This window comes from Cololabis saira, chromosome 9 (genome assembly GCF_033807715.1).
Source record: "Cololabis saira isolate AMF1-May2022 chromosome 9, fColSai1.1, whole genome shotgun sequence".
Classification (NCBI taxonomy): domain Eukaryota; kingdom Metazoa; phylum Chordata; class Actinopteri; order Beloniformes; family Belonidae; genus Cololabis; species Cololabis saira.
In genome coordinates, this window is record NC_084595.1 from 42,869,440 (window position 1) to 43,013,618 (window position 144,179).

Here is a 144,179-nt window from a genome sequence, read left to right on the forward strand (position 1 = left end):
ACAGGGAAACCTGAAAAATATGAAGTCTACAAGAGCTTAATCAAGTTCATGCTTCCTTCCTTCCTTGCAATTTTAGATTACCTACATTTCATTGAAATGTCAACTGACAGAAACTATACAAATCAGGAGATTTGTGCTACGATGCTTCAAATTCACTTGTATCTATTATCCCATTCTTTCAGTCACCACCCATCATTGGTGACCATAGGTCAGGGGTCGGCAACCCGCATGCGGCTCTTTAGCAGCGTCCTAGTGGCTCCCTGGAGCTTTTTCAAAAATGTTTGACCTTTTTTTTCTTTTTTTTCTTTTTTTCTTCTCTTTTTCTTTTTTCTCTTTTTTTCTTTTTTTTCTCTTTTTTTGTTCCCTTTTCCTTTCCTTTTTAATCTTGCCTTTTCGACTTTTTTCTCAAAATTTTGACTTTTTTCTCAACATTTCGACTTTTTTCTCGACATTTCATTTTTTTCTCAAGATTGTACTCCAACATTAATCTCGACATTTTGACTTTTTTCTCGGCATTTCGACTTTTTTCTTGGAGTGCATAATGAAAAAAAAATCTTCCCCCAGTTATAACTAATATAGAAACATGCAGCATGTGTTGTCTTCATTCTAAGGCTGATACAAGACTTTTCATTTTTTGCAGCTCCAAACATATTTGTTTTTTGTGTTTTTGGTCCAATATGGCTCTTTCAACATTTTGGGTTGCTGACTCCTGCCATAGGTGATGGTAGGAATATAGATCCACCAGTATAGTCATGTTTGTTGATCCAGCTTCACATTACTGCAGTTCTAGTAAAAGTCAGTTGGTAAATACGTTTTTTTTAAATTTGAGATAAAGGTAAAATATTTGTCTGTTCTTTCAGGTTTCCGGGCATGTCCTCATTCTCAATCTAGCTTCATTTGGGAGTTTTGCAGGTATCCGTTTCACCCAGCAGGGGGAGGCACAACACAGGTTTATGAACAACTCAGTCAGCGTTCATTACATGTTTCAATAAAGCAAACCCCGTGTGCTGCATTTGGGTCCAAAACCTCACCCCGTAACAACATTCTACTTAAACTTAAGTTAAACATGTTTAATCTATCTTTAGGATAATACAAATTTACGTTTTCACAAGCTTCATTTGTTTAAAAGTACTGTTATCTTCTACGGTTTTCTTCAGGGTTCTGGTTTCCCTGTCTTTTTCTTTGTTTAACTGTGTGTTTTGTTATTGTTACTGTTTCCCACGAATGTGATCTAAGTATGATTCTCCTTCTGTACCCCTCTATATACATATGTGCAGTACTTGAGTTGTAAAAAAAATCAGGGGGGATGGTGGATTTTATCATATGGGGACAGATAATTTGTGCTGATTACAAATAATATAATATATTACAAATAATAGCAGTGACCAAAACACCTGCAGAAATACTGCAGGAATGACATAGCAGCAGTTAAATGCAGCCTTCTGTAAGCTTTAAATATCCACTGGGTTTACATCAAATACATCAAAACACAACAATAAAAAACACTTTTCTGAACTTATCAATATGACTCTGTCCTTCACAGGATAAGTAACATGGATCACTGCAAAAACTCACAATGAGAATATTTGTCCTATTCAAGTTTAAATGTCTCATTTTAGTAAAAAAAATCTTATTACACTTAAAACAAGACTCATCACTGGAAAAAACAACAATTTTCACCTGTTTCAAGTAGATTTTCACTTGAAATAAGTGGAAAAATCTGCCAGTGGAACACAATCTTTTTGCTTGTAATGAGAAGATAAATCTTGTCCCATTGGCAGATTTTTCTACTTATTTCAAGTGAAAATTTACTTGAAACAGGTGAAAATTGTCAAATAAGTTATTTTTCTGGTGTTATATTTCTGGTGATGACTCTAAATGTTGAAATAGCAGTAAAACCACATTCATTGATGAAATGACATAAGGGATGGAAAGAGGGGATGATTTGGACCGTTTTTATTTCAGGGGGGATGCCGTCCTCCCTCATCCCCCTCAACTCCAGTACTGCGTATGTACCCTTAGACCAGTATGGAACCTCTGGAGAACTCCACCTCAGCTCCTAGAGATTCAGAAAAGGTTGATGTTTTGATCTTCAGTTCTTCCACGTATTGAAGTCTCTTGTTGTCATTCGTTTTCAGTCGGTGAAACAAAACACACACCAGTGAGAAACTCATGAAATGCTTAGAAGAACCGAGAACACAGCTTGAAGTGCTTTTTAGATGTGGACCATTATTTGAAGCATGTCTTCCAGCCCATTTCCAACTCTCACTGGCCCTGTTTATTAGTTTGAACCGGGATTGATGATCAGAAGTTGAGAAATGAAGTTATTTGGTGATCCGACATCAGCTCAAATTTCCTCTGTGGTTCAGACTTTTCTCTCCGATGACTCTGATGCTCCGGGCACCTTGGTGATGGATGCTGTGTGACACTTGGGACTCTACAACCAGCCACACGTGCCTGCACACGCGTTGATATTACTGTCTTTGTGTGGACCGCCGGTCACACAAGCCCTGAACCCTGAACTATCAGAGAAGCTCTACTAAAGGCTTTACTGGGGACAATGTCCTCCTCAGGCGTATAATACAAAATAGTCCCCACGCAGAAGAAGACTCTGACCCACTCCCTCAGTTTTTCATCTATACACTTTGACAATCGATTAAGATCTACAGATTCATAGTAATCTTAATTCAAACCCTCAACCTGAAACTGATTGACAGATCTGAAGTCCACAGCACATCTTATTATAATTCTGAGATACTCTGAATGTGGAGAATCAGCTCATTAAAACAAACAATGATATTACATTTACGGTACCCTAATCGTGGTGTTTTCACCCTAAACATGCTTTTATCAGGTGCTGTTATCAGGCAGCATTTCTAGGATGATTCTCAGATATTTCTTCTATTTATGAGAACTGTACAGATGAATCAGGCTCCTGAGTTGAAAAATGATCCTCAATGTACGATATTTGATGGGAAATAACATGAACCCTTCATTTGTAACCACCTAAAAAGGAGCATTCACGAACTTGACTGTTTTCCCCCTCATGTTTGTTGTGTGCATGCCAGTGGCAGCACATATTGCTATGCAGGCGAAAAGGCCCAAAGGCCCATTTTGTATAAGCCAAACACATAAAAGATTGCAAGAAACCGCCCTGAAAAAAATCAAGGAAAAAAAAAAACAAACCAAAATGCCGCATAAAGAGAGAAAAACATTTTTAGCATTTTTTTTGTGTGCAGGCAATATATTAGTATCCAGGATCGGTTTCCCTTTTCCTGCGATGGACTGGCGACCTGTCCAGGGTGACCCTGCCTCTCGCCTGTAATTAGCTGGGGTAGGCTCCAGCAGACCCCCGTGAGCCTGAAAAGGATATAGCAGGTATAGATAATGGATGGATGGATGGTTTCCCTTTGTCTTCTTCTTGTTCCGCACATGTTTTTGTCCATTAATGCGGACAGAACCGTAACGTGCACCCAGGCGTGGCATAGATCAAAATGTCCGTCTTGATTGTGCAACGTTGTGTATTAATTTTCTCCGTCAAAAGTGTTACCGTGGCTAAGCTACACGGCAAAAAGACACGGGCCAAAGTAGCACCATTCATTCCTATGGGGGGAATAGGAATAAATGCAACACAATCAGAACCACCTCAGACAGAACCAGTAGATGCCAACATGCTGGTATAATTAACATATTCCAGAAATGCCTAAAATGCTAATGTTACATCACGTAAACATCAACTTACTATGTTTGTATGTTTGATGGTAACGTGAATATGCTGATTTTGGAGGCTTGTTGCTCGGCAGCATGTTATCATAGAGGCATCACTCAAATGTTCAAAGACTTGGGATGCTTTATCAATCAATCAATCGATAACTTTATTTGTCCCCAATGGGGCAATTCATTTTGCAGCAATATATACACATATACACATAGTAAAAAAAGGACAACGAGTTTAAATCTAAAAATCCAAGCACCACAGCAGCTACCTTTTCCTCATGGAATTGAGAAGGAGATGGCAGAAGGTACAAAAGAATGTTATATCTGTTAGTTTTGACAAGTGGAAGTCTGAGCAATGTACCCGATGGGAGAAACTGAAACTCTTGGTGTAGAGGATGGAACAGTCCGATAGGATAGTTTTTGCTTTCCTACACAGCTGTTTGTTCTACAGGTCCTGTAGAATCACCTGAGCAGAGCCAATTATTTTACTACAGACATTAACCACCTTGGTAAGAACAGTTTTCTGCTTTACCCTAAGTGATGAAAACCAACAAATTAAAGAAAAAATTAATACAGACTCAATGAAAGAGCGATAACACATGGACATCAAGTATGAATCAACATGGAATTTGGACAGTTTTATAAGACAGTACAGGTGCTGACAATTAGCTGCCAATGTCAGCTAATTGTCTATTATAGTTCCGAGATACTTATAGGACTTAATTTCTACATCTTGTCCGTTAATCACTGTCCTATCCGGAGATGGCTGAGAACGTCTAAAATCAATACACATGTCCTTTGTCTTTGATACATTAAGAGATAAAAAAAGAATCCTGGCACCGCTTAAAGCAGCACAACGTAACTTTCAGCTTTTGTTGAGTTTGGCGTCTCCTTTGGACAAAAGCGGTAGTGCTTTACCAGTAGTGTGGCAGGGTTCCTACCATGCTCCTCAAAGTTACATAGTGCCAGTGAAGGCGATACAGACCCCTCAGACCATGACAGAGGTTCATTAAACCTGTTGGAAGTTGATGTACCATCACAATGACTCTGGAAATATTATATTAAGGTGGAAAAGTTACGTAGTGTCGCTTTAAAGGAGCTTGAGGCTCCTTTTAAGAAATGAGACTCTCTAGCGCCACCCTTCACCACGACGGCCGTTGGGGGTACTGCAGCCAACAGTGAAGCCGGCACGGGAGAACGGGGAGAACGCGCATGCAGCGTCATGTGACGTCACATCCGCAGGACAGCGACGGAAATTCGGGCCCCGAATTGCAGCACATTTTGCAGCACACAGCCTTTTCAAGGCAAAGGAGAGATACACTAGAGGAAACATTCTTTTTGGTTTGGAACGCTTCATCTGACATTATTACTAGAAAACTTAAAACGTATACGAATTTTTTTCATAAATCCTGCCTCAATCCGGCCTCAAGCTCATTTAACATATTGAAGCCTCATTAGCAACTATACGCTCTCTCCTCTCTGGTCCCGCTAGCTCCTCAGCCACTCCTACCATTCGGACTGACCCGCTACCAGGGCCTTCCAGACCTCTCAGCTACTTTGCCACTGTCACACAACAGGAGGTTGAGGCCATCATCACAAAGATGAAACCATCTACCTTTGCATTGGACCCTCTCCCAACAGACCTGGTAAAATCCAATCTTGCTGCCATCAGCCCCCTCATTACCCAGGTGATAATCCTTTCCCTTTAAGCTGCTGTCGTTCCACCTTCACTCAAAACTGCTGTCATCAGGCCACTTCTCAAAAAACACACACTAGATCCAGACGACTTTGCTAATTACAGGCCCATATCAAACCTCCATTCCTTTCAAAGGTGCTAGAAAAAGTAGTGGCTACTCAACTCCAGAACCACCTCAAACTCAACAGCCTGTATGAAACTTTTCAGACTTGTTTCCGTCAAGGCCACAGCACAGAAACAGCGCTGGTCAGGGTGACAAATGACCTGCTTATGACAGCTGATGCCGGCTCCCCATTCCTTCTCATTCTCCTGGATCTGTCTGCCGCCTTTGACACCGTTGACCACAACATCCTGCTGCAGCATCTTCACACCACCATTCGCTTCTACAACTCTGCCTACAACTGGTTCTCCTCCTATCTGACTGGGAGAACCGAGCATGTTGCCCTGGGGAAAGTCACATCAGAGGCCCACACGGCCACCTGCGGGGTTCCCCAGGGCTCAGTATTAGGACCATCTCTGTTTGCAATATACCTGCTCCCCCTTGGTCATGTAATCAGCAGACATGGACTGTCATTCCACTGCTATGCAGATGACACACAACTGTATTCAAAAACTGGCTCTAACCACTCCGACCACTCTGCACTCTCCACCTCTTCCACTCTCACCACCTGCCTGGAGGAGATAAAGGCATGGATGAAGCTAAACTTTCTTCAGCTAAACAGCTCCAAGACTGAGGCCATCCTAGTTGGTTCTCCGCACCAGGTCCGTACTTCCACCATAACCAGTATCACCTTCTCTGATCAAAACATTCCATTACTTCCAGTGATCACCAACCTTGGGGTAAAATGGACCCCCTTCTCACATACGAGGCCCACATTCAGCAACTTTGTAAAACCTCGTACTATCACTTCAAGAACATCGCCAAACTCCATCCTTCACTCACCATGGCAGATGCTGAAAAGTTGGTCCATGCTTTTGTTTCCTCCAGGCTGGACTACTGCAATGTACTCCTCATCGGGATTCCTAGCAAGGGCAATCAAAAGCTCCAATACATTCAGAACAGCGCTGCTAGGATCCTGATGAGGGTGCGTCATATCACTCCCATTCTCAAAACCCTCCACTGGCTCCCTGTATCACTGCAGATTCAGTACAAGGTCTCTCTCCTCACCCACCAATGTGTTAATGGAACTGCCCCGACTTACCTCATGGATCTCCTCACTCCTCAGACATCCTCACCTCCCTCCGTTCCTCCTCCACCTACCTCCTAAAAACACAACAAACTAAACTCTGCATGGGTGATGGAGCCTTGAGTTCTGCTGCCCCCTCGCCTGTGGAATGCCCACCACCTGAGGGCATTGCAGACTGTGGACGCTTTTAAACGTGGCCTAAAAACCCACCTTTTTTAAAAAAAAAAAAGCCTTTTCCTGTTGATTTTATTCATGATTGATTTTAACTTGTAGCACTTTGAGATTTGTTTTTAATGAAAAGTGCACTAGAAATAAAATGTATTATTATTATTATTATTATTATTATCATTATTATTATTATTATTATTATTATTACTATTATTACTTATGCTAGCTATTACAGTTTTTGAGAAATCGAGGAAGAGCGTAACAGGTTACACGGCGAAGATGGCCCTATTCATTCCTATGGGGCGATGTTACCGTGGCAACACAAAACCTATTCATTCCTATGGGGAGCATAGGAATGAATGCAGTAAACCCAGAACCACCCCAAACACAACCAGAACCGCCCTGAACACAACCAGCAGCACGAGGCAACAATTGGGCAGCAAGCGGGCATCCACATATCAAAATTTCCCCAGAATTTTCTAGCTATCATTTTCTCTGGACCGAGATAATTCTATTTGAGGATAAATCATGTCAGTTCAGTATTTACAAATCCAGCCTGTTTTTTAATGTAATCCATGAATTAATTGTTGCAGACCCTCCTAAAGGCTTTGAACTCGTCACACTGAAGCTGTACTAAACAGCCCCCAGATCCAACCCTGTTTTTACATCCCTGAATCCAGGCGACGCCATTGAACTAAGTGGAATACAAATGTGGCTTTAAAGACATGGATAACTGATCATTTCTTGTTACTAAACTCAGAGCAAGATGCAGTTGTCGTCTTTGGACCAGAGCTTTAGAGATACAGTAATTCACTTTCTCTGGATGTCATTAATCCCTTTTGCATCTAGACGTGCTGTGTTGGAGCTTTAACTTATTTATGGCCATTTTTTTGCCTTTACATCACAATTAAAAAGCTTCTCTGATGGTATGGAGGTGCATTAGTGTCTATGGAATGAACAGCTGGCACAGCTGGAAAGAAAAAAAAAACAATGCTGAAAGGTTTATACAAGTTTTAAAGCAGCATCTGCTCTCTTCCACGCAACTTCTTTTTCAGGGAAGGTCTTGTATATTTAAGCAAGACAATGTTAAAACTAGTGGTGGGACTCGATTAAAAAAAAAATTGAATTAATTAGAGGCTTTGTAATTAATTAATCGCAATTAACCGCATATCAATATTTGACACGAGAAGCAACATTTTTCAATTTAAATGGATTTTGGTATATGACTGAATCATTGAATTGACACATAAATGAGCTTAAACAACACAATTGTGTTTATTTTGATAGCTGAGTGTTAACATAAAGTGCAATATGAATAATAGGAATATGATTGCATTGCTGGAACTTGGAGCGTCGTCTGTGCTAGCTGCAACATCTGGAAATTTCCCCTCTGGGGGACTATTAAAGGATTTCTTATCTTATCTTATCTTAACATGATTGTCATTGAGGTGGTAGCAGCGGCTGGAAGAACTCCGGTGATAGGAAAATTCTTTCTTGCACAATTTGCACCCAACTGTGCTCTTATCCAGGTTTCTGCTCTATAGTTTTTTAAAACTAAAATTTCCGCCCACCAAACCCAGCAACGACTTCCCATCGGTTTCGGTTTCCATTGTTGTTTCTCGTGTTGAGTTCTGTGCATCAGTATTACGGGGAACTCGTACAATGAGAAACGTTCCGCACTGTTTGGAGTGCAAAAGTAAATTGCGATCAAATGCGTTTTTTTTTTTTTGTTGCAATATTTTTCTGTAATTAATTAATCATAATTAACGGGAATAAAGTCCCAGTCCTAGTTAAAACACATTCAGCTTCCATCTAAACAGTATGTCTTTACTGTGTAAAGAGTCCAGATGCTGAACTGGTCTTTCTGCAGTCCAGACCTTTCACCATCTGGAAACATCTGGAGCTTCATGAAGCAGAAGACCCAGGACCATTGAGCAGCTGAAATCTTGAATCAGACCAGAATGAGATAACGTTCCTCTCCCAAAACTCCCCGAGCTCTTCTCCTCGGATGCCAGATATTTATGGACTGTTCTGGCATCAAAGCCGTTTTAACATTTTATGTGTTTCTATGCTCTATTGTGGATCAAATATGGGCTTATGAGATCTGTAAATCATTCATTTTTTAAATGACATTTTACAAAGAGTTTTCTTTTCAGGAAATGAGCTGGCAACATGTTTTAGTGAGTAGAAGTGAAGAAGATGGGGAATCTTCACTTTGACATGAAGTCATTCTTGTTATGAGAACTCGCTTTTCACGCTTGAGTCCCCACAGTGAGAGTATGTCCCCACAACCTTAGTAATACACACACACACACACACACACACACACACACACACACACACACACACACACACACACACACACACACACACACACACACACACACACAAACACACGCACAAACACACGCACCACCCACCACCCCTCCAGGACTCAGAGGGTGTGTGTGTGTGTGTGTGTGTGTGTGTGTGTGTGTGTGTGTGTGTGCTCAGTGGCCTGGAAGCTGAAGAAAAGCCTCCTCTTGATTCTCAACACTAAAGAGGAAAATAGCAAGGACGAACGTGTCCTACTTCAAGTTCACGTCTGAGATGTGACTCCATCGACCTGCTGGTGACATCATCGTAAGAGGAGGACCTCTCCGACACACACACACACACACACACACACACACACACACACACACACACACACACACACACACACACACACACACACACACACACACACACACACACACACACACACACACACACACACACACACTGTGGAGACATTACCATCAGCAGCTTGATTTCAGTGTATTTGACAAGATGGAAGGTGAAACCTTAAACTGAGACTCTGAGCACTACACTACCCGTGAGCCTCCAAGGCCGTTGCCATGGAGATGCCACCATCCACAGCAGCCATTTCTATTTTTTTTTAAGATTAAATTTACTGTAGTTAACTGAGCTAGGATGAGGTCATACTAGAGCTATCTGAAGAAAAGAGCCATACTGGAATATTTCTGATGTTTTTTAACCTTTTAAAAATCCTGACTTCATGAAGGAGCAAATTTGGAGAAAACAAAAAAGAAAAAACACACAATCTCAGAATCCCTGACAATTATGAATGGAAAAAATTTGGCTTTATTGAATGTCAAATTTGTCAAAAATGGTTAAAAAATTAAATCTAAAGCTAGACTCATTTGAAATTTAAAAGAAATACCCGGAGGGAACCCACGCTAGCATGGGGAGAACATGCAAACTCCCCACAGAAAGACCCTGCCGGGCTCCACAAGTAGCGGATATTAACCTTGACAAGTCACCTGTTTGTCCTGGATATATAGAGGAAGAAGAAGAAGAGAAACCTTACATCCAATGAGAAGCTCTGTGACTGGATGAAAGAGGCGAACCAAGCTCACCTGAAGACCCGATCCTGGCCTGGTGTGTGTGCGTGCGCGCGTGTGCGCATGCGTGCGTGCGTGCGTGCGTGCGTGCGTGCGTGCGTGCGTGTGTGTGGTGGTAATTATCAGTTACATCTCGTGTAGGACGGGAAGGTCAGGGCTGGTAATGAGGGCTGGAGATGCCAGTTTCCGTGGCAACTGCATTCAAGGAGCTGCATCCACAGTTGCTGCAGCAACCGGTGGCGTGCACTAGCAGCAGACGAGGTGATGTGATTTAAGAAAACAAGAACTGAGCAGAGAAGAAGAGCAAAGAGTGACAGGTTGATTTCTTCTTCTGCTGCTGCTGCTCATCTGACAGCACGGGCACAGACGCACGGACGCACGGACGCACGGACGCACGGACGCACGCACACACCTCAGCACTGACTTCCACAAACACAGGCCTGGGAGTGCAGGAGAAACGGTGCTGCTCACATGTTGTATGTATGAAATTCAGCCAACATGCCTCTGTATCAAACACATAAACCTCAGATTATCAACATGTATCTTCCTTCACTGTGTTATTATTAATTTAACATATATCAAGACATAAAGAAAAAAAACATGAAGGTCATACTATTGATGACGTGATCATGGGCAGGTGTACAGACCTCTGGAAAAGCAGATGTTTTAGTAGCCGGCTGGTCTGCGGCTGTATGTTAACATCATATCAAGAGGGAAAGACATCTGCAATAATCTAAATATCAGTAAGATGCTTGAGTTCTGGGTCGTGTGGAACTGATACTGAACCATCACTGGCTCGTCTTTGTTTGAGGGGCGGGTCTCACTGATAGGCCAACGGTTGCTGCATGTCAATCTGGACAGAATCTTAAAACCATTTCTAAACGATCCGGAGGTCAATGTTCTATGGTGAGAATGATTATTCACAAGTGGAAAACCTTCAGGACAGTTGTCCTCCCAGGAGTGGACGTCCCAGCAGACTCTGGGATCAGACAGTGTTAAGTTTGAACTAAGTTTAAAGTGATCTGGAGGGAGTGTTGCCAACATACACATTCAGATATGGTGCTGTCATGTGACCTGGTTCACCTGTTTACATAGAAGTGGACATTTTGACTTTTTTCCTCAACATTTCCACTTTTTTTCTCGAAATTATATGAATAAGACAACAGTAAGAACAAATACAAAGGGAAGATGTATATCCGTTTTAGGAGTAAAACTGTGGAACTCATTAGACAACGACCTTAAATTAGAAAAAAAGGTAATGGACACATATATAGAAGCAGAATAAGCAAACAAAGAAGAATGTACACATGTATGTGTGTAGGTGTGTGTGCGCCTGTGTGTGGGTATGTATTCGGTATGAACATAATGTATAGTATGTAGGATTTGATGTATAGACACAATACACATGCGCTGAAATGACAACCTAAATTAGTTTTGTCGGTTTCTTTAGCATCTTTTCACTTTCTGTTTTCAGAGCTATCATTATTATTATTATTATAATAATTAATATTATTATTATTATTATTACAGTTGTTAGTTATTATTATTATTATTATTATTATTATTATTATTATTATTATTATTATTATTATTATTATTATTATTATTATTATTTTGTGTAGCCTCATGATACTTCATTTGTTCTTTTTGCATATTCTATTATGTTAAAAGGTGGGCAAGATAAGCTTTATGCTACAAGCCCAGACCTTTTCGGTCAAAATAATCACCATGTTGACCAAAGAAAAACCTGTAAATGTTTATTATCTTGCTTATGGATTTTCATGCTTATAATTGACCGAAATAAAGATGAACTAACTAACTAGGTAGCATTTTTTAATAATAATAGATTTTATTTAAAGAGCACTCTTCATTCAAAGAATCTCAGAGTGCTTACAAGATTAAAACAAGTTAAAAACAGAAATGGTCAGAACAGCGGCGCTCTGCTCCCGCGGCCGCGCGCCTGCTCTCGCGGCCGGGAGCGCGCAGACTCCGGGAGCGCGCGCCGCGGATCCAAGGACAGACCCGCGCGCTCGCGAGCATCAGGTCACCTGGACGTCCTCGCGCATCAGCATCATCACAACCCGGACCAGGACGGACCCAATAAACCAGACCCAGGTCGGTTCCAGAGAGGAGGACCGGAGCCGACCCGGAGCCGGAGCCGGAGCCGGAGCCGGGGGGGGACGCGCGCAGCTGAATCAACAGGACCGTCCAGACCCGGTCCAGACCCGGTCCGTCTCATCCACCCCGACCGAGACAGGTGGCGCAGAATCCCACACGCACAACCGGAGGCAGCAGACGCAACATCAGCCCTGCCGGACCGGAGGAGCCACAGAGGACAGAACCAGGACCAGAACCAGGACCAGAACCAGGACCAGGATCTGAGGACCCGTGGCCACAACCGGGACCAGTAAGTTTAGTCCATCAGGTCCAGAGGAATCAGATTCTTCCTCAGCTGCAGAGTCATTTCAGGTGGTTCATCTCTCCTGCTGGAGGCTCGATTGTCAAAACTTAAATATTTACTTTACATCTAATCAGGTTTACAGTGGCGCCACCAGGGGGGGGCAGGGGTCCAGGGGGGCCCAGGGGGCCATGGCCCCCCCTACAAATTTGCTGGCCACCCCACTGGGCTCAATAAAAAAAAAAAAAAAAAACCTATACCGAATATTGTGATAGTCCTTTATTTTCTGTAATGCAAAAATGCAAAAATGTCATACATTCTGGATTCATTACAAATCAACTGAAATATTGCAAGTCTTTTATTATTTTAATATTGCTGATCATGGCTTACAGTTTAGGGAAAACTCAAATATCCTATCTCAAAAAATTCTGGGAATCTTAATCTTAAACTGTAAGCCATACTCAGCAATATTAAAATAATAAAAGGCTTGCAATATTTCAGTGGATTTGTAATGAATCCAGAATGTATGGCATTTTTGTTTTTTTAATTGCATTACAGAAAATAAAGAACTTTATCACAATATTAAAATGTTCTGAGACAGTCCTGTGTATATATATTAATAAAAGCGATGGACTGGCGACCTGTCCAGGATGACCCCTGCCTCTCGCCTGAAAATTAATAATAATAATAATAATAAATTTAATTTATAATGCACTTTCCATTCAGTAAATCTCAAAGTGCTACAGCATTCAAGGCAAGAAATCAACTTAAAGCAGCAGTATCGTCACTAAAACGTAAAAAAGTCATTAAAAAAAAATCAATGGCAAATCATAGATCATAGCTAGCGTATGATTTACTGAGAAGGTGGGTCTTGAGTCTACTCTTAATAGAGTCAATTGACTGTGGTTCTCTCAGGGGGGCGGGGAGGGCGTTCCACAGTTTAGCGGCAACGGAGCAGAAGGCCCGGTCCGGTGAAAATGAGCTGGGACAGGCTCCAGTAGACCCCCGTGACCCTGCAAAGGATAAAGCCGGTATAGATAATGGATATTAATAAAATAAATATGATATATTAAAATATATATGATATATATTAAAAATGCCTTAGGTTTTTACCAACATGGTGGTAACCATTAATATATATGCAGACAAGTTAGAAAGTTAAAAAAAAAAAGTATTTCTGAGCCTAATAAAAAAAAAATATATATATATATATATATATATAAAAATGTATTTGTCACGATAGGTTTGTTGAGGACCCAAACGCAGGAGAGCAGGAGTTCCAGAAAACTCAGGTTTATTTGTAAAGACAAACCAAAAGCACTGCTGAGCAGGATCAAAAAGGCAGAACAAAAACAGGAATCCAAAAACTAGACGAGGAGAACATGGAGGGAGCAAACAGTAGGTACGGACCAGCAGGGAGCAGGGGAAAGACCAGATATACACAGGGGATAACGAGACACAGGTGCAGACAATCAGGGCAGATGGGAAACAGGAGGGACAGAACTGAAACTCAAACTGGGGGAAATGTCAAACATGTATTAATAAACTAAATATATGATATATTAAAATATATACAATATATTAAAAATGCACACATATATATATATATATATATATATATATATATATATATATATATATATATATATATATATATTAATAAAATAAATATATGATATATTACAATATATATGATATACATTATATGTTAAAAATGCATATATATAATATATATACATTAGGTTTTTACCAACATGGTATTAACCATTAATATATATGCAGACAAGTTAGAAATTTAAAAAAAAAAAAGTATTTTTGAGCCTGTATACTACAACAGTATAATACAATCCTGTAACGATGGCTTTTAGTTTTGGTGTCCACCCCAAACAATTGAAGGGGTCCAATCTGGCCCCCCCTATAAAACAGTTTTGGAGGCGAACCTGAATCAGGAGGACTTGAAGGTTGCAGAGTGTTTTTTTACGTACATCTTCAGGAATGACCCAGCCAGCATCTGTATGTGGGCCCAGAATGATCTAACAGCGGGGCCCCGTGTGTGCTGGTTCTGTGTTGGCCCCCAGGTGGGACCCAGTTCAGATCCACTTGGTACCGCAGTAGAAGCGCTGTGAACAGCGGCCGCACGACCGTTCAGAGGAGCGTTTACGTACCACATCGCTTAAAATGACACAAAGCCACTAATATAAGCATCACCAGGGGCGGGGTCTTGACCGACCAATGGGGCTGTCCTGTTGTTATATTTTGCTTTGGACAAAATAAAACAACAAACACGGTGGTCCCCCATCTGTAGATGCTGATGCTGAGCAGTGAAGGGGGGGGTTCTGGACCACCTCCACCTGGTTTTTTTGAACATGGCCGACCTGATATCTGATAGAAAATCAAACCAGGTCAAAAATATGCAAAAACAAAGACACTCTATTTTGGATTGTCATTTTTATATTTGATTCCCACTAGTTGCTACTTTACATCCAGGGCCGGCCCAAGCCTCCATGGGGCCCTAAGCAAAATTTGATTTTGGGGCCCTCTATTACTACCAATAATACTGATTATTGATCATTCACACACCCACTATAAACTTATTTCATGTTCTTCCCTGTCATTACAAATACACTTGTAACACTAGATGTAAGAACTTTTTTACGTGATTAGATTGTAATCCACAGGGATTAAGACCATGGAAGCAGACAACAGATTAACACATTTGCAGAAAAAATCTTTCAATGAATATTTAGCAAAGTCAGCAACTGCCCCTACTGGCCTCAATTTTGGAATAAAACAGTATCCGCACCTGAAAGTACATTTCAGTGATTTTTACTGATGTTTATTCATTAGGATCATTACACAATATTGAAAAGTAGCAAGACACTGTAGAGGAATCAGTCTTTGAAGAGAATGCTGAGAGGAGTTGACTTCAGACCTCTACAGACCTCTACGGGATCTCCTGTATCGGTCTGTTTTGCAGCGGACCTGAAAAAACCGAGCACACTGTTGCTGAATCACTGTCTTGTGAAGAGGATGCCTGGAGTCGTTCATAATCTGCCTCATGTGAATGACGTAAATTAGAGCCGCCTTGCAGTACCTCAGGGCTTCGTCACAGCTGGCTCTGAGCAGCAGAGGAGTTCCTCTGCAGTGGGACCCCCAAATGACGCATCAGTGACAACATCAGAAGTGACGGTGCTTGCAGTCCCCCTGGATTTGACACAGCTCAGTCTGGTAGTCTGGATGAAGTCAGTGCAGTTAACAGTGGTCATGTGTCACTCATGAACCAACTCATCCAGGCAACCGAATATTTTTTAGTTTGAAGTAGTGCATATGTGCTGATATCTGTTGGAAATAAGCAGCATAGTGGTGCGAATGCCTGCCTTTGACCTTCTCAACCCATTTGACTCCAAAAAACCCCCCTAGCATTAGCATGGCAGCACCTGTGTCCAACTGTACTCTCAGCAGTCGGATCAGCACTGATCCATGCTGGACCTCCTATGTAGTAGTGATGGTGGTAGTAGCAGCAGTAGCAGTAGCAGTTGTAGTAGTATCAGTTGTAGCACCAGTAGCAGCAGTAGCAGCAGTAGCAGTTGTAGCAACAGTAGCACCAGTAACAGTTGTAGCAACAGTAGCACCATTAGCAGCAGTAGCAGTTGTAGTAGCAGCAGTAGTAGCAGTAGCAGTTGTAGCAACAGTAGCACCAGTAGCACCAGTAGCAGTTGTAGCAGTTGTAGCACCAGTAGCAGTAGCAGCAGTAGCAGTTGTAGTAGCAGCAGTAGTAGCAGTAGCAGTTGTAGCACCAGTAGCAGTAGCAGCAATAGCAGTAGTAGGTGGAGATCGTCTGTACTTGTGGAGAAATTCTATTTGAATGACTAATTAACGCAACAAACAAACTTAATCTTTTCAAACACTGAATGTTGCCATCTTTAATTAACAACACAACATATTCTTTTTAAAATATGAGTGAAATGCTGTGTCCGAAATTCCATACTTCCACCCTAATGAGTATGCAAAATGAGTGTGCGAAATCTTTTAGTGCGTCCGAAACATTAGTACGTACTCAATAGTATGTTCTATCCATACTCATTCCAGAGAAATGTATTAGTATGGATTGATGGACACTAGCCGAGCAGAAACTTCCCACAATGCAATGCAGTGGCGTTTGGTTGCTAAGTGATACGCATATGTCATAAGTATAATATTAAGTATAATAATATTATTATATAATATTAATATTATAATATTCGTATTTAACAATATTATATAATGTAATCTTGTTTGGGCCAGGATAAACGGGAAAGAGCGGATCGCTGCTACTGCTGCTGTGACAGGTTACCATGGTAACAACCCCCCCCCCCCTCCCTACGGCAGGAGGTGCCGTGTGTGCTCTTAATAGTACATCCGAATTAATGCACACTATTGATATTTACTCAAAAGTGTGCCGAATTTAAGTATACTTTTTAGTATATACTTTTTAGTATGGCATTTCGGACGCACCGATTGTGTTCTGGTAGGTATTCAATAACAAAGGACAGGGACTTCTCAAGGACAAGAACATACACCATATTTACATAGACATAGACCACAGAGTGTGTGTGTACTAGATGATACCGTTTCAATAACACAGTTCAAAGATAACCATCCTCTATATTTCATTTGCTGCTATTAAGTGGCCTTATTGAGGACGGGATAAAAGAGTTTTTAAATCTATTTAGCCTACAGCGTGGGGCCCTAAACCTCATCCCTGATGGCAGTAACTGTAACACCCTGTGTAACACGTGGGAAGGATCGCATATGATCTTGTTGGCCAGCCTTAGAGCAGCCTGCTCATAGGTGGACTGCAGGTGTGGGTATTCCTCAGGGCCGCAGAGACTGTTGATGTTTTTAAAAAGAGGCTCAAGACCCATCTCTTTAATCAGGCTTTTAACTGACTCATTTAACTCTTTTACATTTCTTATGCTCACCCTTATTTTTATTGAATCTTACTGCTCTGTTTTATATTTAGTTTATCCTTTTTTATCATATTTTATTTCTGTTTAATTTCATGTTTTATCTAAATATTTTAGTCGTTATTTATGGTCTATTTTATACATTCTACTGTCTTATTCTTTTAGTTTTTAATGTCTTGCTTTTTAGACATACTTTTAGGATTTTACGTTATGTTACACTTTTTTAAACTCTATTAGTGTATGTTATCCTGCTTTCTTGCAGCTTTTAGCTCCAGTGTTTCCTCATGGGGAGCCTCCATGCTGGGAGTGACTCTGGCCTGCAGGGGGTCGTCCTGGGGGTGGTTCTGGCCTGGATGGTTGTGGAGCTCTGCACCACGGCTTCACCGCTGTGGTGTGGACTCCTCTATCCGTCCGGGCCGGGATGGTCTCTGTGGGCCCCCCCCCCCCTTGTAGCTGCGGGCTATGAGACCTCCTGGCGTGGACGGCTCCCTGTTACCGTTTCCTCACCTGGATCCTCTGTGCCTAGCCATGTCTACACCATGTGTCTGTGTGTGTGTCTGTGTGTATAGGTGAATTGTAGTGTGCTTGTGTCTGCGGGGATGGGGGAGGGGGGGGGGGGGGGGGGGACATTAATAAGTTTTATGTTTATTTGTTTTATGTTAAGCACTTTGTGTTGCATTATGTGTATGAGAAGTGCTATACAAATAAAGTTTGATTTGATTTGATTTGATTCCTGTACACCTGTTTGCATGAGACGAACCAACTTGGACCTTAATTGTACAGACAAATTACCGTACCAAGCGGCGATGCAATATCTGATAAGACTCTCACAAACAGCATGGTCAAAAATCAACATACATTTTTGTTCTACACCATGAACTCTCAATCGCCGCAAGAAGTGCAGGCGCTGTTGGAGTCTGATCCTTCAATTAAATAAACTTTCTCTTCTGATGATTCTTTCTCCTCCTCCTTCATAGTGGAACTCCGTGGCGGTCTCCTGCTGGCCGTCCTGCAGTGCTGCTCGGTGGCGCTGTGCGGCTGCGAGCCCCGCCTGGTCAACGTGGGTGCCGTGCTGAGTCAGAAGCGCTACGAGCAGGTGTTCAAGGAGGCAGTGAGTCAGGCCAATGCGCTGTACGGCCGGGACAAGTTCAAGATGAATGCCATTTCTGTCACGCACAAGCCCAACGCCATCCAGATGGCGCTGTCCGTCTGCGAGGACCTCATCTCCAACCAGGTGAGGTCACAGGCTGAACATATGAACAGATCCAAGAGGTTTCCATGGTAACCACAGCAGCTGGTCACACTGCTTAATAACAAAGGACAGATATTTCCCCCACTCGTCTGCATCACTCCTTTATTATGAACACATTTTCAGTTTTGTTATATATCAGGTTTGATGTTTTATTCATAGACTGTATAAAATAATTCTACAAACCTTTATCACCAAAGGGTTTCTGGAGACAAGGTATTTAAGCGTAATATTTGGAGCTTTGGGGGACTCCGTCATGAAGGAGCTGGCTCTGCCCAACCCCACTTAATCCACAAATGTGCAACATTTAGCAGACGCTTTTATCCAGAGCGACTTATAACAGCGAACAACAACCAAGTCACAGTAAGTTGTAGAGCAAGTTCGGCTTAGAAAGCATGAAGGTGTTAGGGTAGGTTGTTAGGGTAGGAAGCGCTCTTGGAAGGGGAGCATTTTCAAAAGCTTCTTGATTGTAGAGAAAGATTGCTCTGCAACCAGTAGTTAGTTACACCATTGAGGAACCATGAAGGAGAATGGTCTCGACTGAGTTCGTCTTGTGTGAAGAGAAAGGATGTTCTTGTGATGCGGTGGAAGGACCACACGCCTTTACAACTGAGTTTAGATCAGCAGCTGGAGACCCTAGGTTCACTTTGTAGGAAATTTGACTTGTGACTTGTGGTGCCTCATCTTGTGACCTCGTGGGCTGATTAAAGACCAGATGCGCTGCCACGTTCTGGACCTTTGGTAAAAGTTTGATTGAGCAAGCCGGTGGGCTGTCTTGGAGGTCATTGCAGTAGTGACGGTGGGATATCAATATGGTCTTATTTTTTTGTATGTTGTAAAGCACAGAGCAGTGGAACCGGGAGACAGATGCAGGCGGGTCAGAGAAGGATGATTGGTCATCAATCATGTTTTTTGCAACTTAATTGAGAGCAGCAACAGTAGAGGCAATGTCTATGTTAAATGATATTCATCTGAATAATGATGCATGCAAATCCTCTGTTCTGGTATAGAGGGAATGCACATGACGTCACAGACGCGACTTCCCAGCGGGTTCCGCCCACTGAGTGGCAGAAAGACTGAGTGGCAGAAAGACTGAGTGGCTGCGTAAACTTTCAGTTTGAGCACTCAAAAACATCTCAAATGGGAAAGAGCTGTGTGATCAACTGTACTCTACAGTACTTTACAGACTGCCGAAAAATAACCTTAAGAGAGACAAATGGATCGCTGCAATTCACAGAAACAACTGGATTCCAGGCACCGAAACGTGGAATTGCGGTTCTCGTTTTGTATCAGGTAATGTTGGATTTTTGGGTAGCTAACGTTAAACGGTCAAATCATAAAGTTCGGTGTCCTCATCACTTTAATTTCTACAACAAATCCTGCCTTGAAGTAGGACCGAGCGGGAAGACTTTTGTATGCCTTCAAGCTTTGCTTCGTGTATTTCCCCGGCGTAGAAATGAAGTACATATAAATATCAGGAAACTGGATTCGTGGCTAAATATTAATGTCGAAGGACCACTGGTTCTTGGGGTAACTGTACGGGTCCCTGTCATGTCCAACTGACGCTAATTTAAGCCCATAATCGGCTGTTATCCCGTCTTCTCCACTAGTTGCAGCCATTTTTTGCTGATGTTTTGCCACTCAGTGCAGGGTTTGCCACTCACATGTGGGGTTCCTCAAGGGTCCATTCTCGGGCCGCTTCTATTCAACATCTATATGCTACCACTAGCTCAGATTATGGAACATCACATTTCCTAACATACTTATGCCGATGACAAACAACTGTATATTTCAGTGTCACCACATGACTACAGTCCCCTGATCTCATTGTGTAACTGTATTCACCAAATCAATGAGTGGATGTGCCAGAATTTTCTCCAGCTAAATGCAGAAAAGACAGAGGTGATCATTTTTGGCCCTTAAAAAATGAAAGGGAAAAGATCAGCGCTCACCTTGGCTCCATGTCATTGACAGCTACAAATCAAGCCAGAAATCTGGGTGTAATTATTGACTCAGACCTGAACTTCAACAGCCATCTAAAGTTTATCACTAAATCTGCCTATTACCACCTGAAAAACAATGCTAGAAATAAGGGGATTCTGTCTAAACAAGACATGGAAAAACTTATTCATGCATTCATTTTCAGTAGGTTGGATTATTGCAATGGCATCTTTACAGGCCTTAACAAGAAATCAATCAGGCAGCTGCAGCTGATCCAGAACTCTGCCGCCAGAGTCCTTACAAACACCAGAAAACTGGACCACATTACACCAGGAAACTGGACCACATTACACCGGTCATGAAATCGCTACACTGGCTTCCAGTGAATCAAAGGATAGAGTTTAAAATCTTACTGCTGGTCTACAAAGCACTGAATGGTCTTGGACCAACATACATGCTGGATCTGTTAGTTCCTTCATATGAAGCTCCCAGACCCCTGAGGTTCATCTGGATCTGGTTTGTTGTGGTTCCAGAACCAGAACCAAGCAAGGTGAGGCAGCGTTCAGTTATTCTGCTCCTCACCGGTGGAACAAACTTCCTGTAGACCTGAGGTCTGCTCACACTGTCAGCTCCTTTAAATCAGGCCTAAAAGCCTAAAAAGGTTTACTGAAGCATACTCTTAAATTAAATACTTACCAGCTGTACTCTACTGCCCTTACTTTTTAACAACTTGTACTTTTTATTATTTTACCTCTTTTCTTACTATTCTATTTAATTTGATTTGTTATTTACTGTTTAATTGTGTCTTGCTGATTTTAATGTTGATGTACATGTTACAGGCCTCAAGATGAGAGGCAAGTAACAGAAGATCAGTCCTGTATTTTACAGGGGAAAATAAAGACAAAAGAATTACGTTGCGTTCTTCAAGCAGGCTGCAAGCTGTCCTTATTCACAGAATCTTAGTTTTCAATCACTTTCTCTTTTTTTCTCTCTTTACATTCAATCATCATGTCATACAATCAATAATCACAGATCACATATTCCCAATAATCATGTTCACAATTCCCAATAAACTGTTACTATAGGATTATAGCTTTAATTATTAGTGCCACGGCTGCGCCACGTGGCACTCCTCCTCCATTGAGCTGCGCAAGCTCAATGGAGGAGGAGTGCCTCGTGCGCAGCACGAGGCACTCATACTATTGCTCAGGCTTATTCCATATTCTTCCGTAAAACCTTTGGCGCGTAACTAGTCCCGCAGCTTTGAGAAAACGCGAAAAGTAAAAACGTAGAAATGTGCGCCTTAAGCGGGAATCGAGTGGTATGACTTTTATTAGCGATTGGCGTGCACGTTTTTGCGCAACGTGCAAAAACGTGCGCTTTTTGCCCAATCCGGAACGCATTGCGAGAACTTTGGGGCCTCACCAATCGCACACCGTTACTCGAAAAATTCTGAACCGATTTAGAAAGTTGTAGGCCCTGAATTTAACTACAGTCCTGTAGATTTTCAGAGCGATGGCACGAATAGTTTTTGCACGAAGTGCAAAAACATTTCCAAATTTCCAAACTAATGGGGAGATTTTCCCATGTAAGTGAATGGGGCAGAATTCCACACTGTGGATGGGAGGAGGTAAAAAAAAAGCCAAATTCACCTTTTTTCAGAGTCACATATCTTTCTCATACTTGCACGTAGAAACGTCATTCAAACTTCAAAACGGAGGAAAACTTCTCTTCTCTCTCCAAACCCGAAACTGTTTTTTCCTAAAATGTACACTTTTCAAGATATGAGCCCTCAAGCGAGGACTGGAAATCACTTTTTTTCAAATCTAGAGCACGGGAGTCAGTTTGCTAGAGTGTAGTTACAGTGAAAAAAAAACATGATTTCTTATTTGTAACTCGAGGTCACGGCCAAACCGTAAAAGCTAGACAGATAATTTTTGGTCAGAATACAGACATAGGTGTTGTGATTCATAAAATGTGACTTTGACAGGCGTGGTGTGCACAAAATTTTAACGGGGGAGCCAACAGACACGCCAATTCCTGTCTCGCTCTTCATTGACTCTTATGTTAAAAAACATTTTCTTAAAAAAAATCTCATTTTTGTTTTCGAATTGCCGTTACTAACACATTTTAAGGAATATCTGAATGAAAATAAGATTGACAGAATGTTCTGGGTTCTCAGTTTCTCACGATGTTTTCATTTTTCTGCTAAGAGCTACGGTTTGAGCGCAAAGTGGATTTATTTCAGGTTTGTCACAACCGAAAATCCAGCTGAGTCATTCCCGCTCCCTCTGTATCAGGTTCTTGTTGCCCCTAGCAACCAGAGCTCAGCTGTTGACTGATTAGGCTGACCCAGAACTGGTCACATGACTCACTCAGTACAGACTTCATAGTATAACCTGGAAAATGGAGAAATCTGAACCCTGACCTTTAGGATGTTAGTGTTATTATGGGATGGAAGGTGTTTTTATAGGATGTTAGTGTTATTATGGGATGTTAGTGTTATTATGGGATGGTAGGTGTTTATTATGGGATGGTAGGTGTTTATTATGGGATGGTAGTGTTATCGGTGTTAGCGGTCCCGTTAGCGGTTCTGTTAGCGGTCCTGTTAGCGATCCCGTTAGCGGTCCCATTAGCGCTCCAGTTAGCGATCCCGTTAGCGGTCCAGTTAGCGACCCCGTTATCGGTCCCGTTAGCAATCCCGTTAGCGGTCCCGTTAGCGGTTGTTAGCGATCCCGTTAGCGATCCCGTTAGCGGCTCGGTTAGCGATCCCGTTAGCGGCTCGGTTAGCGGTCCCGTTAGCGGTCCCGTTAGCGGTTCAGTTAGCGATCCCGTTAGCGGTCCCGTTAGCGGTCCAGTTAGCGACCCCGTTAGTGGTCCCGTTAGCGGTCCCGTTAGCGGTCCCGTTAGCGGTCCCGTTAGCGGTCCCGTTAGCGGTTCCGTTAGCAATTCCGTTAGCGATCCCATTAGCGGTCCCGTTAGCGGTTCCGTTAGCGGTTGTTAGCGGCTCGGTTAGCGATCCCGTTAGCGGTCCCCTTAGCGATCCCGTTAGCGATCCCGTTAGCAATTCCGTTAGCGATCCCGTTAGCGGTCCAGTTAGCGACCCCGTTAGCGGTTGTTAGAGGCTCGGTTAGCGATCCCATTAGCGGCTCGGTTAGCGGTCCCGTTAGCGGTCCCGTTAGCGATCCCGTTAGCGGTTCAGTTAGAGATCCCGTTAGAGGTTCCGTTAGCGGTTCTGTTAGCTATCCCATTAGCGGTCCCGTTAGCGGTTTTGTTAGCGGTTCTATTAGCCTATTACATATTTTCTGTAATAACTTTTGAATGGTTTGACATAGAGAGTCATGGGTGGTGTCATTGGAATCTGTATCGAGTCCTTGACCTTAATGGGTGCAAATAAGCCCCGCGATCATCCGGCAGTAGTCCGTGGCACTTCAAAATTTCCCGGGAATTTTGTCTAGTTTGGTATTTCTTCTGCTGTACCAAAATTACTGTATATGAAATACATTTTTACTGTATGTGTTACAAAACTCACATTTATACTGTTACTTTTAATCAGTCTCTTAGTTTGCTTTCTCAGTAAAGACTGTTATACCGTTTTAAACCTGTAATGTTTACTCTTTTTACAGTCTTACTGCATTTCTAGAACGTTTTTAATAATAATATAAATAAATGAATTAATCAAAATAGTTGGTCTCAAATACCATGAAATACTCTAACACATGTACAATGACACACCAAAACGTATGCTAACTGTGAATGGTAAAACACGTGTACTCTTTCAAGTCTCAAAATAAACTAAAACACGATATTTCTGCATGTTGCTTAGATAAAACAAAAACATAAAGGCTTATGAGTCCTTTGCCATTAGTTGTGATGCTTTTGCACATTTTACTAACCTGTATTTTACAGGGGAAAATAAAGACAAAAGAATTACGTTGCGTTCTTCAAGCAGGCTGCAAGCTGTCTGAAGTACGGTAGCCTCCGTGGTTCATATACCGGTGATACCACTGCGCAACGCCCAAGGCATACTCAGCGCTTCTTAATGCCCCCTGGTGGCGTAACCAAGTAACTGCTCCTACTTTAATTTGAAACACAAAATGCAACTGAAATAGGCCTTTTACATGGCTAAAACTCAAAATTAAAATGAAACCAATACACAATTGTGCACATACACTTGTAGGTGTCACATAAAGCACTTTGATTTACTTTGTGTTGAATTGTGCTATACAAATTAACTTGCCTTGCCTTGCCTTATTTTGATGTTGATCAGATGATGGACAGAAATAACCCAGACTTCAGTCTTAAGGCCCATTTATGCTCTGCGCAGTAGACAGATGGATCCTTTATCCGTTACCTGCCTCGTAGACACTTGTAATCTGGTCCGTTTTCAGGGCCGCTGCTTGACACAGCAAACGTATCAGTTCTACTGGACTCTGCAGTGACCGTGTAAAGCAGTAAACCTAACATGCAACCAGCAAAAGGAACAAACCAGAGAAAGAGAGGAATTCGCTGTCCACATGCCGCAATGTATTTAATGATTGAAGAGACCATCGCCGTCTACTGTGGTGCCTCATCTTGTGTCGCTTTCTAAGGGCATCCATCATCATGGTTTCCTCCACCGTCGCCATGTTTGCTGAAACTGCTTCTTTTTCGTCTTTTTCTTTTTTCTTCTGGCGTTTTCGGGCAGTTGCAAAGAACTACGTAGTGGTGCATGTCTGCCACCAACAGGTGTCTGAAACTTACGTCCAAACACAGAAGTGAACTCTGAACTGAGCACTGCCCACTAGTGGATGAACTGACTTAACAACCAAGGCAACGTAAAAGATGCTTGGAAGTATGAGGGCATTTCTAAGGTAGTAGTAGTAAGTAGTAGTAGTAGTAGTAGTAAGGGAACATAAATGGGCCTTTCAAATGAAGTTTGAATTGAATGAAGTTTATTCAGTCATGACAACACAAAAAAACAACACAACACCAAAAAACATTGTGCACAGCATTAACATTTCACACAAAACCAATAATCATGTGTTGAACAATGACTGAAAAGGCATAGGCTGAAGCAAACTGCTTATAAAAGCCTATCCTATATTACCAACTTTCTTTTTTGGCTACCGACCTCCAGAAAACCAAAAAGAGAATAGAAAAGCAAAGAAACAACAGAGAAGCAAAGAAACAACAAAAGGCAAAGAAACAACAGAAAAGCACAGAAACATTAGCAGATAGTCAATCGCACTTATAAGCTTCAAAAATAGCTTTACAAACCATTTTCTTAAAAACCAAAAGAGAATGACATGTTTTTAAATGTATGTTGGCATCATTCCAGAATTTAACTCCAATAATGGAGACACATCTCCTTTTCATACCTTTAGCTTTTTGTACAGTAAAATTGCAGACAGGCTTCTTCTTCCGGCTCTCGACGAAGGCGGACGCTTTTCTGCTCCTTCCCATATCTGCCTGCCCTGCTACTGCTTTTTGTTTGTATCGTCTTCAGAGTCTCTTCTTTTTCACTCCTCTGAAACTTTACAATCATGGAATTGATTAACTGGTCTCTCAGCACAATTGACCAAATCTTTGCGAGAAGAAGACAGGGGGTAAGGCAGCCCTCTTGACCCGATGGGACATTTTTTTCTGGATATACAATGGATTCCTACAAATACTGGAAGCCTTTGTGCCTCCAGATTCTGTCTGTCGAGGATGTTGAAGATGCCTTCATAATTGGATTTATGATAGCAGGATTTCTCTTGATCATCCTCCTGATAGGAGGGGGGGGATTCCTAGTATATCGACAAACGCGCAAGTCGTCGACAGCTGTTCTGGCTCTTTCAGAGCTGCCGGACGTGGCTGAAGGGTCAAGCAAGGCGATCAACGCTCAGACTCTTACGTTGGGGGAGCAGAGTCGTAAGCTGGATGCGATTCTCGAACAGAATCGCAGACTGGCGGCGGTCTTTGAGCTCATTGGCAAGATTGATAACACCCTGGAGAAGTTGGAAGCTCGGCTTGGCGGGAAGTGATCACAATTCGACTGATTGGAGTCGCCATTGATGAACCAGGGACTGAAGGCAGACGGAAAATTACTGTGGCTGCCTGTTTTCAATATAATTGTTGATCCTATAATCTGGCCTTGACAGAGCGGTCTTTGGCCGATCGCTCTGGTCACAATCTTCCTGGTGGAATGTAAACAAGGTGACTCTGCCCCCACTACTAACCCTCCCCCTCTCCCACGAACACCTGCGGATCCCTGTTTTCAGAACTGTACCGGGCCGCCTGATAACATCAAGGACATTTGGCTGAGAGCAGCTCTGGGCGAAGGTTCACGGACTCATCGCTTCACATACACTTACTGATAAACACACACACCTCCCGCAACTCAACGCCTTCCTTGGCCCTTCCCTCTTATCAGCCCCCCCCAACAGTCTCCGGGTTTCGAGCGCCACGACGGCGATCACTTGGATGTACTCTGCCGGGACCCCCCTCCCCCCGTTTTGGAAAACAGGCGCACAATACCATTGTGCCGCCACCGGTGTACCCGAAGTCAAAAACAGTTTTCTAAGCTGACTTAATAAACTTGATTCTGATTCTGATTCTGATTCTGACACCTCTAAGATTATACGGAGTCTCCTGAATTGAAAAAAACCTCTGTATTGAGTCAGGGAGCATTTTTGATTTTGCTCTGAACGTAATTTGCATGATTTTATAATAAAACAAATCATACAATTTAATAACATGAGAATTTAGAAAATGTGTCTCTGTGTGAGCATAGTAATCAGCCTTATTGATGATACTATCCTTCAGAAAGGATGAGTTGAAAATGGTGTTCCTTCATCCATGCAGATAGGTCAGAGAGATGCTGAGATGTATAAAGAGATTGTGGGGTCACCTGACTGGAATTGTCAGGGGATGGTAGTGTCATCTGCAAAGAATATATTATATGAGAAGCTGAGTGAAGCTGAGTGAACGAATAATCTGGCCCGGAGAAGTGGTGTAGTAAGTAAAGAGACGAGGCCCAGGCACCAAGCCTTGGGGAACTCCTGTGGAGAAGTTTGTCCTTGCCATGACAGGGAACACCCCCACCACTTAACTCAATCTACATATTTTAGCTTAGAGTAGCTCATGCTTATTTATCATGCTAGTTAAGATTATCTTACATCATGACAAACGCCATCAATTCATCCTAATTTCCATTCCAAGGGCCCTTCCAAGCCAGCTGTTAGTACACATAACAGCAGACTAAGCCATAATATCATTGAAATAAGAATGATTATGCTCTGTTAGTTCCCTGAAACTGCTAAATAGCTACAGTGATGACAGCTAGCTGCTCAACACCAGCGCTCACTCGAAGGAGGTCCAGAGAAAAAAATGTGCATTAACTTGTGGTTCAGTAGAATTCTGCCAGATGAAGTATAGAAAATATCCCCCATACAGTTGTCATGGCAATGGGAAATCTAACTATAAACTGTCTTCTTGTATCAGACATTTTAACATGGAAGTCAAAGTAGATTCCCTCACTGTTGGATCCAGATATTGACCGATAGAGGAACTGCAGGTCTGGATCCAGGGGAACTGCAGGTCTGGATCCAGGGGACATTGGTGTGGCTGATTGTGCTGTCCAATGGTTCAGGAACAGTATTTCAGACACGTCATTATGTGTTTTTGCCAACGGTCTGATGTCTGATCTTCCGTAGATAGTCAAGGGCGTGTCCTATGGTTCCATTTTGGTTCCTGTCCTGTTTACTTACAGTTCCATCTTTAAGCTGATGATATTTACTGTAAATCAGACTCTTGATGAGCTTCAGACAAGTTTCAGGAGGCTTCAGGTTCCCCCGCATCATTTGAAATTCGACAAAAACTACGTTTATGAGTTTTTTCAAAAGCTCCCTCACAAAACATACCGCTTAACAGCATTTGGATCGCAGATGAAGAAAAAATACTCTTGCAAAAGTTGGTCATACAGACTGAAGACGAATGGTGTTTTTCACTCCATGTGGATCATCTGTTAAAAAGCTTAAAGCTGTCCTCGGCTTTTTGTGCAGATGAAAATCCTGTCTGCAGCCCGACGTGAGAACAAAGCTTGATGCAGCTTCAACTTCAGTAAGTGTGTTGGATTATGGAGGCGCCATCTACGCGGCTGCAGCTTCTCCACTGCCAGGACACATTATTTCCCAGAGCTTCACGTTTTATCTCAGACTGCCTTCAGGACCCTCTGTGGCTGCGATGCTCTGCTCTCCTGGCCTTCACTAAGGGAAAGGAGACAACAGCACTGGGTTTTTATTTCTTCTTCTCCTGTTTGAATTGTATGCCTTGTTCGTGTACATTTTTATTCACTTTTGGCCTAAATACACTAGTGGAGCAGGCGGGGGGGCAGAGGGGGCGTCCGCCCCGGGCCCACTGCTGCGTGGGGGCCCACGCCGAAGAGGAAAAAAAAGTGTGCTGAATAAAATAAAGAAAGTTGGACTATATAACAATTGTGTTCATAAAGATACAGTTGGTTAAAAAATAAAAATGAGAGAAATAGTCCCTTCTCCCCTTATGTGTCTGCCTGTTATGTTGTCTGTTTACTTTTAGCCAGTTGTCGCATCAGAAGTGGAGCCTTAAAGCAGGAAACTCGTGAGTTTCAGCTGAAGTTGATTAAAAACCTCTCGGGCTGCATGGATGAGGCAAGACTATCAAACCTCACCTTGCTCTCAATCGAGAGGGACATTCCCGTTGATAAGAGCAAAGTGATTGAAAGGTGTGCGGCGATGAAGAACCGGCTGATGGTTCGGAAATAGTTCGGATTTGAAAAAGTTTTAAAAGTTTTTGCATTTTGGATCGCTCAATGTGCTACTTTTTTCACCCCGTTGGATGGAAACATTTTTTGTTGTGGTTCTCTGCTCACCGCTGGATGAAACCATCATTGGGAAGCTGTGATAATATTCATTATTTCTGATAACATTGTCATAATGCTGAATACAAGGCCTTTCCTATATTGTTTGTTGCTGTTTGACCGCCGTGTCGCTCGGTCATTGTGTTAAATACATGTCGTTGCACATTGTAAACTGTTGTGGTGTAGGTTGAACATGTGTGTCTGAATTGTGCTACTCGGCTTGAATCCGACATCACTGGATGTCATTTGATTTTTATCTCCAGTTTGATACCTATATCTTAAAGTCTGCATTAGGCTTAAAATTAGGTTTGACATAATGACTGGTAAATCCATGTTGCTGAAACCTCATTTGAATCATTCTGACCGTGTTGCCTGCGTGCTGTGGTTGTGTGTCAGAGGCGCTGATCTGTGGCTTTTTTTTTAGCGATTATGTTTTAACGGGGATGTTTAGGCCACAAGGGCCCATCTAGACTGCTTCGCCCCCCCTGGGCAGGGACCCCTGCTCCGCCCCTGCCTAAATGATTTAATGCGGCCTTGATCGTATGTGTGTTTTTACTCTTACTAGTTTATCTCAAGGGACGTCCTGGTAAAATGGAGGTTAAATAGATCAAATAGATCAAGATGAAGTGCAGTTCTCATTACTTCTGTGTGGATTCAACCCAGTAGTTGGAATGTTGGCACAAAGTTTGATTGAAATCTCTGGATATGCTCTTGCTCCGCCCCCTTTTTGAGGATGCATCCAGTGGAGACACTTGTGAACTCAGAACAAATGATCCCAGAATGCATTTACCACGAATGTAACACACATCCTCTCCTGTTGATACCGTTTACATGTGAAAGGAGCTTTTCTAACTTTGGATTTGTGGTGGATGGATCAAGAAGCCTGTTTGGAGATGAGTGGTGTCACTAAGTACGCTGCCACACTGCACTGCAAAAACTCAAAATCTTACCAAGAATATTCGTCTTATTTCTAGTTAAAACGTCTCATTTTTAGTCAAAAAAATCTCATTAAACTTAAAACAAGAGTCATCACCAGAAAAATAACTGGCAGATTTTTCTACTTATTTTAAGTGAAAATCTACTTGAAACAGGTGAAAATTGTTGTTTTTTTCCAGTGATGAGTCTTGTTTTGAGTGTAATTAGATTTGCTTGACTAAAAATGAGACATTTTAACTAGAAATAAGACAAATATTTTTGTTAAAATTTTGAGTTTTTGCAGTGTAGTACATGTGGAAGTACGTTCTCCTGAGGAGAACTTGCCCAGCACCAACTAGCGAGAATAAAAGTCCAAACTTGGTGTTCTTGGTTCTGAGAAAATGGCAGTTGTTGTTGTAGCACGAGTGACGTTTGCGTTTCAGCCATGAGTGAGAATCTTGGAGCCTGGAGATACATTTTCTTGTGTTCTTGTAAACTTTGAGACTCCTGCTCCCCCTTATGTGCTCTGGTGAGTTGGACTGTCTGGTTCTTCTTCTGCAGGTGTATACGATCCTGGTCAGCCATCCGCCGCAGTCCAACGGCGAAAAGTTTTTCATATGAACATTTTTATAGGCGCAGGCAGGTGGAAGCAGCAACGGGATGACCGGGGGTGGGGGGTGGGACCGCAGGCCAGCGCGCAGCTCCTGAAGCTCCGGCCTGCAAACATGCACAAAAGAGAAAAAAGGGGTCCAGCACAAGAAACGATGGACAAAAATGATGGCTATGAGATACTTGTAATAAATAAAAAAGATACTTATAATAAATAAAAATGTTCCAGGAGTATCACCAAAGATGAACAAAAGTGAGAATGTGATCACATGACTGCTAATGTTCTGAACAACCAACAATGTTCCAGCATGACATGACCAGTTTAAGTATGTACAAATAAAAAGTCAAATCAAACCGACATGAAACAGCTTCAAGCTGTGAGTCGGGCTGCGAGCTGCCAACAGAGGCTTCAGCTTTACAAACGGCCGGATGGAAGAGACACAGAAGACGCTGAAGACACTGACTGAAGGAGCCTGGGGCGAGGCAAGCCGCCGCCGCCGTGTCACAATCCCACATTTCACACTACAAGCCTGAAGACAGTTCACAGCCCCACATTTGGAAAAAAAACAAACAGTTTCTCCAGTTTAGTTATGTGTCAAACAGAAGTTCAGCAGAGAGAAGAGTGGCTGGGCCTCCTTCAGTGATGCTCTTCCTTGTGGAGAATAATCAGGCCAACATGGCGGCGGCAGCGGCGGCGGCCGTGGCGGTGGCGTGTCGGACAGAGGCTTTTTGGACGTCAGATTAACATGCTCTCCGAGTCTGTGCAGAAGCGCAGATGTAATCTGGCCATCCTCCCACGGCACAGATGGAGGGATTAAACAGCTGCTCCACGTGTTCACCTCCATTTTTAACCAGCGCACTCGTTTATTCCCTCTGATAAACAAGCAGCTGCTCTCACATGAACACATCCCTCCACCACTGCATCCTCCGCATCCTGGAGCTCTGGCTCATTATTCCTCGAAAACAAACAACAGTTTCCTCAAAATCACAGCTGTTTCAGACAGTCCTGTCAGGAAGCTGCAACACCATTCACGTCCTGCCATATCTTAGTTTGTACATCATGTTCAAATGTTAGTGCACCCTCTTTTCTTTTTTTTGAACATATATTTATTGATTTTTTGTAATATAGTAACATTCAACAACACTTATAACATCAAAACAAATGGCAGTATGTAAAATAAATAAATGTGTACACATTTGTACCAAATATTAATAATGAATTAATTCAGAAGTGGGGAAAAAAAATAAAATTAAACAGAGTACTGTCTGATGTGGATGTACTATGGAGATATTAAAGATACATTTATGTAGTCAGACAAATTGTTCTACATAAATAATAATAAAGGAAAAAAAATAAATAAATAAATAAATAAACAGCAACAACAAAAATTGCAAATGTCTGTGACGTCATGCCTTCCTGAGAACCAATGAGGTTATTCCATTGTCCTATTTTTCCACTGTCCCCTCTATGTCACCAACCCTCAAACGGTCCAAAAACATCTTCCAAATTTCATAAAATTCAGAAGCCTTCTTTCTGATAATATAGGCCAATTTCTCAAGAGCAAGTGCTGAAGTTAAGTTGTTTAGCCAGCTCGAAACAGCAACATATACATTTTTCTCTCCATGCCATCATTTATTAACAAAAAGGGAAAAAAAATCAAGTGGACAATACTAAGTACCCCTTACTGGTTCCACAGGGTTTAAGAGGGTAAGCTGCAGCCAGCTGCCGTTGGCATCATTATTGATGTACTGATCATCAGCAGGTGAGCAGACTTCTATAAACTCACTTGTTTTGGCAGCTTGCTAGTCCGTAACCATTCAAAAACCCAATACCAAGAGGGGAAGACATCAGCAATAGTCTTAAAGGAACAACTGTTGCTGCACGTCCAATCTGGGAAGGGTTATAAAAACCTTTCCAAACTATATCGTAGTTATAAGTTCCACATTGAGGAAAAATTATTCACAAGTAGAAAACATTGAAGACAGCTATCGATACCAGAGGACAAAGCAGCAGATTCACCCCAAGATCAGACTGTGCAAAAGAAAAACCCAAGAGCGTTTCTCTTGCGTTTCTCCATGTTTAGAAGTACCGATACTGGTATCGGTATCGGGGCATCCCTATTCTTATATTGAGCACTGATGGACGGTGAGATTTGGAGGTGGACGGAGGACAGGTGGGCAGAGACTGAAAAACTACTCTAATGCATCTTATTGACCAAAATTTGTGCCTTCGGAAGGATGGAGTGGAGTCTGAGAGAGATGTCTGAGGGAGATGCTGCAGGAAGTAAACCTGGTCTTGGAGCTTTACTTTGTTCAAGTCCAGCTGTTCTTCCACCGAGGAAGTCACCTGGACAACATTCACACCTGCATTTGCCCTCCATGAGTAGCATTTGCAGTTTCAATAGAATGATCCAACAAATAAAGGTTCATCTACTCGAGTTCCCACCTCGCTGTAAACAACTACCTGCTGTCGGCTGACGTCGTCTTCGCTGCAGCCAAAATATCTCCCATGGAGACAGAATCTGTTTCCAAGCAACCTGTTAGTTATGATGGGTAAAAATGAGAGGATGAAATGATGGAAGCTACAGGTGTTATAAAAGTTGGTTCAGGGTGATGTTCGCCACCATGCAAGATCCCTTCCACTTTATCAACAGTTGATAAACATGTGAGGAGGCGGTGCTTTTGTTGTGGAGGTACTTTTTCTTGAGCGGCGGCTTGAAGTTGATTTGTCAAAGTCTTTATACCGTCTCGTCCAAGAATTTTGACGGAGGTTTGTTTCTGCTGGAATGATAATCTTGGAAACGTTACCCCATGTTGGTTTGTAACCATTCTTCCTGTACGACTTCTGCTGGTAATTTTGGTTTCTGCCAAGATAACAGAAAGTAGTTGAAAGCTGATTGTGTGAAGGAGGATATTTCATGAAATGAAGAAGATCATGGACAACCCTGAGCATCGTCAGCGTCTTCAGTCAGAGGTTTGTGTATACGTGTGCATCAGCCAGCTGTCTACCATCTTTGACTCCGGTCCACCACTGTGCTCTAAGCTTCATATTGTAGTATTATATATATATAATATTATTATATATATAATATTGTATCGTTGTAGCATCTCACTCACCACTGTGAATTGTATGCTGAAGCTGGCTTGCTTTCTCTGAATGTAAGAAGATTTACACACTGGATGACTCTGATTTATAAGGCTCTTCTTGGCTTGGTTCCTGGTTATTTATGTTTATTTCTTCAGCAAACTTCAGCAAACTAAAAGCCATTATGCTTTTTATCAAATTATATTTTGCACCTGGCTGTTCCTCTTGTTGAGACCAACTTGGGGAAAAAAGCTTTTAGTTTCTCTGCACCCTCTGCTTGGAATATCCTCCAATCTGAACTTGAGGCCTTTCGCTCTTTTCTAAAAGACCAACAGCGGGAATCCTTTCGGCAATGCCTGTGTTTTTAAACTACTGTACATGTGGCCATGTTTAAATTATTTCTGAAGTTGTTGTTTTTACATGTTACTGACATCACCACTATTGCACTGTATTTGTGAAAACAGTTTGCACTCTCATTTCAATGTTTATTTCGTGATTGCTGTTATGTGTGTGTTATTTGTGGACGTGTGCTGCTCCTTCCTTGGCCAGGTCACCCTTGTGAAAGAGGTCTCGACCTCAATGGGTCTTTTTATCTGGTTAAATAAAGGTGAAAAAAAAAAAAAAAAGGTTCTTAAGATGCTACAACACAGACCGGAGACAGGAGATCCTTCAGACCTCTACAGGAGATCCTACAGACCTCTACAGGAGATCCTTCAGACCTCTACAGGAGATCCTACAGACCTCTACAGGAGATCCCTCAGACCTCTACAGGAGATCCTACAGACCTCTACAGGAGATCCTTCAGACCTCTACAGGAGATCCCTCAGACCTCTACAGGAGATCCTACAGACCTCTACAGGAGATCCTTCAGACCTCTACAGGAGATCCTACAGACCTCTACAGGAGATCCCTCAGACCTCTACAGGAGATCCTACAGACCTCTACAGGAGATCCCTCAGACCTCTACAGGAAATGCTTCAGACCTCTACAGGAGATCCCTCAGACCTCTACAGGAGATCCCTCAGACCTCTACAGGAGATCCTTCAGACCTCTACAGGAAATGCTTCAGACCTCTACAGGAGATCCCTCAGACCTCTACAGGAGATCCCTCAGACCTCTACAGGAAATGCTTCAGACCTCTACAGGAGATCCTACAGACCTCTACAGGAGATCCCTCAGACCTCTACAGGAGATCCCTCAGACCTCTACAGGAGATCCCTCAGACCTCTACAGGAGATCCCTCAGACCTCTACAGGAGATCCCTCAGACCTGTACAGGAGATACTTCAGACCGCTACAGGAGATAAGCTGTCCTCCTTCTTGTACAGATGAAAATCCCGTCTGCAGCCCGACGTGAGCACAAAGCTTGATGCAGCTTCAACTTCAGAGAGTGTGTTGGATTATGGAGGCGCCATCTACGCGGCTGCAGCTTCTCCACTGCCAGGACACATTATTTCCCAGAGCTTCACGTTTTATCTCAGACTGCCTTCAGGACCCTCTGTGGCTGCGATGCTCTGCTCTCCTGGCCTTCACTAAGGCAAAGGAGGCAACAGATCTGGGTTTATTTCTTCTTCTCCTGTTTGAATTGTATGCCTTGTTCGTGTACATTTTTATTCACTTTTGACACTAAATGATTTAATGAGGCCTTGATCGTACATGTGTTTTTACTCTGTGTTGCCAGCTGCACCGGTGTGCCTCTTGGCCAGGTCTCCCTCGAAAAAGAGTTTATCTCAAGGGACATTCTGGTAGAATGGAGGTTAAATAGATCAAATAGATCAAGACGAAGTGCAGTTCTCATTACTTCTGTGTGGATTCAACCCCGTAGTTGGAATGTTGGCACAAAGTTTGATTGAAATCCCTGGATATGCTCTTGTTCCGCCCCCTTTTTGAGGATGCATCCAATGGAGACTTTTGTGAACTCAGAACAAATGATCCCAGAATGCATTTAGCACGAATGTAACACACATCTTGGAGCCTCTCCTGTTGATACCGTTTACATGTGAAAGGAGCTTTTCTAACTTTGGATTTGTGGTGGATGGATCAAGAAGCCTGTTTGGAGATGTGTGGTGTCACTACGCTGCCCCACTGTGTAGTACATGTGGAAGTACGTTCTCCTGAGGAGAACTTGCCCAGCACCAACTAGCGAGAATAAAAGTCCAAACCTGATTGGTTCAAACGTTTGCGTTTCAGCCATGAGTGAGAAACTTGGAGCCTGGAGATACATTTTCTTGTGGTCTTGTAAACTTTGGTGGTGACCTTGCCATCCCCCTTATGTGCTCTGATTCTTCTTCTGCAGGTGTATGCGATCCTGGTCAGCCATCCGCCGCAATCCAACGACCACCTGACTCCGACACCCGTCTCCTATACAGCCGGCTTCTACCGCATCCCCGTGGTTGGTCTGACGACACGCATGTCCATCTACTCTGACAAGGTGAGCCCCATCCACGTTACAGCTGCAGCTGTCAGATCAGTCTTTAAAGGAGCTGTATGTAAGAGCAATAATAAAACGAATCATAAAATGACCCCGATATGTCAACAGACATTTAAAAATCATGTTCATTTCAAATACTTATGTCACTGACAACAGCACTCAAGCCAGGATATTCCAGTTTAAAAAGAGGAGTTGCAGCCCTCAACTGATGTTTATGTTGTCAGTTTTTGTTTTGGCCTGAAGCTCCACCCTCCACCTATCTCCCAATCACCAAGTCAGTATTGTTTCTGAAGCTCCACCCTCCACCTATCTCCCAATCACCAAGTCAGTATTGTTTCTGAAGCTCCACCCTCCACCTATCTCCCAATCACCAAGTCAGTATTGTTTCTGAAGCTCCACCCTCCACCTATCTCCCAATCACCAAGTCAGTATTGTTTCTGAAGCTCCACCCTCCACCTATCTCCCAATCACCAAGTCAGTATTGTTTCTGAAGCTCCACCCTCCACCTATCTCCCAATCACCAAGTCAGTATTGTTTCTGAAGCTCCACCCTCCACCTATCTCCAAATCACCAAGTCAGTATTGTTTCTGAAGCTCCACCCTCCACCTATCTCCAAATCACCAAGTCAGTATTGTTTCTGAAGCTCCACCCTCCACCTATCTCCCAATCACCAAGTCAGTATTGTTTCGGCATCCGGGTTGCCAGCTCGGCTCTAATTATCGCAGCCATGGCAGCCTACGTTCCTGCTGCATTCTGCAGCCTACCTGGCAACCTCTGGTCGGGGGGAGGAGGGGGAGGGTACACGCCGCTCAACAATATTTTGAAAGTGACTGCAGTACCAGTTTTGGCCATTTCTTACAGACGGCTCCTTAAAGGTGTTCCTCTGGAGCCATCCGGGACCGCCCTTCATTCACTCCTGTTTTTTTGTATTTCAACTCTTCTACCAACTAAAATCTAACCTTGAAACCCATATTGGTTGACCAGTGAACCAGATCCTTACTTTTTAAAACATTGATAACGGAGTCACTAATCTGTGGCCAAAAAAAAAAGGGTGACTGAAGCAGACAAAACATACGGAAACATTAGTGCCCCTGTTTTAATCCTGTGTTTGTTTGTGGTATGTGAAATCATGTGGGCAGAACTCAATGCAATTCACTTCAGTAATACTCAGGGCCGCAGCTTGTGAACAGGCAAGGCAGGCAACTGCTTGGGGCCCGAGTTGTTGGGGGGCCCATGAGGCCCAAAAAAAAAAAAAAAAAAAAAAATTTTTTTTTTTTTTTAATAATTACTTTTATTACTATAAAATTATTTATTTTACTAAAAGTGTTTCCTATCAGGGGTTTTGAGGACTAAAAAAGTATTGAAGGCTGTTTTTACTGTACAGATCTCAAAATGTGGTAACCGCAATGACCACATCCTCCTCCTTAAACAAACATAAGGCAATTATCAATGACATCTCAGTAGCCAGTAAGAAACCTCCCTTAAGGGGCCCCATGTTGTCATTCCCATGATCACGGCCATCCACCTGTACGCAGTGTCAAAAAAAAAAAAAAAAAAAACTACAGTGTCGTGTGTGTAAATTAGCAGTGTGTAAATAAATATAAATTTCATAAAGTTTTCGTTGGTGTCAGTTTATTATAACATAACGGTGATGAATGCTGGTTTGAGGGGCCCCCTAGAAATTTTTGCCTAGGGCCCCAACAGACCCTAGAATCGCCTCTGGTAATACTGTACGGTTTTTAGTCCAACGTTATTGGACTAATAAATCCCACCGCACGGGGTGCGCTTGACCCGCGAAACAGTGTCATACTGAAGAATATTTGTGTTATTTCTAGTTAAAATGTCTCATTTTTAGTCAAAAAAAATCTCATTACACTTAAAACAAGAGTCATTACCAGAAAAATAACTTGTTATTTGACAATTTTCACCTGTTTCAAGTAAATCTTCATTTGAAATAAGTAGAAAAATCTGCCAGTGGGACAAGATCTATCTTCTCATTACAAGCCAAAAAATCTTGTTCCATTGGCAGATTTTTCTACTTATTTTAAGTGAAAATCTACTTGAAACAGGTGAAAAGTGTTGTTTTTTCCAGTGATGAGTCTTGTTTTAAGTGTAATGAGATTTTTTTTGACTAAAAATGAGACATTTTAACTAGAAATAAGACAAATATTCTTGAGTTTTTGCAGTGTCACACACAGCTCCAACACACAACCGTTTTCTTTTCCACGGGTTTATTTTCCTCCACATGCTTAACAACTTAAACAGCGATCGTGCTTTCAGCAGGTAATCAACTGAAAACATATAAATAAAAACTGTATAAATATAAACATCCCTATATTAATTTCACAGACATATTTATGATATTTAACACAAATTAAAATTATTTTGTATACTAAACTCACCAGCTCAGCTTCACCGGTTAAACCAAGTCCCAGTATAAAAAAAACCACAGAAGAAGAAAATTAACGGTCGATATTGCTACCGTTAGAATAACCCAGGGGTCGCCAAAATGTTGAAAGAGCCGTATTGGACCAAAAACACAAAAAACAAATATGTCTGACTTCGAGAAAAAAGTCGAAATGTCGAGAAAAAAGTCGAAATTTCGAGAAAAAAGTCGAAATGACGAGATTAATGTTGGAGTACAATCTTGAGAAAAAAGTCGAAATGTCGAGAAAAAAGTTGAAATTTCGAGATTAATGTTGAAATACGTTCTCGAGAAAAAAGTCAAAATGTCGAGAAAAAAGTCGAAATGTCGAGAAAAAAGTCGAAATGTCGAGATTAAAAAGGAAAGGAAAAAGGAAGAAAAAAAAGGAGAAAAAGAAGAAAAAAAAGGAAAAAAAGAAGAAAAAAAGGAAGAAAAAGGTCAAACATTTTTGAAAAAGCTCTAGGGAGCCACTAGGGTGGCACTAAAGAGCCGCATGCGGCTCTAAAGCGGCGGGTTGCCGACCCCTGGAATAACCGTTTACACTACGAATAAAACAATATGAACCGCAGAAGGCAAAATAACATGCCTGAACAGGAAAACTTCACACAAATACTAGATCGATTGCTTGAGGGAACCTAGATTTGTAGACAACTAGATAAATGAACTATATCTAGATACATTCTGGTTTGTTTAACAGATGAAGCAAGTTTAAGAGTGACTTTTCTACCTATCCATCGTTCAGAGCATCCACCTGTCGTTCCTGAGGACGGTGCCGCCGTACTCCCACCAGGCGCAGGTGTGGTTCGACCTGATGAGAGAGTTCAGATGGAATCACATCATCCTGATCGTCAGCGACGACCACGAGGGCCGAGCCGCTCAGAAGAGGCTGGAGACGCTGCTGGAGGAGCGCGAGACCAAGGTGAACACGCGCCGCCAACACGCACAGCCGTGTGTGTGTTTGCAAGAACAAATACTGTACGTCCATGCGTGCACACTTAACACACACACATATACACATCATGTCTGTCTTATGTAGAGTGTGTGACCCTCAGTCTGATTCAGGAGTGTGTGTGTGTGTGTGCGTGCGTGCGTGCGTGCGTGCGTGCGTGCGTGCGTGCGTGCGTGCGTGCGTGCGTGCGTGCGTGCGTGCGTGCGTGCGTGCGTGCGTGCGTGTGTTTGTGTGAAACCTTCACCCCTCATTAATTTTCCCATCATCCCTCTCACAGTGCTCCATCTTTCCATCTTCATCTCTCCTTCATTTTTAATTAAATTCATTTTATGTGTATGGTGCAAGTTGACAACAGAAGTCATCTGAAGGATCTTTACGCAGAAAGAAAACGACTTCAGTCGATGTCATTCTGTGTCTAAATTACCATACAGACAGCAGCTAATCTTCAACTGGGTTCAGTCCCCATCCCGAAGGAGCGCAAGCTGACGGTGGAAATTTGACTTTAACCAAGATGATGCTTTGATTCCAATAACACTTTCAATCCTCCGTAATAAAATGTTTTGATCATCTGGATCAGATGCCTCAATGAGGTCTAACAAGACCAGTATAGACACCAGTCCTCCATCTGAGGCTCAGAGGACACGTTTTTTAGTTTAGTTTAGTTTATTTCGGTCATGACATCACAAAAAAAGAATACAAATAAGACAAACATCAAAATAGCTTTTATAAAATTAAAAATAAGAAAAAAAAATGACAACACAGAAGCAAATGCACTGTTCAAAGAAAACATTACAAAAAAGTTTCCAATATACAAATAACATCTAGGCCGAAAAAGGTGTAGGCTGAAGCAAAGCTTATTCATTGCCTACACTAAAATAGATTATTTAAAGTAATGAAATAAAAGCAAGAAGTAAGAGATAAGACTGCCAGTAAAACCAATTGCCTCCATGGGGATAACAAAGATTCCACGAGAAATAAGAAAGAAAAAAAAAGGTGCAGTCTACATGTTTCCTTCATCCTTGAATAATCAATAATTGAATCAATAATTGAATAACAAATCACGTTTCTTAACTTTCACCATGTCTGGTACTTGAATTTAAAAAGATCTGAATCCTGACTGAAATCCTTTAAACAAATGATTTTAGCCAAATAGGCAATTAGTTTATTCACAAGTTGTTTTCATGACCTTTAGAAATAAAATGGAGGTGGGACTTGGACCTGTAGGTATCTGGCCCTCCTGCATCCAGATCAGTCTGGTTTTGATGGGGTCCAAGAGACACATTGATGGTTTAGATGAATCTCTTGTTCGTAGCCCTGCATCCCTCCATCATCTCCACTTCATCTCTGTTTCATCCCTTCTCCGTGTTTTTGTCATTCCACTGTTATCATGCCGTCATCATTTCTACACTCTTTCATCGCCCCCCGTCTTCCCTCCGTCCTCCTGCTTTCACATTTTTTCTGCTGGTGGCTTCGACGCAGCTTCTCTTTCATCACTCCTTTGCTCTTTGTTTCTTTTTCAGTTTGATTGCTTATTGATCTCTGCCAAGACGGTTTAGTTGTTGTTTGTGTTGTTTTCGTTTGTTTACATGGATCATAATCCGCCTTAAGAACTTTAAAAGAAGTAAAAGTAGATATTATTGGTGTTCCTGCAGCTTTGATCTGTGCGTTGGCAGCCGGTCAATGGATATCATCAACTGTATAGAAGCAAAGCTGAGCCAGAACCAGGTTCTGATGTTCTGGTCCGCCTGGGATCCAACCCGTATGAGACGTGATTCATGAGTGTGGATTCTCAATTTGCACTAATTAACACAATCATACACAAAACACACACCAAATCATATGTACTTAGAAAAATCATTAAAGAAACTGCAAATCACAATAATATAAAAGTTTTAAAACAGAAAGCAAAAACCTTAGAATTTTAATCCTCCAAATCGTTACAGGACAAACAGTCTTGATTCCACACTCAGTTATTGATACGTAGTTTTTAATTTCCTTGGTCTTGAAGGACAGTTCTTGACTGTTCCATGGTGTTCCATCTCTGTGTCTTGCTATCAGCTGTTCTGTTAATGATCTATTTTCAGTCTTGGTGGAGGTTTAGGCTTGCCACCCGTCCCTTGAAATACGGAATTGTTACGTAATTGGGAATTAAAAGTTGCGTTCCGTATTGAACCAATACGGACATATATTATGCTCTTATTTATTGATGTCATAATATACAGGTGAAGGTCGGAAAATGTGAATATATTGCAAAACTTAATTCGTAGTAAATTCAACTAAAGGTGAAACAAATATATTATGTCCCACTACATGCAAAGTGAGATATTTCAAGCCTTTATTTGTTATAATTTTGGTGATTATGAATCACAGTTTATGAAAACCCCAAATAAAAAATCTCTATATTATGAAATCAATAAACAATTCTATCATCAAAATTATAACAAATAAAGGTTTAACACATCTTGCTTTGCATGTAATGCGACTATGTCATGTATTAGTTTCACCTTTTAAGTTGAATTATTGAAATAAATTAACTTTTACACCATATTCAAATTTTCCGACCTTCACCTGTAGGCTATATTCTACATCTGGGCTGATGTGGACGTATGTAGCATAGGAGGCTAGTTCAGCTGCTAGTATGGTTGTCTGTCTATACACTCATGCAAGTTCAATGCTATTAAGGCACTTTAAACTTTAAATCAAAGCATTTAGTTTTTTCATATAAAATAAATACATTTCTATTAGGGCTGCACGATTCTGGACAAAATGAGAATCACGATTTTTTTGCTTAGAATTGAGATCACGATTCTCTCACGATTTCTTTCCAATATAAAATGTATTGCACTTATTACTTTAACTTTGCAACAGCTGAACAAAAATATAATAACAATAAACATCTTGTCTTCTTTACACAAACCTTTGAATAATTTAAACAATAATAACAATTTTGAACAATATTTGTTCCTCCCTGAGTTGAACACCCTTTCAGAAAGGGGACTTGTAACAGATCCTGTAGTTCTGAGGCAACAAATTATTCCTCTGGCTGCTTTTTGCTGTAACAGCTGACATTGAACATAAAAACAATAAACATCTCTCTTGTCTTTAAATAATTTTAACAATAACAATTTTAAAAATATTTATGTGCAATATGTGTCAGGTGATGAGAAAGGTAGATGTTTCTCCAAATGTAATCCACAATCATTAACAAAATATAACAAACATGACAACATGATAGTTGACCACGACAGGACTACAACAACCTAGAACATAGGCCTAGTCCTTTTTTTATGCAGCCATCTTTAAAAAAAAAAAATTTAAATCGTCGTCATTTGGAAATGAGATCGCGTTCAAGCATGAATCGAGATCGCGAGTTTTTAACGATTAATCGTGCAGCCCTAATTTCTATGCAGTTTAGAAGTTTTGGGGATGTCCCTTTTTTTGGCTCCTGCGCTGCTGAAATCGGGGCGTCCCTTATTTCTATTTCTGAAAGGTGGCAACCCTATGGAGGTTTGACTGTTTTACTCTTTCTTTTCTATTTCTTTTGTCTTCAGTTTTTTTTACGTCTGAGTTAGGGACTGGTTTATGTTTCTTCCTCTCCTCTCTCTGTGCTCTCTTCCTGTCTGTCCATCCAGTCCATCCTTTCAGTTCTTCAGCTCCACCTGTTGTGTAGTTTCTCATCACAGCGACTCTGATGGAGATGGGAGTCGTGCAAACACATCTGAGCTGGTTCTGCTGAACTGCCGTCAGAGCGAATGTCCGTGATGCCTGTTCTCAGTTGCTGTGTTAAAACAGACGTGCCTTCTGGGACCACCTGACCCTCAATTTTTACAGACTTTGACTTATAAAGAAAATACAAAATGATCCGTAGGAAATGTCCTTGTAACCTCCTAAGACCTGGAGCTACATGTCCTACTAAACTGAATATGCAACGTCCAGATGTGACTGTGGAGAAATTTGGCTTTGTGCATTCCAGTTTCATGAATATTAGAGAGATTTTAAAAGAGGGAGGAGAGACATGAATATTACAGCACATTAGTTAAAGTAGGTGAGCAGAGCTGCTGCGTGCATGTTGTTACTGCTTCAAACATTTATCTGATGTAAAGTCATAAATATCCCAGCAGCGCAGAGCAACACTGAAACATACAACCCGCTGTGGTATGCAGACACGCCTTCCAAAATATAAGCCTCTCCTCACAGCTGTGTCCTCACATGAAAAGCAACTCTTTTAGTCACTACTCGTTACTGTGTGTGTATTTTTGAATTACAGTCACGCTTCTGCTGAATGAACTTGACCTGAAAACATTTCCCTCAGACTTTTTTTTATTCCACAGTCGCTGCTGACTGAGACACTTAGAGCACCACAGTGGAGGAATCGCTTCTTTTTCTCTTTTTTTTTGCTGCGTACAGACCTGGCGCGGTCCATCTATGCCGTTAAAGTAGCATTAATATAGCGGTACATGTGGATTGGTTTACTAGCTGAAGCCCAGTATAACCAGCAAAGAAAACAGAGGCTGTGGTGATTAACTGAAGTGCAGCCTGCAAGCTGTATCTCTGAAAACCGTTGCCAGTACTTTAACCCACTGCACACGACTCACAATACCAACCTAAAACATCAATATTGAACAAAACAACAAGCCTACACCTGGCTAATGACTGGACGCACATGAACATTTCTACTCCATTGCGATGCTAATGGACTAGGAACAAGACTCAGGCCATGTTTACACATAGGCCGGGTATTTACAAAAATGGATATTTTCCCCTTTACGTTTTGAAAAATACTATCATTTACATGAACCCGCATAAATACACTTTTAAGGTGCTATGAGCATACAAACCTACAGGGGGCAGTGTAACGAGAAGATAAAGTCATGCTAGCCAATCGGAATCCTGGAAAAAAACATCAACAATTGACACGAGTAACTTCCAGTTACTTCCAAGATGAACAAGAGTCTTTCGTTTGGAGTGACAGAGAAGTGGAGTTACTTTTAAGTGTGACTTTAGAATATAAAACAAGTAAAATACAAGAAAATATTGACGGTGGCCAAAAAAAATTGTAAACACAGGTCGCACTCATGACGCTGGTGACGTTTCTGTCGCATAAAGTTCTGAAGCCTAAATGTCCGTTTTCCTCTGTTTAGAAGCAGAAATGATGGTTTTTGGTGACTTTGAGCTTCGTTTTCGTGTAAACGAACGGCCAAAATGCATGAAAACACCACCGTTTTTGCTACGTGGAAACGGGGCCTAAGGTCCACACAACTCAAAGTGAAACTTCCTCGGTAGGCTACAGTATCTCCTCCATAGGTTGACAAGAGCAGAGACAACAGAAGAAGAAGAAGAAGAGCAGCAAGTGAACGTTTCAATGTGGTAGCTGTAATGTAGCTCTGAAAGTGAAAAGAAAACTTTAAATAACATCCCAAAACATTAAAACTGAAGAAAAGAACAAACACCTGGATAATGCATTCAAGTACAGATGCATTTCTACAAACGCAATGTTAATGTATGAATGACATCACGTCAACTACATTTACTTTACCAGACTTAGCGCCACCTGACAAAGTGAAACTTGCTCTGCACTGTGTCCTACACAGCTTAAAACCCCTTATACTCCGAGGTCCCAGTACAGGGGGAAAACACCATGTAAGACTATAAACCTGAGATTAGTCAGGGCGTAAAAAAAATATGCTTTTCAGTAGAGCGCGTCACATTCACACGTCAGTCCAGACATTGGTCTATCTAACAATTAATGAATCAGACAAACACATAGTTACAATGTACACAACTTTACTGGTAAATTAAAGCAAGAAACTGCAGTGATAGCTTCAAACTAAATAAAGGGAACTGGACAGGGGGTCGCTGATGCATTACCCAGGTTTCAAATAAGCTTTTGAAGAATTTTTCACGACTCTCCACAGTTAGAGTTCACATCCATGACAACTGTACGGGGTAAATGTTACTGTAGTTCAGCAGGTTGAATTGTATAAAGCAACGAATTTTACTGGCGACCGGCACAATCGATGGCTAACGGTCATCACTTCGGCTACTTAGCACTTAGCACTGTATGGACATCTGAGCTGAGAATACAGACCTAGCTGGACATAGTTATTTATATTCCTAAGAGAATGCGTTTGTCACGGCTCAAAAGGCAGGGAACCCAAAAGCACAACACAGAGTAACAGAGTCCAAAAGGCTTTAATCAGGTCAAACGTAGGCAGGAGTCAAAAACCGTGCAGACAGGCAGATCAGGCAGACAAATCCAAAGGGGTCAGGCAAAAATCCAAAAACCGGGAATCAGGCAAAGTGGCAGGCAGGCAGAAACAGACAGACTCAGGAACGCTGGAACGCTACATGTAGGCATGAACACTAGACAATCTGGCAGCGGGCATGTGGAAGTGGGCCGGTATATGAAGGGGAACTGATGACCATGGAAACCAGGTGTGGAGATGGGTGGGGAAGCACAGGTGAGGGGAATAAGTAGATTGTCTGGCTGATGAGGGTGTCAGGATCTGGAATGAGAGTGAGTGATCATGTAAAAACATATCCCAAGCTTAGAAACCATGACAGCGTTAGTTGTGCTGTTAGTTTCCCCGACAGACCACCTTGACTTGCTGTGGGTTGCTCTGAAAGGGCCAGGACAAAACTGAAGCATCATTTGAAATGCAAATGTTCACCAGCCCCTCTGGTGTGGCTCGTTTGAAGGTCCCAGGAGCCACAGCGGATCGTTTCAGGACACTTTTTTTGCTGTTTGCTGGAACCCAATGGATGTCAATCAGCCCGCAAAGCCTGCAGCTTCCAACGGTGCTCTGCTAGTCCAGGTTTCAGCTGGGGCAGCTCTTGTCTCCGATTTCATAACAACACTGGAAATGACAATGTTTGGACAGATTTGATCAGAACGAATGTCAAGTAATATTAATTAGCTTCATACATTAACAAACGTCAGCCATTGTGTCCATTCGTACCTATAGAGGGTATGCATTGACGTCACTTCCCCACTGGACCAGCCCCCTTACTCTCACTGAGTGGCATAAACGGCTGCAACTAGTGGAGAAGACGAGAAAACAGCAGATTATGGGCTTAAATTAAAGGCAGTTGGACTTGACAGTGACCCGTACAGTTACCCCAAGAACCAGTGGTCCATGGACATTAATATTTGGTACAGTTACCCCAAGAACCAGTGGTCCATGGACATTAATATTTGGCCACGAATCCAGTTTCCTGATATTTATATGTACTTAATTTCTACGCCGGGGAAATACACGAAGCAAAGCTTGAAGGCAGACGAAAGTCTTGACGCTTGGTCCGACTTCAAGGCAGGATTTGTTGTAGAAAGGAAAGTGATGAGGACACCGACCTTTATGATTTGACCGTTTAACGTTAGCTACCCAAAAATCCAACATTACCTGACACAAAATGGGAACCGCAAATCCACGTTTCGGTGCCTGGAATGCATTTGTTTCTGTGAATTGCAGCGATCCATTTGTCTTTCTTAAGCTTATTTTTCGGCAGTCTGTAAAACGATAACTCCGATTTCTTGCTAAATCTATGAGTTCAGTCGATCCCACAACAGCTCTTTCCCATTTTAGATGTTTTCCAGTTGCTCAAACTGAAAGTTTACGCTGACACTCAGTCTTTTTCTGCCACTCAGTGGGCGTAACCCGCTGTGAAGTTCCATCTGTGACGTCATGTGCATTCCCTCTATAACCACCCTGGAAATCAGAGTTGTTGGTTCTGCCGTTTTCAGCTTCACGGCTTCGGTCGGTATTCTATCGTTATACCTGGTGTGAAGATGTATGTTTAATGAGCTCAACATTAGCAGCGGGTTGAGTTCAGGAGGGAGGGGATTGAGCAACATCAGAGCAGGTTTGCAGTGAGGAAAGTCAGATCTGGATGAAACCGGACTGTTCTGAGCGTGTCCGCCTCCCGCTGAGGTGTGATCCGTCAAGGCGTACTCTGATCACTCTCTGGTGTCATCTGAACACGCCTGCTTTTGCTTATTTGAGGATTTCTTTGAGCTAAGAGGCAACATCTTCATCTTGAGCTGCTAAATTAGTTTGACAGGTTTCTGAGTTGTCAAAGATTTTCTTTTCTCAGCTCTAAAAATAAAGCAGCTCCGTTCACGCCTGCACACACAGCTCAAAGAGTACATTTACATCTCAAACTAAATATAACTGAAGACTGCTGTGATCCAGCATTGTTTTGAACCCTGAAAGCGCTCAGCAGCAGCTGTTTAAATTGCAGCATCTACAGCAAGGGTCATAAAAAAGAGATTCCTCATATGTCATTGACTTTCATGTAAATCTTCTGAATAGTGATTGATTTTCTGGCATACATTTATATATTTTTAAAAACATCAGACTGTGTGAGAAGAAACGGTCAACGTCTCTGCGAGGTTTCTCAAGAGGCAGTCCCAGTTCTTAAGACTCTGGGTGACACTGTTTTGGTCAGAGGTGATGCACCCAACCCTTAGTTAATCTATAAATGGACAAGAGTTGGCCTGGACGCCAGCCAGTGCCTCATTTATAAAGCTTGCATGCGCACAAAACAGGGCTTGAAAGATGCGCACGCCAACTTCTACACAAAGGTTGGGATTTTAAAAAAAACTAACGGGAAAATGTGCGTATCTTTACGCAAACTTTGATCCCCTAAAAATGGGTCTTTTCACCTGCCAAAAATTGATTGAAGGCCAAATACAGTTAATGAAAAGTTGTTTCTACCTAAATATGACTTGATCTCATTCTTGAGCTTCATAATCTGAAAATCTGACGTTGTAGCGCTATCGCTCAACGGGCTGCTGTGCGCGCTCCCGCGGCCAGAAATGAGATTCTGGCAGGCAATCACTTTTTGGCACGACACCTATCGTACGACACCAGGCCACTCTCCTCTTGGCCTCCACCTTCAGATTGCGCCACTTCTTTTTTATTTCTGCCACAGATCTGTCCGCGGCACTCACAGCGTTTACAGCAGCAACGACGTGCTGCGACTCACTCGCTTTATTTTTGTTATTGATGCCACTACTGTGACCACCAAATAATGTGGTTTTCCTGCCTCCACCTCATCCACAACATCTCCATCTCAGTCTCCGTGAAATTTAGTGGCACGGTGGCTCGACACGTCTCATTCATCCTGACAAAGCAGAAACAGACTGCAGGAAGCCGCTGCGCATGCTCAGCAGGCTCATTTATATGCAAATACAATCATCAAGTAGTTTGCATTGCCCATTCATGGTAAAAAGTGGGCGTGTAGAGGGCGGGGTATGAAACAAATTCACGTGCGCAACCTTCCAGCTGGACTGTGATTTATAAAGCGAACATTGCGTGCAAATGTGCGTGCACACGGTTTTATAAATCTGGATTTTTTTGTGCGCACGTCATTTTCGGCTTTTGAGCGCATGTACACTTTTAGTACTCTTTTATAAATGAGGCCCCGGACAGGCCAGGACACGTGAGGACAGGCCAGGACAGGCCAGGACGGGCGAGGACGGGCCATGCGGCCGCTCAGTTGAGCGCAGGTTTCACCACAGTGGAAGGCGATCAGCGACCACTCAGACTGCGCTACATGTGTCGCTCAAAAGGCCACACCCCGATTCCACACGCAGTAGTTGCTTTATATAAATACATGATGAGGTACATAAATATTCCCCGCACAGTTGACGTGGATGTGACATGTGAGTATGGAGACCAAATCTGTTTGTGCCTGCAGTAAAGTTCAAACCTGGAGCTGAGTGGGTGCTGACTCGGCTTCGGGCCCGCCCCATAGTGGTTGCTAGTTGCATGTAGCCTGTTGGATAGAATAAGTGAGCAGTGATAAAACTGGACGGTCCTTGTTTTATGGAGAGGAAAAAAAGTAATTGTATTAAAATGACCACAACTAAAAAACAGGTGGACGGACAGGAGGACAGTCTGGGGTGTGTTTGCGTGTGACTCCTCCGTCATTTGTTGGATGCTTTGCTGCGACTGTCGGTAATCTTCTTGTGTCTGCATATTTTCTCTGTGCACATCACCCATCAGACTAAAAACAGGAACTATGAAAACCTCGACCAACAGAACTTTGACTTCAGGAGAACACCCAAGGTATAAACTTGCATGGTGAAATGATGCACGCCGCCCAACCAATCTCTGAGCTCGCCCAGTAGTAGCCAAGCACCAGTCAGCCCCGCCCACCCGCCCAGAATCCAACCCGGCTCCAGAGATAGACTCTTATCCTGGTGGCACGTGTTCTCTCCACCATCTCTTTCCTTTCTTTTGATTTTTCATGGTTTCTTGCACCGAGAATGGGTTCACACTCGCAGGAGAGACGCCCTTCCTCTTCCTCCCCCTCCTCCCCCTCCCCCTGCTCCTCCTCCTCCCCCCCGTGTGAAGGGTTGCATGCAGCCAGGCTGAGGCTTGGCTCCGTCTGCAGATTTCTGAGGAACACCGCCCCCCCCCAGGATCCTCTCACTCCTCTGCAACATCAAACCTCTTTTTCTTTTGGGAAATGAACCACTTTCTCCTCCCGCCTCTCCCTCCCCACCCCTAAACCTTTCCCCTTCTCTCCACTCGAATCTTTTGTTTTTAATTTGCAGTTGCATCAGCGCTCTCTGACATGCACGTCCCTGATTGGTCGGTTGGTTGGTTGGAGTCTTGAAAGCGCCTCAGTTTGCATGTGCCAGCACACCACGCACAACTTCTGCCCCTCATTCTTTGTATTTCAGCTTCGACTTTGAGTTTCCTTTAGTTCAGCAGATCTTTGACACTTTTTGCCTCCATTTCTTTGCCCCGCCCCTTCCCCCTGTGGTAGCGTGGGTGAGAGGGAGCATGGTCGAGGTGGGGGGGTGGGGGGGCTTGTACCAGTTTGGAGCTAACGGCGCCTGTCCTATGATGTGTTGTGTGGTGTTGTGTTCTGCCGTGTTTCTCCCTGTCCCTCGGTGGTTCCGGTCCATCTGTGCCGGCACCTTCCTCCAGGCGGAGAAGGTGCTGCTATTCAGCCAAGACACCAACCTGACGGCACTGCTGCTGGAGGCCAAGGACCTGGAGGCCCGGGTCATCATTCTCTCAGCCAGGTGGGTGGAACCTGGGGGCCACCGGGTGGTTATAGAGGGAATGCTCATGACGTCACAGATGCGACTTCACAGCGGGTTTTATTTGTACAGCGTCTAATACAACAGATGTTGTATTCTCTCTAGACACTTTCCAGAGACCCAGAACATAAACCCCCGAGCAATTATTACATAAACAATGGCAGGTAAAAACTCCCCTAGAGGGAGAAAAGCCTTAAGCCAAACAGTGGCAAGAAAAACTCCCCTTTAGGAGGGAAGAAACCTTGAGCAGGACAAGGCTCATAAGGGGGGAACCTCCTGCCGGAGGCCAGACTGGGGGGTTGGGGACGTCAACAGCACAGCAGGCAGGTGGAAGCAGTAGCAGGATGACCAGAGGGGGGGGACCGCAGGCCAGCATGCAGCTCCTGAAGCTCCGGCCTGCAAACATGCACAAAAGAGAAAAAAGGGGGCCAGCACAAGAAACTACAGGAACGATGGACAAAAATGATAACTATGAGATACTTATAATAAATAAAACCTGAGTGGCTGAAAGACTGAGTGGGAGAGTAGACTTTCAGTTTGAGCACTTGAGAACATCTAACATTAGAAAGAGCTGTTGTGGGATCGACTGTACTCATAGATTTAGCAAGAAATCGGAGTTATCGTTTTACAGACTGCTGAAAAAATAAGCTTAAGAGAGACAAATGGATCGTTGCAATTCGCAGAAACAACTGAATTCCAGCCACCGAAATGTGGATTTGCGGTTCCCATTTGGATCAGTTAATGTTGGATTTTGGGTAGCTAACGTCAAACGGTCAAATCATACAGTTCGGTGTACTCATCACTTTAATTTCTACAACAAATCCTGCCTTGAAGTCGTATCAAGCGTAAATACTTTTATATGCCTTCAAGCTTTGCTTCGTGTATTTCCCCGGCGTAGAAATTAAGTACATATAAATATCAGGAAACTGGATTCGTGGCCAAATATTAATGTCCATGGACCACTGGTTCTTGGTAACTGTACCAAATATTAATGTCCATGGACCACTGGTTCTTGGGGTAACTGTACGGGTCACTGTCAAGTCCAACTGCCTTTAAGTTAAGCCGATAATCGGCTGTTATCCCGTCTTCTCCACTAGTTGCAGCTGTTTCTGCTGATGTTTTGCCACTCAGTGTGAGTAAGGGGGCTGGTCCAGTGGGGAAGTGACGTCAATGCATTCCCTCTATTGGCGCTCTTAACCAGAAAACACCCTGGGTAATGGCTACAGAGGACTAGGGTTAGTGTGGTTTCTCACATTGTCACATTTCCCACAAAGGCCACCCTGCTCTGATTGGTCAGTTCCAGTGGTCTGATGAGGCACCGCCCACCAGTTTGCATCAGCACTGCTAAAGTTTGAAATAAAAATGTATTTTGACGCGAAGCAGGTAGACTACACATCGCCAAGACCAGGGGTGGGAAACTCCGGCCCTCAAGTTCAAATGTTTTCCTGTTTCTTCACACCCTGATACACGCGAATGGATCATTGACAGACTTGTTCAGACCTTGATGGGAACCTGGTGATGAACATTCATTTGAATCAACAGTTCAATGGTTGAAACTGACGTCTTCCAGTTTAACGACTAAAACTGACTTTGTCCAGTTTAATGACTGAAACTGACTTCGTCCAGTTTAATGACTGAAACTGACTTCGTCCAGTTTAACGACTGAAACTGACGTCGTCCAGCATTGTAGTTGATCTTCAGAACTGACACTGAGTGAGAGAGTTGAATGTTGTCGTCGACCATTTGCAAAAGAAAAATGAAATATCTGGATACCCAAACAGAAATCTGGACGTCCACGTGATGGATTGCTATCTAGGTACCTGAGGCCTCGGGTCCAGCCCTACTTGTCATGGATACTCCTAGTATTCTTGGTGTTCAGCCAACGTTAGAGAAACTGGACAGGAGAAGCTAAACCTTTTCCTTTCATCAGTGTCTCCCTAATCAACACGGAAGCACAGATTTTCTTACGTAATCCAAAAATGAGAGTAAAGTGTTGAAACATTAGTCTGCCTGCTACGCTTTGCTGGCCGTGAAAAAAAGAGCCAAGCTGCAGACATGCCCTGCAATTTGGGAAATACTAGCACAATGTGAGATTTGCCATGTTTTTAAGATGTTGAAAACTGGTTTAGTTGTTGCCTTCACGTGATGGTTGAAGCTAAGATCACAGTTCATCACAGCAGTGTCCTTCACCTTAAGACCTTTTCAGTCAAGTTGAGATGGGATTTTTACTACTCTTTTTTCTCCAAATTACACACTTTCAGTTTTATAGTTAAAATAATGGTACAATTTCTGTTTGTGTGTGTGTGTGTGTGTGTGTGTGTGTGTGTGTGTGTGTGTGTGTGTGTGCAGCGAGGATGAAGCTGCTGCTGTCTACAAAGCCGCCCGGCAGCTCAACATGACGGGGTCTGGTTACGTCTGGCTGGTTGGAGAGAGGGAGATGAGCGGTAAAGCTCTGAGCGAAGCTCCAGACGGTAGGTCCAGCCCTTCCTCTTCCTCCTCATCCTCCTCTTCCTCTCTCTGTCCGTCTGTCTGCAGCTCTGCTTCCATCCACCCCTCACACTGAGAGTTTAAGAGAAGACAGCGCCTGGAGAGAGCAGAACCTCACTGTTTCTGTGTTTGAGGTCTGGATGAAAGTCACGGTTAAACAGATTTGCTGTGACTCCACCTCTGACCAGTCATCGCCAGTGTCTTAGTCAGGCTCCACCCACTAAAAGGGTTTCTATTATACTTGTTGTATCACATACTGATATGTTGGTATACAAAAATGAAAAGTATAAAAACACCTTTGAATTTAAGTTAAACGGGACTATTAAGTTTAATTTAATGTCTTCCTGACGCAAAAAACAATTTATGTTGCAAGCATGGCTGGTTTTATCCTTGCAGCCCAAACATTCAGATCAACATCAGGAATTTCTCAAATGTCCTGTGGAATTTTGCTCCATGCAAAAACTTAATTGTACCACGTCTCTTTCATCATACAAAATATCGTAAATACTGTATAGCCTATGGAGGTATTTTGGTGAGTGCTGCTCAACACGAGAGCCCAGCATCGTGACGTCAGCGGCTGCGTGAATGTTATCATCTGTGATTTCCATCAGCTGCTTTTAACCCAGGAATGATTGTTCTGCTCAGGCAGTGGTCAGGCGGTTACCAAGTGGTTACAAGGCGGTTACCAAGTGGTTACAAGGCGGTTACCAAGTGGTTACAAGGCGGTTACCATGCGGTTACCATGCGGTTACCAGGGGGTTACAAGGTGGTTACCAGGCGGTTACCAGGCGGTAACCAAGTGGTTACAAGGCGGTTACCATGCGGTTACCAGGGGGTTACAAGGTGGTTACCAGGCGGTTACCAGGCGGTAACCAAGTGGTTACAAGGCGGTTACCAAGTGGTTACAAGGCGGTTACCATGCGGTTACCATGCGGTTACCATGCGGTTACCAGGGGGTTACAAGGTGGTTACCAGGCGGTAACCAAGTGGTTACAAGGCAGTTACCAAGTGGTTACCAGGCGGTTACCAGGCGGTTACCAGGCGGTAACCAAGTGGTTACAAGGCGGTTACCAAGTGGTTACAAGGCGGTTACCATGCGGTTACCAGGGGGTTACAAGGTGGTTACAAGGCAGTTACCAGGCGGTTACCAGGCGGTTACCAAGTGGTTACCATGCGGTTACCAGGCAGTTACCAAGTGGTTACAAGGCGGTTACAAGGCGGTTACCAGGCGGTTACCATGCGGTTACCAGACAGTTACCAGGCGGTTACCATGCGGTTACCAGGCGGTTACCATGCGGTTACCAGACAGTTACCAGGCGGTTACCAAGTGGTTACAAGGCGGTTACCAGACAGTTACCAGGCGGTTACCAGGCGGTTACCAAGTGGTTACAAGGCGGTTACAAGGCGGTTACCAGGCGGTTACCAGGCGGTTACCAGACAGTTACCAGGCGGTTACCATGCGGTTACCAGGCGGTTACCATGCGGTTACCAGACAGTTACCAGGTGGTTACCAAGTGGTTACAAGGCGGTTACAAGGCGGTTACAAGGCGGTTACCATGCGGTTACCAGACAGTTACCAGACGGTTACCAGGCGGTTACAAGGTGGTTACAAGGCGGTTACCAGGCAGTTACCAGGGGGTTACCAGGCGGTTATCAATAATAATAAATAATAATACATTTTATTTATAACGCACTTTATATTTGAAAAAAATCTCAAAGTACTACAATAAAAACAAGTTAAAAAAGCAGCAAAAAAACAGGTTAGGCAAATGCCTTGGTGAACAAAAAAGTCAAGTGGTTTCCAGGCGGTGACCAAGAGGTTTCCAAACGGTTACCAAGTGGTTACCAGGCGATCGTCAAGAGGTTGTAAAGTGGTCACCAGGTGGTTATTAGGTGGTCACCAACTCCTTTGCAACATGATGTCCAGGTGATTTCCAGGTTGTCTCCAGGTGGTGGTCAGATGGTCATCAGGTGCTCCTCAGGTGGAATCTCTACAAACATTAGTAGTTCATACGACTCCATTGTCATGTGTTCCCGAGCTTTGAGGTGATTGGATGGAAACATTGCTATGCTCTCTCTCTCTGTCTCTTTCTGTCTTTGTCTATGTCTCTCTGCCTCTCTCTGGTATGGCTGTAGGTCTGGGATGAAGGAAGCTAATCCTCCTCCTCATCAGTGTCAGTGTGTTTCTCTCTGGACCTTCTGACTGCTGGTTGAACGTTTAAACATTGGGGGACGGCAGAATCATGTTTAAAGGTTCCCAACCACTCGTTCTGTTCGGCTCCTTGTAACTGTGGCTTTAAATGTGTCTAACATCTTTTTGTTTGTTTCATTTTCTATAGTGTGTGTCGTCCGCCCGCCCGTCTGCCCGTTCTCACAGTACACAACTTGATCACGTGGGCTGGTACATGGGAGGTGGGGGGTGGGGGTGGGGATGGGGGTTGGGGGTGTGGGGGTGTGGGGGGTGCTCAGGTTTGGGTGTGGGGGGAGGTTGGTTGCTGCGGTAACCATGACGCGTGTCCAGTCAAACACTGGTAAGATGCCTCCACTGCTTCCTCTTACCTGCTTTGATGCTTTGCCTTTTCCCACTAGCTGATAGAGGCTCCGCCCACTATAACCAGGGGGCGGGGTTTATTAAGTAAGCTGATTACTCAGCCAGAGGATTGTGTATGGACAAAAAGTAACCCATCTTTCCAGTGTGTGGTTTTTAAGTGTAAAAAAAATCAAAAATCATTTCATTTTAGTAATTTTAGTATAAAAGCTGACTAAAATATTAGTGATGCACCGAATGTTTGGTAACCAAAATTGTTCGGCCGAAAATAGCAAAAAAACACTTTCGGTGTTCGGTGGAATAAGTAGGGAAAAAACCAAACAATTAATAACGGCATGTTTAGATGACGCAAAAGAAGTGGATAAAACAAAATTTAAAAAAAAGAAAATCAATCCTTTTCCCATATTAATACTTATATGGGAAAGGGATTGATTTTATTTTTCTTTATTTTGTTTTATCCACTTCTTTTGCACATTTTTTTACAATGCACTTTAATGCACTAAATGCATTTTTTTTGTTTTCAAGACCTATGTTACAGTTTTTCTGCAGTCAGTTATAGGCCTAATGTAAGCTCAAAGATGGTCAAAAAATTTATTTTGGTAATTTATTTATTTTTAGTTTTTTATTTAAGTTAAGTTTTAAGTTAAGTTTGGAATACTTAAAAATGCGGGAAATTAAAAAATGTTCAGTTGTTCATGTTCAATAAATATTTCTACCTTGCAATTTTGTAAAAGATTTTTTTCTTTAAAAAGCATGCCTAAAGCACATTTATTTGATTTATGCAATGGTGAAAAAATTGGCAAAATAAATGGAAAAACTGCGAAGAACCATGTTCGGTATGTTATTCGGTATTCGGCCAAGTGTTTATTATTATTTTCGGTTTCGGCCACAAATTTTCATTTCGGTGCATCACTATAAAATATTCTGAACTGCAAAAGGCGTCATATGATATGAGACGTGGATGTCCAGTGTCCCACTGCTGAGTAATCGGCCTCATGTTTTGTTGCCGTGGTTTCATCCTCCAGCCAGCTGCTGCACTCTTAAAAACAAAGTGATTTTCCTGGACATCTGCATCCCTCCTCACAGATGTGCCACAAAATCATCCTTCGTTCTTCTGAAAGTGCGGCAACTCTGAACATAATCCTGTCGTTTTGTCTCCGGTACGGCAGGTTGGGCGTTTCTTTTCAGAGGAGCCGTTTCAGATGATTTATCTCAACACCAACAAATCGGATTAGAGACTTAAGTCATGTTTCAAAGTTACATGGTCATGAAAATGACACAGTATCTGGATGGAGTTATTTCACAGCGTTTTAGCTGAATATACTTCTAAGAGAGTTGTGCACACTTCAAAGCTTTGGAACGGTGGTGAATAAAACAGAACGTTATTCACATTATAATGTCTACATGTTGATTTTGAGTGTCAAACATTTTGCAAACTGTCAGCAGTTTAAACTGTTGTTTCCATAAACTCAGTTCCAAAAACGTTGAGCAACTGCGTATAATAAAAATAACAACAGGGCTCAATGATTTATAAATGCCATAAACCCATATTTTATTAACAATAGAAGATGGTAAAATATATCAGGTTAAAAATGAGGTCATTGTGGATTTCAAATGTAATGATGCTCCAGATGTTTCCAGTTGGTCTGGGGGCAGGTCAGGTCAGCACCTTGACCCCTCTGCTACTAATCCGTGCCGTTGTCATGGATGCAGTATGGATCAACATTGTCTTGCTGAAATATGCAAGACCTTCCTTTCAAAAGGATGTCTGGATGGGAGCAGATGTTGCTCTAAAACCAAAGTATATCTTTCAACGTTGAGGTTTTCTATCCACATGTGTCGGCTGGAAGACTCGGGGAGCCTCCTGAGTCCATGCAGGGACGTATTTACAGAGCCCTGTCCGGTTTTAAGGCGCTGCTGCCCTTAGCGCCTGACGATCACTGGCATCCAGCACTGCTTTTCAACCTTGTCTTTGGCACAAACAGATGTCTCAGATTCTCTAAACCTTTGGACGATACTATCAACTGTAGGTGATGAAATATTTAAAGGGGACCTATTATGAAAAACGCTACAAATGTTCAGCTCAAAATGGCACGCTGCGCAGCGCTGCGTTGCTGTGTTGCTGCGGCCAGTTAGGACAGTCCAATAGGAAATAAAGCAATGGAATTGATTTTGTCGCTGACGCTCGCTCGCTCGCATCGCATGCAGTTATGACACGGTGTAAAGGCTGATTTATGGTTCTGCGTTACACCAACAATGAGGCTACGCCGTACCCTACGGCGTAGTGTATCGTGTCATTCAGGCAGCCAATCAGCACAGTGCCTCATTATCATAGCCCCGCCCACTCAGAATCCAGCATAGATAATGAGGTTAGAGAATGGGAAGATAAAGACATGGATCAGAGGCTGAATTTCTAATTTATTTAGCAAAAACAATCAAAAGCTTGTTTTTAAGACATTCAAGGCCTGTTTAAAATAGGGATTAGATGCCATAATAGGTCCCCTTTAAAGTTGAAGAACATCATTGTGAGTTTATCAAACCTCCATCCATCTTTACTTCCAGGAGACTCCGCCTTTCTAAGGTGATCTTTTTTATCTTTTAACATGTTGCTGACATTCTATACGTACATTTTAAACAGTGGCACAACTTTCTTGGTTGTATAAAGACGAGCAGACCCTCCGCATCTGGAGCGCATTTTTCTGGACTCATCCTGTATACTTTGTATGAGTGAAACTGATGGTTGTCCTTGTAAAAACGTTATGCCCACTCCCCGACCTTTGACCCAGTTCAGTCGGCTGAACTTCAGCTTGAACTGGATTGTTACAGAAGCACAGACACTGAAGTGTTTGCTGCAATGCAAATCAGTACGGTTGGTTCTTCCTCATTTGGGTTGGGTTTTGTATACGAGGTGGAGAGAATAATGTGAGCAGCTGGAGCTAAAGTCTGATGGAGCCCCTCACGTCAACACACAGCGGACAGAAAGCAGCAGCGCCATGAACAGCAATGGTTCGCTGCTAGGAGGTGGTGGACGGCACCAGACGCTCCAGACGCTCCCATTGTCGTGTCCAGCCTCCCAATTCTGAAACGGTTTCCCTGAGAAGAGACCTGAGGAGCGGAACTGTGACATTCTGGATTTTTGATGTTGTTTTTCTTCGCCAGACTCTTGTCACATTTTGAGGAAAAGTATCTACAATTGCTGCTTCAGCTGATGGAGCGACAGTCTGCTAGCCGTGGTAGCATTCCTCGCTGTAGCTGAAACATATTTAATGTGTCTCAGTTTAATTCTATTAAAACCTTTTAGCCCCATGAGTCAAACAAACGTTGGTTTGGTAATCGTAACCACAAGTATTAGCATGTTAGCATAATTGGTACTTTTATGGCACTTTTACACTAGTACCTACTCAGCGCGACTCGCCTCGCCCCCGTTTTTTGCGCTTTTACACTACGGGTGGAGGCGGGTGGAGGCGTGCCGAGTAGATACTTTTTCTGTAACTATTCTGCAGAGGTTCTAAGCGGCTGAGTCCGCTGTAACTGACGTCATCACACTACAGGCCACCGATTGGTCGGGGGGTTGGAGTCAGACGTCTGAGTCAGGATGTGAACATTAGTTGGAGAGCGGCTCGCGGCTTCTTCATTTTATTCAACCAGGAATGGCAGCAAAAGTCTGTTTCATGATCCAACTCTGAGGTGCAGATGTTCATAAACCTGGTGCTGAGGAGAGAATTAAAAAGGGATTTAGACGGGCGATAAGGAACGACCAGATCTACCAGGAGCTCTGTCTCTTCATAGCTGCTCACGGCTCCAGCTGACTTTTCAGCAGTGCAGAGACAAACAAACAAAAAAAACGCATCGCCGCTTGAAGCTTCTCTCACTCTCATTTTTTAACTTGATATCGAACTCAAGACACAGACCCAGCAGCACATCTATCATCTCCTCCAGGTTCTACATCTTTAGTGTTGTTGTCTTCTCCGTTTAGATCACACAATCAAATACGTCACAGCAGCTTCACTCCAACCTCCCACTTCTCATCTTCGTGTCTAAAAACAAACAAGGAGAAGGCTAGTCGAGTCGCGCTGAGTAGGTACTAGTGTAAAACCGCCATTAGTGACTGCTGGGTAATGTCGTCCCTGCATGCCCAAGGATGTTTGGCCCGAACATGAACCACATCTCCAGTCATCCCACGTACCTCTGGACATGACTGACAGCGTTTACCCGCTACGTCTCAGATTGGTCATAAACCAAACCTGCACTACCTCTGGCCACATCTGGCCTTCAAATCAGTTTCCACACCAAAGCTGGTTCATGCAGCATAACACTCTCATGAGCAATGTTAAAGCAGGGACAGCATATACATACTGTGGTACCTGGATTATACGTATAATCCAGGTAGCTCGGATATGTTCCATAACCCATGTCAAAGATAGACTGTGACTTTTATGGTCAAGGCAACACTTCACATAATCAATGTCTGAGTGGGTTTATGACAGTTTAGCTGTAACCAGCACCTGCACCACCTTCCATAACCCAGGGTTGTGTCATTAACCCAAGTCAAAGCTGCTGAAACCCCATCTGGGCCATAGAATAGTTTCTGAAAACCTGTGCCTAAGCTTTTTTTTTTTTTTACAACATTTGGACCAATTTTGCCCATACAACATACATTATTACATAATATTGGGCCAGCTCTTGACATTTCGCCACATCTCGTTTTCAAACCACTTGCCGTAACCCACAGCAAAGTTGATCCATTGGGAGCCCTTCTAACCCATGTTAAAAGCTGGTTTATGCTATTTAGTCCACATATAGTATGCATTGCATTATTCAGGTTTGGCTCCACTTATGACCTCTGGGAGAAGTCAGGATCTAGCCCACGTAAGACTTTCTGTAACTGCATGATATCTGGACTGCATCCGACCCGTAAAACACATGCAGTGCCATGACCTGTCGGCGACACCGGGCTCATATCACATTTACAGGGCGGTAAATTACCCTCTGAAGCACCAAACGTGTTCCAGATCAGACACAAATGTTCCTACTATCTGATCTGGGTATTACTGGTAGCAGTTCAACCTGGCCCTGGTTGTTTATGATGAATGCGACCCGGCTGCTCCGTGTAGCTTCAGCTGTTATCAATAGCCAGCTTTTCTCGGGGGAATGCTACACTGCAAAAACCCAAAATCTTAACAAGAATATTTGTTTTATTTCTAGTTAAAATGTCTCATTTTAGTCAAAGAAATCTCATTACACTTAAAACAAGACTGGAAAAAACAACAATTTTCACCTGTTTCAAGTAGATTTTCACTTAAAATAAGTAGAAAAATCTGCCAGTGGAACAAGGTTTTTTTGCTTGTAATAAGAAGATAAATGTTGTCCCACTGGCAGATTTTTTTACTTATTTCAAGTGAAAATTTACTTGAAACAGGTGAAAATTGTCAAATAACAAGTTATTTTTCTGGTTTTAAGTGTAATGAGATTTTTTGACTAAAAATGAGACATTTTAACTAGAAATAAGACAAATATTCCTGGTAAGATTTTGAGTTTTTGCAGTGTAACGGTTTTAGCCAGCTGCTGAAGTCCAGCTGGAGGAAAGATGTGGACCGTCTTCTTCATGGTGTGACAAGTCTGTGTTGAAGGACAGCAACAGCCATGGTTCATAGTGTCTCAGTGGAGCTTTTCTGTGCCGAGACAAACGGCTGTGATTGTCAGAGGAAACACCCAGCATGCAATTTGGTATTACTGAACACAGACTTGACGCCTGAAGCCCAAGTGTATGTGTTTGAATTACACTGAGACACTTTTCAATTACCTTTGTGGAGTGAGATTATAGTGTGTGTGTGTGTGTGTGTGTGTGTGTGTGTGTGTGTGTGTGTGTGTGTGTGTGTGTGTGTGTGCGTGCGTGCGTGCGTGCGTGCGTGCGTGCGTGCGTGCGTGCGTGCGTGCGTGCGTGCGTGCGTGTGTCTGTGAGAGAGAATGAGACAGATTTAGGTCTGCAGCTTGATTAACTTCCTACTGTGTGTGTGTGTGTGTGTGTGTGTGTGTGTGTGTGTGTGTGTGTGTGTGTGTGTGTGTGTGTGTGTGTGTGTGCGTGGGTGTGTGTCTGTGTGTGCGTGTGTGTGCATGTGTGTGTGTGTGTGTGTGCGTGTGTGCGGTGCAGGCCTGCTGGGCCTCCAGCTGATCAACGGTAAGAACGAGTCGGCTCACATCGCGGATGCGGTTGCCGTGGTGGCTCAGTCTCTGCAGGAGCTGTTTGAGAAGGAGAACATCACGGAGCCGCCGCGGGGCTGCGTGGGAAACACCAACATCTGGAGGACCGGGCCGCTCTTCAAACGGTCAGTACCCTGGACAACCCGCAGGGCCAGCTCATGCACTCCTTCAGTCCTCTCAACTGTTGTCACATGAAGGAGAAATAAGACAAAGGTTACCTGAACCTTGCATGTTGCTATTACGCCACTGTGGTAGCTGAGTTCGGCTCCACTGAACCATGATCCAGAAGGCCTTTTTGTGACTTCATAAAATGAAAAAAAAATGTTCTTGCAAATGTTCAAATTTAAAAGGTTCTGATTTCTCTTCACAAATACAATTACCGTATTTTCTGCACTATAAGCTTCTACTTTTTTCATAGGTTTTGAACCATGCGGCTTATACATTCTGTGGATTTTTCTTCCACCGCTCGGGGCGCTCTAACCGGAATTAGAATCAAAACTAAGACAAAATAAATGCAAAGAAGAATACGCTACTTCTTCTTTAGCAGATAGAAGTAGAAGCAGATTTCAAACAGATAAATAGATAAATAAATAGCGGTTATTTTCTCTTGGTTCTGTCCCGTTTTAATCAGCAAAGTTACTGCCGTGTTAAAAGACACTGTTAGGAAAGGATCTATTTAGGTACAAACATGTACATCATTTACAGTTCAAAATCCTTCTGTACATGTACTAAATATCTAATCTAACAACATAAATATCTGCGGCTTGCATATCTTTTTTTTTAGATAGAGCAGATGCGGCTTGTATATCTTTTTTTTAATTATTTTTAAAAAAATAAAGCGAATGGGGCTTATAGTCCAGAAAATACGGTAAACAGTTTCAAAAATTGTTTCTTACTTTTTCTCATTTTTTTCAAGTAAAAAATGCTATTTTAACTCATTTGTGTGTCACAGTGCAGCTCTTGGAATTGTTGATAAATTATGAATTACAAACATTTCTAATCATTTCAATACATTCAAATGTATCACATTTCTTTGGAAAAGCAGTAAATTTGATGCCCTACATTCAGTAGCTGCATAAAATGCCTGTGTGTCTGAAATGATTCATGCTTCGTCTTCAGAGGCGAGGTTTATGTGAGAAGTTCTCCAAAACGTTCAGATGAATGTAAAAGCAGCAGCCGCTGGAGGAAAGAGGACAAACATGCAGCTATTAGGAATCGGCATTTGCTGCTCTACATGGTGGATTTGTCTTTTGAAGTCTAATTAAACATGGAGTTGCGGTTGTCTGAAGATCGTGTCACAGCGTTGATGTTAACACACACACACACACACACACATGTGTGTGTTTGGTTTCATCATGAGCGTCTCAGAGCGGACTGAAAATGGGAGTCAAAGTGACGCTTCACTGGTCTGATCTGGATACAGAGCAGAGTCGGAGCGGCACAACTGGGATAATAAACTCCCTGTCACTCCTCATCGTCCTCCTCTTCCCCTGGGGATGTCGTGCTTAAACCATGATGAGTCCAGATGGTTCTGAGGTCCAGGATCTTCAGCATCCTGAACGTTACCTGCAGCCACTCATTTGAATCTATGTGTAACCACAATCCCCCCAGCAGGGTGGAAAATTATGAATGAAAACAAAATAAAATCAGCTGCAAACTTCATAAATCCTTATTTTAATTTCAACAGACCACAGAAAAGATACCAAATGTTGATGGGTTGACATTTTACCATTCCATAAACAATATCAGCTCATTTTAAACTAGTCAGGAACAGTCTGAAAACAGTTAAGATATTGACAACAAAATGCCTGACTGTATGAATGTCTACAACTAAGGACGTTTACAGTAAACCACAACATGACTGATTATAAGAAGATTAGGATCCAGAGTTTCCAGCCACCAGGGACAAGACTAAACATGAATACTGGAAATGTGATCTCGGGGTCCTTGCATGCAGCGATTTTAAAAGTGAAAGTAAAAAATGAAATCAGTGTGTGGCATTATCCCGGTGGAAGGGTCATGGATTAATTTTGGTCCCGCTCTCTCTTTGGGTGTTCAGGGTGCTAATGTCATCAAAATACCCTGACGGCCTAACAGGTCGGATCGAGTTCAACGATGACGGTGACCGGCGCTTTGCCACCTACAGCATCTTGAACTACCAGCAGAAACCTGGTCGCCACGTCCAGGTCGGAATCTTCAACGGATCTCAGGTAGCTTCACCTGCCGCACCCGGTTAACTCCTGCTGGTTATTCACATGCAGTATTGAAACCTAGCTTTTGAGTGTCATCCTTCTGGTGTTGTTTTCGATCAGGATTTGTTGTTTAAACCATATATTAATCAGGTTTTTAAAATAGCATTTTTCCATCTCCGTAACATCGCAAAGATTAGGAAAATCCTCTCGCAGAGTGATGCAGAAAAACTAGTTCATGTCTTTGTATCTTCTAGACTAGATTACTGTAATGAGTTATTAGCAGGATGTCCAAGTAATTTGCTGAATATCCTCCAGCTGATCCAAAATGTAGTAGTGTCGTTGCTGACAGGAAACAGCAGGAGAGACCACGTCTCTCAAGTGTTAGCTTTCCCTCCATTGGTCCCCGTAAAACTCAGTATCCAATTCAAAATGTTATTGCTTGCGTATTAAAACCCAAAATGGCTTAGCTCCCGATATTTGCAAGACCTGATAGTGCCTTATGTTCCTGGCAGAGCTCTCCGTTCTCAGAGTGCAGGTTTACTCGTAGTTCCTAGAGTATCCAAATGTAGATTTGGAGGACGGGTCGCCTGCTATCAGGAACCGTTACTATGGAACCAACTTCCAATCTGGGTTAAGGAGGCTGACACCACCTCCACCTAAACTAAACTTAAAACCTTTCTGTTTAGTAAAGCCTATAGTTAGTGTTAGTAAACCTCTAGTTTCTGTTTAGTAAAGCCTATAGTTAGTGTTTAGTAAACCTCTAGCTGGTGTTGGTAAATCTCTAGGTAGTGTAAACTCTAGTGTGTTAGAGTCAGTAGTCATAGTTGCAGCTATAGAACAAGACTATAATAGTTAGTCTCAAATATAGCTTCGCGGTAGATATGCTGCTATAGGCTTATGCTGCAGGGGGGCACTGACATGATCCGCTGGGCGGTGCCTCTCACCCTTCTTCTCTTCTCCTCTTCCATTTTTTATTTATTATAAGTATCTCATTGCCATTATTTTTGTCCATAGTTCTTGTAGTTGTATGCTTGAAAATTCTTTTGGTCACTACTCATAGCATCTGATGCCCAACCCGGACGGGGTATTCCACCCTTTTGCAGCTGAACACCATGGTCCCAGATTTGGAGGCGTTGATTGACATTTGGAACCATTTGCAGGTGTTGATACTCGGCTGCTTCACTGCAAACTCGTTGCTGCAAACCGCTCCACCTAGAGTTGAAGGTCTTGGCCTGACGAAGCCAGCAGAATCGCATATTTTGCAAAAATCACAGACCCAATTCTGAGGTCACCAAACCCTTCAGTAAACAAAGTCCAAACCTCACTGGACCAAGCTCTGACACATGATGTACAGGGACTGGACAGCCTGTATAAGGGATTCCTGCACCCCATACTCACCAAGTACCTCCCACAGGAGACCCCAACGGGCACAGTTGAATGCCATTTTCTAAGTCCACAAAGCACATGTTGTTGGGAAAACTCCCATGCCCATCAGGACCATACTGAGAGTGTAGAGCTGGTGTGTAGAACTGGTCAAGTGTTCCTCAGACAGGACCAAAACCAAACTGCTCCTCCTGGATCTGAGGTTAGACCCTCCTCTCCAGTGCCCCTGAATAGACCTTACCAGGGATGCTGAGGACTGTGATCCCCCTGTAGTTGGAGCAAATCTTCCAGCTTTTTCCCAGTCTGCCAATCTGCCCATCCAGAGGCTCCATCCCTGATGTCCAGGTGATGCTGTATAGGCATGTCAACCAAGACAGCCCCACAACATGCAGAGCCTAAAGGAACTCCGGGCCGTTTCATCTACCTCTGGTACCTCGACACAAAGACGCTTCTTAACCACCTAACACACCTCCACCTCAAGGGTAGGAAAGTCCACCTCCGAGTCTGCAGGCTTTACTTCCTCATAGGAAGGTGCGTTGGTTGGATTGAGGAGGTCTTTGAAGTGTTCCCTCTGCATTGTGTGTCAAACTGCATTTGAGCAAACCAGCCGACTTCTGGACACCTGAGACCTAAGTTGAGATGTTCGCTCCTCATGTCCAGAACCATGTTTGGAAAAAAACAAACACAGCAGAAGATTTTAATCACAATGGCTGAAAATGAAAAGAATCAAAGTTTTGGAATCACTTGGTCATTGTTCAGACTTGAACCTAATGGAAATGCTGTGGTGGGACCTTCAGGGAGCTGAACATGCTAAGACATGATCAGATGATGTTTACTGCAACAATCACGCAAAGACACATGTAATTTAAAAATGGGATGCTGTCTCTTGCAGCTGACTGCAGATCAGACTGAGACGTTTCCAGGTTCTGTTGGAGCTGATCTGAGTCTCAGAGCCTCAGGCGTCTTTAAATATGGATGCACGGATGCAGTATTGATGCTGTCATTTTGTTTTGGTGTCACTGCGAGACCTGCCTACAACAGCATCAAGACCTGAGTCAGACTGTATGTTTTTCAGGTCATCATGAACCCTCAGAGGAAGATCATCTGGCCCGGAGGAGAGACGGAGAAACCAGTTGGATACCAGATGTCGACCAAACTTAAGGTGCTCTCAAAGTTTACGTGTTTGTCTCATCGTCACAGTATCATGACTGTGCTGCAGCTGACGGCGAGAGTTTAGATGTGGAAAAGAATTACACAGAAAAGAAGGTTCCTGAACCAACTAAAGTGTAGTGATTTAATTGATGACAAGGTCATCAATTTAAAGTTCTCCAACTCAATTTCAGATCAGATCATGTGTTCATCACGTAGTTGTTCTGACTCATGTCACATGGCCATGCAGCCTGAAACCTGAGTGATGATAACATTTCTGTGGAGACTCGTACCTCAGCTCCCCAGATTGGGCCAGGCAGCATGAACGTAACCAACTGGATAACTGTGGTCCAGTCTGGGCCTGGGACGTCACAGAGCACCAGAGATCTGAACATATCGCTGAATAAGAGGTTTTCAGACTGAAGCTGCTCCAAATAAAGTGATAGAGTTGTGTTTTAGTTGGTACTCATTGGAGCCATTTGAGTTGAGTTGAGTTGACTTTAATGTCCACTAGGGAAATTTGTTTTAGGCATCAAATACATGCATAGCTTATAAAAACACATAGAATCAACACATACAGACAGCAAGAGATATCAGACTCAGTACCACAATAAAATTAGTGAGAAACCAAGCAGCAATGAACGACATTGCACATACCCTAGGCAAAAATTTCATCTATCCCGGAACCTCATTTAATTATTGGTACAGTATGAAAAAGCAAGAACAAAGAATAAAAACAAGCTATTTCCTCATTAGCAGCATGGTAGTAAGATATGAAAATAAGGACTGACTACTACTGGATCAGTCAGCAGCTTAGTTACAGCAGATCAAATTCCTGTTATACGTTGGTGAAGCAGATGCACAGAGCGCCGTCTGTGTTGACATCTGAAAGTGTTTTCTCACAAATGAATCTTTTTGATCATGAAACGTCGCCTCGGTCCCCATCGCAGACGATTTTTCAACAAATGGCTTTGAAACACCGTCATGCTAGCTTAGCTATCCACGGCAGCTTTTACGTTAGTGAAACCGGATCAACTTGCGAGCTCAGCTGGAATTACAACTATCTGCGATGTGATCTGAAAGAGTTTTCTCCTTTTTTTCAATTTTGAAAGTGTGCTTGCTCCATGGGGTAGATTTAAGCCCCACCCACCCTAAGATTAGCTAAGCCCTAAACGCAAAACCAGTGTACGAAGCTGCCGTTTTGGGGGTCTGTAAGTGATCATTTTGGAAACCGAGGAAAGATTTGAAGACGCCGTTTATGTGGCTTCCTTCTTCCTGCTTGTGGAGCTTTTCTGAGACGCTTCCGTTGTACACGTCACTCGTAGGCTACTTGCCGCCATTTTCTCTGTTTAAACAATTCTGCGCTAGTGCACAGGCCTCAAGCCTATCGTGTATGTTCACATAGACGCACACATTTACTGACACATCTTCGGTCCGTGTATCTTTTGGTCATTGGATTTTTCCGTCATGAGTGGGAATCAAAAAACAAAAAACGATTGGTTTATTTGATTTTCCTTTTAAAACAAAAAACAAATATTGAATACACTGCATTTTTTCTTTTTCTGTGTTAATATGATTTAACAAAGATTCAAAATACGCTTTTATTTTCGTTTTCTATTTCATATAAGAAAAATGAAATCCCTAGTCAACAGGAAGGAAAAAACGAACCAAAAACAACCGTTTATTCATATTCGTGCACCGGAAGCTGGCATTTACAACCGAATGAACTTAGTTCTGGATATTTAACAGGCATTCCTGTGACAATTCTCTCCAGGGGAAGTTTGATTTTAATATTTTATTGGTCGGGTTTACGTGACTCGGAAATGGCTCTGTATGCTGCAGTTCGGGTAACCATGGCAACCATAGCGGCGCTGAAACAACAGATTAAGGATTATTTTTTAAAGATTGATTAAGGACTTGTTCCACAGCGGTTTGACGCACAATGACATTTCCTGCACGTTGCAGCAGATGTGTCTCCTGCAATGCTCAGAAATGAGCGTCAGAAGATTCTGTGCTCGGCATCATCTGAGGAAAAAAGGCTACGCAGAGCTGTGAGAACATATTTTAGTCTGTTTCTGAGTTTCGGCTATGTTTTTACCATAAATAATTCTCCTCATAAAAATGGTGTTGGCATCCAGGGCCTCAGCTTTTTTGAATTAACATGTTAATGTAATGTTCTATTATTTTTAATATTATGTTAGTTTGATCATGTTTTAATGACGGTCCTGAATGTGACAACAGCCGCTCAACAGGTTTGCAGTGTGAAAGTGTTTTTCCCCCTAAAACGGGCTGACTGAGTCTCCATCTGCTCAGATTGTGACGATCCACCAGGAGCCGTTTGTTTACGTGAAACCAACAAAGACGGACGGGACCTGTAAAGAAGAATACACCGTCAACGGAGTCTTGATCAAGAAGGTGATCTGTACCGGACCCAACGGGACCACACCAGGTACTCAGAACTGGGGAGTGAGGATTCTCAGACCTCCCCCACGGTAGACCCACTCAGTCTGAACCCTGTCCTGCTGTCTGAGAGAGGGGGCTCCAGTCGGAGGTGGTTCTGAGGAGAGACGGGTCCGACTGCTGCCAGGAGTCTGTGGCTACGTTTACATGCAGTCAAAATTCGGGTTATTGCTAATATTCCGGTTACTGAAACATTCAGAATATTCAGTTTACATGGTAATTAATCATTTGGGATATCTGGATCAAACCAGCGACGCGCGGAGAACATCATGACGCAATTACCGTCATTTCCGCTTCTTCTTCCTGTATCCAAATTCAAAACAAATGCTGCTTCACGCAACTTTTCACTCACCTTCTTGTAAATCTCGCTATCCCGATACTTTCGACCGTCTACAAATGCAGAAATGTTCATATCAATTTTCAATTCAATTTTCAATTTTATTTGTATAGCGTCTAATACAACAAAAGTTGTCTCTAGACGCTTTCCAGAGATCCAGAACATAAACCCCCGAGCAATTATTACATAAACAATGGCAGGTAAAAACTCCCCTAGTGGGAGAAAAGCCTTTAAGCCAAACAGTGGCAAGGAAAAACTCCCCTTTAGGAGGAAGAAACCTTGAGCAGGACCAGGCTCATAAGGGGGGACCCTCCTGCCGAAGGCCAGACTGGGGGGTCGGTGACGTCAGCAGCACACAGCAGGCAGGCAGGTGGAAGCAGCAGCGGGATGACCAGAGGGGGATGGGGAACCATAGGCCAGCACGCAGCTCCCGAAGCTCCGGCCTGCAAACATGCACAAAAGAGAAAAAAGGGGGCCAGCACAAGAAACTACAGGAACGATGGACAAAAATGATAGCTATGAGATATTTATAATAAATAAAAATGGAAATGGAGAAAAGAGGAAGGGAAGAGGAGAGGAGAAGAAGGGTGAGAGGCACGGCCCAGTGGATAATGTCGGTCCCCCCTGCAGCAGAGGCCTGTAGCAGCATATCTACCACAAAGCTATATTTGAGACTAACTATTATAGTCTTGTTCTATAGCTGTAACTATGACTACTGACTATAACACGCTAGTGGAGCGAAGCTAACACTGGAGAGACGTGGTCTCTCCTGCTGATTCCTGTCAGTACTCGTGCTGCTGCATTTTGGATCAGCTGGAGCCTATTCAGCAAATTACTTGGACATCCTGCTAACAACACATTACAGTAATCTAGTCTAGAAGATACAAACGCATGAACTAGTTTTTCTGCATCGCTCTGCGAGAGGATTTTCCTAATCTTTGCAATATTACAAAGATGGAAAAATGCTATTTTACAAACCTGATTAACATATGGTTTAAACGACAAATCCTGATCGATAACAACACCAAGGTTTCTCACAGTTGCACTGGAAGCCATCTCAACACCATCTAATCCCTTCCTAAGATGCTCTGGACCAAGAATGATAACCACTGTTTTATCTGAATTTAGAAGCAAGACATTTCTGGACATCCAGTCCTTGATGTCCCTAAGACATGCCTGAAGTTTAACTAACGGTTCTGTTTCATCCGGCTTCATAGACAAGTAGAGCTGCGTATCATCAGCATAACAATGAAAGTGTATGCCGTGATTCTGGATTATACTTCCCAACGGCTGCATGTATAAACTGAACAAGATTGGCCCTAGCACTGAACCCTGCGGAACACCATAACAGACCCTTGACTGTTCTGAAGAAACCTCATGTACATGAACAAACTGGAACCTGTCAGATAGATCTGATTTAAACCAACGTAGAGCTGTCCCTTTAATCCCAACAACATGCTCTAACCTGTGCAGTAAAATGCTGATCTACAGTGTCAAAAGCAGCACTGAGGTCCAGTAGATCCTTCATTACATTTATAAAATGATTAATCTCCTCCTCACTACAAAAGTGTGGTGTGGTCTTGCGTTTCTCCATGTTTAGAAGTACGTCCTGGACTCAAAAGACCAAGATTCCTTGTGAACAGAGCATGCGCAGAAAAACAAATCCATGTTCCATTTGATGGGGATATTCCGTTTGGTGTTTACATGACCGAATATTCGGGTTTTAAAATTAGTAACCCAGGGGTCATATTCGGGTTTTTAAAAACCCGAATATGAGCAAATTCGGGTTATTCAAAGGGGTTATTGGTGTTTACATGGCCGTGCAAAACCGGTTTATTGCTAATATTCGGGTTTTAAAAGGGTTATTGACTGCACATAAACGCAGTCTGTGTTTGACGGCCAAGTAAAAGTGTGCGTGTTTGTGCAGGTCAGCCCATCGTCCCTCAGTGTTGCTATGGTTTCTGCATCGACCTGCTCATCAAGCTGGCCATGAGCATGAACTTCACCTACGAGGTTCACTTGGTGGCTGATGGGAAGTTTGGCACGCAGGAACGAGTAAGTGTGTGTGAGATCATGTGACACAGGTTGAGATGTTTTTGAAGTCTGAAGCCTGGTTTTCCCCAGGTGGCAACTGTCTGACCTGCAGTCCACCAGGGTTCGGATTCCATAAATTTTTTTCCTCATAACCCGCTGTGCCTTAAGTACCACAAAATACGGTATTTATGATTGCAAAGATGGATTAAGTACAATTTGACAAGTAAAACAAAGAAACTGAAGTCCAAGTAAAAGGAAGAATCACTCCCATGTTTTTAATCAGCCTTTTCCACGTGATCTCAACTTATTCTGATGGAGATGGAAAAGAAACTTGTGGAGACGAACACTGATGAGAACAACCTCCTGGTGAGCAATTCAACGGTCCAACAAGCATCTGCCTTTCTGCAGGTGAACAACAGCAACAAGAAGGAGTGGAACGGGATGATGGGGGAGCTGCTTGGAGGCCTGGCCGACATGATCGTGGCCCCCCTCACCATCAACAACGAGCGCGCTCAGTACATCGAGTTCTCCAAGCCCTTCAAGTACCAGGGGCTCACCATTCTCGTCAAGAAGGTCTGTAAAAAAGCCTAGGGTTTGTTCCTCACACTTGGTCAGTGGTGTCATCTGACACATTTGTGACATCATCTACAGCCAGAGACGGGGTTACCATGGTGAAATCTGCTGTGCAACTAAGATGTTAATCCAACCAGTTATTTAAACAACCTGTCCACACTAGCCAGGTTTACTTACACACGGCTGCAGTTTCTCTCGTCACCTTCTGTCTGAAATGTTATCATAGTTCCTGTCTAGATGTTGCAAATGATGTTGGGTAAACCGCCCTTGCTAGCTAGTGGTGAGTAGTGGAACTGCAGGTCTGGGTGTAGACCTGCAGATGATCTACGGACCACTAGGGTCTGGATCTAACAGTCAGTTCATTTACACTGACCTCCAAGTTAAAATGCCCAACTTTCATTTCATTTATTGATTCATCCCAGACATGTCAAAACTATCGTATAACAACGTAAACTCTGGTATGGATCTATGGGTACATACACATACACACATGCATATACACATTCTCGTCTACTTTGTTTATGATGGTACATTTATTATTAGGCCCTGAGCATCAGCAAGGCTTGTGCGAAGCCCTATTGAAATCGCGACGATTATTATTATTATTATTTTATTTGAAAAAAATTGCGTTCTTGAGGCGCATAACTTACTCGAAAAACTTGTGAAACTTGGAACGCACGTCCCATGTGGCGAAAAATTACGAATACTAATAGTGTAGGGCGTGGCCGAATGGCTCAACAGCGCCCCCTAGAAAACTTCGTGCTTCAAGCCCCACAATACGGTTTGACGTACATCCACGAAAATCGGTACACACCTGTATCATGTCGCATTAATTAATTAATTTTTAATTAATCGTGTAATTTTGGCGCAATTTATGCCATTTTCACGTGTCGTACTTTAACAAACTCCTCCTAGCAGGATCGTCCGTTCAACATAAAATTCGCTCAGGAGACACAAAAGACGTTAACAATGTAAATTTATCAAAATCGTAAGTTTTCGTGAAATGGCGTGGCCGTGGCGCCGCGTCAAACTTCAACGTTAAACAGGAAGTAGTAGCTCGATATTTGATAGATCCTATTTTCTGCCATAACTTTTGAATGGTTTGACATAAAGAGTCATGGGTGGTGTCATCGGACTCGGTTTTGAGCGCGAGGGCCCGTTCATCACTGCTCGCAGCTTTAATTTAGTGATTATTATTGTTCTTTTTTGTGTTATTGATTTATTGTTCTGCTGTTTTATTTATTTAATTATTTATTGTGCTTATGTAGAAGATATCAAATCAAATTAAATCAAATCAACTATTCCTCCAAATGGACCAATCTGTGGTGCCGATTTGAACATTGCATTTGCTGATAAAAGTTTGAACTGTGTCTTAACTGAGAAATGGGCGAAACAAATGATCCTGGCTACTAGCTATTGTAGCCTAGCTTTGCTCATGCTAACCTACGACGCTAACTAACGTATTCATTCTGACTGTATCTGTCCACTCATCCTTGATTCAGAGGTCATCAGTTCTGGGGCCGAGCAGCCCTCAGGCAGCGGTTCCTCTGGGGTACCGCGCTGCTGACCCAGCATCTTCAATCAGGAGGGAGGTTCCTCCTGAAGGAGGAGCAGCTGGAGCTCTCTGTGCTCCTGGATCGTGTAAACAGCACTGACCGGAGTGTGTGAATGTCTGTTTGTGTGTTCAGGAAATCCCTCGCAGCACTCTGGACTCGTTCATGCAGCCGTTCCAGAGCACACTGTGGCTGTTAGTCGGTCTGTCGGTCCATGTGGTGGCAGTGATGCTTTACCTATTAGACCGGTTCAGGTAGAACACGCCGCAACACACCTCACAACACTGAAGTCAAAACTGACGCGGGCGCGTTCCCTTTGCTGTGAGGAGACAAAGCCAGACACCTTACCACTGTGCGGATTCAGTTCCACATCAAACTCGTATCTCGTTGTGAGTCTGACGGCAGCGGCTGCTCTGACCGTTCTGAAGCCCGTTTTAGTAGGGCTTTAAGAAACAAGCAACACGGATCACCAACATATTTTGGCCTTTTCTGGTGTACATTTGACATGTATGAGTTGGTTACAGCACTGGGAAGTGCCAGACATCTCCCAGAGTTCAAGAACTGGGCCAAACTTGCTTTTATGTGCCAGATGTGAACCACATTTCACAAGCTAGTTTGGACATAGGATACGGCAGGTGTTGTGAGCCCCAAATACAGAAAAAAAAGACTTATGACAGAACCGGGCCAGGTCTGGTGGATATGTTGCTGAGCTCAGGCAGCCACACTCAAATTCAGTCAAAGTCAAGTTCAGTTAAAGAAACCTGGAGATACGGGCCACATCTGGGCCAAACATTCTTTGGTATCTGGAATGAATTTAGAGATTATTTTCCAGGTGTGTTTCCATTAGCCTTGAAATGGTGCAAACTAGGGATGTCCCGATACCATTTTTTTCACACCAAGTACGAGTATTTTAATTTGTGTACTCGCCGATACCGAGTACCGATCCGATACTTTTACCACAAAAATAACTAGGCTAAAAATGCAATGAAAAATAATAATTCTACTTATTTTAAGTGAAAATCTACTTGAAACAGGTGAAAATAGTTGTTTTTTTTCAGTGATGAGTCTTGTGTAAGTGTAATGAGATTTTTTGACTAAAAATTAGACATTTTAACTAGAAATAAGACAAATATTCTTGTTAAGATTTTGAGTTTTTGCAGTGCAGAGGACTAACCGACTCACATAAGTCAATCTAAACGTCTGAATCAACTTTTCTTTGGGAAAGAAGTTCCCAGAAAGCCCCCAGACATGACGGACCTCCAGATACAAGAGGCTTGCCCTCTGGAAATTAGTTGCGTATATTTGTCTTTTTCCAATAAAAAGAACAACAGCTAGAAATGTGTTGTGTATATTTACTAAATGTTATCAAAGTCTGAACTGAAACAATGAAATCAGTCAAGAAAGCCTTCTCAGAGCAGGGAGGGGCTGTTTGCTCCCTTGTTGCTATGGTAACCGCATCTGTAAGACTGCCTGGGCCCTCTGTTTCTCTCTCTCTGAAGGACTCAGCATTTTCTGAAGGCAAACTACAAAATCATGCCTGAACAAAACCAGTAACGTTCGAAGCGTGAGCAGGAGACACTAGGGACATTTTTATGATGGTAAAGTTTACCATTTGGAATATATGAGGTTAGAGTTTTGTTTGGTGTCTTTGGAGCTCAGATATAGGTCAAATCTGCGCTGTCTGGGCTCTGTGGCTGATTGGCAGAAAACTAAAAGGTTTGTCACAACGAACAAGCCTGATTGACAGAAGACAAAGTACCTACTGTACGTGTTAATATATCAATCAAATCCCCGGAGAAGGTGTGGCTGTGAAAGATCTTGGAAACGGAAGATGTCTGATTTATTTCAGTGGGTGATATATTCCCAGTCTGACCCGGAGTCCACAGCAGGACTCTGATTTATGGCGCTTTTCCACTAGTACTTACGCAGCCTGTCTCGCCTCGCCTAGGTTTTGCGCTTTTCCACTAGGGGTCTAACGTGCCGAGTAGATACTTTTTTTCAGTTTTTCTGTACTCTGCCGAGGTTCTAAGCGGGCTGAGTCAGGAGGCGGAAATCAGCGAAAGACGGACTCTGACGGCGGCTACTTGTTAATTTTATTTGACCAGCAATGGCAGCACAAAAGTCTTTTTCATGATCCAACTCTGAGGGTCAGATGTTCATAAACCTGGTGCTGAGGAGAGAATTAAAAAGGGATCTAGACGGTGATAAGGAACAACCAGATCTACCAGGAGCTCTGTCTCTTCATAGCTGCTCACGGCTCCAGCTGACTTTTCAGCAGCGCAGAGACAAACAAAAAAAAAAAAAAGCATCGCCGCATGAAGCTTCATTCACTCACATTTTTTAACTTGATATCGAACACAAGCACACTTCTCCGGTCAAGACATCCCCCTCTCTACCTCTGTTACAAACCTCGGTGTGAAGCTGGACCCACAACTCACCTTCATAAACCACATCAAACATCTGTACAAAACTTGCTTCTTCCACATAAAGAACATATCCAAACTCCGCCCCTTCCTCACTTTCCCCAATGCAGAAAAACTCGTCCACGCCCTAATCTCCTCCAGGCTCGACTACTGTAACAGCCTGCTCATCAGTATCCCCAACAAACACCTCCGGAAACTTCAACTCATTCAGAACTGTGCTGCCCGAACTCTGATGAAAACCCACAAATACGACCATATCACCCCAATTCTCCAGAAACTACACTGGCTTCCCATAACCGCAAGAATCCAATTCAAGATCTCCCTCATCACCCACCTCTGCATCTACAGCACTGCCCCTCAATACCTCAAAGACCTCCTGACCCCTCACTCATCCACCCGTAACCTCCGCTCACAAAAGACCAACCTCTTCTATCGGCCCCGCACACGACTCCGCTCCATGGGAGACGGAGCCTTCTGCTCCGCTGCCCCCACATCTGGAACTGCCTCCCTGAACACCTACGTCAACCCCAGTCTGTGGACACTTTTAAAAAGGGGCTTAAAACTTTTCTGTTCAGGAAGGCTTTCCCTTGTCTTTTATAGATGTTTTTATTATTTTTATGCTTTTTACTTCTGGTCTTTTATGTGCCTTGATTTTATTCCCATTGTTTATGTTAGAACTTTGAGAATATTTCATGAAAAGTGCCTTACAAATAAAATGTATTATTATTATTATTACAAGCCACAGACCCAGCAGCACACATATCATCTCGAGACGAGTCGAGTCGGGCTGAGTAGGTACTAGTGTAAAAGCGCCAATACTGTCACTAGTTGGTTGGTTAGGACCCAAACGCAGGGAAGACCAGGAGGCAAAAAAAGGTAGTGATTTATTAATGCAAAAACAAACCAAAAGCACTGCTGAGCAGGATTAACAAAAGACACAAGAGTTTACAAAAAAATGACAGGACACGGGTAGGGTGGAAACAGTACGGACCAGCAGGGAGGAAGGGAAAGACAGGACCAGATATACACGGAAGGGTTGACGAGACACAGGTGCAGACAATCAGGGCAGAGGGGAACCAGGGAAGTCAAGACAGAACTGAAACACAGACGCGGGTTTCAAAATAAAACAGAAACTGAACTCAAACCGTGACACATACATTACACATGAAGAGGAAAAGAGCAGTTTGACCAACGCTGCTGTTTGTCTGCAGCCCGTTCGGAAGGTTCAAAGTGAACAGCGAAGAAGAAGAAGAAGACGCCCTCACCCTGTCCTCCGCCATGTGGTTCTCTTGGGGAGTCCTGCTGAACTCTGGGATCGGAGAAGGTAACAAGCACCATCAAGGCTGCCGGCGGTCCTGTAGACTCCGCCTCCCACTGACGTTTCTTGTGTTTGTGTGCAGGAGCTCCTAGGAGCTTCTCCGCCAGGATCCTGGGGATGGTGTGGGCAGGGTTTGCCATGATCATCGTGGCATCGTACACTGCCAATCTGGCAGCCTTCCTGGTGCTGGACCGGCCTGAGGAGCGCATCACTGGCATCAACGACCCCAGGGTGAGAACATGTGCTGCCACGACTGTCACATGATCAGAGTTTTCAATTCAATTCAATTTTATTTGTATAGCGTTTAAGACAACAAAAGTTGTCTCTAGAGACCCACAACATAAACCCCCGAGCAATTATTACATAAACAATGGCAGGTAAAAACTCCCCTAGTGGGAGAAAAACCTTAAACCAAACAGTGGCAAGAAAAACTCCCCTTTAAGAGGGAAGAAACTTTGAGCAGGACCTGGCTCATCTGAAGGCCAGACTAGGGGAGTCGGGGACGTCAGCAGCACACAGCAGGCAGGTGGAAGCAGCAGCGGGATGACCAGAGGTGTGTGTGTGTGGGGGGGGCGTCAGCAGCACACAACAGTCATGTGGAAGCAGCAGCTGGATGACCAGAGGGGGTTGGGGAACCGTAGGCCTTCATGCAGCTCCTGAAGCTCCGGCCTGCAAACATGCACAAAAGAGAAAAAAGGGGGGCCAGCACAAGAAACTACAGGAAAGATGGACAAAAATGATGGCTATGAGATATTTATAATAAATAAAAATGGAAAAGGAGAAGAGAGGAAGGGAAGAGGAGAGGAAAAGAAGGGTGAGAGGCACCGCCCAGTGGATCATGTCGGTGCCCCCCTGCAGCATAGGCCTATAGCAGCATATCTACCACCAAGCTGGTTTGAGACTAACTATTATAGTCTTGTTCTATAGCTGCAGCTACGACTACTGACTCTAACACACTAGAGTTTACACTACCTAGAGATTTACCAACACCAGCTAGAGGTTTACTAAACACTAACTATAGGCTTTACTAAACAGAAAGGTTTTAAGTTTAGTTTTAAAGGTGGAGGTGGTGTCAGCCTCCTTAACCCAGATTGGAAGTTGGTTCCAAAGTAATGGTGCCAGATAGCAGAACGCCCGCCCTCCAAATCTACATTTAGATACTCTAGGAACTACAAGTAAACCTGCACTCCGAGAACGGAGAGAACAGAGCAACATCACGTGACAGTATCTATCAGTTGGGGTTTGCTGGTGACCAGATGCTCTGTGCTGTCGCCTTCAGCTGCGTAACCCTTCAGATAAGTTCATCTACGCCACGGTGAAGCAGAGCTCGGTGGATATCTACTTCAGACGGCAGGTGGAACTGAGCACCATGTACCGGCACATGGAGAAACACAACTACGAGAGCGCCGCTGAGGCAATCCAGGCCGTCCGAGACAAGTAAGCAGCGCCGCGTCACACAGGTGTACCGGACCTGCACACTCGTGGTCACCAGTCCTGTGATCCTCCTCTTGCAGCAAGCTTCACGCCTTCATCTGGGACAGCGCTGTGTTGGAGTTCGAGGCGTCGCAGAAGTGCGACCTGGTGACGACGGGAGAGCTGTTTTTCCGATCCGGGTTCGGGATCGGAATGAGGAAGGACAGTCCGTGGAAACAGAACGTTTCTCTGGCAATCCTAAGGTACCACAGTAACCACGACAACATCTACACGCCCCCTCAATGGCATTCCATCGAGTTTTACTGGTTCCAGATACAACTGAGCTGTTTGTTTTCACGAACAAACAACTTACATCCCAGAGAAGTTTGAAACAACTCAGTAAAGATTTTTAAAAACACCAACAAAGTACACCCTCTTTCATCTAAGGACTAAAACTAGAGTTTGAAGTCACAGTTTAAAGATGCACGGAGCTTGTGGATCTCTTGGAGTCACGATTTAGATGTGTGCAAAGGACAACAATGCTCCAGGTGGTTGTTATGATAATGTTCTGTTAGGTCACAACCAAGAAGTCAAGTTCTCAGAAAGTAGCTAAAGTCTTTACAGCTACTTTGTCGATCTTAAAGACATCAGACAATCGATCATTTATTGAACATTTTAGAGACTTCTGAACCATGAAATGCCGCAGTTGTGTCAGAAAAGTATATTGACGATCCTAGTAGATTTTAATGTGGTTAAACCAGCCATGACATGTACTTTGATACCCTGATGATCTTTAAAGAGCGCTAGGTTCCACCATCAGAACTGCCTTGACTGGACTCCCCTTATGTCTATCGATAGCAACTATGGGCAATGTTCCAATGAGGAACACAGTAATCAAATTAACGTACAAGCTATTGTGAAGGAACAGATGCAGCAAACACTATAACAGAGCGTTAGTGACGTAAGCTTATTACATGCAGAAAGTGGTAGCCGGTGGAACTTCATGAGTAGCAGTGTGACGTGAGCTTATTTTCTTTCATATAAAACCAGATGTACTGGCACATTTTCAATCATCTTTGGGGGTTTTATGACACATGCCGGTAGGCCATCAAGGAGTTGCAGTAGTCAAAGTTGCAGTAGTCAAGGTTGCAGGTTGCAGTAGTCAAAGTTGCAGTAGTCAAGGTTGCAGTAGTCAAAGTTACAGTAGTCAAGGTTGCGGTAGTCAAAGTTGCAGTAGTCAAGGTTGCAGTAGTGAAGGTTGCAGTAGTGAAGGTTGCAGTAGTCAAAGTTGCAGTAGTGAAGGTTGCAGTAGTCAAGGTTGCAGTAGTCAAGGTTGCAGTAGTCAAGGTTGCAGTAGTCAAGGTTGCAGTAGTGAAAGTTGCAGTAGTGAAGGTTGCAGTAGTGAAGGTTGCAGTAGTGAAGGTTGCAGTAGTGAAGGTTGCAGTAGTGAAGGTTGCAGTAGTGAAGGTTGCAGTAGTCAAGGTTGCAGTAGTCAAGGTTGCAGTAGTCAAGGTTGCAGTAGTCAAGGTTGCAGTAGTCAAGGTTGCAGTAGTGAAGGTTGCAGTAGTGAAGGTTGCAGTAGTCAAGGTTGCAGTAGTCAAAGTTGCGGTAGTCAAAGTTGCAGTAGTCAAAGTTGCAGTAGTCAAGGTTGCAGTAGTCAAGGTTGCAGTAGTCAAAGTTGCAGTAGTCAAGGTTGCGGTAGTCAAAGTTGCAGTAGTCAAGGTTGCAGTAGTGAAGGTTGCAGTAGTCAAAGTTGCGGTAGTCAAAGTTACAGTAGTCAAGGTTGCAGTAGTCAAGGTTGCAGTAGTCAAGGTTGCAGGTTGCAGTAGTCAAGGTTGCAGTAGTGAAGGTTGCAGTAGTGAAGGTTGCAGTAGTCAAAGTTGCGGTAGTCAAAGTTGCAGTAGTCAAGGTTGCAGTAGTCACGGTTGCAGGTAGCAGTAGTCACGGTTGCAGGTAGCAGTAGTCAAGGTTGCAGTAGTCACGGTTGCAGGTTGCAGTAGTCAAAATTGCAGGTTGCATTTTGCAATAGTCAAGGCGAGAGACAACCATCTTAGAGTTCCCACTTCATCATTCTCTGAAGACAGATCTTCAGGGAATCCCATTTATAATTTTTCATTGTTTGATGAGAAAGACATTAAACCCCACCTACCCATTCCCCCCTCACTCCTCTTGCCTCCCCTGGCGCCTCGCAGTTCTCATGAGAATGGCTTCATGGAGGATCTGGACAAGACGTGGGTTCGATATCAGGAGTGTGACTCCAGGAGCAACGCACCTGCCACCCTCACCTTTGAGAACATGGCGGGTAGGGAACAACCCCTCCTCCTCCTTAAGTATGTAAAAGCTGCGGGCTCAGCTTGACTCCGCCTCTCCACACGTGTCCTCCTCAGGTGTGTTCATGCTGGTTGCTGGCGGTATCGTCGCAGGGATATTCCTCATATTCATTGAGATTGCCTATAAACGCCACAAAGACGCACGGAGGAAGCAGATGCAGCTTGCCTTTGCCGCAGTGAACGTGTGGAGGAAGAACTTGCAGGTATGTTTCCCCTCTTTATTTCACTCTGCTGAGCCGTACAGGTGTGAGCGGGCACTACAGCCGGCTCTGACCAACACAGGTGTGAGCAGAAACTAAAACCCACTACTGGCCCCTGCTGGTGTGAGCAGAAACTTCAGCTCAGTGCTGACCCCTGCAGGTGTGAGTAGGGACCAGAACCCGCTGTTGACCCTGCAGGTGTCAAGCCTGATTTAAGGTCCTGCGTTAAACCAACGCAGAGCCTACGCCGTTGCCGTGACGCCGTCGTGAACCCTTCGAACTTCTCCGTCACTCCATTTCTCCGCGGTGCAGTACTCCCCCAGAGCACTAGTTGATACTTTGTTTAGCTTCCGGCTTTTCCGGTCACAGTGAATCAAAGAGATAAGGACAATTACTGTGCAAAAAAACAAAACAACCCAAAAAAAAAAATCACACACACACGAAGAAAAGAGCGCTGAAAGTTCACGACTGCTTCACGAACCGGAACCGGAAATGTGCTGCTACCAAGCAAACCAATCACAGCCCTCTCGGTCTGCGTTGGGTCTGCGTCGCCTCGACGCGTAGTTACATTTTTTGGGAGGTGCAGGTCAGGCTACGGCGTAGGCTACGGAGAGACTCCCGCGTAGCCGCCTACCCTACGGCGTAGGCTCTGCGTTGATTTAACGCAGAACCATAATTCAGGCTTTAGAAGGAACTAGCTGACCCCCTGCAGGTGTGAGTGGGAACTACAATCAGGAGAGTTCTCTGTTGTGCATTGATTCTGTTGTGACTGTTTCAATGACCCCAGGGCTTCTTGTCTCCTCCAACTGAGAGCTTTCTGCACATGAATTGAACAAACTGTTTTAGTTTCTCTTTCAGGGACCCCTGTGTAGGGAGGGGAATCGAGAACCGGTTCTTGTTGAGAACCGGTTCCCAGTGTTTCAATTCCTTGGAATCATTTGCCTTTTTTGCAAACGATTCCAGTGGGCGCGATTGACGTCACCATGCAACGTACGCATTCGCACCCAGCAGGAAAACATGGGGACAAAGCGCATAAACGTTCGAAATTTTGGTTACATTTTACCAAAAAGGATGACAACAGGGCAACTTGCAATACTTGCAATGTGGACATTTCAACAAATGGAGCAACCGGTCGCGCTGGGAGCGCGGAGTCGGCCGGTGCTCGGCCACGAGGACGAGCCGGGCTCCGGCAGACGCTGCAGCTCGTCAGCTCATCTATGGGAGAGTTAAAGAGCAGTCACTGCTAGCTTCTCCTTTCATCAAGGCAGGGAAGAGTATGACCCAGGCCAGAATTGATGAATGTCACCAGCAGTGACTAAGTTTGTGGTGTTGAACATGTTACTGGACATTCTTGTGTAATTGCCACAGAATAGTTTGTAGTATTTAGTTAATTTCTACAGAAGAATATTTATTTTGTTATTATTATTTTATATTAAATACATATTTTATATTACAAATAATTTTGTGGGGACCCCCTGGCACCATGGAGGAGCCCAAGGCTGGGGGCGTCTTAAGACCTCACTTGTATTTTACAAAGTTGATGTTAATCAACCTGTTTATTCTCATTTTTCCAAATGAGAATCGATAAGAGAATCGATAAAGAATCGAATCGTTAAACACAATCGAAAATGGAATCGGAATTGGAAAAATCTCATCAATTCCTATCCCTACCCCTGTGTGTCATATAACCTCTATGTTTTGCTGATTGTATTGACAAATCTGTAGCTGGTAGGATAACAGACTGTGTCTTGAGGTCATTTGTGATCATATTGATTAGGTTTGTGTTGATACGTGTTGTTTTACAGCCAATGAAGGCATTCAGTTATTGAGGCAGGGAGGAAAAGGGCCAGAAAATAAGAAATGACCTATCAATATGTCTGGAGGACAATCATTAACTTCTACAGAGCACCAATTACCTTCATCATAATGCCCAGCTCTCCGTCCCCATCAATACATAATGTCAGCTCCAATCAGTTCAGCTTAAGCTCTTCCTGATGAGTGCCTGCAGTACCCAGGCAGATAACAGAGGCCATTAAACCATGTTTAATTATTTAAAACCTGATACAATATACACACGCAGCGCACAAAATTAGCAAGAAAGGGCTCTGCTCTAATCCTGTGTAGACCATGTCCACCTAAACAAAACAGTTCCAACAACAAGCACCTAAATGAGCACAACATGAAAAAATGAGGATATGACACAGAATGTCATCAAGCTAAAGACACCAACATGGTAGCGGTTTAAACGGTGTAAAGATGAGGACATGATTATGCTCAAAATCAAGTGGGCAAAACCTTTTAAGAAGTTCCAGCCAGGTGCTGCTAATCATCAATCTTTAATAAGTGGATCATTGGCTGACCTTGATAAAAGTAGATGTTTTGGCAGGTATGTGTTTTCAAGAAGGAAAGTAGTCAGTAGTGAACATCCCGGAAAATGTCCCTGATATTAGATTAGATACAACGTCATTAATCCCTTGGGGAGTTTCTCTTCAGGGATATTAGGAGTTTATCCCAATTGACCCCCAGATCAGACCGTGGAATGAGAAGCAAGGGCGACCTCTCATAAATCTCTGAGACAGGTAGAAGAGGACGAACAAGGATGGGCAGGACGAAGACCAAGCGGCTCCTCTTGGATCTGAGGTTAAACTGTCCAGCGGATCCTCCTCTCCAGTACCCCAGAATAGACCTTAAGCCTGAATTATGGTTATGCGTTAAACCTACGCCGTAGGGTACGTGCCTACACGGGAGTCTCTCCGTAGCCTACGCCGTAGCCTGACCTGCACCTCCCAAAAAATGTAATTATGCGTCAAGGTGACGCAGACCCAACGCAGACGGAGAGGGCTGTGATTGGTTTGCTTGGTAGCAACGCATTTCTGGTTCCGGTTCGTGAAGCAGTGGTGAACTTTCAGCGCTCTTTTCTTTGTGTGTGTGTGATTCTTTTGGTTTTGTTTTTTTGAACAATAGTTGTCCTTATCTCTTTGATAAGGACTGTGACCGGAAAAGCAGGAAGCTAAACAAAGTATCAACTAGCTCTCTGGGGGGGTATTGCACTGCGAAGAAATGGAGTGAATGGAGTGATGGAGAAGTCCGAAGGGTTCACGATGGCGTCACGGCAACGGCGTTGGTTCTGCGTTGGTTTAACGCAGAACCTTAAATCAGGCTTTACCAGGGATGCTGAGGAGTGTGATCCCTCTGTAGTTGCAGCACACCCTCCAGTTCTGCCCCAGTCTCCCTCCCTGATGTCCAGGTGATGCTGTACAGGCATGTCCGGAGAAAATGTCTTCTGTCTAGGGAGAACATGGAAGCAGGAGTGATATGATATGAGGTCCACAAACCTGCATCTGAAAAAATCAGCAGACTGTTGGAACAATGTCCTCTGGACATGTGAGTCCAACGTGGACATGTTTGGTCTTCATGTCTAGAACCATGTTTGGAGGAAACCAGCAGAACCAGCTCAGACCTACTGGTGGTGGTAGTGGAGGGATGATGGTCTGGACCTGGACACCTGCCAGTCCCTGATGGACCATGAACTGTTCTGGAGACCAGAGTCTTCTGGAGACACATGTGAGGTCTGAGTCATGTGACAGGAAACAATCCCAAACACACCAGAATGATGAAAAATAAAAGAACCATGGTTTTGTAATGACCTGGTCCAAGTCCAGACCTGAACCTGGTTTAGATGCTGTGGTGGACCTTCAGAGACCTGTGGAGACATGGACGTCCAAAACACTTGATGAACTTTCAGATTCAGTTCAGAAACCTTGATGACCTGAAGCAATGTTGGCAAAGAAGAACGGACCAGACCTCCTCCAGAACCAGGAGACACTGATGAAGTGAGACAGGAAACATCTACTGAGATCCTGCTGAAGGTTGATCTATAAAGTGATGAATCATAGGGGTAGTATTGCCCATCTTTTTGTCTCCTTTTTGGCATCAAGTTGATAATTAATAATGGCACGCTGGAAAGAGCCCTATTTTTTATTCGTCTGATGTTGTATAATACTTAGACCCACTATGATCGGACAATTTTGATTATGTTTTAGACTATAAAACAACAGATTATAAGCAGGGCACTAACTTCTCAACATGAGTGTAGATCTTCTCTCTGTAATTAGCAGATATTCCTCTCTGAGACAAGGCTCTCAATGATTCTCAGATGTGAAATTCAGTGTAAAATAAAGGGGGGAAAAAAACATCAGACCGTCTTTCTTGCTGACTTCAGTGAGTTTCTGCACGGATTAAAATATCAACTTGAATATATGGGTTTCATTGATCTGAGAGGGAACCGCGGATGATATCAGAATCAAAAAGAAGGAGATGAAAAGGAGCTTTATATTAAAATAGTTCACACACGCATGAAGAAATCTGCTCTGAGTCAAAGGATTCCCCACCTCGTCAGCAGCCAGATGCAGCCGCCTGACAGAAACACCTGAATAACTTCAACCAGTCTCCGCTGCCTCCCAGCTGGCGTATGTGCAGGACAGATGTAGAAGTCTGAATGTGAGACGTTAGCAGAGCAGCCCCAAAAACACACCAGACTATCAAAGAGAACATTCAATACTTACTCTCAGAACCAAACAAAAAAACAAGGCTTTTCTATCCAATCTTCTCTTGATTACGAATAAAAGGTTCGGGCTCCAGAGTTTTGATCAGATGACACTCAACTGTGATTTAGTCAACACACCTCATCCCAGTTCTGGTTAGGGACTTGGCTGTGGGACCGCTCAGTCCTGTGGATCAGCCCTCTGACAACTTACCTAACTTACTTACTTAAAGGGGACCTATTATGAAAAACATGTTTTCTCTTGCTTTAACATATATAAAGTGGTCTCCCCTCAGCCTGCCAACTCAGAGAAGGAGGAAAGCAACCAAATTCTGCAGTGTCTGTACAGCCGCCCGGATGAGCCGTCCAGTGTGATGTGGATCTACGAGCCAATAAGATTCTGCTCCCGTCGTGAGTCACGACAGGAGCAGAGGTTTGGCCTCCGATACGTGAAACCAGCCCACAACTATAAAACCGTGTCCTAACTGCATGCGAGCGTCCCACTATCGCGTAGCACTGCGTGACATCGGACGCTCTCTGTCCATCTCCCTCCAGCAGCTGCCATTTTTTTTATTATTTATTGGTTTATTTGACAGGGACAATGCACATCAATAAAAACATTGCTGTAAATGTGCCAGAGTCAGCCAAGAGGCTATTTTTCATCTGTAGTCCCTGGACAGATGTAAGAATACAAAAAAGTACAGAAAGATACAGAAAGTACAGAAAAGTACAAAAGTAAAGAAATACAGAAAGGTGCAATTAAGTTTTAGTGCAGACAGAGCTGAGTATTAATCAACCATTTCTTTAAATGAGCTCTAAATAAACTTTATGTGACTTTATTGAGGTTTTTGTTTTGTTTTTGTTTTTGTAGTGAAATGAGGAGGAATCATAGAGATAACTTCTCATTTCAACTAACTGGATCAGCCGTTCCTCATCCGTGACTGTTTCCTACAGCGCTTTCAACCGGCTTTCAACCGTCTTTCAACCGGCTTTCAACGCGAGCGACAGGAAGAAAATAGAAGCAGGGTGTCCGACAAATGTTCAGCTCAAAACGGTGCGCTGCGTCGCTGGGGCCAGTTAGGACAGTCCAATAGAAAATAAAGCAATGGAATTGATTTATTCGCCGACGCTCACTCGCATCGCATGCAGTTAGGACACGGTGTAAAGGCTGATTTATGGTTCCGCGTTACACCAACGCAGAGCCTACGCCGTAGATAAAGACATGGCCCAGAGGCTGAATTTCTAATTTATATAGAAAAAACAATAAAAAGCTTGTTTTTAAGACATTCAAGGCTGTTTAAAATAGACATTAAATGCCATAATAGGTCCCCTTTAAGTCTTCACTGCAGTGGACCAACGGCAGATGATTGCAGCCCCCTGTGGACCTGCAGGGGGTCTTCACTGAAGGCAGGTGAAGGTTGCACCTCTGAAAGCACCTGCAGTGGGAGTATGCACCTCTGTGAGGACCTGCAGTGGGAGTATGCACCTCTGTGAGGACCTGTGCCGGGTCTTCCCAGCTCTGCGGGGACCTGCAAACTCCGCAGTGTTCACTCAATATTCTTACAAGCCATATGCTCCTCTGTCCCTCTGATGCGCTGATCAAAGTCTCCCACTGCCTCCTTTGCTGCTGGAGGGTACTGGGACCACAGTCTAGGTCCAGCTGTACTGGTACTGGTTAACGAACCCCACGAGCAGCTGCCGTTCCTCTGAGCTGACTCACCTGCCCAGGTTTCACTTGAACTGCTGTCTGACGTCATGATGGTAACCATGGAAACAATAAAGATGGCCTATACAGTGGTCTCCTGTTTTCGTGGTCAGAAAGAAGTTGTACCTGTGTACCAGCTGCTGTATCAGAAATGTCCTGGAGGTGGAGTCACTGTCAGAGCTTTGTTACACCTCCAGCTGTGTCTTCATTTATCTGTGCTGTTACGCATAATGTTGTCTCCACTTTCACTCCCTGTTGAATGAGGAGACCAGTTGTGGAGATTCATTATTTTATTTAGAGGTCTACTGGAGCTCTGCATGCTTTGTTATTGCCCCTGTATCCTCTCCTGCTGCAGCACGTCTCATCACCTTCTGGTTGAGACACAGGTCTTGTCTCTTTGAGGCTCAACCTCCTCATAGGCTCAGTCTGCTTTGATCAGTTTCCTGATCGGTTTAAAAAAACAAACAGACTACAAAGTTCAGGACAAAGGTTGTTTATGAGACTATTTACTATGTAGAATACAGTATTAATGCATACTGGTGTTGCAGTTGCTTGTATACTGTATACTGTAGATGTTGGATGTAAAAGCGATTATGCAATGGGCAACTGGAAGCCTTTGTCATGTGAGCAGCCTCTGTATTTGTGGTCACATTGCATTATAGGACAGAGGCATGTGAGGTCGACTGCTCAGTTTTTTCGCTTGGCATTTTCGTAAAGCGATCACTTTAAAAGGGATGGTTTTCCTTTCTGATGTAGCTCTGACGGGAATTCCGACCGCTGAAAGTAAAAGTCATAATGAAGCTTGGACGTGGTTCCTCTGCTCCATCATCAGGGTCCGGTTGGATCCAGGATGTTGATGTTTACTGTAGTTCTGCTGTTAGTGGGGTTTGTCCCCCCACCCACCCCAGGAGAGAGGCAGTATGGCGGCACAGTGTTGGGGCCTCATTTATAAAAGAGTGTGTAGGATTTATACTAAAAGTGCATGTGCGCCCAAAAGCCGAAAATGGCGTGCGCACAAAAAAATCCTGATTTATAAAACCGTGTGCACGCAATGTTCTCTTTATAAATCACAGTCCAGCTGGAAGGTCGCGCATGTGAATTCGCCTCATACCCCGCCCTCTACACGCCCACTTCATACCATGAATGGTCAATGCAAACTACTTGATGACTGTATTTTCATATGAATGAGCCTGCTGAGCATGCGCAGCGGCTTCCTGCAGTCTGTTTCTGCTGTGCGCACGCAAGCTTTATAAATGAGGCCCCTGATCTGTGACAGCATCACCAGAACCTCGTCACCAACACTTTCTCCCCAACCCCACGGGTTCCCTTTGATTTTTCTGATTGGTTTACTGTAGTGTGCCTGTGTTTGGGACTCATGTTGTGACCGGCTGTGTGTTTGCAGATGAGGGCAGTAAAACATCCTGTTTTACTGAAACATTTGACTGAAACACTCCATCGAACAGAAGTGAGCTGCCTCAATGGAGCACCAAACACACACATAATTAAGGGTGCTTTCAGACCTGTGGTCCGTTTGTTTTGTTCCGATTCAGGGGCTAAATCGATACAGTTGTGTCGTTTTTCGTTTGTGGGGTTTGTGTTCACAAGGCAACCGTCTCTAGCGGTTCAAAGCTGTGGCAAATGCCATGCGCGAACCAACTGGAAAAACAACAATGGTTATAAAGCCCCTTTCACATAGAGGGGCAGACCGCCGCCACTGATCCCATTCATTTATGTGCTACCGCGGCGCGGGAGCGGACCGCTCTGCGGTAGAGCTCAGCGGCGCCTGCCGTGGCATTTACGCCGCGCCTTCCTGCCCGAATTGAACATTTTTTAATTTCACCGTGCCGCACTGTGACAACATCTCGGCACGTCCAATAGGAAAGAAGGTGGTGGAGGCTGCACCGACTCTTCTCCTTGCGCCGCGGTCACAATGAATGGAGTTGTGTCGGTTGCTGTGTCGATTATGCTCTCACTCCAAATAAAAAAAACGCACCGCTCCAGGTCTGGAATGGAAGCGAGCCGAGACCACCTCTCCGAGGAGATCTTGGCTCGCTTGTTTTGTGCCGCATCCGAGCGCGATTGCTGTGTTCACATGTACCAAACGAACATATCTTTAGGGGGAAACGCTCCCTGTTTCGGAACAACTGCCCTAAACGGGACAGGTGTGACAGCACCCTAACACACCCAGTATACAACCAACCGTCGCCCTACCCACACCCACCCACCACAACGTTAAAACCAAAGGTGGAGGAAGAGAGAAAGCTCCAGAACCTCCAGGAGCTTCTCTCAAAGGCACCTCAACGGTTCCTTCAGACCGGAGGGTGTTGTGTGTACCTCTGAAGTTCCAAACACAGCTGCAGCTACTGACTTTGCACTTACTACAGACATGTTGGGGTGGCTGGATGACTTCGTACGGCAAGCAAAGGTCGGCCTGTGTGGTCCGACTCCCTAAAAGAAAGTTGAAAACTAAACCGACAGAAAGAACCCTGCTTCAAGTGTTCAGATTGTCTTCTGCATCACATGGACATCTGGAAGCCAGTTGGTATGATTGGTATGACCCGTTAATGTGAGTAAGACGTTAGGGCTAGGTAAACACAGCCGGACCGGGTCTCCTCTTTCTTCTCCGCTTGAAAATCTGCCTAATTCTTTGCAGACCACGAAGAATGCTTCAGAAATTAATAGCTAGGGTAATAGAGGGTCTGCATTGATGTCACTTCCCCACTGGACCAGCCCCCTTACTCACACTGAGTGGCAAAACATCAGCAAAAACAGCTGCAACTAGTGGAGAAGACGGGATAACAGCTGATTATGGGCTTAAATTAAAGGCAGTTGGACTTGACAGTGACCCGTACAGTTACCCCAAGAACCAGTGGTTCATGGACATTAATATTTGGCCACGAATCCAGTTTCCTGATATTTATATGAACTTAATTTCTACGCCGGGGAAATACATGAAGCAAAGCTTGAAGGCTTACAAAGGTCTTGACGCTTGGTCCGACTTCAAGGCAGGATTTGTTGTAGAAATTAAAATGATGAGGACACCGAACTTTATGATTTGACCGTTTAACGTTAGCTACCCAAAAATCCAACATTACCTGATACAAAATGGGAACCGCAAATCCACGTTTCGGTGCCTGGAATCCAGTTGTTTCTGTGAATTGCAGCGATCCATTTGTCTCTCTTAAGCTTATTTTTTGGCAGTCTGTAAAACGATAACTCCGATTTCTTGCTAAATCTATGAGTACAGTCGATCCCACAACAGCTCTTTCCCATTTTAGATGTTTTCTAGTGGCTCAAACTGAAAGTTTACGCTGCCACTCAGTCTTTCTGCCACTCAGTGGGCGAAACCCGCTGTGAAGTCACATCTGTGATGTCATGCGCATTCACTCTATATGTTCTGGCACGACATCAGACACAAGAGTGGTATAGAGAATCTGGTCAAGCTACAAAATAAACCACCATAAGGGGGTTCTGCTTGTACATGGACATTAGGTGAATGCATTGAAACCATTCTGAGCAGATCAACATCATAATCTAGGAATATACATTTGTTGCTTCAATTCACGGCTGGGGAATGTTCAACTTTCCATGCTTTAACACAAGCTTCACCCAATCAGATTGTAGCAAGCTAGTGCTAGCCCATGAGATGGTACTGTAGGTTGGGGCGGGGCAGTTTCAAAGCACGCATACTTGTATAGCGAGCAGGAAGAAAGTTGATTGGATGTTGATGGTATGATGAAGACACATCAGAATAACCCATCATCAAGGGTTTTCATGGAGCTGCATCGTTGCCATGGCGATTGTTCAACAGCATCTCCAAACTCCTGTATAACCTCACAGGGGGCTTGTCCGGGCCTTATTATCCAGTCTAAGGTCCCGGTCTGCTCCTCCTTTGTGAGTCTGTTGGTTAAAAGCTTCCTGTAATGAATGTGATGGACTGAAACGACCGCCACGGGCCGTGCACACGCCTCAGGGCCGTGCACACGCCTCAGCGGCCACGTTAAGCGGGACAAAGGACCCGGCCACACCGTCAAAACCCTTCACGTCGGTCTGAGGGGCACAGCTAGGTCTGGTTCTACCTCGGTGGTGGAACTGAGCATGCTTGGTTCTAACTGTGGCCGATCCGTGTGTGTGTCCTGTAAACAAGGACTGAAACACACACACACACAGAAACACACGGAGCGGCCAGGTTTATGTGGAGACGGGAGCAGGCACACACTGTGAGCTGTAGGCGCTTATATAACCTGCTGCTGAGCAGATGGAGCACACACACACACACACACACACACACACTCACACACACTGACACACACACACACACACACACACACACACACACACACACACACACACACACACACACACACACACACACACACACACACACACAACCACTCATAACACATACAACAGACCAACTATACACAACACACACGGTTAACATTCAATGACAGAAAATGATTTATTTATCCTGGTGCTCTTGTAGATTTTAATACTTCACCACACTGTGCCATTCTGCATTAAATATGATTACTCATCCTTATACCGCTCCACTATTTAATATTTACAAGTAATATTTGATATACAGGACTGTCTCAGAAAATTAGAATATTGTGATTTTCTGTAATGCAATTACAAAAACAAAAATGTCACACATTCTGGATTCATTACAAATCAACTGAAATATTGCAAGCCTTTTATTATTTTAATATTGCTGATCATGGCTTACAGCTTAAGAAAACTCAAATATCCTATCTCAAAAAATTAGAATATTCTGGAAATCCTAATCTTAAACTGTAAACCATTAATCAGCAATATTAAAATAATAAAAGGCTTGCAATATTTCAGTTGATTTGTAATGAATCCAGAATGTATGACATTTTTGTGTTTTTAATTGCATTACAGAAAATAAAGAACTTTATCACAATATTCTAACTTTCTGAGACAGTCCTGTAACTTGTCCTAGACAGTGGGCAGTACACAGTGTTTGAGTCTATCGTACTGTTATCTCTGTATACTAATGTGTATTACACAGATCATCCAATGCTTATTACATTATTTCTGTCTATAACTTCTGTGAACTAAAACTACAGTCGTGTGAGAAGAAAAGTACTCGCCTGTAGAATCCATGTTTTGTTCACTGGTTTCTGTTTATGAAACCAAACTGGACAACTAGAATAAAACGTTTCCTTATTGTCCTTTAAAAGCAAAAATGAAACAAATTGAATAACGGGAAAATAAAAATGTAAAAACCCATCCTTTAACATCCTGTTCTCTGGGGCAGCAGTCTAAGCAGAGACGTCCACAGGGACTAGAGAGACATTCCTATGCAAGCTGAAAGATATAATCTCTGTTTGGGAAATCCTCCTAGTAGTAATAGTAATAATAATAATAGATTTTATTTATAGAGCACTCTTCATTCATGCAATCCCAGAGTGTTTACAAGATTAAAACAAGTACAGGAAAAGGTCAGTATCAATAAAAACACACCAGTGTCCTCTCCTCTCCACTCTCCTTAACATTTAAAAGCTTTCCTGAATAATGTGAGACTGAAATCAATTACTCTTGATTGTTGGTTGTTACCATGGTAACAACTCCCCGTCCCAACGGCAGGAAGTGCCGTGTGGCTCTGAGTAGTAAGTCCCAATTAATGCATACTACTGATATTTACTCAAAGGGCCAATCCCAATACACCCCGTACTTTCTACCACTACCCCTAAAAATGAAGCCACAAACTTTAGGGCTCTTGTAATCTTCCCAGGGCCCAGTCCCAATACTCCCACTACACCTACTTTTCAACACTACCCCTAAACTTTGCTTGCTACGTCACTGCGTGGTTTAGGTTCGGGTACGTAAGCGACTGTGTAGTTACGTTTGCACATACGTCACACCATATCAGGAAGCCCAGAGATAAAAGCTGTTTTAATTTCAGCTGTAGCGCTGTTAATATGCCACTTCATTAAGTTTTAATATTTTTTCAGGCGTAAAAGTAACCGTTAAGATCCCCAACCTGGGCTCAGTTTATCCAAATAACACCTGTTAAGAAATTTGCTCCGATGTTTTCAGGGGATATCTAGAGCCGCCGGCTCGGGAGCTGATTTATGGTTCCACGTTAAATCAACGCAGAGCCTACGGCATAGGGTACGGCGTAGGGCGCGCGTCGCCGCGTAACCTACGCCGTAGGCTCTGCTTTGGTGTAACGCGAAACCATAAATCAGCCTTTATTCTGGCAAGGTTTGAAAAAGAATTCTTATGTACATTCACTGAGTGAATATTTTGAAAGTAAAATATATATTTCTCTCTAGAAATGTAATCAAAACGCATTTTTATGTAGAAACTAACTCAAATTATTGATTTTATTCACTAAAAAATAAGAAATGTCCGCCATGTTGTTTTTTTTTTATTCAGTCTGCAAATGATGACGTAAAGCATTCTGGGAAATTTTTCTAGCCCTCGGTCAACTAGGGTGCATCTGAAAACCATACCCCCTAGCCCTCGTTATGTCCACTAGCCCTACATGCAAAGAGGAATTGGGACACCACTACCCTCACGGGAACGCGCAACATTTAGGGGTAGTGCTGAAAAGTAGGACTAGGGGGGGATTGGGACTGGCCCTTATTGTAGGGTAGGAAAAGTTGTTGGGCAGATCCCGAGCCCCAAACCTCTTTTAGGTCCATCACTTCAACCCCCGAGCTCAAACGCCGTACGGCCCCTGGGGACCTTTTCTCTGTCTCCACCCTCCATCTTTTTTTCTGTCCTTTCCTTCTTCTGTCACGCTGGGTTCCTTCATCATTGGTCTCCCTCCTCCTCCTTCATCTTTGACTTTATTCTTCTTTGGTGGTCTGTCCTCTATCAGCTCTCCTGTCCCACTAAAGACAGACGGATGAAAGCAAAGAGAGTTCAGAGTCTTATTTAAAGCGTCCCGGCAGGTCGGGGTTTGATTTTCACGTCGTCCTCTTGTAGAGGAGAAGTGAAGAGGCTCAAACTGTGTGGTGTCCGTCTTCGTCCTTGTGTCTGCCGGATGTTTTTTACCTCCTCTTCCTCTCCTGTCCCCTCCTGTCCTCCATCTCAGGGTTTCCCTGGAGCTCTCTCACTTTTGTCCTCCATTAACCTCCAGCTGTCGTCCCGGGAGACCGGCCGGGAGACGCTCGTCTTCCCCCTCTAACTCGTCTCCCTTGCAGCGACTCATCCAGCCACTCTGCTTTTTATTCATGAGGTTTCTGGGGAAATAAATCTTCCTTCCTTAGGACTCGTTGGCCAACCTGCAGACAGATATATGACTATGGGTGCGAGCTGCGTCAGTTCTGATGGTTTCTCAGTCGTTCTTTCCAGATTACAATGGCCCGTGAAGATGTTTTTATAGTCGGACTGAGAAATGTGGCAAATCTTTGATGCAGGTTTTAATGTGTCCGTCCCTCTCACACTTCATCTCTCCTGAAACCCTTGTCTTCTTCATGTGAAGGGAGTCTGAACGGTGTCTCTTCTCAGGGATTTGAACGGTTGTTTCACGTTAAAACACTTTGACTGCTCGCGGAACGTTTTAATGTTTGGTAACAGGCGAAGTGGCTCAAGAGGAGGAGGAGGCTTGTTTCTCTGGTCGTCTCTTTATGTTCTATATGAGTGCACTGCAAAAACTCAAAATCTTAACAAGAATATTTGTCTGTTTTCTAGTTAAAATGTCTCATTTTTAGTAAAAAAAAATCTCATTACACTTAAAACAAGACTCATCACTGGAAAAAAACAACTATTTAACCTGTTTCAAGTAGATTTTCACTTAAAATAAGTAGAAAAATCTGCCAGTGGAACAAGATTTTTTTGCTTGTAATAAGAAGATAAATCTTGTCCCACTTATTTCAAGTGAAAATTTACTTGAAACAGGTGAAAATGGTCAAATAACAAGTTATTTTTCTGATAATGACTCTTGATTTTTTGACTAAAAAAAGAGACATTTTAACTAGAAATAAGACAAATATTCCTGGTAAGATTTTGAGTTTTTGCAGTGTGTTTTCTCTCAGTGGGTTTGAATGGTGTCCAACTACAGGCTGTCAACACACACACTGCCTCTGTCCTCCTTTGCAAGCATGACCCAAGTAGTTAGGAAACACGCCAGCCGCCAGGACGCACCAGCATCACGCTCTATATCACGCTAAAGTTGCTTTCGTCAACGAAAATTATGACTAAATATCGTCGTGAACAAACCTTTATCACCTGAGGAAAACGATACGAGACGCAACGAAAATGCTGGTCATGTGACGATAACGATAATTAAACATATAATGCAATATTGTAGTTGAGCTTTGACGTTGTTGGCAAGCAGAAAGTCTGAACTGCATTCTTTCGTCCTCTGAAGGATGATGTCCTGAACCAGACTTTCCAAGTATGAACCACAAAATACAAGAGCACACCTACTGGTACTGAGAAATGGCCACTGTGGCATGTTAAACACACTTTTAGCAGACATGCACTGCAAAAACTCAAAATCTTACCAGGAATATTTTTCTTATTTCTAGTTAAAATGTCTCATTTTAGTCAAAAAATCTCATTACACTTAAAACAAGAGTCATTACCAGAAAAATAACTTGTTATTTGACAATTTTCACCTGTTTCAAGTAAATTTTCACTTGAAATAAGTAGAAAAATCAGATTTTTCTACTTATTTTAAGTGAAAATCTACTTGAAACTGGTAAAATTGTTCTTTTTTCCAGTGATGACTCTTGTTTTAAGTGTAATGAGATTTTCTTTTCACTACAAATGAGACATTTTAACTAGAAATAAGACTAATATTCCTGGTAAGATTTTGAGTTTTTGCAGTGTGACCGTTGTAAGATGATTTAGCGGGTGATGTAGTTGATACCAGTCTCTCTCCCCTCTCTTTCTGAAGAACTCACTATTCTGTCCATGTTTGATCCAGATGTAATGTCAGCAGACTGTAGGAGTGTCATCTACATAAAACAGTCAAAGTTACATTTGAACAGTCCAATGCAAAGGTTACAACCTCCTCTTTTAATCTTATACCGGTGGTATATGTAAAAACATTGTAGCGATCAGTTTAAAGTCTATCATAAGATTGTAGGGATTGTAGTCTTAGGTTTAGACAAAAACAACCACAATATCTAATCTTTTTTCAGTGTGCTCTTATTTATGTATGAAAAATGAAGCTAATAAGAACAAAAAATTAAGTGTTAGGACGATGAACCCCAATACCATTTCCAAAGGATTTAACTGGATGCATCTTATCTGCAACAAAGGTGTTCTCTAACTTTTACATTTTTGGTAACCAGCAAACGTCAACATTTTATATTCATTAGGTTCTCTGTTTCCAGTGAACTGATGACAGCAGATGTGCATCCAGTGTATTTAATCTAGATGAACACATTTGTATAACATTTGTCACGTTCCTACATGCTTTAAGTGTCCGTCGACGCTACTGTGATGTGACGAGACGAGGCTCAGGGGCGTTAGGGACAGAAGTCATCCAGTCTCCATCTTTGTTGGAGTTCTTTTACAGTAAATGATCCAACCACTATATCCACCAGTGTTGTGCAACTTCCTACTTCTCATGAACTAGTTCAAAGTTCAGTTCACATAGTTTAAAAATGAATAGTTCACGTTCATAGTTCACCATTTTCATTTTGAACTAGTTCAAATTCAGTTCATTTCAATATTTTTAGGTGAGAAGTACGAATGAAACGCCCCCCTATCCTAAAACTGTTCACTGTATACAATCATGTATTGTCCTAGTGGCTTTTCAACTTTACTCATGCTGTAAATCTCCAACAATGTAGTCCATTATCAGTGTTTCTACCTGTTGCAGGTAAATCCTCCCCCTGAAGGTGACTGGGGTTGTTTGGGGATGTTGGGTCTTCTTGCTCTTTCCTGATCACTTTGTTTGATTGTCAAGGACTTGCAAATATTTTCTCACACTGGACAGATGTTTTAACTGTTTAAACTTTCTCAGAGCAGGTTGTCATAATTTGAACAGAAAGTTTGGATTTTTACCGTTGGACTCTTTGGGAGACGATGTGTAAAATTCCCTCAGATAATGATAAGCGGATCATCATCTGCGTCTGCAACGTCTCTCTCTTCACTGGTCATGTAAAGATGCACCGGGCTCGGGCCACCGTTGCCATGGAGCTGGTGCCCGTTGCTATGCTAGTTTATAGTTTATAGTTTTATTTGGATCCCCATTAGCTGCAGCAAAACTGCAGCTACTCTTCCTGGGGTCCGACACATAATATACAGTACATGACAAAAATAAAAAAAAACCTAAAGAGGTAGTAAAGAAAAAAGAAAAGAAACATGGAAAAAGAAAAAGGTAAAAAAAAAAGGAAATTCTACTACAAAATATACTTTAGATTTCTGTCAAATAAGACCAGTGCTCCTTTTGACACTCACATTAAGGTTACAGTCATTCCGAAACATTTAGATGTAATGCATTACAATACAAAATCATACCTTCTTTAAATAGCATCAACCAATTCAAACAATGTATAGTCATCGACAATGCGTTTAAGTTATGATCACTAGTGTGTCAGCTAGTGTGCACTGCATTGTGGGTAATGTAGTGAGAAGTCGTCGTCTCGTTGAGTATTTTAAATGTGGTGAAATGTATTCCGTAATAATTGGACATAAACAGTGAAGCTGAAACTCACATAATCTGAACAGTTCAAATTCCAGTTCCTGATCTGCAGAATGAACAAGTTCACGTTCAAGTTCTTTATTTGCAAATATGTTGCGTTCAGTTCAACGTTCTCACAGAAATGAACGTGTTCAATGAACTCGTTCATTTGAACTCGTTCATGCACAACACTGCCTGTAACTGTGGTTGCAAAGAAGAAAAATTCTGAACAATGTGAGTGAACCTGGACCTTGTTTAATTAACGTGTGTTGTTTTGTCCTCTTCTCTGTTTTCATCCCTCCGCCTGTAGCCGTACCCGACTGACATCACTGGCCAGCTCAACCTATCAGATCCCTCCGTCAGCACCGTGGTGTGAGAGAGCCGGAGAGGGCGAGCAAGCTTCACTGCTGCTACTGAGCCTCGCACACACACACACACACACACACACACACACACACACACACACACACACACACACACACACACACACACACACACACACACACACACACAGGAAGGAGAATATGATGGCATCAGGTCACACACACACACACACTGACAGTGTTTCTATCCTTGTGAGGACCCCAGACCTGAACCTGGTTCCGCCTGAATCTGAGCCCTACACAAACCTCTCTCTCTAAAAAACTCCCCCAAATGTTCTACAAATACGGAATTATCTCCAAGTAAAATCAACAAATGTCCCCAAATGTCCTAAAAGTGCTAAAATATCCCCAGATGGCCCAAAGATGCGGCCGAGTCTTGAGCTGCTCAACATACACCCACGTTTCCAGGTTCCCCAGAGAGAGCTGGGCAACATGACAGATGGAGAGCCGCCATGCTGTAAGGCCATGCCCACCTCAGGACTTGTTAGTGACTTTAATATCCACTTACATGACCACAGGGTTTATAAAGAAGTCAGCGGGCGCTGGAGAGTCCTGGATGAACGGGAGTGAGTGGACCTGAACGGCAAAGATCAATATTTACTTCTGATTATATGCAAAAATGTTTCTTTTCAGTTTTAGCAAATACGCCATTAATTATGTATCAGAACTGAAATGAAAAGGTAACAATGCCCATGTATACTGTTTTTCAAGGCCAACGGTTCAGACTTTTAATGGCTAACATTTTAATAATGAACACTGACTACCTACTTGACATTTACAGCGTGAACTCAGTGGTTCTCAGCTCAGAGAAATGTTCTTTTTTAAGGATGACCGTGATCAAACCAGTTGTAGGAAATCAAATCATACAGAGCTCTGGACTCTGATCCGGAACTGTTTACAACTCAGCTGACGAATGACATACGGTGCGCCCGAAATGCCATACTAAACAATATATTCTAAAAAGTATACTTAAATTCGGCACGCTTTTGAGTAAATATCAGTAGTATGCATTAATTTGGACGTACTATTAAGAGCGCCCACGCCTCCCGTTGGGAGGAAGTGACGTATCACAGCAGGAGTAGCAGCTGTTACCATGGTAACAGCAGCAGTAGCAGCACCGCTATTTCCCGTTTATTCTGGCCGAAACAAGATGACATTATATAATATTATTATATACAAATATTATAATATTAATATTATATAATAATATTATGATACTTAATATTATACTTATGACATATACATATCACTTAGCAACCAAACGCTGCCGCATTGCATTGTGTGAAGTTTCTGCTTAGCTAGTGTCCGTCAATCCATACCAATACATTTCTTCGGAATGAGTATGGATAGTACATACTATTGAGTACGTACTAATGTTTCGAACGCACTAAAAAATCTCACATACTCATTTTGCATACTCATTAGGGTGGAAGTATGGAATTTCAGACGCAGCCAAAGTCTCTCGTGACGTGATTTAGCAGGCGATGTCCGGTGGATGAAACCACGTAGAAACTCTTAAATCTGAACCAAATCATGTTGTCAAGATTCTCTATTGTGAAAACACTTGGAAATTTAATGGAAAAAGACTAAAGACCAGAACCAACCCCTTTCATGTTGGATTAGCTGGTGGTCACTTCCTTATCAACCAGACATCCTGACAGTGAAGTTCCCCTGCGCTGGATATTTTCTGGAGTTACTGTATCCCCATCCAGCTAAAGTGAAACCATGTGAAATGATAAGATCCTTGTGTCACACTCTGTAAGAAAACCTTTCTTCAAATGGTAGTGTTTCGGCAATTTGGAGGTTAATATAATCAGACTAAAACAAACTAAATGTGAGCTTGTGGTAAAACTATTTTTCTTTTACTGACAACATAAACTTGAAAGGTTAAAATATCACGAAAGATCAGTCACATATCTATGTATCTACAGTGTTGTGCTAGTTACTGAAAAATAGTAACTAGTCACCTTTACTAGTTACTTCATTAAAAAGTAACTCAGTTAGTAACTCAGTTACTTAGACCTAAAACCGCGGGCTTTAGGAGAAAAAGCTATGGAGCGAGTCAGGATGCAGCGGCTCAGAAGAGCAGGGGAATACGTGCGAGGCGGGGCTGATCTCTGCAATTTGAAGCCTTGTATGATAATTGTAAAAAGAATTTCACTTATCACGGGTTCTTTTTGGAACGTAACCCCTGCGAAAAACCAGGGATTACTGTAATGACAATATCTCCACGTTACGAGTTACAAAACTCGCCTTCTCTTGGCTCATGACCGTCATGTTTTTGAATAAACACCCACTACGTTTCCTCTGGTCTCCGCGTGTGGGGAAAAAAAGCTTGACTGTAGCCAGAAATAACTGAGTAACTCACTGTTTGGTAACAGTAATTGCGTTACTGAATTTAAAAAGTAATGCGTTAGAGTACTAGTTACTGCAAAACTAACGGCGTTACTGTAACGCGTTACTAAATAACGCGTTAGTCCCAACACTGTGTATCTACTCCTCTTTTGGGGTTTCATCCGGATTGAATCTATCTGAGAGAAGTCTCGCTGAGTCGTAGCTGGATAAAGCTGGTGCCCGTGGCCTTACAGGATGGCGAGGTTTCCCCATAATGCATTGCTTAGTGACATCCGTTGCCAAGTTCTTGTTGTCAGGTGTCCTTACAATTCACACTTGCCCCAACAATGGTGAGTTAAATGTTCCTGGTGATGATAGAATTACAAACACAAACATTACACAATCACACACTCGCCTTGCTCTGCTCTTATTCGTCGGCCTCCTGCAACCAGAGGAGCTTTTATTTTGAAAGAATGATGTCAGACAGCTTCTTTTTTTTTGATTGATGTTTGTAAAATTGTCCATTTTGTTCTGTTTCCTTTTGATCACACTGACTGATTGCACTGACTTGTCCAACATGCTAAAACAACCAGCTTTAGAACCAGTATAAACCGGTTTATTCCTGTTGTTCCTCCAACACCAAGCCTTCCATCTGGAATGGACTAATTATATGTCTGATTGTGGTGGGCGGAGTCTCTGGGACAGGAAGTCGTTCTGGAACACAGAACATGTGATGTGGAGCTGCTGAGGATTGTGGGTAACTTCTTCAGAGAAACTGTCACACTTCCTCCTGATTAATCAAACTTTTGTTGTTGATCAGATTAATCAGGAGGAAGTGTGATGGTTTGGTTCAATAATTCAAGAAACCTTTCCTGTGTTCAAGAGATTCGATCAAACTAGTAAAGGTTTTACATCAATTAAACTTTACAAACAATACAAATAAACATGTACTGTAGCTGTCATACATATTTTAAATCACTTATTTTCATTTATAAGTTCCTTTTTCTTTGTTGATGAAAGCATGAAATGTTGCTATAAATCTGCAGCAAATAATCATTTTAACAGAAAAAAATCCCTACTTTTAAAAACTTCAGTTAGAAAAAGAGTTACTGAAAAAGAATAAGATGGTAATGACAGACATAAATATGTTGAGTGTATTTTTTATTGTAGCTTTTTATGGAGGCCCCTCTAGCATCTCCTCCAGCGTGTTTGTGAGTTTATTATTTTGTTTGAGTTAAACACTGTAACATAGTAATAACAGGAACTGTTCTGGGAGTGGTCCAAATATATCTGGTAGCGCCGGGTAGCGTTTGAAAACTGTTCAAATGTGTTTCTGGCTCCTGATAATGATACTCTACACTACACAACTTCACTATTTATAAGTGGTGATCAATGAAGCTATAACTGCCAATTAGAAATTAAATGCTTTTTATTCTTGGACACAAATAATAAAAGAGAACACGTTTTTTAAATTACAACAATATTTTCCAAAATTTCTAGGAGTTTTTGTTGTTTTGAGTAGGACAGGCATTTTTTTTTAGAAATAAATGTATATTTAATACACATTCCCTTTTAAATCCAGTCAGTGGAGATTATCATTTTTGCCAGTCACTTTCTGTTTAAAGGCACTCTGTGTAACAGTAACACATCTGACCACATGGGGGCAGCATAGCACTAAAATATGAATCCCACCTCTGCCACATTCAACTTGCTAAACCTATACCAGCGTGCAAGTTGTGGCATGTTTAGTTCCTCTACTGACCACTAGGGTCTGCACGCAACAGTGAGTCCATCTCCATGGACCTCCATGTTAAAATGTTCAACTTTACAGCAGAAATAAACATATTTACAGCACGATAAAGTTAGATTTCCCATCCATGACAACTGCTCCAGGTTATTTTGGGTATGCATTGTTGTCACTTCCCCACTGGACCAGCCCCCTTACTTGCACTGAGTGGCAAAACATCAGAAAAAATGGTTGCAACTAGTGGAAAAGACTTCAGCTGATTATGGGCTTAAATTAAAGTTGGGCAGTTAGACTTGACAGTGACCCGTACAGTTACCCCAAGAACCAGTGGTCCATGGACATTAATATTTGGTACAGTTACCCCAAGAACCAGTGGTCCATGGACATTAATATTTGGCCACGAATCCAGTTTCCTGATATTTGTATCTACTTAATTTCTACGCCGGGGAAATACACGAAGCAAAGCTTGAAGGCTTACAAAAGTCTTGACGCTTGGTCCTACTTCAAGGCAGGATTTGTTAGTGAAATTAAAGTGATGAGGACACCGAACTTTATGATTTGACCGTTTAACGTTAGCTACCCAAAAATCCAACATTACCTGATACAAAATGGGAACCACAAATCCACATTTCGGTGCCTGGAATCCAGTTGTTTCTGTGAATTGCAGTGATCCATTTGTCTCTCTTAAGCTTATTTTTCAGCAGTTTGTAAAAAGATAACTCAGATTTCTTGCTAAATCTATGAGTACAGTCGATCCCACAACAGCTCTTTCCCATTTTAGATGTTTTCCAGTTGCTCAAACTGAAAGTTTACGCTGACACTCAGTCTTTCTGACACTCAGTCTTTCTGCCACTCAGTCTTTCTGACACTCAGTGGGTGTAACCCGCTGTGAAGTTGCATCTGTGACGTCATGTGCATTCCCTCTATAGTTAATAGCTAGCTGACTAAACAAAAGTTATTGTAAAGCATTAGTGGCGCTGGTAATTGCAGCGGGCTCAGCGGGCTGCAGCTAAATAAATGACAGCAGACTAGCAGTCCCCGGTGCTTCGTCCCAACTGGCTCCCCGAGTCGAGGCACATTTCAGGTTGACCTGAACTCTTGGATTGGTATCTTTGCTCCGGCCTCCATTGGGCCCAAGCTGTGACAAACCCTCAGGGACAGCAAGGCTGTGGTCATTTAGCTGAGCCTCCGCCAGTCGACAGTCCCATTGGTGCTTAACTGGAGCTCAACCAATCCCTGTTACAAATCTGGCATCAGTCATTTCAAATCTCATCTTGTTGGCAGAATCAGAAGTGAGGATGTTTGAACAGATGTGATCAGAATCAAGGTAAATTAATTTTATGTAGCACCTTAGGGTAGCATGAGCTAGCCCGGGGGTCGGCAACCCGCGGCTCTACAGCCGCAGGCGGCTCTTTAGCGCCGCCCTAGTGGCTCCTGGAGCTTTGTCAAAAATGTTTGAAAATGGAAATAGATGGGGGAGGGAAATATATTTTTACTGTTGCTGTCTCATGTCAACATGTGGCCAGAAGTGATTCTCACCAAAAACTGCAGCTTTGACTGTTTTTTTTTTTAGCATTTTGTTTTTAAATAATATCCTATTTGGAAGTTAGAGAGATAAAGATAGTAGAATTTATGGGGTTTTCTGTTTGACTCCAGGAGTCACATTTAAATGATTTCTTTTCATGAAACTCCCTTAAATCTTAAGCTCCGTCGGTGTTGTGGCGCCCCCTGCTGTCCACAGGCTGTCTCAAAGTCACAACAAATGCACTTTTATCAGCAGTTAATCTGCTGCAAATAAGTCCTCTTGTAAGGTTATACGTTGCAATATTGTTTATTTTAGAAACTATTTTCTGTTGTTTTTTAATTTTTTTTTCAGACAGAGAGAAACCGTTTACCTGACAGCAGCTGCGTCGTTTAACAGTGTCGAAATATAATTTCAAAGTAAAGACTGCGTGGAATACACTGCAAAAACTTAAAATCTTAAAAATCTTATTTCTAGTTAAAATGTCTAATTTTTTTGTCAAAAAAATCTCATTACACTTAAAACAAGACTCATCACTGGAAAAAAAAAAACAATTTTCACCTGTAGATTTAGTAGTAAATTTTCACTTGAAATAAGTAGAAAAATCTGCCAGTGGAACAAGATTTTTTTGCTTGTAATAAGAAGATAAATCTTGTCCCACTGGCAGATTTTTCTACTTATTTCAAGTGAAAATTTACTTGAAACAGGTGAAAATTGTCAAATAACAAGTTATTATTCTGGTAATGACTCTTGTTTTAAGTGTAATGAGATTTTCTTGACTAAAAATGAGACATTTTAACTAGAAATAAGACAAATATTCCTGGTAAAATTTTGAGGTTTTGCAGTGTAGCCGTGTTGCAGATGGAAGCTGAGCTCAGAGGGCCGGCAAACATGCATGGGTCCTCGCGTAGTTACATTTTTTGGGAGGTGCATGTCAGGCACGGCGTGGCCTGCGGTATAGGCTCGGCGTCGATTTGTTGCAGAACCATAATCCAGCCTTTACGCTTTCTGAGCTCACAGGCTCCGCCCATTGGCCCCGTGGAGACTGGGACCCCCAAACCCCCCCCTGTGTATCTGCTGATGATGTCAGTCCGTCTACCTCCACTGCTCTGTAACTGATGTCCTGTTAAACTGTCCGGAGGTTTCTACACTGCAAAGTAGCTGCCGTAACACTGAAATCAGACACAAAACTGTGTTCAAAACACAAACGTGTGTTTGGGTCGTCGCTGACAACAAGAAGACAAACCCTTTTAGTGATTATTCCCGTAAGCATCTACCTGCAGACACTTGACTGATTTGGATCAGAAATCTTTGATCAGAAATCTTCCTCCTCTAAAATATTATTTTATTTTTCTCCTGCCTGGCCCTAATACTCTTCCGTACATATATTTTATGTAAATTATGTAAAAAGAAAAATCTAACAAAAAAATCAATGATATAATGTGAAAGAATCGTGACAATAAAGTACTTTTTAAATTGCCAGATAAGACGATAAATCCAGACTTCTTGTATATCTTGTATATCTAGAAATACAATAAATGACAGAACAGAAACTCTTTCCGGCTAAATCCTGCAGAGACTTGAAAGTTCAGCGTTCCCGTCTCCTAGGAACTCTTCTTCCCAGTTTACCCAGTAGCTGTTGGACTCACAGGTGTCTTTCAGCTGAAGATTTGACTTGAGAAGATCTGAACGGGTTTAAGGTTTGTCTCTGTTCTCAGCGACGCTCGGCTTATGCGTGTGCTGCACCAACCACCAACCCAGTAGAACTTACATGTAAGAGAGGAGAAATGTTTTATTATATATTTTATTATATATGTTTCATTTCCTTAAATTGGGTCTCTTAAATCCAATTTGTGTCTCCATTAACCCTCTGACCTCCTAGTCGTCATGTAGCAAGAGGCTGATCCTAAATTCAACATTTTTGTCCACATTTAGCGTTTGATAATTCACTTGTTTTTTTTTGCTGTTTCAACAAAAAATGAATCAATATCTCAGAATAGGTTTTATCAAAAACAAGTTTTCATTTCAGTTACTACAAAGTGATCATAATCACCATTTTAGCACTTTTTTTGAAATTCCACTTTAATTAAAATCATATAAGGGAATAAATATTAAAACCTTGAATTTGTGGAAAATACCTTGGACAGTAATGGGTGTCTACAAAATAAATGAGACGAGGTAAATCTGTGAGGGATATAGTTAACTAATTAAAAACTTTTATATTAAATAAGACATTTTTAAACTATAGCTTTTATTTTAGTTATCTGACTTCTATTAAAAAAATAAAATTCCCCTGAAACAAATAATGTATTAAACTTTATCAATTCATCTGTATCACATTGTGTGTTCTTTTGTTAGTTTTTAATGTATTCAATAAAATAACAATAATATAATGTTTCAGTGTTAAATGGACTCAAATGATCACATTAAAATAGTTTGATTTTAAAATGACGCAGATCTGAAATTTAAAGTGCAAGCTCATTAATGGATTTGAATACGTCCTTGAAACCACACCCTGATACTTTTATTCACTAGTTGTTTTGTTTTCGCATGCGCTCCAGAGAGTTAGGGGGCGTCTCGTTTTTCTGATAAATTATAAAAATGACGTTGTGCATGTGCAGTATTGTGTGTTATTACAACAATGTCATTCTTATTTTACAAGATAAACATTGTAACACAAAGTAAAAACTATATTATGTTTTTTTATCACAATTTTACAATTTATTTTTTCATGGGTCCAAGCAGTAAAGAAACAAGAATCTCATCATTTTTGTGAGAATAATAATAATAATAATTATTATTATTATTATTATTATTGTCAATGGCCAGCCAAAACTACACATCGTATGTCAATCACACCTGGTATAGAGATTTCAATTAAGCCCATTGTGCCTCTAGCTAGATAAGATACAGTTTATTTGCCATTTGTACATTTGTTAAAAGTACATAGGAATGCTTGTGCAGAGGACACTCGGAGTACAAACATGAGAAGGAGTAAACACTAAAAACTAAAACAACAATAAAGATTATAAAATAATATAAATATCAGACACTTTACACTAGTTGGCGCTAAAGTAGGATTTATCACCTGCCTCATATCTGGATATGATCTGGAACACCCGTTTCAAATGCTATCAGTCCACTGAACATGAATGTATCATGTGTAATCAGAGCTTGAATGGTGTGAGTAGATGATACTGTCTACCCGCTAGATTTATGTCATTATTCTTTGGGTTGATATTGGCTTTCTCTTCGGGTTCAGGGTTTAGGTTAAGGTTAGGTTTAGGTTGAGGGTTAGGGTGTGTGTAGGTGAGGTAGGATGACTCTGAAATGTGTAGTTGAGCGTAGAATGGTGAAAAACATTACTGAGCCTAAGTTTAATAGCAGTAGCTGGGTTAAAATACATAGAGAAAGCCATTTCACTGTGTTGTGATGGAAACAACACTGCTGCAACTGTGCAGCTCTTTCACCTTTTATCTGTTGCTTCTCTGTGTGGCCAGTAGTTGCTGACTTTGATAAATATGAATTGAAAGATGTTTCTGCAAGTTTGTTAATCGGTTTTCTGCTTCCATGGTCTTAATCACTGTGGATTACAATCTAACTACAACAAAAGTTCTTACATCTAGTTTTACAAGTGTATTTGTAATAACAGGGAAGAACATGAAATAAGTTTATAGTGGGTGTGAATGATCAATAATCAGTATTATTGGCAGTAATAGAGGGCCCCAAAATCTCATTTTGCTTAGGGCCCCATGGAGGCTTGGGCCGGCCCTGGTTGAGAGCCTTGAGCCTTGAGCCTTGAGCCTTGAGCCTTGAGCCTTGAGCCTTGAGCCCGTTTCTGTCTCTAAAATGTCCATACGTTGATGTCACCAGCGGGCTGCGCTGCCTCTGATCTGCTTGGACCCAGATGAGCTGCTTGTGGTGAGATTTTTGTTTTATATTATTTTGTACTGTTTTTAATTTGACATGTGCGGTTCAGGTTCCCATATGCAGCTCTTTCTTTAGTTCCTGTAATGGGATTCACTCATGCGTACAGGACGAGGGTTGATGGGATTATTCCAACGTACATCTGAATTCTTTTGTCCGACTCTTGTCACCCTGATTATTTAAATTCAGGAGCCACGTTTTAAATGTCAAATGATTGTTGATGCAGCTCACTGCGATGCTGAAATCCTGATGTCATAGTGACGTCATGCTGTGATGTCACACCTGTGTTTTAGTTTGTCTGCTCGTTATTGATGCTTACATGTTGTACAGGTGATGTTTGTATAACGACTGACGTTTAGTTTTATTTTCTGTTTTGCGTGGACTAAAACCACAGGAAGTTCAGTCTACTCTTGATTCTCTTAAGTCGATTTAGCTTGTTGCTGTAAAATTTGGGGAAAAATCCGCTGTGATTATAACAAGCCAATGTTCTGTTTTTGCACTTAGAACTGATGTGTTCCACTAACTGTGTACCTGAGCTTTCCCTGCGCACCTGTCGCACCTGTCGCATCTGTGTGCAGCTCTGTGAGAATCCGCATAGATTGGTTTACAGTAATAAATGAATATTTATTTGAATTTGAAGATTCTTCTGTCTTATTTTAACTCAGGATTTATCAGGATTCACTGCTTTCCTGTGAAGACCACACTGGTAGTTTATGGAGGATTTACACCCCGGTTTAAATCGTGTGGGACGTCCCCTCCTGGGAGGATCAACCAGCGTCCTGAATGTTTTCCACTCAGGCATAATCTTCCTCATTCCAGAATGTGAGCTAAGGATCATTTATGGCACTTTTCCACCAGTACCTACTCAGCCCGACTATACTCGTTTTTTTCAGTAGATACTTTTCTGTATCTATTCTGCCGAGGTTCTAAGCGGCTGAGTCGGCTGTATCTGACATCATCACACTACAGGCCACTGATTGGTCGGGGGGTTGGAGTCAGACGCCTGAGTCAGGAGGAGGAAATCAGTGAAAGAGACTCTGACGGATTCTTGTTCATTTTATTCAACCAGCAATGGCAGCAAAAGTCTGTTTCATGATCCAAGTCTGAGGTGCAGATGTTCATAAACCTGGTGCTGAGGAGAGAATTAAAAAGGGATCTAGACGGGCGATAAAGAACGACCAGATCTACCAGGAGCTCTGTCACTTTGACTTGACTTTTCAGCAGCGCCGAGACAAACTAACAAAAAAAAAAGCGTTGCCGCTTGAAGCTTCTCTCACTCTCAGTTTTTAACTTGGTATCAAACACAAGCCACAGACCCAGCAGCACATTTATCATCTCCTCCAGGTTCTACATCTTTAGTGTTGTTGTCTTCTTCATTTAGATACACAATCAAATACGTCACAGCAGCTTCACTCCAACCTCCTACTTCTGCTCCAGGTGCTGATTGTTATGGAAAAGAAACCAGGCCAAGTTGAGTCGAGCTGAGATGAGTAGAGCCGAGTAGGTACTGGTGGAAAAAAGTGCCATTAGAAATGCTTTTGCAATCCTCTCCAGACGGATGTGCATCAACAACTGCTTCCTGAAGACCGTTGCTGACGTCTTTCCCTCTTGGCAGTGTGTTAACACACACCTGAATGCCCCAGAGCAGTAAAGTTACACCTGCTGGTGATCAGTTCATCAAGGATGGACGACCAGCAGCTCCTGGTTGCTGCTTGCCGTCTTAAATCCTTTGGATTAGCAGTCAGGAGGTGCATGATTTATTTCCTTTCTTGGAAATCAGAATGTTGTAATCACGCTTCTGTGAAAGCAGTTAATTTGAGCGAATGACTAAACCTGTCTGGTGAGTCTGAAGGTCATGGCAGCCCCACCTGATGCTCCAAGCACAGCCGCTCTGATTGGCTGCTCCCGCTGTGGGCGGAGTCTCTCAGACATGAGCAGGCCGCAGGTGTGTGCTCTGCACCACAGAAGAAGAGACCCGGTCAGGAGCCGCGTTGAGCCGAGAGGTGAGTCACAACCAAAGTTCAAATGAAATCTGGATGAGTTTGTTCTGCCAGGAGCCACTCAGTCCATCTGGCCATCTGGCTGGTGATGTGGTTGCCGATGGTCCCTATGATGGTTGCCATGGTAGCGTAGGTCTGGAGTAAACAGTGGAGCCGCACTGCAAACTTTCCACACTAGAAAGCTCCAGAGACAGCAGAAATGTCTTCAGTATTCACATTCATTACTCAGGTAGAAGTATAGATACTAGAGTTTAAAAATACTCCTGTAGAAGTTGAAGTAGTAGTTTTTTACTCAAGTAAAAGTATAAAAGTACTGGTTTTAAAACTACTTAAAGTATAAAAGTAAAAGTAATGTAAGGGGGAAAAAAGCCATTAAGGACAAAAGCCATTGAAAATGAATGCATCTTAGTATAATGCAAATATATTAAAGAACCATATATGTGTACTATTGAGCATTAACATGTGTTTCAGAGAGCAGGAGATATGATGACTAGTTGCCTATAAGTATTGTAATGGTGCAAAAAGTCAAACTTCAGAGGCATGTTATCATTTATCCTAACCTTTATTGGAATGTACATCCAAGTTTAGTTGCAGGAATCTGAGGGAACGGATGTAAGAACAAAACTGGACCAGAACATCTGAAACAACCACAACCAAATTCACTCTATCCGGATGGAGAAATTTAACTGGATAGTTTTTATTTAAAGGCCGAAATGAAATAAAGTAACGAGGCTGTTTTTAAAATGTAAGGAGTAAAAAGTACAGATAATTGTGTGAAAATGTAAGGAGTAAAAGTAAAAAGTCGTCTGAAAAATAATTACTCCAGTGAAGTATACATAACCAAAATTTCTACTTAAGTAAGGTAACCAAGTATTTGTACTTTGTTACTTGACACCTCTGAGAGACAGGCAACGCTTTTGTTTGCTGCTTCCTCTCATCACATAAAAACGTACCCTGCCTACGTTGGTCCAAAGTGCAAAAACGTAGAGGGGTTACAATAATAGCCCTTGAATTGTATAACTATTACATTTTTCTGCCTATTCGTTTTCGTTTTCGTGGTCACGGGGCGTTTTATGGTTGCTTAGCAACGCGTGTTCTGTGTCAGTTGTCAGCTGTTAGTTGTCTAATGTGACTACAAATATGGCGCTGATTAGCATAACGCTGTAGTTCTTAGCAATTTTATTTATTTTTTCCCAGAAATGGAGGTTGTTAATACTAAAATAAGAGTGCACATAGTAGTTTAAGGGCATGATACACACATTTGTGTAAATATATTTTAAATGTATAATTGTTAAATGTGTGAAAATTAATTTTAACCCTGTTTTACCCTTTAACCATGTAATACCCTATAATATTCTATAATCCTGACCATGTAGGATCATTCTGAGGGTTTTGTGGGGGAGGGGTTGGGATAAATCACTTCAAATACAGCAATGTTACTGTATGTCATTCTGACCCAAGTATGTATGTATGTATGTATGTATTTGTTAGGTAAAATAAGGTATATTCTAGCCCAAAACACTGTTATGACTGTAATTAGGAAAAACATCAATACATTGAAAGATTAGTCCCACCAAAGAATAAAAAAAACTATTTATTTTTTATTTTTATCCAGCTGGAGCTATGATGGTCAGAATCTATACCTGACAGATCATGTGACTCAACAGGGGTAAAAATGAAACTTAATCCTATGACAAAAAGTCAGAATGAAGCTCATACATGCTTCCTGCTTTGAAATAATGACCATTGAAACTTGACCTTGATGCATTTTTAAAGGCTTATAATTCCGCAATAAAAGGGACAATAAAAGGGACTATAGACATGAAACCAACTGTTATGGAAAGCTCTTGATCTAATGTATCATGCCAGAGTAGTCATCAATAGGTGGCGCTATAATATAAGGGTAAAACATGGTTAAAATGTATTTTCACACATTTAACAATTATATACTTAAAATATATTTACACAAATGTGTGTATCATGCCCTTAAACTACTATTTGCACTCTTATTTTAGTATTAACAACCTCCATTTTTGTGAAAAAAAAACAATTGCTAAGAACTACATTTCCCTAGAGTCATGCTATACAGCGTTATGCTAATCAGCATAACGATTTGTAGTCACATTAGACAACTAATAGCTGACCACTGTTGTGCAACAGGTTGCTTAGCTGATCGGTTATCAGAGGTTATTAATAAATGTATTCACAATTATTAATAATTAATAAAGTTGACTAATTATCAAATTGAATGATCGAAATGATAATAATCCTCGTAGGGGCACCACCTGGATTTAACCAGGAAAAATGATAATTTAACAGCAGAAATCAGTCTCAGAGATTAAGGATTATTCTGCAGAATAGTAAATCTTACTATTATCACTTACAGAATAACAATTGAAGGCGTGCAGTTCGGCACAGGCTCAAACAGTCAATGTGACCAGAATTTATTTACATACAGGTGTCAAAAAGATGGTAAACGCAACACCCCAAATAAATCCTGATGGCACACTACATTAACATAAAATCATCAACTAAGAAGAAAAACAACAACAATAAAATTAAACTTAAATGCATGGATTGTAAAAGAAATCGAACGCAACAATAAACATGATATCAACGAACAATCTACAGTTCAAACATTTAAAGATGGCGGAGCTTTTGGTATTTAAAGATGGCAGAGCTCTAACCACGCCACGTGCAATTAGACCGGATGGTGATCCCGGTGTTGAGGGACGTGTGAGGGACGTGTGAGGGACGTATGAGGGACGTGTGAGGGACGTATGAGGGACGTGTGAGGGACGTATGAGGGACGTGTGAGGGACGTGTGAGGGACGTGTGAGGGACATGTGAGGGACGTGTGAGGGACGTGTGAGGGACGTAGGAGGGACGTGTGAGGTACGTGTGAGGGACATGTGAGGGACATGTGAGGGACGTGTGAGGGACATGTGAGGGACATGTGAGGGACGTGTGAGGGACGTGTGAGGGACGTATGAGGGACGTGTGAGGGACGTATGAGGGACGTGTGAGGGACGTGTGAGGGACGTGTGAGGGATATGTGAGGGACGTGTGAGGGACGTATGAGGGATATGTGAGGGACGTGTGAGGGATATGTGAGGGACGTGTGAGGGACGTATGAGGGATATGTGAGGGACGTGTGAGGGACGTGTGAGGGACATGTGAGGGACATGTGAGGGACGTGTGAGGGACGTGTGAGGGACATGTGAGGGACCTGTGAGGGACCTGTGAGGGACGTGTGAGGGACGTGTGAGGGACGTGTGAGGGACGTATGAGGGACATGTGAGGGACGTGTGAGGGACGTAGGAGGGACGTAGGAGGGACGTGTGAGGTACGTGTGAGGGACATGTGTGGGACATGTGAGGGACGTGTGAGGGACGTGTGAGGGACATGTGAGGGACATGTGAGGGACGTGTGAGGGACGTGTGAGGGACGTATGAGGGACGTGTGAGGGACGTATGAGGGACGTGTGAGGGACGTGTGAGGGACGTGTGAGGGACGTATGAGGGACGTGTGAGGGACGTGTGAGGGACGTGTGAGGGATATGTGAGGGACGTGTGAGGGACGTATGAGGGATATGTGAGGGACGTGTGAGGGACGTGTGAGGGACATGTGAGGGACGTGTGAGGGACGTGTGAGGGACGTGTGAGGGATGTGTGAGGGACCTGTGAGGGACCTGTGAGGGACGTGTGAGGGACGTGTGAGGGACGTGTGAGGGACGTATGAGGGACATGTGAAGGACATGTGAGGGACGTGTGAGGGACGTGTGAGGGACGTGTGAGGGACGTGTGAGGGACGTGTGAGGGACGTGTGAGGGTCGTGTGAGGGACGTGTGAGGGACGTGTGAGGGACGTGTGAGGGACGTGTGAGGGTCGTGTGAGGGACATGTGAGGGACGTGTGAGGGACGTGTGAGGGACGTGTGAGGGACGTGTGAGGGTCGTGTGAGGGACGTGGAGACCAGGTTGGGTTTTCATTCCAGGCGGGTTCAAAAGTCTTGTAGTGTTCTCCAACAATCCCGCGGGTTCAGGTCTGGTCCTCACCCTGTTACAAGACTGGACCTGAACACGACCATCAGAACCGGACCATCAGAACCAGACCAACAGAACCGGACCATCAGAACCGGACCATCAGAACCAGACCAACAGAACCGGACCATCAGAACCGGACCATCAGAACAGGACCATCAGAACACGACCATCAGAACCGGACCATCAGAACAGGACCATCAGAACAGGACCATCAGAACCAGACCATCAGAACCGGACCATCAGAACAGGACCATCAGAACAGGACCATCAGAACAGGACCATCAGAACCGGACCATCAGAACAGGACCATCAGAACAGGACCATCAGAACCAGACCATCAGAACCAGACCATCAGAACAGGACCATCAGAACCGGACCATCAGAACCAGACCATCAGAACCAGACCATCAGAACCGGACCATCAGAACCGGACCATCAGAACCGGACCATCAGAACAGGACCATCAGAACCGGACCATCAGAACCGGACCATCAGAACCGGACCATCAGAACCAGACCATCAGAACCAGACCATCAGAACCGGACCATCAGAACCAGACCATCAGAACCAGACCATCAGAACCAGACCATCAGAACCAGACCATCAGAACCAGACCATCAGAACCAGACCATCAGAACCAGACCATCAGAACCAGACCATCAGAACCGGACCATCAGAACCGGACCAACAGCTGTGAGGGTTCATGCAGCGTAAACATCTGTGGTTCCTCCCCGGCTGCTCTCTGCCGTCGTCACGGTAACCTTGAAGCCCTTCGGTCCGTTGCTGTGGTAACCCCTGTTATTTTTAGATGAAGTACCGCAGGGACGGAGAGACGGGTGATGAAGTCTTCTCTCCTCTTCCTCGTCTCACACGATGGTCTGACCTTCACCTTCAGGACCAGTGGCTCGTGTGGCCCTGAAGGAGAGACCTGATGAGTCTCGCTTACTGGTTTCCAGTCTGGACCTGATCCTGTTGGTGTGGGTGCTATCCAGAGCCTAGTGGTCTGTAAAGGACCTGCAGGTCTGGATCCAGACCCTAGTGGTCAGTAGAGGACCTGCAGGTCGGGATCTGGACCCTTAGTAGAGGACCTCCATCTTTCTTGGTGAACAAGATTGAATCAAACTAGACAGTAATGACGTTGCAGGACCACAGGAAGGAGGGTCCAGGTAGACGACTCCTAGGACCCTAGAGCAGTTGACCACATAGTACTTCGGAAGATCCATGAAGGTCTGACGGCCAGCAGCAAGAAGGTATTGGGTATTCCCCACGTTTCTTTCCCCACATCTGGCTTCATTTAGGTTACTAGGTAAATAGGGTTAGGGTTAGGGTTAGGGTTAGGGTTGAAGCTTCTCTATCTGCCGTGAAGCCTGGTTGACCCGGTGCTGCTAGGAGTCGTAGACGACCTCTGAGAGTCTGCATCTTCAACAGCGGAAGCCTTCTCACCGTGACCTAAGGTCATCTTGACATCCAAACCCTTATCAGTGTCCGTCACAAACACAGGCCCCGTACGAGGACGGGACTGGTTTAGTTCTTGGAGGAGCCGCCTGCAGACTCCGGACCTGCAGAGACGTGCTGTTATGTGGTTCCACAACACCGAGCTGGTAAAGGTTCTCCCGGATCTTCCGGCCAGGTCTTCCTGGAAGCGTGTTGAGGCACGTTTACAAGCTGGCTGACAGCAGCAACAGCTCATCACCATTGTGGCCCAGCATCGTGGCCCAGCATCGTGGCCCAGCATCGTGGCCCAGCATCGTGGCCCAGCATCGTGGCCAAGCATCGTGGCCCAGCATCGTGGCCCAGCGTCAGAAGGTTTACGTTTCATTTAACGGGCTGCATGTCTCCGTCGTGCTGCTTATCTGCAGACGCCCTGACATCACAGTAAACTGACTTTTACACAAATACAGGAGCTTCAGCCGTCATAGATAGGGTTGCCACCTTTCAGAAATAGAAATAAGGGACGCCCTGATTTCAGCAGCCTAGGCGCCAAAAAAAGAGACATCCCCAAAACTTCTGAACTGCATAGAAATGTACTTATTTTATAGGAAAAAACAAAATGCTTGGATTTAAAGTGCCTTAATAGCATTGAACTTGCATGACTTTACAGACAGCCAACCATATAGGATATAATTCAACTTAAAAGGTGAAACTAATATATTACATAGTCTCATTACATGCAAAGCAAGATGTGTTAAACCTTTATTTGTTATAATTTTGATGGTTGAGTTGTTTATTGAGAGATTTTTTATTTGGTATTTTCATAAACTGTGAGCCATAATCACCAAAATCAAAACAAATAAAGGCTTGAAATATCTCACTTTGAATGTAGTGGGAAATAATATATGTGTTTCACCTTTAGTTGAATTTACTACGAATTAAATTTTGCAATATATCCAAATTTTCCGACCTTCACCTGTATATTATGACATCAATAAATAAGAGCCTAATATATGACCGTATTGGTTCAATACGGAACGCAACTTTTAATTCACAATTACGTAACAATTACGTATTTCAAGGACATGGACACCGGGCAGCACGGTGGCTTAGTGGTTAGCACTGTTGCCTCACATCAAGAAGGTCCCCGGTTTGACTCCCAGGCCAAGGCCTTCAACACAGACTTGGCTGTAATAGAACGGAACGGGTAGGCTGCTGGATAGAGCGTAGCTTGGCACATGACTGTTGAATATTGGCAACCTGACTTTGAGGGAAGTAAAGGACACACACAGTTCATAAACAGACACTCAAATGGCTGGTCCAAAGCTGGAATAGAACACAACAGCGCTGGAGTTATAGTCTGATTGGGTTTACCGGTCAATTGCAAAAAGCACATACATCCCTTTTCAACCAGGACCAAAAGAAATTATGCACACCATCTACGCAACTGAACATCACCTTGCACAAAATAACCCTGAGCCACATTTTCCATGTCACCCACTGGAGACACTAGCTCAAAAAGATTCCTCAAGGAGGGGTCTGTCTTTTGTGCATGCACTAATTCAGCATGAGAGAAGGACTTGAGAGGCACAGGTATCCCTACAACCTTTCCTCATGCTCTGCCTCAGGAACAGCTTTGTCCATTACCCGCTGCATAGCTCGAGTTACCACACAAGCTGGAAACAACGCTATCTATCTCAAGTTCAGATGCTGTGTTTTCCACATCTGACTGTACTGGCAATGGCACTGGAACCTGAGTGACCACATTAGGTGGTGGGGAATCAGCCCAAACTCTACCCTCCACCAGGTCATTCCCAAGAATTATATCAACACCTTCTATAGGCAACGCTGGGCGCACCTCAACTGCCACGTCTCCAGTGATCAAACCGCAGCTTAACTTCATTCTATGCACTGGGACTGGAATAATATTTGAACCCAACTAGATTATATGCAAAAGTAAAGGGAAATATATTCATCAGTAATATCAGTAATGTAGTGAGTGTATGGGGCGTGATGGAGTGTTGGAATGTTGCAATGATGAGATGAATTGACCATAATCAATGAGGAGTTTGAGAGGATTCATTGATCTCAGTCATCTGATCAAACTTTGTGGAATCACAGTTATAGGTTACAAACAAAACACTCGGTGTTTCAGTGTTTCAGACCAGCTGCTCTAGTCTGGTCCTGCAGCTGCAGCTATGACTACTGGCCCTACGGGGGCGAATATACTTGCTGTTCAGAACGCGTACGCATCAGGGCCGCCAAGCGTATCCTGCATTCATTTGACGCGTCGGCAGGCACGTTCTCCAAAAGACACTACGTACGCGACCTGCATTTCTCGCTCTGCCCGCGAGTGGTGCTGGTCCCGGTCAGAGGCAAAGTGACTTGACGGAGAGGTCAGAAACTTGTGGACTGTTTTGAAGAGAGGCTGAGCAGCTGTCATCCTCACATTTCTGATGTGACATCGCTGCTGCACAGAGACAAACATGCGGGTCAGAACAGCGCTGGCAGATCAACACAGTCCTGCTGCAGATAGAGTCGTGCTCGTTATGTCCGTGCTCGTTGGAAGATTCAATTCAATTCAATTCAATTCAATTTTATTTGTATAGCGTCTAATACAACAAAAGTTGTCTCTAGGCACTTTCCAGAGACCCTGCCGAAGCCCAGACTGGGGGAATCGGGGCCGTCAGCAGCACAGCAGATATCCACGCAGGCAGGTGGAAGCAGCAGCAGTGGGATGACCGGGGGGGCCGCAGGCCAGCACGCAGCTCCTGAAGCTCCGGCCTGCAAACATGCTCAAAAGAGAAAAAAAGGGGGCCAGCACAAGAAACTACAGGAGCGATGGACAAAAATGATGGCTATGAGATACTCATAATAAGATTCAATTCAATTCAATTTTATTTATATAGCGTCTAATACAACAAAAGTTGTCTCTAGACGCTTTCCAGAGACCCAGAACATAAACCCCCGAGCAGTTATAACATAAACAATGGCAGGAAAAAACTCCCCTAGTGGGAGAAAAACCTTAAGCCAAACAGTGGCAAGAAAAACTCCCCTTTAGGAGGGAAGAAACCTTGAGCAGGACCTGGATCATAAGGGGGGACCCTCCTGCCGAGGGCCAGACTGGGGGTCAGGGACGGCAACAGCACAGCAGGCAGGTGGAAGCACCAAGGGGATGACCAGGGGTGGGGACAGCAGGCCAGCACGCAGCTCCCGAAGCTCCAGCCCAATCATCAAGTCCCAGGTTGGGGTGCAGGGTCGGGGAAAGGTTGAGAAGGGGCAGGGCCAGGATGCAGCTGTGATGGTGCTGGTGCTGGTGGGGGGTTTTGTCCACCGATCAATCATCTTAGCTGGATTCAGAGTTTCTTCAGTCATCGCTGACCGACACCGACTTTGTTCCAGATATTTCGGTAAATTATTCTCCTGACGACATGCGCATGCAAGCTCCAAGCTCGTCCCCGTCAGGTAGCGCAGGATGACAGCCAGCTCTCTGCTGCGGTCTTGCCGTGTCTCGTTCTGAGCTGAATCAGCGGGATAATCCCATGTAACAAGTCACCAAACGAAACGGAGGACATGCAGAAATATCACCGCTGTTTCTCACCATCAGTTGCTGCATCGGCAGGACTAAGAGCTCTCCAGTCTCCCGACTGCTTTGTTTGAATGGCCTGACGAACCATCTCTGATGGCGCCATTTTCTTTACCAAGATCACAATAAAGCAGAGCAGTGATCTCCTCTCCATCTGTGTTCCTGTCTTGTTTATTTATCTTTAGTCCACCAGCTGGTTTATTAAACTACTACCAAATATTTTATTACTTTTGTAACTCTGCTCTGCTTACTGCCCCCATTCGGTTACCGCCGATACGACGCGCTCTCCTCGCGTGCTACGCGAGCGACGTTGCAGCTGGTCGTGAACGTAAACACAGGCTCAAACAGTAAGTATATCCACCAACTGTAGCGGAGCCAGAGGGGGGGCGAGGGGGCGGGCGCCCCGGGGCCCACAAGCTCATAGGGCCCAATGATAGGGCCCCGTTTTGAGTGATACGTTCATTTATAATCGTAAATTGTAGGCTATAATTACGATAAAATGTGCATTGTGCGGCCAGTGTAGGTTAATTCTTACTTTACAACTGTCCTGAACGCATCGGGGCCGTGAGCCAACGCTGATTGGCTGTAAAGCCTGATTTATGGTTCCGCGTTAAATCGACGCAGAGCCTACGCCGTAGGGTACGACAAAGCCTATGCCATAGGATACGCGTTGATGTAACGCGGAACCATAAATCAGCCTTAACAGTTACAGCCAATTTGCCGACTCGGCAAATTTGCGGCCATGAAGGAGACGAGCGGTAAACTTTAAAAGAGGACTAAGCATGTACAAAGTGTTATGGAAGAGTCGACTGCCATTGGTGAGTCAGTGTAACCTTCATAAATAATGTCTTTATCAGAATGTTGTGGTAGCTTTGACCAGCTGCCTATTTGAATGAGCTTTGTGTTGTTGTCAACTAGACTAGAGTCTATTCTCTGTTATAGAGCTCAGAAATGATGTTATAGGCCGCTGTGTCTATATCTATCTAAATAGATTGTGTAATTTTAGACCAGTTATGTTGTTTTTTTGTATTTAAGCTGTATCAAAGATGGAACTGAGCCAGTCCGTGACTATCTATGAGTTTTCAGCGCCATGTGATTGACAGCTGTCAGGCCTGTGTGTGTGTGTGTGTGTGTGTGTGTGTGTGTGTGTGTGTGTGTGTGTGTGTGTGTGTGTGTGTGTGTGTTCTTCTGAACAAGTTTGTGACTTTACTCTGCACCCTGCAGCATAGGCCTATAATGTAGTTTGATGGGTAGGATGATGTTGTTGAACGTTAAAATGACTATCACAAGGGCCCATCGAGAATGCTCCGCCCCCTCTGGACTGAGACCCGCGCCCGCGGATGTGTGTGTTTATAGTTCTTTTTCAAAGCCTACAGTGAGTAGTATCTTAACTTTTGTACATGACTGTAGGTGTGAAACAGGATGAATAATCACCTTCTCTGGGCAGGAACCCTGACCTGTTTGTTATTGATACGCCGTCTTTCCCAGGTTTCACCTCTGGTTTGCACTGACAGAAGAGCTGAATAACTTTGTTAGATTGTAAATGACCTCTCTAAACGACTAACGAAGGGTACTTTAATGGACTACGGTGTCCGTTGTGTCTGTCCCGCTGGGACTCTTTCTGGGGTTCAGTCTTCTGACTCAGAAGTTGACGGAGCATCTGGCTTTTTTCTGTACTAATGTTAGTGTTTGTAATCCTCAGCTGACCTCCACCTGAGCCACACACCCCTCTGGGACCTCCAAGACCTCTGGGAGTCCTCCAGGATCATGTCTCTGTCTGTCAGCCCAGCTGAAGATGAACCATATAGACCGAAACAAGTATGTCTGTGGGTGCGTGGCTGCTGCTGTTCCTCCCCTCATCCGCCTTCTCCTCATCTTCCTCTCCATGGCAGCGGTGTCTCCTCTGCCCCTGCCCGGGCGTCCTGCCGTCGCCCCCTGCTGGGGCTCCTGCTGCTCTGCAGCCTGCTGCTGATGGCCCTGCTGCTGCTGTGGAACTACCACTGTCTGTTCATCTCCCACTTGTGTTCCCCACCGGGGGAGGAGGACGGGGGAGTGGGGAGGGAGGAGGGGTCCGGGCCAACGTGGACTCACATCTGAAAACCACCTGGAACTGGTCTAAACTGGTCCAGAGCTGCCAAACATACTACTGAGAGACTTGCTTGGTTCTCTCAGTTCTGCAGAAAAAACGCTGAGAAGTGACGGAAGAATAAACATTTGATTCAGATGAAATCTCGTGTTAATTGTTGTGCATTTAATGTTCAAACATTTCTAACATGTGAAAACAACAAAAAAAGAAAGGCAACATGCAAGTATTAACTCACTCCAATTTATTTTTCATCAGGTCAAAAGCACTCAAATTCATGGACCTGGTAGATCAGAAAACAGCTTTGCTTATGATTAAATCCAGAAAAAATGTACTTCCTCCCAACATACAAACCATGTTCAGAGAGAGAGAGGGGGTTACGCCCTCAGAGACCAATTCAACTGGAAACAACCGATCTGGAATATAGTTGCAAAAAGTAGGTGCATTTCTGTCTGTGGCGTGAGGTTATGGAATGCATTACCGGAAGAATTAAAATATAGCAAAAAATGTGTTGAATTTTAAAAAAAGGTATAAAGACATGATGATGGATAAGTACAGACTTGTTCCCGGGTAATGGAATGATGTCATAAAGAAAGGAAACAAAAGGATGGGTACATTGAGTATTATTTTGATAAACATTTAAATAATCCTTTTTTTTACATATGTGTGTGCAGATACATGCATGTATGTAAGTGTAAGCATGTGTAGTGTACATATGTATGTGGATATGTAATGTGCTTTTATATATGTATGTACATGTATGGATGTGTGTGTATATATGTATGTACATGTATGGATGTGTGTGTATATATGTATGTACATGTATGGATGTGTGTGTATATATTTATGTACATGTATGGATGTGTGTGTATATATGTACAGTATGTACATGTATATATGTGTAGGTACGTCATAAGTAGATAGGTATGCATGTAAATGTGCATATGTTTTTTGTTGTTGTTAGCTATTATTCATTTGTTGTATTTCATACAAGGAAAATGTATCAAACATGTCAGACAAAAGACATTTTGAAATGAAAGAAGGGGGGGCATTCACAAGCCAAGGCTTCAGCCCTGACCCTTTGGTCGTGACCTAAGTGTACATGCTTGGTGGTGACCAATACATTTTTTCATTCATTCATTCATAACTCATTAACTGCTGCAAGAGTCCAATGTGCACAAAAACACATGAATGAAAACAGAAACCCTGATAAACTCACATTTTATTCACAACCTAACCTGAAAACACTGAACCCCTAAAACGAAAGGAACTTACCTTATCGAGAAAAAAACAGGAGAGCTACAGGGTTCTGGAGGGAGGTTCTTCTGCGCTAGAACCAGAACCACGTCTGAACTGGTTCCATCCACAGCTCAGCACCAGAACCAGCTCTGAACCGGTTCCATCCACATCTCAGCACCAGAACCAGCTCTGAACCGGTTCCATCCACAGCTCAGGACCAGAACCAGCTCTGAACCGGTTCCATCCACAGCTCAGGACCAGAACCAGCTCTGAACCGGTTCCAGCCTCAGCCAGGACCAGAGTCACAACCAGAACCACATTGGTCCAGAATGGATGAATTCTAATTCCATCAGCAAACGTTCATTTGTGCTCTGACTTCAGTCTAATTACATGGATGTTCCTTCTGAGTCACTCGTCATGAGTTCATGTAAAAATAAAAGGCTGAAATCGAAAGCGTAGTGTAATCAATGATTTACTTACAATAAACCGTTTTTGTAGACGATCGCATGTTTGTGAGAAACAGTTTAAATGTGCTGCCCGGTCTGGGAAGTTAAATACACGTTGGTGCTTCTGTCAGAGGGTAATTTACGTTCAGAGTCCAGAGATCCGTCCGGACTCGTTTTAAAACACAACACAGCAACAATAATTGTGTTAAAGAGCATCTAAATTCTATCTGACAGCAGACATGTGGTTATATCTGCCAGAAGAAAGTGGAGCCTGGAACAAAATAAGTCAGGGAGCAGCCTGAAGGGGAACACCGTCAGACGAACCCTCCATTAGATCGCAGGGACAGACAGACGTCGCCCCGCCGCCAACGTCTCCATTCAGCCTTCTGCTTTGAAGTGGTGAAGCTATAAAAGTAACAAACCAGCGGATATACAGAAAAAAACTCCCGTCAAAGCCTCAACGTCTGAGGAGAAAGTGTAGGAGTCACACAAACGGAGACAAAGCAGAACATGTCAAGAGAAAACTGGTTCACAGCATGACTAGAAAAAGGGAAGAGGAAAAACTGGAACCAGAGACAGTACCACCAAACAGAACTGGCACATTTTCACCAGGTTCGGACCCGCCAGTCACCCTGAAATGATCCCACCAGTTACAGCTCCTTCAGCTGATCCACGCTGCAGCAGCTGTTGGGCCGCTGGTGAACATATGTAACAGAACTTCCTGTTTCAAATGTTATTGCAGTGGCGAAATCAGACATGACTACTGTGATTGGGCGACACTCGGTTAAATAAAGCCCCAGCCCTGTTTGACTGGACCTGGAGACCCAGATCCATGCAGACCTTCAAAGCTTAGCTTCTGTTGGAAGAGTTTGATGATGACAAAGGAGGTTGCACTTGAAGTCGAAACAGGAAAACCAAGACTTCAAAGTCCTGATTCAAACCATGGTCACCATAGCAGAGGATGTGGGTGAGATGTTGACTAGTGAGTATGGAAAGTCAGAAGTCTGATGGGAGGTGCAAAACCAAGACTGGATCGTAGGGGTTCACTATAGTAAAGAGATGTTCTGTATCTCTGAAACTGGATCTGGTTTCACATCAGATACATATGCTGCTGTGACAGATCTTATAGTGGAAGCTGGTGGATGTGTGATGGATGTCTTGTGGATGTCTGGTGGATGTCTTGTGGATGTCTGGTGGATGTCTGGTGGATGTTTGGTGGATGTCGGGTGGATGTCTGGTGGATGTTTGGTGGATGTCTGGTGGATGTCTGCTGGATGTATGCTGGATGTCTGGTGGATGTCTGGTGGATGTTTGGTTGATGTTTGGTGGATGCCTGGTTGATGTTTGGTTGATGTTTGGTGGATGCCTGGTTGATGTTTGGTTGATGTTTGGTGTATGTCTGGTGGATGTTTGGTGGATGTCTGGTGGATGTCTGGTGGATGTCTGGTGGATGCTGGTGGAAGCTGGTGGGTGTCTGGTGGATGTCTGGTGGATGTTTGGTGGATGTCTGTTGGATGTTTGGTGTATGTCTGGTGGATGCCTGGTTGATGTTTGGTTGATGTTTGGTGGATGTCTGTTGGATGTCTGGTGGATGCTGGTGGATGTCTGGTGGATGTCTGGTGGAAGTCTGGTGGATGTCTGTTGGATATCTTGTGGATGTCTGGTGGATGTCTGTTGGATGTCTAGTGATGTCTGATTGACATACCCGTAGGCGGTGGTAATTTTATTTAATGTTATTTTAATTTTATTTTAGTTGTTTTTATTCACTTAGTTTTTTGTTTTTTTAATTATTATTAATTTATGTTATTTGTGAAAGGGGCAGATCAGATAAGATTCTTCTTCTTTCTGCTCCCTTTTCATTCATAAGTTAGAAACATTTGTATTTGTGTTTGTATTAAATTGTTTTGTTTTTTGAATGAAATAAAGAATAAAATGAAAATGAAAAAAATGTCTGGTGGAAGTCTGGTGGATGTCTGGTGGATGTCTAGTGGATGTCTGGTGGAAGTCTGATGAATGTCTGGTGGATGTGTGTTGGATGTCTGGTGGAAGCTGGTGACGTCTGGTGGATGTCTAGTGGATGTCTGGTGGAAGTCTGGTGGATGTCTGGTGGATGTCTGGTGGATGTCTGGTGGATGTTTGTTGGATGTCTAGTGGATGTCTGGTGGAAGTCTGGTGGATGTCTGGTGGAAGCTGGTGGATGTCTGGTGGATGTCTGGTGGATGTCTGGTGGATGTTTGTTGGATGTCTAGTGGATGTCTGGTGGAAGTCTGGTGGATGTCTGGTGGAAGCTGGTGGATGTCTTGTGGATGTCTGGTGGATGTCCGGTGGATGTCTGGTGGATGTCTGGTGGATGTCTGGTGGAAGTCTGATGAATGTCTGGTGGATGTGTGTTGGATGTCTGGTGGAAGCTGGTGACGTCTGGTTGATGTCTGGTGGATGTCTAGTGGATGTCTGGTGGAAGTCTGGTGGAAGTCTGGTGGATGTTTGTTGGATGTCTAGTGGATGTCTGGTGGAAGTCTGGTGGATGTCTGGTGGAAGCTGGTGGATGTCTGGTGGATGTCTGGTGGATGTCTGGTGGATGTTTGTTGGATGTCTAGTGGATGTCTGGTGGAAGTCTGGTGGATGTCTGGTGGAAGCTGGTGGATGTCTGGTGGATGTCTGGTGGATGTCCGGTGGATGTCTGGTGGATGTCTGGTGGATGTCTGGTGGATGTCGGGTGGATGTCCGGTGGAAGCTGGTGGATGTCTGGTGGATGTCTGGTGGATGTCTGGTGGATGTCTGATGGATGTCTGGTGGATGTCGGGTGGATGTCTGGTGGATGTCCGGTGGATGTCTGGTGGATGTCTGGTGGATGTCTGGTGGATGTCGGGTGGATGTCCGGTGGAAGCTGGTGGATGTCTGGTGGATGTCTGGTGGATGTCCGGTGGATGTCTGGTGGATGTCCGGTGGATGTCTGGTGGATGTCCGGTGGATGTCTGGTGGATGTCTGGGGTATGTCTGGAGGAGTTCTAGTGGATGTCTGGTGGATGTCTGTTGGATGTCTGTTGGGTGTCTGGTGGATGTCTGGTGGATGTCTGGTGGATGCTGGTGGATGTCTGGTGGATGGCTGGTGGATGCTGGTGGATGTTTGGTGGATGTCTGGTGGATGTCAGTACCTCACTGTCTGGTAAAGTTGTACTTCAGTGGAGTGTAAAGACTCCACCTACAACTGCAGTAAAGAATCAGAACCTCAGGATGTGAAGCAGTTCCTCTAAGAACCTGAACACATCATGGACCTCAAAGTCCAGCAGGGACACGGGAGTCTTTCACCGCTGTGGAGTCTGAAGACTCTGAAGCCCCGAGAACAGCCTCCTGAAAAACTGTTTGTTTAGTAAAGACCCTTGAATCTCCTGGAGGACCCTGGGAACCTTTGCAGACTGCTGCTGATGAGTTCAGCAGCTGTCAGGTCTGAGGGGGGAAGGGAGCTACTGTCTGCTGAGACAGGACAGGGAGGAAATCTCAACTGTGCTCTTTCAGAATAAAAGCGTTTTCGTGCCAGGACATGAGGATATCGACTGGACGGTTGTCTGATATCAAGGAGACTGATTGCTAAATGTCTTATTATAACTGGTGTAAAAACCATTTCCTTCTAAAAGTAACAGATTGTCAGTCCAAAAGATGTTGAATTTCCCTGCAGTCGCACTGCGTTCGGCAGGAATGTTCTGTCCATCTTTGGGGGGGGCTATTGGAATAGTCTTCCTACCACTATTAGAGACAGCACCACTTTACCCTCGTTTAAAGCAAAACTTAAAATATGGCTGAAGGAAAACCAAAGGTTTGAACATTAATTGCTAATTTAGTTTTTTTTTTTTTTTCTCCTTTTCTCTCTCTGTCGTGACCCGTCACTGTATTATTGTATACCTTCAGTATATATGTATATGTATAATAGCCCATACATAATAAATATGTATGCAATAATTTCAACTTGTGTAATAAGTGCAATAGGGCAAACGCAATATGCATACGCACTTTACAACTTTAATCACTAAAAGCAATTAAAATGCAAAACAAAATGTAAGAAAACAATGTGCAATATGCATTAGCACTTTATAGATCTGAGCATTGGAGCACTTTAAAGAAAATTGGAGCACTTTAAAGAAATAATGGGATGATGTGTAATCTGCATTGACACTTTAAATCTCTTGCACTTAAGCACTTAGCACTTTAAACATCATTTACTGGTTTTAATTATAACATGTTTTTATTTCTTATTGATTTTATCTAGCTTAGTCGTGTTTTTAAATGTTGTCTTTCGTTGCTATATCTTGTCTTCCTTGTTTGCTGGTGTCTGATTTTATGTTTTATGTTTGGCATTGATTTGCCACAGGGACGAATGGTGGAAATTAGCCTATGGCTATAACCATACATGTTTACACCCGTGTTCATCAACATGTACAGTCTCTGTCATCAAATAAATAAATTGAATTTAATTGAATACAAGGACATGCATCCATCCATCATCTATAACCACCTTTTCATGACACATGCAAACAAAGAAGTAGATGTTTCTTTAATCTCAGGGATATTTACAGACAATAGCGAGAGACACGAGAGTGCAGAACGTCAAAGATTTCAGACGTACATGAACAGAACAGCAGGACTGATTTGGTTTCCGTTTTTGTGAAATTTTGGAAACAGAATAAAGAGATTGAGAGTATATCTTATTTTGTAGGGAAGTTGATAATTAAAGGAGACAAATAAAACTCTTTGTTTTTTAGCTATCCCTATGCTTACAATCTCGAAAACTGTATTGATGATTTAAAAAAGTTATTCTAAAATAAAATCATACATTTTTATAGTTAAAGTGTCAGCGAGACTATAAACCAATCAGCTGACACGTTTACTTGACACCAATTCATCAGTGAAACCAGAGAAGCAGGCCGCCAGTTTATGTGTTCAACTCTTAGATCATTCAAAGAATCACATCATTCAGTCCACCAGAGTCGAATCGGGCTCCAAAAAACACCAGAGGGACGAGTTAGTGGAGGTACCAAAGAGAAACAGCCCCGGAGGGACGGGTGGAGGTACCAAAGACAAACAGCCCCGGAGGTACGAGTGGAGGTACCAAAGACAAACAGCCCCGGAGGTACGAGTGGAGGTACCAAAGACAAACAGCCCCGGAGGTACGAGTGGAGGTACCAAAGACAAACAGCCCCGGAGGTACGAGTGGAGGTACCAAAGACAAACAGCCCCGGAGGTACGAGTGGAGGTACCAAAGACAAACAGCCCCGGAGGTACGAGTGGAGGTACCAAAGAGAAACAGCCCCGGAGGGACGGGTGGAGGTACCAAAGCCGTCAGAAGACGAGACCTCAGAACGCGGTGGCAACAGAAACACGTGGACACAAGGCATCATCATTGTCCTTGAATCAGGGCCCCGGGTCCGAATCAGGGCTCCGGACCATTTCAGAACCATAAACCTGATTTAAGGTTTTGCGTTAAACCAACGCAGAGCCTACGCTGTGACGCCGTCGTGAATCCTTCGGACTTCTCCGTCACTCCATTTCTCCGCGGTGCAAAACCCCCCCAGAGCGCTAGTTGATACTTTGTTTAGCTTCCGGCTTTTCCGGTCACAGTGAATCAAAGAGATAAGGACAACTATTGTGCAAAAAACCAAAACAACCCCCCAAAAAAATAACGAGACACACATGAAGAAAAGAGCGCTGAATGTTCACTACTGCTTCACGAACCGGAACCGGAAATGCGTTGCTACCAAGAGAACTAATCCCAGCCCTCTCGATCTGTGTTGGGTCTGCGTCGCCTCAACGCGTAGTTATATTGTTTGGGAGGTGCAGGTCAGGCTACAGCGTATGCTACGGAGAGACTCCCACGTAGCCGTGTACCCTACGGAGTAGGTTTAACGCAGAACCAGAATTCAGCCTTAACTCTGACTTTATGTCAAGGACAGTTATATTAGTTTGGAAGTATATTAGTTAGTTTTGAAAGAACCCTATCAACAGCGCCTACAGTACAACAACCCTTCATCTTTATTTTGAGTAATTGGAAGTAGAAGAAGAATTAATTTGAGAAATGAAGCTGCAAATATAAAAAATAATCAAGGAATAATCAGGAAACAAAGATGAAAACAAAGACAAACATTCGATTTATTTATTTCATTTAGCTCTGAATTGTTCATTCGTTTTATGAAAATCTTTTGTTGTTATTGTTATTTCAGTGAACGGGATTATTTAACTAATACATGTACATACAAGTACACTGTACACTGTATATACTATATATCCAGATGCTCTTTGTTTCGGTTTATGCTACATTCTGCTCCTTTTATCATATTTTTATGATGTCTATTTTAACTATTATTTAATTATCTTGTGTCTTTTTATCTTTCCTTTTATCTTTCTTGTTTTCCTGTCTGAAGTGCATCATAGAGCGGAGGCCACTCGATAAGCCCCTTAGGTTTCTGACCTCCCCAGCAAATTTTCTTTTATGTTGTTGTTTTTTTTTATTATTTCTTTTTAATTTTCTCCAAACGCATTCCATTGTATTTTTTTCTTTTATTCTTTCAAAAATGTGGAAATAAATGAATCAAATCAACAGAGGTGTATAATCCAGGTGCCATAAAGTAAAAATCCTGTCCAGCAGTTGTTCCAACCTTCAGAATAAGCATGTCTAGACAATGCTACAGCAATTTCTGCTGTTTGCAACATGGGAATGGTTGTTTTTTTGTAGAGGTGTTTAATCCAGGTGCCATAAAGTAAAAACCCTGCTGTGTTTCTGGATCAGCCTGTACATTTAGAACAGGTGTTTTCACTAAGGACCTACCATTTACCTGGTTTAGTATTTGGTTGGAACAATTGTTGGACTGGATTTTTACTTTATGGCACCTGGATTATACACCTCTCTGCAAATCAAATCAAACTCGTCGTGGACGTGGAAGAAAGAGCAGCAATATTTTCTGTTTCTGCTCATGTTCAGCCCAGCAGGCGCTTTATTTTGAAGGGTCAGACCGGAAGCGCTCTTTTATTCTGCAGACTTGACCTTGTGGCGTGTGCGCGCCAGCATCAGTTTGGACCTGGACCTGGTAGAACCTGGACCGGATCAGATGCTGTCGGAACCTCCCGCCTGAGGTTCGGGTTCAACGCCTTTTCTCCGGACTTTTAGGAATCTGGGGAATGTGACCCCGTTTCGGTCCCGGTCCTGGACAGAATCCATTCCCTGATCCGCACTCACCCGTCCGTGTGGGGCAGAACCAAACTGAAACATGCATGTCTTGGCTTTGCTGAGTGTGTGTGTGCATCTGTGCAGGGCTTTCCCAAACCTGCAGCCGGAACCCACCAGCGGGCCCCCCGCGGCCCCCGGGGCCCTGGCCCCGCTCCCGGAGCTGGGTCCGGGCGAGGGCCCGGGGGGCGTGAACGGGACCGGCTGCGGGCCCTGCGACCCGGACCTGTGCCCGGAGACCCGCGGCTGCCGGGCCGGCGAGGTGCCGGACTCCTGCGGCTGCTGCCGGGAGTGCGGGAACCTGGAGGGCCAGGCCTGCGACCCGGGGGCCCGCAGCGGGCTGTACGGGCTGTGCGGGGCCGGGCTGCGGTGCCGGGCGGACCCCGCGGGGGGTGAGGACTGGGGGGAGGAGGAGGAGGATGAGGGGGAGGATGGGGATGAGGGGGTGTGCGTGTGCCAGCAGCAGGAGCCCGTGTGCGCCAGCGACGGAACCACCTACATGAACATGTGTCAGTTCAGACAGGCCGCCTTCTCCGACCCGGAGCTGCAGACCCGCGGGACGGGGCCCTGCCGCACAGGTGAGACCCCGACACCCGCACATGAGACACCCGCACAGGTGAGACACCCGCACAGGTGACACACCCGCACAGGTGACACACCCGCACAGGTGACACACCCGCACATGAGACACCTGCACAGGTGGACCTGTAGCACTCTATAATGTAATAATTTCCTGAAAATGTAATAAAATGTGCACTTAACTCAATCGAAAATGTATTAAAACCCAATAATGTAATAACTTCACTATAATGTAATGTATAATGTAAAAATTTTTTACCGATAATGTAACACCTTATTACATTATTGGGAATTTATTATGGAGGTAGACTTGTCTTAATTATTCAATCAAAAAAAAGATTGCTTCAATCAAAAAATATATTTTCAATTAAAAAATGATTTCAATCAAAGAAAAAAGTGTTTGAATGCAAAAAAATATTTAAAACTCAAAAAAATGCATTTGTTTTTCTTTGATAGAAGTGAAGTTTTTTTTGTTTGAAGCAACTTTTTTGATGAAGTAGTGTTTTTTGTGTTTGGGCCATATTGTGGGTAGGACATTTGTGTCTTTATCATTTAATCAAAAAAGAAGTTGCTTCAAAAAGAAAAAAATGTTTTCAATGAAAAATGATTTCAATCAAAGAAAAAAGTGTTTGAATGCAAAAAAATATTTGAGACCCAAAAAATTGCATTTGAACACTTTTTTGGATTGAAAATATTTTTTTCGATTTGAAGTGATTTTTTTTTTTGATTGAAGTGAAAAAAGTTTTGAAGTCTTTTTTTTTTTAATTTGAATCATTTTGACACAAACATCCCGAAGTGGGCAGATGCTTCGCCATTGGTTGGCATGTTTTTACCCATCTATGTTTTTTAATCTGAAATGGAGCAAATTCAGCTACAAGAGCGGCCTGGGGTTGATTTACACTTAATATTTGAAGTGATATAGTACTAAGTGTGATACTGAGTGTCATCTACAGTGTAGGCCTACTGAAAGAAACAAAATAATCAAATAGATAATTTATAAACCATCTACTGTAAACACTTATCTACTTTATTTTTGGTTTTAAATAAACTGCAACAGCAATGTGTAACAACAATTTGAAGTGGAACGACAACAATTAAGTGCAACAACAAAGTACTACAAAAACTAGAACTATAATTAAAATCACTCAACTTAGATAAACAGTACCTCGCCAATATGTTCTCCATATAAGAATAAATTAAAATGTACAAAAACAGACATTATTAAATAGAATAAACAAATAAAATCAAACAAATTCTTAAATAATGATGTAATGAACAGAGGTACCAGAAACAGTTGTTTAAAAATCAAATATTAAGTTAATCAATTTTATTTTTTTAACTCTTGGGGGCCCCCTAGTGGTCATGGGGCCCTAAGCAGCCTCTTCGTTTGTTTATGCCTTGGGCCGGTTCTGGACACCTGCACAGGTGGGCCTTACCAGAACAGAGTAGAACCAGCAGAATCCGCCTCTTCACGTCTTTTTGTCCTTATTGAAGGTCGACGCTCGACCATCTAATACCGGACCTGGATTTGATTTAACTCGGACCTGGATTTGATTTATCTCGGAATGTTCCTTTTAAAAAACCTAAATGTTTGTGTGACACACAAAGAAAAGAAAAAACTACTTTAAAAACTCTTGAATTTGCAGAAATTCTCTCTTTAGAACCTCACATGTTTCTCTGGGAGAAAAAAACCCCCAACATTTTGACTTTAAGAACTTTGCAACGTTTGTATGAAAATGTTCAGAAATTAAATTCAAACACCAGAGACTCACAAGTTTGAAATGAATAAAGAAATAGACACATTTCAAAAAAAAAAAAATCCTAATTTATAAATTTGCTAATTTTCCTCCCAAAAGATCTGCATAAAAAGGTACCTGCTGTTCCATGCCTGGAACGAGAGAGGAAGTCACACAGCTCGTTTGATTCTTCCAATAAAACTGGAGATTGAGGCCGCATAAGATCTGGACACGACCCCTGTGTCGTCATCAAAGCATCCCCAGCAAAATTGCCAGACATTTGCCTCTTGCTGCTGCTTGTGCTGGGGGTGGTTCTGGTTGTGTTCATGGCGGTTCTGGTTGTGTTCACGGCGGTTCTGGTTGGTTCAGGTTTGTTAATGAACCACAGCCCCTGCTATTATAACTCTGGTCCCATGCAGCTGCGCCTGCTCTGATTCCTGACCGGTCCCCACATGGTTGCCAGGGAACCTGTTAGGCTCACTCGAGAACAGAAATAGCCAAATGTGCCAGGGACCCCAAAAGCAAAGACACTGAGACTGAAGTTGCAAACAAAGGATTTAATGAGTAAACTCAATCCGGGGGAGGTGGATGGAACGGTGGAGCAGGGAGACACTGGATTGACTGGAGGGAGCCTGGAACACAAGGAAAGAACAGTTAGAACCAAAAAATAGCAGATCCACAAAATCTCACAAACACCAGAGCCTAAACTCTCTGCTGCAGGTACTTGCCACAGTAGTCAACGTCTAAGCGCCGGGTGTCGTCTCTCAGCAGCTTATGTAGGCAGCCCTTGATTCTGAAGGTGGAGCAGCTGTGGCTGATTGGAATCAGCCACAGCTGTGCTGGCTGCTGGCTGAGGGGCTTGTGGCACAACAGAACCATGTGTGGTCAGCACGTGTTGTTCCCCGTACATCTCTCTAAAGTCAAACCCAAACCAGCGTTCCAAAACGATGGTTCCTGGAACTCTGAAACTTCTGAACTTCACTGCACGGGCGAAACCTTAGAAAAGTTCCAACCTCGATGTGCGTCCAGCAATCTGATGGCGCTTTTCCACTAGTACCTACTCAGCCCGACTCGACTCGCCTCAGTTTGGTTCTTTTCCCCCAGGGGTCTAACGTGCCGAGTAGATACTTTTTCTGTAACTATTCTGCTGAGGTTCTAAGCGGCTGAGTCGGCTGTATCTGACATCATCACACTACAGGCCACCGATTGGTCGGGGGGTTGGAGTCAGACGTCTGAGTCAGGAGGAGGAAATCAGAGAAAGAGACTCTGACGGATTCTTGTTCATTTTATTCAACCAGCAACGGCAGCAAAAGTCTGTTTCATGATCCAACTCTGAGGGTCAGATGTTCATAAACCTGGTGCTGAGGAGAGAATTAACAAGGGATCTAGACGGGCGATAAGGAACGACCAGATCTACCAGGAGCTCTGTCACTTCATAGCTGCTCGCTGCTCCAGCTGACTTTTCAGCAGCGCCGAGACAAATTAAAAAAAATTTAAAAAGCGTTGCCGCTTGAAGCTTCTCTCACTCTCATCTTTTAACTTGATATTGAACACAAACCACAGACCCAGCAGCACATCTATCATCTCCTCCAGGTTCTACATCTTTAGTGTTGTTGTCTTCTCCGTTTAGATACACAATCAAATACGTCACAGCAGCTTCACTCCAACCTCCTACTTCTCCAGGTGCTGAATGTTATGGAAAAGAAACCAGGCCGAGTTGAGTCGAGTCGAGCTGAGATGAGTAGAGCCGAGTAGGTGCTAGTGGAAAAGCTCCATGAGAAGATGTTCATTCAGCTCCTCAGCTGCCTCACCTGTCTGTTCCCTAACCGTCTGTCCCCTGTCCGTCTGTCAGTCCCCGTCATCAAGGTTCCCCCCCAGAGTCAGGTGAACGGGACGGGCAGTATTCTGGTGTTCCTCTGTGAGGTCTTTGCGTTTCCGATGGCGCTGGTGGAGTGGAGGAAGGAGGGACGAGACGTTCTCCTACCTGGAGACGACCCGCACATCTCTGTCCAGGTACACACACACCTGCCGCTGTAGCCGCGCCCTCTGCTGCAGAAAAGACTTCCTGTGGTTGACGAGAGGACCTTCCCAAACTGTGTCTTCCTGTTCCCCAGGTGAGGGGCGGGCCTCTGAAATTCGAGCTGTCCAGTTGGCTTCAGATTGAGGGGGCGGAGCCAGCTGACTCAGGAACCTATCAGTGCGTAGCTCGCAACAACCTGGGCTCTGTGTCCGCCTCAGCTGTGCTGGAAGTGCTGGGAGCAGGTGAGACAACCCCCTGTACACTGCTGCAGTTACTAACCTAACTTCTCACCTGTCTTAACTAACCTAACTTCTCACCTGTCTTAACTAACCTAACTTCTCACCTGTCTTAACTAACCTAACTTCTCTCAATTCAATTCAATTTTATTTATATAGCGTCTAATACAGCAAAAGTTGTCTCCAGACGCTTTCCAGAGACCCAGAACATGAACCCCCGAGCAATTATTACATAAACAATGGCAGGTAAAACTCCCATAGTGGGAGAAAAGCCTTAAGCCAAACAGTGGCAAGAAAAACTCCCCTTTAGGAGGAAAGAAACCTTAAGCAGGACCAGGCTCATAAGGGGGGACCCTACTGCCGAGGGCCAGACTGGGGGTCGGGGACGTTAGCAGCACACAGCAGGCAGGTGGAAGCAGCAGCGGGATGACCGGGGGTGGGGACCGCAGGCCAGCACGCAGCTCCCGAAGCTCCGGCCCAATCAGCAAATCCCAGGTTGGGGTGCAGGGTAGGGAAAGGTTGAGAAGAAAGGTTTTAAGTTTAGTTTTAAAGGTGGAGGTGGTGTCAGCCTCCTTAACCCAGATTGGAAGTTGGTTCCATAGTAACGGTTCCTGATAGCAGAACACCCGCCCTCCAAATCTACATTTGGATACTCTAGGAACGACGAGTAAACCTGCACTCCGAGAACGGAGAGCTCTGCCAGGAACATAAGGCACTATCAGGTCTTGCAAATAATGCAGACCTAAGCCATCTTAACTAACCTAACTTGTCTTAACTAACCTAACTTGTCTCACCTGTCTTAACTAACCTATCTTGTCTTAACTAACCTAACTTGTCTCCCTGTCCTCACCTGTCCGTCTCTCAGAGGAGCTGTCATCTTACCTGGCCAACAGTGTTTCTGAGATGAAGCAGGTGATGGACGTCTCAGACTACGATGAGGACTTCTACTGATCCACCTGTGATGTCACTTTCCCGCCGGAGCCATAGCCTTAGATTGACCATCTTGCCTCCCAGACTTTTATTTTGGCGGGACGAAAGGACAGTGCTGAGGAAGCAGCGATTATATCGGTCATTATATTGTGGTTATTTACTGTGTAGTTACTCTACTGTGACCCAGGGCGACAACGTGGATGTTGAACGTTCCGTTGAGTCGCAGGTTCGAGTCTCCTGCTGACTCGCTCCACGTCTGTTATTCAAAATAAAAGACCAAAGAACAAGCTGCTATCAGTTTAGCTGCATCACAGATGAGAGAAAAAGGCTGTCATGATAAAGATGGCTGTGTTTACACGTTTACGGGTTGTTGGTTCTGTTTCTTTTCAATCTAAGCGTGCGTGTATGCATGTGCATGTATGTGATGAAGGTGCTCCGTCCGTTCTCTGTGAACACGGTGATGTCAGACGCTCTCAAGCCTTCCAGGTGTTGTGGAGGAAACGTTGCTCCTGCATCACCAACCCCTGACGCTTCAGCGTGAGCCTCATCCAGCTAAATTGCTGGTATCTATTAGGGGTGTAACGATACACTAATCTCACAATACGGTACACGATATTGAGGTCACGATAACGATACGATATTATAGCAGTATTTTTTAACAACCTTGAATGCGGAACATATGACTGGAAAAAATGGTCTTTTATTTGAAAGACACAAAATACAAAACCATGCTGTGCATTTGCCCTATTGTTCCAGTTTGTAATGCTTTATAACTGTAAATGCTTTAACTGTTTTAAAGAGAAAGCCAGGCCAACCATTTTCCACAAACTGAACTAAAAGTAAATGTCAGGTTTGCATTATGCATCTTCAGTTTCATACAAGTACAAATATTTTGCCACAAACTGAATAGTTTCTCTCATGTATGACATGACTTTTTTCTTTTCCAGAAATTTAACAACTAAAATTAAATAAATAAATAAAAATAAATGAAAAGTCCCAATCTCCAAAATGCAACATGACTGTTATTTATCTTGTGCCAGAGTTCAGAGCTTCACATGCTCCCAGCCTGAGGCCATAAGGTGAACCCCGTTATCGTTTCATCTACACAATCTTTACATCATAAAAAAGATTGATTCATGCTCACCTTATAAGTAAAAGTTCGGAGCTCAAAACCCCCCAAGAGTCCTGTGATCGGGACCGTAAAACGGTACTAGTTTCTTCTGAGCGGAGTCAGATTTTGGTCGAGGCGCGGTCGGCGCTGCACCAATAGAATGCGCATTACTAGTAAACACAATATATTCATATTAATAACCCAATATCGCGATACAGTGTGTCCAGTTGTACCAGGCTGCAAATACAAGGCCACATACGAACACGGCCCCCGGTTCAGGGGGCAAACGCCATATAAGAACTTAAGCCTGAGACCAGGCAGGACGAAAAGCTAATGTGTCTTGGTGCTGTTAAAAACCCGTTGCCACTCTGACGGCCCGCGGCGCTTCCCCGTCCCCTCCACAGCCTACAATAGCCAATGAGCGCCTGCATTGAAATGAAGCCCATGTCCCCCTTTTGTCATGAAAAAAATGAGCCAGTTGGAACCAATTGTGCTGATGACTGGCACATTGTATAGCCAATGAAATACTGAAAACAACAATGTGCTGCTTCAGGTGGTGGTAACAAAGCTACAACAAGGAAGTACATGCGTAAAGTGAATTTACTTGCAGCGAATGAAACGTGCGTCCGTGTTTTGACTCTTTTATATGCAAAGTTTAGCTCAATGTTTCAATAACTTTTTTTCAGCAATATTGATAGTGAATCTGGATATGAGATAGAATACCTCTAAGTGTCAGCTTTCATTATAGGCCAAAATGATGACTGTACGTTGAAGGGTTCAATAGTTATGCCGTTTTATCCTAGGTATGTGACCATGGTTATCCAAGTGTCCTTTTGTTGTCTCCAAATGGCCATTTTAGGAAAGGTCTAGACACAATCTTACAAAAACATGTGTAAAATATTCCTTTTTTTTGTGGTATTGTTATCAAATTTGAAATTGCACTAGATAAGGCTTCATGCTGTGGTCTCATTGTGTTTTCCAGCTAATAAGTCATATATTCACTCATCTGCAGACATCTGGTTACAAAACAAATTTCCAGCAGATATAAAAACCTATTTACTTTTGGTATGCCTTGGATAGGCGTTTAAGGCTAATCTTACAGGAATGGTAACACATTAATTCTGCTGTCAGACTGCAAACTGTTGAATTGTGCTATACAAATAAACTTGCCTTGCCTCATGAGGCAAGGCAAGTTTATTTGTATAGCACAATTCAACACAAGGTCATTCAAAGTTCTTTACATCAACATTAAAAGCGGCAAAACACAATTAAACAGTAAATACAAATAAAATGATAAGAAAAGAGGTCAAATAATATTTAATTTAAGAGTACGCTTAAATAAATGTATAGGAAAAGAGATAAAATAATAGAAAGCACAAGTTGTTAGAAAGTAAGGGCAGTAGAGTACAGCAGGTACATCTCATTCTTAAAATGGCAAGAATTACGTTTCTATACGGTCAAAACGTACAAAGACCGGGTCAAATACAGTAGTATACGGTGAATCAAACCAATTTGACAATTCTACGTCACAATACCTGCATTCAAGTATTTCATTTAAGAGTACGCTTAAATAACAAATAAAATGATAAGAAAAGAGGTAAAATAATAAAAAGCACAGGTTGTTAAAAAATAAGGGCAGTAGAGTACAGCAGGTAAGTATTTAATTCAGTAAACAGTAATGTTTTTAGGCCTGATTTAAAGGAGCTGACAGTTGGAGCAGACCTCAGGTCTGCAGGAAGTTTGTTCCAGCGGTGAGGAGCAGAATAACTCAGTCCTCAGATCTGCTCTGGTGGAATCCTGAAGACATGACCCACAGATACTTGGGAGTCTCTGCGTCTCCTGCTGTGTGAAATCTAATGTCTCATGTGGTGTCACACATTCAAATACATAACTGACATAAAAGCAGGAAGCTGGAAAGGAAATGTCCCCGTGTCTGCAGAGAGGTAAAGCATCACGATCACTCGTTTCCGTGGAAACAAAAACACAAAGTTGTGGTCATAAATTTACACCGGTTTCTCTGAGCTGTCGTTCTGCAGCAGAAAAGGTGAACATTTGTGGAGACGATAAGAAGAAGCTGGCTTCATTTATCTTGAAAAGCGGCCAGTTGATTCCCTGGAATGTAAAACGCACAGAGACTGTAATCGGTTTCATCCCTGAGAGCTGAGCTGGTTCTTCACCGGAAACCCAGTAAGAGCAGCCGGTTCCCAGAGACGGGACTGGTGGAGACACACAGTCCTCTCACACACACACACACACACACACACACACACACACACACACACACACACACACACACACACACACACACACACACACACACACGGATAAAAGTACAAGGAGGTCTGGCAGTGATTTGTGCGTCTGTCCTCTGGTGAAGGAAAACCTGGTTTTCATTCTGGATGGAAAATGTTTCTGTGAAGAAAGGAGTCCAACTGAGCATGTGCAGCGTTTCTGAGGCCACTGAGAGAAGAACCTGAAGGTGAAGGTGATATTGATGGTGATGAAACCAGACCTAGGACAACTGTCCCTTGAACAAGGGAATCGTCCCGTATTTACAAACTAAAGTCCGTCCCGTATGGAGCTGAAAAGGGACGCACTTTGTCCCGTATTACTGTGAGAGTCTAAAAATAGTCATAAAATGCCAATGGAAAATGGCATTGAGCTGTTGAGTTCACAAGTTATTGTTTTCTGTTTTACTACAACTGTAGCTACAGTCATGGCCTTTGAGACACAAATATGTTTAAAAGTTTCCTACAGACTTTCTGTTCGCACTTTTGTCATTGCACTAAAAATGTGCACTATTACAGAATGTTCTGCTTTCTTTCTATTGTTTTATTTTAATTTATACAATTTTAAGACAGGTTTCTGTTTAAGAAAGATACTTATTTTATTCAGTTCATTTTGTTATTTTGTATTAAAGTGAATTGCTGGATAATAATTTGTTTTCCACATGTTCATGGTATTCAAAAATATGCATCTAATTCAATTCAGGTTCGAGTCAAACAGTTAAAAAATTGTTTCACTCACAAAAAAGGGGGGTAAAAAAATCACCACACCAGGGAAGGTGAAGGCAATCGATGAGGTGTCCCTTATTTAGTTTTCAGGGAGTTGGCAACCCTACCTAGGACCCAGGGCCCACCTGCTGCTACAAACACTTGTGTCTCCGTCTATGTGCTTTGTGGACTCTCAGGTTTTTTTATTTATTAAAAAATAATCAGAATACATAAAATGTATATACCAAAAAAAAAACATAAGCAAAACAAAGCAAATTAAAGAGACAAATCTATATGTAGATAAATATGTCCTTTTTGAAAGGGTATAGGATGAAGTTTCAAAAAACCTTTCTAGTCATACCCCCATAACTCCACTTTGGTCATTGTCTTTCAGTTAATATGTCCAATTCCATTTTGTATCCATTAGAATATTGATTTTAAAGATTTTTTTTAAGCTTACTTGGCGATTTGCATGATTTCATTTTATCTTTGCAGTTGTTCCACAGATTCCCATCCCGCTAAGAGACTTAGTGGGAAACGTCTTCCGCCTGCAGCTCAACAGTCGATTCGCTCCGCTGCTCATCTGTGTGCGAGGAATCCAGGAAATACCAGCAAATAGGTTCCAGACCAGCAGCCGAGCAGGACTCTGAGGCTGCACGCTCACATCTGTACATCCATCTGTACATCCATCCGGGACATGCGTCCTCTACCGGAGGAAACGATGCACCAGGACCCCAACTGTTTGGGGTCCGCTCTCATCAGCAGCAACTGACCACCAGTGGTGGTTTCTGGCATCAGTTATGGCTAATTTTAAGACATCTGAGAGAAAAGTCCAGAGCAAACGGCTCTATGTGGAGATCTCACGCATCATCAAAAATTCACTTGTCAAATATGCAGAAGAGGGTGGCAAACTGTCCACCCACGCTAATCCGGGCCCTGCAACACGTTTTGAACTCCGGATCAATGACTCCTACAGTTATGATGCTACCGTTCAGCAATCCACTGATGATCATTGAATTCATAAAGAAGTTGTTAAACTTTGATATGATTGACGGTAAAATAACTCTGGCTATACCTGCAGCATTGAGTACCGACATAACTGCTCCACTCACCAATAAGAAGAATAGACCATTGAAAAGAAGGATAAAGAATATCTTTACCAAGCACATTCCCAGAATGTTCACTAAGGCAATGACAGTCACCTCAAGGGCCTGCAGAGAAGCTGCACTGTTTGTTTCATCGGGGAAAACCGAATTTAAAAACCTTCAAACTGATCCAATACTCTTATTTTCACAGCTGCGAGGGGCTGAACAATTCGTAACATGAACAGTAAGGTAACTGTGTTGTCTAAGACTGTCCGAAATGTATTTCTGGGGGTTTTGTAATTGAATGTGGTTGAACGTCCTGAGCAGCTGCGTCAGCTAAACGGCTGCTGTTTAACTGTCCAGCACAGCTGCGCACACTCAGTACAAACATTTATGTAAACAAACGGAATATAGATACAGTTTTTCACAATTGTTTAAACACATTTCCTGATAGACTACCTCACTTTCTCAAAACAGAAATTACAAAACTCATACACAAAATCCTACACTTCTCTTGCAAAAGCACACTCTACCCTCAAAACAGTGTTAACTCTTCACGAAATGGTATTTCCTTCTCAAATGCCAAACACATACATCATTTGAGTAGACATTTCTAAGCACCCACTGAACACTGATGTGCAGAATGGAAGACACTATAGTATGAATGGAAAACACTATATGAATGCTCAGTAGAATCATGCATTTGTATGTTCAGTGTTACACCTACAGCTGTTGGATGGAATATATCACCATATAGTATTCTTATGTATAGGCTACTCAAATAGAAAATACACAATTATTTACTGTATCAACAAATAATATTTTATTTTGACTCAAAATGTGCAGTCCACTGGACATCACAGCAAGCTGTGGATTAAAACTTGACAGAAAATAGAACACAGGACCTCATCCACGTCGCAGGCGATGTTCTCCCTGGCCAAGCAGCGGGGGAAGAATCTCCTACAATGCCGCATGAAGCCTCAACAGGCCTCCGCAATGACATCGCCACATACGTCCTCCATGGTCTGCAGCAGTGGGATCCGTGTCTGAGGATTTCTCTCGTATATCTTCCATCTCCAGGCAGAGAAAAACTCCTCAATTGGGTTGAGTAAGGGAGAGTATGGAGGGAGATATAGGACATCAACTACAGGATGTACCCTGAACCACTCACGGGCCAGGGCAGCCCGGTGGAAACTGACATTGTCCCAGATAACAACGAACCTGACCACCTCTGTGTCCTCCATCTGGTCTGGCTGGACAATGATATTGTAGAGCTGGTCCAGGAATCTTAGAAGAAGTGCAGTGTTGTAGGGGCCAAGGGTGGCATGGTGATGGAGGACGGATGGGGGTGATTGATGGCAGCACACGTTATGTTCCCTCCACACTGGCCAGGGACCTCTGTGATGGCACGCTGGCCGATGATATTCCTCCCTCGGCGCCTTCTTTTTACAAGGTTGAACCCTGCTTCATCAATGAATATGAATTCAGGCACGTCTGCTGCTGAATCTAGGTCAAGAAATCTCTGAAACAGACAACATGACAATTACAGTATACACCAAGAGTGGTCAATAGAGTATAGGCTATTATGGTAAGAAAGGACAACATTGGATTACTATAATATAGTACAGTAATGTGTCAGTGCTGATAGGACACAGTTGTGGAATGTATAGGACTTACTTGCACATAGTCATCGTGAATCTCCTTGATTCTGTCAGTGTTCCTTTCAAAAGGAACCCGGTACACTTGTTTGACTCTGGTGGAATTGCGCTGCAGAACCCGGTCCAATGTGGATAGACTCACAGTTGCTATATTTTGGAACAGTTGTTGGTCTGCGATTATTGCGTCGTGGATCTGTCTGAGAGTTATTACGTTGTTGGCCAGCACCATGTTGACTATTGCAGTTTCCTGCTCATCAGTGAACAGTCTTCGTCTCCAACCACCATGTGGTAATCTTTCAGTTCTGCAAAAGATACAAGATAGAAATACAGCAAGGTCCTTGCAACACTCATTGAATACTGTATTGATATGCAGTACTTACCTATGCTCATTCCTGAATGTCCGGATTATTGAGGCAACTGAGAAGCGACTCAGGTTTGGTTGGACCCTCATGCCAGCCTCCCTCATGGGCAAACCATGGTTGACAACATGGTCAATGACAGTGGCCCTAATCTCATCAGAGATGATGATTCTTCTCCCTCGTCCTCCTCGTCCTCTTCCTACTCCTCCTCCTTGTCCTTTCCCTCCTCTTCCTCCTTGTCCTCCTCCTCCTTGTCCTCTCCCTCCTCCTCCTCCTCTTTGTCCTCCTCCTCCTTGTCCTCTCCCTCCTCCTCCTCTTTGTCCTCCTCCTTGTCCTCTCCCTCCTCCTCCTCCTCCTCCTTGTCCTCTCCCTCCTCCTCCTCCTCCTCCTCCTCCTCTTTGTCCTCCTCCTCCTTGTCCTCTCCCTCCTCCTCCTCCTTGTCCTGCTCCTCCTTGTCCTGCTCCTCCTTGTCCTGCTCCTCCTTGTCCTCTTCCTCCTCCTTGTCCTCCTCCTCCTTGTCCTCTTCCTCCTCCTTGTCCTCCTCCTCCTCTGACTTGCTGCTCACCTCTCTCAATATGCCACCATCCATTGTTCTCCAAACAAACCAGGAGCTCAACTGTGACCCTTTTATGGCAAATTGCTGATTGCATATTGCACAACAGCCTTTGGAGTTTAGAAATGTGATTGACTGTGTGTTCTGTGTGAACAGCAAGAGAGGGAATTCAGGAAGAGTGTGCAGGATATTGGGAATTGTGTGTAGTGTTGTGAGAAATGTGTGGTATGGAATGGGAATTTGAGTCTAGAGCAGTAAATGTGCTTGGAGTTCAGCAGGATTGGTTCAGCCACCAGGTTGTGCACATTGTGTCTGATGTTCCAATAAATGTGTTTAAACAATTGTGAAAAACTGTAATATTATCTGACAAGCCAAACATCAACGTGATCTAGTCACGCGCATGTGCGGGTGTGTTTACGCATCAGCAAGTCACATGGAGATTGACGTAGTTTGACGTAATAAAGCCCTTATATATATATA

General features: G+C 43.3%; 2 protein-coding genes across 3 annotated transcripts; both read left to right on the forward strand.

Moving 5' to 3' along the window:
• The first annotated feature begins 12,336 nt into the window (after positions 1–12,336).
• On the forward strand, positions 12,337–98,994 carry LOC133451190 (glutamate receptor ionotropic, NMDA 1-like). 2 transcript variants are annotated; one of them, XM_061730156.1, is made up of 21 exons: positions 12,337–12,561; positions 18,476–18,732; positions 36,453–36,587; positions 39,755–39,931; positions 49,969–50,031; positions 50,902–50,999; positions 53,367–53,488; positions 62,204–62,378; positions 64,313–64,463; positions 66,904–66,990; positions 69,291–69,426; positions 71,702–71,829; positions 72,217–72,381; positions 74,070–74,188; positions 77,569–77,681; positions 77,758–77,906; positions 78,955–79,112; positions 79,190–79,351; positions 81,281–81,390; positions 81,476–81,621; positions 98,795–98,994. In XM_061730156.1, coding segments are annotated over exons 1-21 (2,718 nt in total). In that variant the 5' UTR covers positions 12,337–12,560; the 3' UTR covers positions 98,861–98,994. The 2 variants fall into 2 exon arrangements, with proteins under 2 accessions (XP_061586140.1, XP_061586141.1); XM_061730157.1 differs by lacking the exon at positions 49,969–50,031.
• Positions 98,995–130,296: 31,302 nt separating this feature from the next.
• Positions 130,297–136,303, forward strand: kazald3 (Kazal-type serine peptidase inhibitor domain 3). Its single transcript, XM_061730158.1, has 4 exons — positions 130,297–131,017; positions 134,607–134,767; positions 134,869–135,016; positions 135,876–136,303. The coding sequence occupies exons 1-4, from the start codon at positions 130,483–130,485 to the stop codon at positions 135,959–135,961; spliced, it is 930 nt and encodes a 309-aa protein (XP_061586142.1). The 5' UTR covers positions 130,297–130,482; the 3' UTR covers positions 135,962–136,303.
• The last annotated feature ends 7,876 nt before the right edge of the window (positions 136,304–144,179 follow it).

Excerpts from the sequence above, each read along its gene's own strand:
- LOC133451190 (XM_061730156.1), top strand. Across the intron at positions 69,427-71,701 it reads ACCCAACGGGACCACACCAG|GTCAGCCCATCGTCCCTCAG; the intron begins GTACTCAGAACT and ends GTGTTTGTGCAG. Across the intron at positions 74,189-77,568 it reads TACCTATTAGACCGGTTCAG|CCCGTTCGGAAGGTTCAAAG; the intron begins GTAGAACACGCC and ends GTTTGTCTGCAG.
- kazald3 (XM_061730158.1), top strand. The coding sequence starts at position 130,483 with ATGCATGTCTTGGCTTTGCTGAGTGTGTGTGTGCATCTGTGCAGGGCT. Across the intron at positions 134,768-134,868 it reads ACCCGCACATCTCTGTCCAG|GTGAGGGGCGGGCCTCTGAA; the intron begins GTACACACACAC and ends CCTGTTCCCCAG. Across the intron at positions 135,017-135,875 it reads GCTGGAAGTGCTGGGAGCAG|AGGAGCTGTCATCTTACCTG; the intron begins GTGAGACAACCC and ends TCCGTCTCTCAG.